Raw genomic sequence first — 144,179 nt, 5'->3', positions numbered from 1 at the left:
CTTACTGAAAGTGAAATGTTGTGTTAATGCCATCACTGAGGTTGCAACTCAAGCCCTTCAGCACTAAAAATATGAGCCCCTACTGTATAAGTGAAAACACACAGGGCAAGATCCAAAACCAGTCTTAACCTGTATTACAATGCTGAGCAATACTTAATTTTTAGGGGCCGGGCCCTTGCCTTGGAATCAGAGCCTGGAGTTAAAGAACTTTAACCACCTATATAATTTTTGGACATTTTAGGTGCTTCATAACTGGGATTCACAAAAAACAGTATGCTGAGTGGGTTGTTGCTATAGGTAAGCACACAGGGCAAGGAGCTGCCTAGTCCAGCCAGTAAGAAAACCCTGCGAACCAGGGTGTCTCTTAAGCCCTGTCTCTCCCTGGGCTTAGGTATATCTGTACTATCAAGTCTGATGCCAGGCAGCACTATACCGAGATGTGCCATGTTGCTCTTGACTTGGAACTAGGCTAGCTACAGCACTGCATGCATGAAAAAGCTTTGTTGCCTGGTGCTTCAGTTGAGTGGTATAAATAACTAATTGCCTTAGGGTGACAGGAAAGTGTCTCCATCAGTTCAGGAGTTGCAGCCTCACAATGTCTGCAGGGAGCCTGCAGGTTGGATAGTATGGCTCTGTGGGGTGGATCTGGTCCACAGGCTGAGCACCCCTGGTGTGCTTTCATGGAGATCTCCACACTTCCCTGTCTTCTGCTTTGGCTGTTGCATTGCACATCATTTAGGATTTCTTGTGCTAGAGATGGAGTGTCGTTCCAGGACTTTACCCAATGACTTCCATGTAAAATACAGAAATGGTCCTAGGAGCAAGAGAACTCAAATGGGTGCCCACATTACAGGCTAAAGTCTCATGGTCCTGTCCTCTGTTGCAATTAAACTTGAATTCTTTTTTTGCATGGCTTCAAAACGAGGCGTGGAGAGTGATCCTCTCTTCTGCTCTCTCACCGCCGCCCACTCCCTATAGCTTATGGCATTGTGGATCGGTTGCTTTCCTGAGTAGATGTGAGAATTTAATCCTGATTTCCGACAGTTTATATGGGTGCTGTAACTGCTAAATCACTGTAGAAAATTCTACCTCTTCCTCCTGTGTTTTGAAAGAAAGCAGTAGGTGTCATTGCATTTTGTGTGGAGCCTGATTCGTTACGTATTCTCAGAGCCTGCAGAACAGTTTGTGCCTCTCAAAGACGGTAGACAGTGGGAGGGTAAGTTTATGGATCCTAGTCAGGTATGGGCAGAAGCTGAGTCGTTCAGCCCTGACAAGACTGAGCCACTTCTAGGCAGGCTCTAAAGCCACGATACTTTCATATGCAAGTCGCTTTATCTGTGTGGCTACTCCCTTTAAACTGAGCTAGGCAATGCACTTGATTATGCTTTGGCAGGCTCACCCTCTAAGTCCACTAGCAGATTCATAAACCTGTGGAGTGGCTACAGCTTGGAGAGAAACAACTGCACTTGCCTAGTATTATAGATGTCTCGGCTGTCTATTAATACACCCGGCACCTCAAAGAACACATTGTCCCTGCTTAGAAGGCTCCTTACAATCTAATTTCAGACAGCACAATGGAGGGGCAAACAAAACAGCAACAGCCCTGGGGAGAGGGTCACCATGGTAAATGGATGCAGTTACTTGGTCAAAGCACGTGCACATCAAGGATACATTCTGAATCAATTTTAAAGCCAGAAGATAATGCTCTGACCATCTCATCTGACATCCTGCCATGGCATTTTACCCAGAAATTTCTGCAGTGGTTCTTCTCCATGAAGACCCGTATGGCACTTGGCAATTTTATAGCGGAACCAATACAGATCTTTCAGAAAGGCAAAAAGTTCAGGGTCAAGCTACCTAATAGTACGGAGTTAGTTACTTTTTCTAGGGAATCATCCCAGTGGTGATTTACCTGCACCATTAAAAATTGTCATATCCAGTTGGCAGTTTGCGAAAGTCAGCATCCTGCCATCAGGTCTTGTTTTGCCTTTGGCCTTTGCCTTTGGCTCAGCTTCAGACATTACCAGAATCAGATATCTTCCCTCTGGGCAGACCACAAGAATTGGCTATTTTCTCCCTCCCTCGTTACACTGTTTTGAGCTGGTTTGGGATTTTCCATCCAAATGACAATAGCAAGTATTTGACAAGATGAACATAAGGTGAAAGATCTCAATTGTTGAAATAGTGGAAGTTCTCTGTGAGATGGGTATCCTGATTTGCATTCAGCAAAACCCATACTAAAATTCCCACTCAAGCTAATGATTTGTATGGACCACCTCCAGTATGAGACCATGAATGTTTGTAATAAGAGATTTTTATAATGTGGATAAAACTGTCCCTTAGAAAACTGAAACTCCCATTCATTTCGGCAAACGGCAATAAAATATTAATGAGGTAAAATATGCATCAATGATCTAATGAAGGAGATCTGTATTTCAGAGCAATTATCAATGCCTTGGGTTACCCGGTGTAAGTATATTTCAAAGTGACTAATTTTCACTGTAGTTCTAAATATAAAGGGCCAAAGTAGTAGAATATTACAGTAGGAGGACTGGCAACCAACAAGCAGTTTGAAATAACAGCCTTAACTTTGCTTTAGCCTCATTAGTCTTTGACATTAGAAAGGAAGCCACTTCCATGCTCATCATCACCTTAACCTATCACTGGACTGATTAATTATATTTCTTCCCTGGGTTATCTTACCACCTTCATTTTTAAATAAATTAACTTTTGAATTAAATTGTATTCTCATAATTTTTTTTAAAGAATGGATCAACAGTGATTCATTTCCCCCCTTTCTATGTTTGTTCCATTTATTTAAATTTTCTTATACAATCCCACACTTCCTTTCCTGTATTCATATTCATTTTATTCTCTCTCTTTTTCAGGGAGTTGAAAAAAGTAAGTAGTTAATGGAACAGGACTGAAGGAAATGCCTTGATCTTTAAATCCAGTGCCCTGTGATTGCAATTAGCAATGCAATAGATGTTTGGATCAAAAGAGGTCAACAGGAATCACTTATGATACTTCCCATGTGCTGCAGCTACTAACCACACTCTAACATCTCATATCCAACCTAGGAGCTTTAGAGTACTAAACCTCCAAAATGGAGTCTCAAAAAACTTATATCATGTCAGAAGAAGAGAACAGTGCAAGGATGTGGCCAGTGATGCTTGCAATGACAGGGAAGTTATCAGGTAAAAGGAGGATCCTAGGAAGCAGGCTGTACTACAGAGAAAAGATAAATACCTTGAAAACTCCTTGCCAATACGACTTGAAGGGAAGTATCCCATCCTTATTCCAATCTGGTGATCAGATTATCCCTGAGCACAACACACCATCCAGGCACCTAAAAGGCTAGGGTGCACCCATGCCCCCTGCCCAGGCCCTTGTCTCTAAGTGGCCAGTATCCGTTGTGAATAACCCACCTCCTAAACCCAGTAATGCATACAAGATGGTAGTAGGGAAGATGTCTTCCTGGCTCCAATGGAAGCTCTGAAGCATGAGTTTAATGCACTCTTAAGTGAAATCAATAGGTACTTTAGATTAAAGGACAATGGGTCTGTTTTCCTAATAGCAGGATTAATATAATCTTGAAGCTTTCCTGGATACAGCATCAGCGCCATATTATTCACAATGGTTGTCCTTGGTTCTGAGCAGTCGGGATGTGTACGCATTTTTGCAGCTGATTACTTCTTCCCTTGTAAGAAATGAGCAGACACAGACTCAAAGTTTTCCATAGGAGTAGGAGTGGTTCTAGACCATGGGTGGGCAAAATGTGGCCTGTGGGCTGGATGCGGCCCACCAGGCCATTCTATCTGGCCCATGGGACCCCTAAAAAATTTAGAAAATTAATATTCATCTGCCCCTGGCTGTCTGTCATGCGGCCCTCGATGGCTTGCCAACACTCAGTAAGCGGCCCTCCACCTGAATTAATTGCCCCCCCCTTGTTCTAGAGCTACCATGAGAATCAGTGGTCACTGTAAGCTCCAGCCAGTGAGGTTTTTTTTCTCTATCTCTTGGGCAAATCCCCAAAGTCCTTTAATCCATAGTAAAGCTATGATGGGGTACATTTTAGTCAGGGTGAATCTTGGGCCTGGAGTTTATGTGGCTTTGCATCGATATAACTGAGAGCAGGTGACCAGTCTTCTATATTGCATCTGCTATGAAAAGACAGCTTTGGAAAACCAGTGCAGTTCTACTGGTGGTAGCAATGCTAGAAGCTATAGCACATAGGGGTGAAGGCACTTTTGCTATCCTATTGTCAGACCTGCTCAAATCATGTATAAATAAAAAATCTGTATTATGTCAATGTGAAAATTTAAGAATACATGTCAATTCAAAATAGAGGCAGGCTAATAGAGGAACCCCTTTCACTCCTGAATTAAACTGGAGCACTGCAGTTGCATTGAAGTGGGATACCCTCCATAAAAGTAGTTACTTGACAGTAGAGTTAAGTGTGGCATTTTCAAAAAGCTCTTGGCATTGGCCAAGCTCTGAAATTAGTAAAGTCCATGAAAGTTTGACTTCAGCGGTAGCAGAGGTAGGTTGACCTAGGAACTTGAATGGAGGATTAAGTATTAGTAATCATAACAATGTGGATTTTATCTCATTTTTTAATGTGATATTTAAAATGGTTTAAAGCAAGGATCCAGAGATTTGGATGTAATCACTGATCCTACACTTGCAAACTCTACAGCCAGAGTCTGTTCTGCCTACTAGACACTTAAACCTTGACCACTTGGCCAAAGTATGCATGCCTTGCCTTAGGAGAGCAGTTCTGTTGTGTTCAGGAAGGTGTTTCTCTCTCCCTTTCTGTCAATAGATAGCTTTATTGGCACTGAGCAGGGAATAACCTGCAGAAAATACTAGGCACAGCATGGAGGAAGAAGTCACTCTCTTTGCACAATAGTGTAGGTCTCTGTTAGGTCACTCACTGTTCTGCTAAGTGGGAAATGAGGATTCAAACCCCTTTGGCTTAGTAGAGACTTAAACCCAAATCTTCCACTTATTTGACAAATGCCTCAATCACTTGACTATTGGGCACTTCTTCTGTGACTTAGACACATAAGGCTAAGATGAAGGCCTGTTCCAGAAATATAAATGCTAATTTTTTTTAGGGATTTGAGCAGGATGGAATAGGCTTAAATGTAGAGAGTTATAGGTGGACAAGGATCTAGCCCTAGGCGTTGCCTGACATCTGTGTTCACACCAGTAGCCATCTAAATTAAGTGACTAGTTTTGCATTGTTCCAAATAAAGTATGAAGTGTGATAAAGTAAAGAAAAAATAATTAAGATAAGGAAATGAAGTACATTAAATATGACATGAGTTATCATTCACGGGTCAGTACTGCCTCATTTGTATCAGAAGAAGTTTTCCCATTATAGCCTATATGCCATTTGCCATATAGGAACAAGGATCAGGCCTTCAGAGCCTGAAAAGGAACCTGAATGGAGTGTTAAGCATCAATAACCATAACCATGTACATATTATCTCATTTTGAATGCCCTTTGCTAAAGATTTTTTTTTTTTAAAGTAGGAATCCAGAGATTTAGACATGAGTGCTGATCCAGCACTTTTTAAAGATGAGCTTGCAGATAAATTGACTTCACTGTATCCACACGTGACCTTTCAAATGCTCTAATTCTGCACTGACATTATTAATAATCCTTAAATCCATACAAATCATGGGTTTCTATGGGGCTTTAACAAAATGTGTAAAGGGTTCTTTTGGGATATATACATCCTAATGCAGAGCTGGCTGGGAAATGGAATTTCTGTTCTTTTTATAATTTTACAGTTTTGAGGACATTTTTCATTCCAAGTGGAAAATCAAAAAATTTGAAAAATTGGGGAACTGAAATCCTGCAACATTTCACCAACATCATTGTCTTTGAAAATAGGTATGCTCCCCAGAAGTCCCAGTAGGTCACTGACTGTTGTGGATGTGATATTTATCACTAACTGCTGCTCACCACTGAAAAGCACTGGGGAAACTGTGCAGAGAGTATCATGACAAAGTAGCTCCAGCAACCCAGACCCTGAAGCCCTTGGCTTCTGGCCATAGGCAGCCTTTGTCAAGAGTCAGGGCTTAGGCAGCCTGTAGCAAGAGTTCGAGCGAGACTGAAAGCTAAAGTGTCTATATTAGAGCCAAAAGTTCAAGAAAAAGAAAGACTGGAAGCTACTGATTTATGAAGGAGCTGGGGGACTAAGAGGAAGTAGGGTGATAAGGCTGGGCAAAGGGCAAAGCTGCAGCAGGAGTCTGGGCTAGGGAAAGATGTTCAAAAAGCCTGAGCCTGAATTGATTCAACCTTTGCAGGTTAATCTAACCTGGCTAGGCTGAACCAGTTTGTAACCATACAGACATTCTCTCTGGATTGAGGAAATTCAGGCATATGCCTGCAATGGATCAGGCTAGAAGCTGGGGGGCACTAGAGAGCCCTCCCTTCCCTTGCACAGTACTGAGCTAAGGGCTGGGAGGTGTGGCCAGGCCCGAGGAGGACCTCTGATTTGGGAGGTCTGTTTGCACCATCCTAGGCTTTTCCCCACTCTCTCAAGGGGCGGGAGTGTTACTAGACCCCAGCCCTGGGCTAGCAGTCTGAGGCAAGATGGGGGTGTGCAGTGCAGGCAAGTTTTGATGATATGGAGCTTTTCAATGTCCCTCCCTGCTTCTTTATACTGTCCACAGGAAACTAACAGGCAAGCAAGCCAGCAGGAGGATGATAACAGTGTTTATCACCCCATCAGCAAAACAGTAACCTCTCTGATCTTTTAATTAGCTCCAAAAAGCCCTAAGTGAACATTTTCTGTCTGCCTGCCCAGTGAAATTGGAGACACACACACACACAGACACACACACACACACAGGGACCTCTCAGCATTAACTAGCATACCACATGCCTGGGGTCCGTGCTGTGGGAGATGGGAGAGAGAAGGGGGGGGTCCCTTGCTTGAGCAGCAAGTGGGGTTGGGGTAGGGGGAAGCAAGGCAGACCCTGCCTGCAGTCTCTGCTGGACCTGTGGCCAGGGAGCAGAAGGGGAGGGCCAGCTCTGCTGTCTAAAGCAGAGAGCCGTGCCCAGCCAGAGACCATGCCGGGACGTGGGGGGAGTCTGGTTTATCTTAAACCAGGAAGGGGTCTGGGACAGACATTGCATAAATGGGTTTGACCCAAATCAGTTAAGTCTGATGCTAAATTCAACCAGGTTTATCTCAAACCTGTTTCAGGCATTTTCAAACTAGTTTATGTGCACTGAACTTATGCTCTGTTATAGGTTAAAACCAGTTTCTGGTTACTTAAACCTGTTTATATGTAATGTCTATCCCTAGCCCGGAGACAAAGCTAGCCATAATCCAGAGCAGGAACTAGAAGGGAAGCTATGACAACATGAAGCCTTTTGGTTTTGACTAATCTGTATTTTCTGATACTTGCTTCATCAAACAATTCTTTACATGGTTTTGTAACTCTGTCACCAGTGGTGGCAGATAATGGAGTGAGGAATTAATTATGTTATATGACAAGAAATAGCATGATAAATGGAGCTTAAACTACTCCAGTTTAAGTCTGTGGGTACACAACACCATTAAAAACAAGAATGTTTTGATTTAAATTCCTACATAATCACTCAGGTGCCACAGTAGACAATTTTGGCCTGTTGTTTCTAATGAGTTGCCATTTTCTCTTTGAATGGTCAATAGGAAAGTCTGAAATATTTCGAATCAGTTATTTGTGGCTGACATCCAAACCTCTCATTACTTTATTGCATGGCTTAGTTCCAGAACACCTTGGAACCATAAAACTATTCTTTCTGCACAAAGCTGCTAGATGGCTGTCTGGGGGCTTGTGATCATATTTCCTGTAAGTGGTAAAAGAGAATTTCCCTGTGTGTACCTTTTTCTCCCTCTAACCCTCTTCTGGCTTCTTTATGTCAGGTAAAAGAGCTAAAGTAGCACCAAATGGGCCTAAAGCCACCTGTCTCTAGCCATAAAAGCTTTGCCTCAAATCATATGCTCTGGAGGACAGTTGTAAGCTGGCTTCTGAGGACCTCGTGACAACCCAGGCACAAATAGGTGATGTTTATTTCTTAGTAGCACATCCAGTCCAATCTCACTGAAGACACGGTTTAAACGTGGCTTTTTAATGGTCAAAAAACCGAGGCTACATTTAACCAAGAATATAGTCAGGGCTGGGTAATGTAAAAGTTATTTTCACTATAAAAATGTTTTAATCTGTCAGAAGCTCAGTGTTAATATAGCAAATATAGTAAAAATATGTTCCCAGTGCACGTAATTAGTGCCACTCTTTCATATCACTCTTTTGCTATGAGCATAGCCTTTGCCTTTGGAATCAGTAGTTTGGTTTAGATATGTTTTGGGGGCATATTAATATTTAACTGTAGGAAGAGACTGAAGCACTGAAAATAATGGGGGTGGTAACATAACAGCACTGTAACATATTGGAAGGTACTAGTAGTTCGGGCTCCTTTGTTCTATTTCTAGCTGTGCCCTAAACAGCTGGGAACTTTGGCTCAGTTAACTAGTAGCAATTTTCAGAAGAGCAGCCTCCCTTTTGTGGGTGCTATTTGCGGGTAAATGAAGGGCAGGAGTAGGTGGGGGGCATGAAGATAAATAGCCACATTAAAGAGGAAAAAAGAAAGGGAGTTACTAGGTCCAAGCCAGAGAGATGAATCACAGAGCTAACTGTACTTGGAAGACAGGGGAATTGTATTCAGGATGAGGTGAAATTAAGGAAATGCCTAAAAATATGGCTGACCGGAGAAGAATTCCAAATTTTTGTTAAAGTATCTAAGCATTTGGAAGCCTTTCTGAACACTTTGTGGTCTACTAACAATGCTAAAGGATGCCACAATATTTATTCCTGTTGAAGGGACACCTGTCACTGCTGTGAAAGTTGCACTCAATGTTATAAACTGCTGAAATAGCAAACAGATAGTAATGATATTACATATACCTCTCTGGAAAACTATGCTGCAGTACACAAATATCTGAAAAGAGAAAAATATAAAGCTTAGAGCTATGTTCTGTAGCAGATGATGATGCATCTAAATGGCAGGTTTGAAAGGATTCAAACCCTTTTCACTGCAGACCAAATGTTGTAAGCTTTAACTGCCCCCCCTCCCGCAACATTTGCAGTTATGTCTGACTTCTTTACAGAGTCATTTTTTTCCCCTTCCAACTGCTAGGCACAGTGAGGTTTTAATGCATCTCCAAACCTAGTGTTCCTATCTGTGCTTTTGAATTTGTCACTCCTGGCAATGAGGGTGAGTTGGCACTATACCATCATCTTTGGAAGCTGGAGGATGTGTTAGAGGTAGATGTAATTTGAACTAGTTGGATGTTTTATCAGTACAGAGCCTGTGGATACCTGAGGGTAGTTGATATTTACCTAATGTATTACCATTTCATAGATTCATAGATGCTCGGGTCGGAAGAGACCTCAATAGATCATCGAGTCCGACCCCCTGCATAGGCAAGAAAGAGTGCTGGGTTTAGATGACCCCAGCTAGATGCCTATCTAACCTCTTGAAGACCCCCAGGGTAGGGGAGAGCACCACCTCCCTTGGGAGCCTGTTCCAGACTTTGGCCACTCGAACTGTGAAGAAATTCTTCCTAATGTCCAGTCTAAATCTGCTCTCTGCTAGCTTGTGGCCATTATTTCTTGTAACCCCCGGGAGTGCCTTGGTGAATAAAACCTCACCAATTCCTTCTGTGCCCCCATGATGAACTTATAGGCAGCCACAAGGTCGCCTCTCAACCTTCTCTTGCGGAGGCTGAAGAGGTCCAGGTGCTCTAGTCTCTCCTCGTAGGGCTTGGCCTGCAAGCCCTTAACCATACGAGTGGCCGTTCTCTGGACCCTCTCCAGGTTATCCACATCCCTCTTGAAGTGCGGCACCCAAAACTGCAGGCAGTGTTCCAACTGCGGTCAGACCAGCACCCGATAGAGGAGAAGTATCACCTCCTTGGTTCTGTTCGTCATGCATCTGCTGATGCACGATAGAGTGCCATTAGCTTTTCTGATGACTTTGTAACACTGCCAAATTATGTTCATCTTGGAGTCCACTAGGACTCCAAGATCCCTTTCCGCTTCCGTGCCACCAAGCAGGTCATTTCCTAGGCAGTAGGTGTGCTGGACATTTTTCCTCCCTAGGTGCAGCACTTTGCATTTCTCCTTGTTGAATTGCATCCTGTTGTTTTCTGCCCACTTGTCCAACCTGTCCAGGTCTGCTTGTAGTTGGTCCATGCCCTCCGGTGTGTCCACTTCTCCCCACAGTTTTGTGTCATTCACAAAATTGGACAGAGTACACTTCACTCCCTTGTCCAAGTTGCTGATGAAGATATTGAAGAGAATCGGTCCAAGGACCGAACCCTGCGGGACCCCACTGCCCACACCCTTCCAGGTTGATACTGACCCATCCACTACAACTCTCTGGGTGCAACCCTCTAGCCAATTCACCACCCACCGGACCGTGTAGTCATCCAAGTCACAGCCTCTTAACTTGTTCACCAGTATGGTATGGGATACTGTATCGAAGGCCTTCCTGAAGGCTAAGTAAACGACGTCAACCCCTACTCCTACGTCTAGGCGTTTTGTAACCTGGTCATAAAAACCAGTTTTTTATGTGCCCCTTTTGTCATGGAGAATGGTGAGTAGTCTTGATGTTGTAAGAACTCACCTCTACAATGCTATAAAATGCTTATATATGTCTTACAGCTTCAATTCTCCAACTGTGATAAGCCTTGATCTGGTGCTGTGTACAAGGGCAAATAGCACCCTTTATGAACAAAGGGAAGTATAAGCTATCAACAAGTTACCAGCACTGAAAAGAGCCTCATGCTGGTTATTGATGTAAAAGGATTACAAAATATTGGTTTATGGACAGTGCAATCAGTAAATTTAATAACTCTCTCCTGTAGTTAGTCAAAGTAATTAACACAAGGGCATATAGGGCAACATAAGCCAGCAGACTCTGGCACTGGGAGAGCTGACTGTAAGAGAGCCATTAGCACATGATTAAGTAGTTTATCATCAGAAGGCAATGCTTGTAGTCATAAGCATTTATTTATATCTATTTCTGACTGGTTCTAGGCACAGCCAGAGGCATCACATTCTATACATCCTTAAGGGCACAGGAGTGTGATGTATTTTATACAGGAGAGTGGCCTATTTTGGTTGTCCTATGGCTAGCATCTTAACACATCGAATGTGGATGCCTCAGGTCACCAGAAGCTAGGAAAGCTGGAAAGTGCAGTGCTACCGTTTGCTGGAAGAAGGGACTAATAGGCATGCAAAGAGTTGACTCCAAGTGGTGGAATGCCCTGAATAGAAACAGGTCTATGGTTCCTTAGCTGAGGAAAGTTATTGCACTGCATGAGTTAGGAGAAGAAATCAGATAAAGAAGATGAGGAGAATCATTCTATGAAGATGTCTGGTGAAGGGTAAACCAGACGCACATCCACATGGACATTGTCACAGGGTGGGGTTGCTAGAGACAGCCGTAATGTCTTTAGGGCCCTGTAAACCATGCCAGCTTTGCCCTGCAGGGGCCTTCTAGTCTCGCCTGCCACGTCTTGTTGGTTGAAATAATAAGATGGAAGGCTGCCCACAAGTTTGTATGGTTATGGTCCTGCTGAACCCCACTAGATCCTGCTGCCCTTGGATGCCTTGCTGGGACTTACTCAAAGTCCATGCCTCTTAAGACAACCTAAGCATTATGTGCTAGATGCGTGGCTCCAAAACCACCCCTTTACCACACCTCATGCCTCTCAGGTGCTATTCAGACATTGTCTCTAGTGATGAGGCCTCAGTTTTGTTCACCCTTTTGTTGTCTCTGTACCTTTAGCCTCAGCAACTGTGCCCTCTGGTGCTGGGGTCTCCTCACCCACTGTCGCTGCACCGTCTGGTGCTGGGGCTTTGCACAGTAGTGTGCCCCAATGAGGCCTCCTCCTCCCCAGCCTGGTCTACCTAATTAAACAACAACAAAAATATGAGCCCCTGGGCTATAACTTAACAATAATAATACCAATGACACTGAAGGCCCCACTCTGTACCTTTAAGAGGGCCAGTTTCTCCCTTAGCAATGTGTGTCTCCTATCCCCAGGCACTTTAGGAGCTGCTGGTAGGACTAACAGGCTCTAGGAGCCAGATAAGCAACCAAGCATCTCCAAGGAGCTTTTATGCATGAACTCCTTCCTCTCTGGCTGTTGTCAGAGAACTGACCACCTCCAACCCCAGCCCTGGGGCTTATATGTGCCCAGGGTCCTGCCTTCTTCTGGTCAGCTGACCAGGTGCAGGTGCAGGTGCAGGCTAATTCCCTCAGCCTGCTGCCATGGCAACCTGCATCTGTGGGGTTTCTGCCTGGCTCCTAGGGCCCTCTCTCGAAGCAGTTTTTGCCCTAAAGGAGCAGGTGACACATTAGTTGCAAAGGTATCAGGAAAACAATTAATGTCTGGGGAATGAGAAAGATTATCTTCCTTTGGATAACCGTGGTGGTAGGTCAAGCAGTTCCATGGGCAGCACTTTCCATGGGTTAGTAGTCTTGGGTTGGGTGGGGTCTGGAAATCACAAAGATAGGGAAAGAGGCTGGTTTGCTGGTGGCCATTTCCTAAAGGCATCTACCTAAAGGTGAGGCATCTACCTTTTCTAAATATAAAACATAACTCCTGGGCACTACAATTTGCTGTTATTTATAAATGTAATAATGTGTAACAGGGATATCAAGGAAATGGAGGATATCCAAACTCTTTGGGGAAAAAATGAATTAGGGAGACTTGAGTTCAGTCCCTTTGAATGTAAAGACATTGTACTGAACTTCAGGAGCTTCAGTGCACTGGTATTCAGTAAGGAAGATTGCACTGTATTTTTCCAAGTGAGTTCATGAACCAAACTTAAACCAAAGCTTCCTTTGTTCAGCTTCAGTCTCTGACCAATCATCTTTTCTGTTAACACAAAGAAATACCTACGTGATGGAAAGAATTCATAGTACCAATTCACTGGCAGCTGGAAGCTAGAAAATTTGGATGAATAATGTGAAGAATGCTTTTCATATCCTAATACTAGTGGAAAATGCCAACTGTGTAGCTGCTATAATTCTGAAGTCTGGAGTAGATTTGTAAAGGAATTGAGGAAATGTAAGGTTTTTTTTGTAATGTTCTTTATTTTAATGCTGTGTAAAGAGTTGAAATAGAAATACATTATTTCTAATACATCTTCAGATAAGATTGTTTGAAATAAATTATGGCTGGGATGTAAGAGGGTGGTATGGCTCTTTAAGGGAGAGTAGGAAGTCCTGTTGAAGAAGCCCAGCTTTGGGCATGTAAAGTGTCCCTCTAAAAAACAAACCAATAAAAAAACCCCCCAAAGGAGAGAACAAGGGGAGCAAACTGGCTGAAAGAGCAGTTGTAGGCAGCCAGCAGACTGTGACTCAAATAAGTTTGCTATGAGGAAGCGACTGTATATATATATTTATTTGGCATATAAAGACTGGGGGGGTTTGCGGTTTTGGGGTTTTTTTTGGAGGACTGACTGAGAAGCTAAGCTCTTCAGGGTGCAAAGCCAGCTTGCAGTGGCTAGTAGGCTAAGCAACCCACTTGTGTTGGGCTAGTAAATTTAAACATGTCAGCTGAAATTTTCCATGCCTTTTTTAGCACAATGGGGTGGAATTAGAGTTGTCTGTGCAACTTTAATTATGGGGTGTTTCCTAATTCTTGAGTGCCTGAATTTGCAATACTGTTGTTTTCAAGATGGCTTAATTTGTGTGCAGTACAACTTGAGAGAACGTCTGCATGCTCCATCTTGATCTGGTTTTTGAGAAGGCTTTGGGTAAAGAAGTTGCTGAATTGTTGTCAGCAAAAGATGTGGGGGGAGGGTTAAGTGAAGTCATATGGTATAGTGAGCGGGTGGGAGGGGGGTAGCTTCACATATTGATTGTGATTTGGCAGTATATTACATGAAACTTGTAGTATTTTTCAATGAACAGCTTTTTTTCTTTTTCTTCCCAAGCACAATATGCTATTGTACACTGGGGGCTTCTGTCTGCTAGAGTGTAGAACAGGTTTTGTGACATACAATATATCTGGACTTATATAAGAAGCAGTCCCTAGCCACATCCTTCTTTTATGACTCCTGGAGATGTTGTCCTATAATTCGAAGGCTATGATCCAAGGTCTGTAAATTCCAGCATGGGAGCAATCTCTGCATGGTTTGTCTTCAAGTTTCAATTAGAATTGGTAATTTTCTTACTGTCTGCTTCTAAACATTGGTCTTATAACCCTTTTATATGTTGATTCTGACAGGCAGTAGCTGAGCCATTATTACTTTGGGGATTTTCCTGAACTTAGAGGGACTACTCTTTCATTACTTCTCATATAGTAATTACAGAACAAGTTTCAAAGGAAATGTTTCTTTGAGCACAGAATTTCATCACTATACCAGAAGTGAAGGCACATCCTACTTCTAGTTTCATTTAAATATATGACCATGTGTGAATGAACATGAACTTATGAATGTCCTTTAGTTTGCTGTGACATCTGAAATGGGAAATCCTGATTCAGTTCAATATGTATTTTGCTGAACTGAAGTAATATTGAATGCTTTGAACGCAATTGCACACAACTAGTAACAAACCCATTTTTAAACAAGATTTGTTCATGTTTAATACCTACCTGACAACTACGGCATTAGGAAGGAGGCTACAATGCTATACAATGCTTATATATGGGAGCACTTGGGTGGACAAAAATGAAAAGGAAAGATGTTGAGGGAAAGACTGAATAGTGGGACTGTAAAACAAATGGATAGTGAGGACTGAGTACCTGAAAGAAGAGGGGAGAGGAAGCAGCTGACCTTTAAGAAACATTTAGAATTGGTGTGGCATTGTTGAAAGGAACAGCACTACATAAGAGACCACATGGGGGCAGGGCTTTATCAAACATCAGCAAACCATGAGCATTCTTGGTATATGTATGCATGAACCTTACTTAAGTTGGTTCTATTAACACTTTGCAAGACGCATAGTGCATGCAAATAAAGGCCCTGATGAAAAGAGGTTGAAATCTAATGTGTATTCTAAAAAAAGAGATGTCATTGCTGTGCTAGACTGAAACTATTTGCTCTCGAAGTCCAGTGTGTGCGCTTGTGTGTGAGTGTGTTTTGTTTGCCATGGCTGTGCACATTGACTTGCAGGCTCTGGTCAGTCAAAATCCTAGTCCTGTATAAGAAGCTGAAAAAATGTAATGTCTCAGCCTGGTTTTTGGTTCAGTATAAGTGTTGCTGGTGGCTAGCAATAAAAAAGTGTCTTTTTGTGTCCTAATGGGATTCCTTATGTAAAGCGGCAAAGTCCACACTCTGGTGAAAGTCAAGAGAAAATAATACACACAGGAGAATTGTGATCTTTTTGAACACGTAGCAGGTGCTCCCTCCTTTGTTCTGAACATGTACAAGGAGGTGTGCACATTAGGGAAGTTTACAGCTCTATGGATTTTGAGGAAAAGAAAACTTCATTTCTGTTTACTCTGTTATTTCAGGCACCCTCCATGACATCTACTATTTAATTATATTTTTACTATATAAGTGAAAGATAAATACATATAACCTTTCCATAATTGAGCAGAACAGACCCAGTTATCTGGGGACATTTAAACATAAGGGTTTCTTACTAGCATAGGAAGATTTAATTATTATTATTATTATTAATCAATAATAATCAATAATAAGAATAATAAGAATAATACAGTTGTAATAAAATTAATAAAGTTAAAATTGCAGTTGGTTGTGCCTGGAATTCTCTGAGGGCTCTAAAAGACAATCGGCCATTAATGATAGGGACATACATGATTGACATATGTAGCAATTTAAAAAAAGTGTTGGCTGAGAAGCGTGTACACAGTGGACTATATCGCCAATGTGAGGTAGATGGCCTAGAGTTTCATAAAAAGTGTTGCAGGTGATAGAGAACACTTGTAGATGCAATCAGTGCTCAGCTGAGGGTGCTCCTGGCTTGAGCATCTTCTGCATTAATTTAATTTCTTAATTGAAAATGCTAATCACATAACTGTTAAATTGTTAATAAGGTGGAATCAGTATGCCATTAATTTTAAATTGCTTTATTCACGGGATGGACCCATGCAGAATTCCAGTAGTTGATGAACAATAATTAATTAATTAAATTTTAAAATGACAAATGCATCCTTATTCAGGTGCATACATATGCATTTCTTTGCTTTCAGTAACAATACTTACTTGCTTTGCAAACATACAAAGCACTTTTTTCAGGAATTTTTTACTCAAATACGTGAAGGTGAAAAGGTAGACATTATTTTCTTTTCTTGGCCCATCTCATCATGAGCCTATACTAGGATTAACTGTGCGTGCACGTGTGTGTATCTTTGTTGCTACCTCAGTAAGTCCTTTCATTATTTTACTTAGGACTTGTCTATATAGAGAAGTTACTGCAAAGATGCAAAGAGGTGAATCCACAATGCATCAGCTACTCTTTACTAACTACTGACATGGACACTCTTCATGTACAGAAAGTGCAAGGTCACTTGCACCAATTTCAAAGTTGCTGTAAAAGCTTGCTATAATTACTGAAACATTGCAAACATCCACCTAACACTCAGCACTTGCAGTGTCTGCAGGGGGAATTAGTAAAGAGATACTAGTGAACTGTAAATTCACATCCTAATGTGCTTTTCAGTAACCTCCTGATGTACCAGTGGTTCTCAACCTTTTTGTACCAGGACCCATTTGTAAACATTGATGGCAAGTCCTGACCCAGTGTTCTTCACTGCAGGCCCCAACCCCCCAATGTATGGGCCAAGGGGTATGTGTGTGGGGCAGGGGTGGGGTGTGGGGCATGGCAGGCCCCAGGCAGCCCCTTGCAGGCTGGAACTCTGCCAGTCTGCCAGGGAAAAGCCATGGTTTTCCATGTTTTTCTCCTTTAAAGGAAAATCCATTTTTTTAAAGCTGGTTGATCCATTTTTTTAACTTTGTTCAGGACCCTTTCATATCCGTGTGACCCATGGGTTGAGAAACAACACTAATATAGACAACCTCTTATCACTTCCATAACCTCACCATTCATTCAAATTATCATCTTCCCATTCCATTTCCACCCCCCCCCCATTTCAAAATGATCTTGTGTTGTTCACTGTCACAAACAAGGTAAGGGGCATTATTCTAGTTGTTGTTAGAGGTCCCAGCCAAGAATGGTATCTGTGGTGTCAGGCACAATGCAGACATGGGGCAAGATACAGTTTCTGTTCAGAAGATCTTACAAGTTAAATGGATGATAGAGATGGGGAGATGTATTATGCCTATTTTATAGATTGAGAGTATGAACAAACACACATTATGGTGAGTTAAGAGAGGACTGAGACTTGTTGTAGAGCAGCTGATGTGCAGTGTATGTGCTCTTACCTTGTGTTAAGTGGTAATTTAGATAAGCAGAAATTAAATCCCATGGTAAAAGGTAATTTAGCCTTGCTAAGCTGCCTATTTTTGCTTTCACTTACTGTAGGCACATGGATGGTTGCTGCAGCTCAGCAGCCCTGTGGTTAAGTCCTCTTCTTTTTTATTTGTTGTGCCTTTGTTCATTTGTCCATATCCTGAGAACGGAGGCATGGAGAGGTTACACCAGGGATTGTCAAAGGATTCTGGAAACCAAATCCCATTGGCATTAAGCATCAGATATCTTTAGATGCCTTTAAAAATCCTCCAAAGTCTTCGGCCAGTTTGGGAATGGAACATATCTCTCTTGATTTGCTGGCCAGTGCCTTAGCCTCCTTCTTTTCTAGGCTAATGTACACCTGTAAATCAGGCTCCTGTACACTTGGAGTTTGGCTCTAGCATGCTCATCTACATTCACTTTCAGTTCCCCCTTCTCATTTAATCAGAAAACCAGAATAAAAAACATGTAAGAGTAAATTCTCTCTTGTTTGTTGTTCACTAGCTAGCTACAATGGGGTAAATTTTCTAGGCAGCAGGTGAGAAATTAGGCGTGCTGGAGGCTGAGTGTATCTAATTCCTTCTGTAACACGCTGACAATATGGTCCAAAGTAATGTTTTTCACTAATTGCATACTGTGCTGACCATGAAAGGCTTCCACTATCCCATGGCAGACTATTAGGGTTCCCACTGCTTTTTCATTTAATTGAAAGGGAGAATGAAGGACTCTTACCATTCATTGTATGGGATCCTAAAAAGCTTCTGTGGCTAGCACTGTAATTCTGGACAAGTGGCAGTGCTATATCATTTGCTTAGTTATCCTTTTCTTGATTCAGGACATTGTTTAATGAAATAAAACTATATGTTCCTCTAACCCATTAAATTCAGAAAACATGTCATGTAATCCTGTGTAAACTGGATAAATAAACAAATGCTTAGTCATTGCTACGTAATGAAGTTTGAAGCGAATTAAAAATGGAATGATTCTAATGGTGGTTTCCTTTCTTGGGATGATATATTTGGAAAGGAAAATAAGAACATCAATTTGAATTTTGGGAAGGATTTTTTGTGCTGTATTCTATGTCAGAATGATTGTGTTCCCAGCATGCAAAATTCAGCATTGTTCAGCTTCTAAAAATCTCTGGACCCTCAAATATTTAAATGTCTGATCTTGTTTTTGTTGAATTTGTCATGACCCAAAGGTCTGATTTTGTGTGTGCTTCGGCACTAGAATTATCCCCGTGGGATTACAGCTTCATTGCACAGTGGAGTTTTGCTGCACAGAGAACCCGCGTGCAAAGGAGAGAGTTCCTGCCACTTTGCAGCTGTCTTTGCAGGGTGCATTTCCCTTTGCAACACAGAAATGCACGGTGCAAAGAGTTCCCGCTCTTCGAATGCAAATTTGTTCCCCACTATTGGCTAGTTTTAAATTATTCCCACGTGGCGGCTAGCGATTGGCCTGCTAGCCGTATAAGAGGCTTGAGCGGTTTCCACCCAAGCCGAAGAGGACTCCACATCCATCTCATGGGGACTCTGGGTATGCGGCAGGGTGATAGAAACCCTGTGTGGAACTCAGAGGAGCTTGGCGGCCTGATCCACTGCCCACCTCTTCCCGTCTTCAAGCGGTAACCTTTTATAAGACGTATCGACGAGTTTTGAGGCGCACTTGTCCTGGACATCCGGAGTTCTGTTTGCGTGGAGCCTAGCAAACTCCACGTGATTGTTTGTGTTCTTTCTGTTTGTAACCGCAACTCAAGCAAGTTTTCAGCCTGCACCGCGACCATCTCGGTGTAAGTAAACAATCTTAAAATCAACCATTAAGCGTTTGTGCCTAATTCTAGCTCGGCGCCCGCCCTCTCCAACCCGGCGTGCCCGGGCTGCCGACCACAGCCCGCGTGCAGCGCGACCAGGGCCGTGGGTTCACACCCGGCCCGCACAGAATTAAAACTCCAACAAGAGTAGGATTAAATCCTAATATGTAATAAGTGCATACCTATTTGGGCTGCGACAAAGAAGAAACTAAGCCCGTTGTTAAAAATATAGCACAGACCTGTGCCTTATTTGGTTCTTGATAGTTGCATGCAGCTATCTGAACACTGCTATTTTCTTCCATTATTTCAGTTTTAAGCACAGTGCATAAACCTTGCATCTCCAAAGAGTTAAGATGAGTGAAACCTGTGGAATAACTAGAATATGAGACAGAGAAATGTGGGTGTGGCAGAGCACCATTGGGGTGCTCACCACTTAGTGTGCTGTTGCAGGCTACAGAGGAGCCTGCATGTTGAGCAGCAGGGAGGTCCCCACCACGGCAGCCATTTTAAGGGGGAAGGGGTGTGGTGGAGCACCTTTGGTGCCTGCCGCTTTAAGGGCTGAGAGCAGGCAGCCAGCAGGCGCAGGCCAGCCCTGATGAGGCGGCTATTTTAGATCCTGGCTCTCAGGGCTGAGGCAGCAGTTTGCTGCAAGCAGCCGAAGGAGCAAGAGCACCCAGCTGAGCTGCTGCTCACAGAACACCTTGGAGGTAAGGGAGGAACTATGGGGACAGCAGGAGGTTCCTATGGGCCCAGAGCCCCAGGGAGAAGGCTTCAACCTAGTGTGAACAAGGCTTAGCCTGGCAAGGGGGGCTAAGAGCTTGTGGGCCTACAAAGGAGCCAGATAAGCCTCTGAGTAGGTGTGGCAGGTGCTAGGTCTGGCAGGCAAGCCAGGGGCTCAAGTAAGCCCAGTAGGGCTAGGCCTCAGGTTGCACTGTAGGGGCGGTAGGCCAATTTGAATTAGGGTGGGGGAATCTATGGTGGGGCCCAGGAGGGACCCCTGTAGAGTATGGGGGTCAGCAGCAGCTAGGCTAACTTTCTCATCCCTTGCACTGGTCAATGCAAGAGGGCCAGGGCCAGAAGGCCAAAGAGCAGTTAAGCCTAACACAAGGGGCAGGTCAGGGCCATGATGGGCTATCTGACACCCCAACTGGCCTGGAGGTGGGGCCAGAGCCCAGAAGGGCTGAAGGTCCATTGGATGAGGGAGACATCACAGCCAAAGAGGGTAGGGCAGTTCCCAATCTGTGGTACAGGTACCACCAGTGGTATGCAGGCAACCTGGCAGTGGTATGCATTAACAGATTTATTATAGCTACCTTATATAACAAAAATTTGCGGGTGGTACTTAAGGTTGTATCATTTTAAACTGATGGTGCACAATCTGTCAGAGTTTGGGAACCCCTGGGGAAGGGGTCAGCCAGCATGCAGGCTGTTATGAAGGAGGCTACCCTACAGCCTGTGGATGCGAGGTATCTGTACGGGGTCAGAGTGAGAGTTGGGCCCAAGGAGAGAGAAAGCCCAGGAACAACACATGCCTTAATAGGGGCAAGACCAGGGCCAGTAGGTCTGCTTGGTTCTGGGTAAGACTGAAAACTGCACCCTGATGGGAAGGGGTGGTGTCGTGGGGCTGTCCGTGGTGGGACAGTGCCCCAGAAATGCCAGGCCAGTTACCTCTCCAGTGAAAGTTGGGTAGGAGCCCCTGATAATCCCAGCCCCCACCATCCAGTGGGTCATTAAGACTGGAGGGTAGTGGGACCAAGCATGCCTAAAGGGAGGCACCTGAGCCCAGTGGGGGGGGGGCAGGTTTGCTTGTCAAGAAGCACCTGAGCCCCATATGGGGGCATAAGGCCCCAGTAGTCCCAGGGAGGGGCCGTGGTTCATAGATTCATAGATGCTAGGGTCGGAAGGGACCTCAACAGATCGAGTCTGACCCCCTGAATAGGCAGGAAAGAGTGCTGGGTCCTGATGACCCCAGCTAGATGCCTATCTAACCTCCTCTTGAAGACCCCCAGGGTAGGGGAGAGCACCACCTCTCTTGGGAGCCCGTTCCAGACCCTGGCCACTCCAACTGTGAAGAAGTTCTTCCTAATGTCTAGTCTAAATGTCTTCCTGCCATGTCTTTGATGTAAATTCTTCCTAATGTAAAAGTTCTTCCTAATGTCTAGCGGTAGTGTTGCGGGTCTTAGCAAAGGAGCCAATTAAGAGTAGGGGGCTAGGCTCACCTGCGAGGAGGCACCTGAGCCCAAGGGAGTGCAAGACCCCAGTGGACCCAACAAGGGGAGCCATTGTAGAGTTATCCCCAGGAAGGGGGCATTTAGGCCCAGGTAAGTCCTCGGACATCTGAGGCTGCAAGTGGGCCCAAGGCCAAGAGGGCGAGTAATTGGCCTTAATCAGCGAATGAAATTGATGTGTTACCCAGAGAGAAGCTTCAGTCAGAACTCCATTTAGGGCAAGGCAAATTGGCTAGTCATTGTGCAGATGAGGGTCACAAGAGGTCTCGAGAGGCTGCACGCTGGCTGGCTAAGGAGTATGAGCAGGCAAGCCTGATGGCCTATGGGAGCTGCTCTAGGGAGCAGGGCAGGCTGAGTGTGGCCCAGTGTGGGGCAGAGAGTAAGAGGCCCAGTGAGAGTGGATGTAGTGTTAGAGGCCCAGTGAGAGTGGGTGGTGTGAATGAGGCCCGTTGGGGTGGAATGAAATGATGAATGTGTGAGGCCTAGGAAGGGGCTGAATTTGGCTCGGCCTTGAGCCAGAGCATAGAGCAACTCAAGGATGACAGCTGTGAGGCATGGAACACGTAACGGGAGGGTCGGAGTCATGTGTAAACCTCTTGGCATCAGGGTATCGAAATGGGCAGCCTCCAGCTTATTGTAACACCATTTTACATTACATCAAAGGCATGGCAGGAAAGACTGGGCAGACTGCCCTAGACAGGTGGGTGGGCTGGTACTGTGACTGGGCCTGGGAGTTTGCTCCCTGTTACAGTGGGGCTTAAAAATGAAGACATTTGCCTCTGTGTTATTTTCTTTATCTATAAAAAAGAGATGATAGAACTGGTACACTACTGGTCTAGTTCACTTCGACATTTCTTTGAGGAGTTACTCAGCTTGCCATAATATTGAGAGCCAGATTCAAAGGTGACCAGATATTGGATTTACAGAATACTAGGGCCAATGGAAATTACTTAGGTTATATACTTTTTGGAGTAGAAAGCAAATCTTGTTCAATGTTTGAACTGAACCTAGAATAGTGGAATCCATAGTTCAATTTTAGTTGACTTTTGTTTTTAACTTTTTTTTGCTGAAAATTAAAATTCCCCACAGACTCTTAGAGCTGTTTTGTGATTAGCTGGAATCAAATTCTTAGATATACATGCAGCTCTGAGAATTACAGAAAAAAGATTTCTACAGAAATGTGCACAAATTTTCCATGCAGACTTTTAAGCTTCTGCTTATTGTAAATTTAGCCTTAAGATCAGGGAAGCATTATAATTTTTTCTTATGACATTTGTTCTTAAACCAGGTGTCAACTGGGCACTTTGCAACAAATTCTAGCAAGCAAAACTAAAATAGCTCACCTAGTAGAGCACTTCTAGAACCTGGACAAAAGCCTAAAAAGGATGTTTAAAAAGGCAGTATTAAGATGTGTTAATTCTGACAAGAATTCTAAGGTTTTAATATGCTAGTTTATATGCTCGAGGCAGTTAGTAATCAGATACCCAAGTACTGTACGCACTGACATTTATAAATCACAAACAGATTTGTATATTATGATCCCAGAACTTTATCAGAGTAAATTTATACTCTGCTGCTTAAAATAGATGATGGAGAAAGAGAATGAAAGTCACTTTTAACAGAATGCATGCAGCTGTCTACAGCTTATTATTTAAGACAAAGAGTAAAAGAGGAATGTGAGGTTTTTAGAATAGTGTTGTGGGTAAAATCCTTTTGCAAGATAGTTAACCTTTCTGAGGTTCGAGTGTCCTTCTGTAAAATGTGGATAATAGTATCTTCTTTCCCTAGTGCTTCCTCTCTCTCAACTATTTAGATTTATGAGTTTTTCACAAAAAATCTTGGAGATTTCTGAGAAAACGTGGTTTTGGTATGGAGTGCCCATTTATTGAACTGCACATGGAAGTCTGCTTGTTTTGAATAAACTTTCAGTGGGGAAGATTCTTCTGGATGAAATCTGTGGTGTGTGTGAAAGGCCCACCCCAACGTAGCCAGTAGCTTAGGCTGCTGGCAAACATTAAGGCAGTCACATGATAGGGGGCTGTAGAATTTTGTCTCATCCCCAAAATATTGCTACCTGCCATGCCACATGTGCCAAACTCATACTAATTGCTGTTGGCTGCCAGGGTGCCCCTGCACTGATCTTGATGAGCAGCTGATTGTTGGGATTGGAGAGGGGGTAGCCCCTGGGTCTAGGACACGGCTGCCCTGTGCTTCATCCTAAGATTAGGCACGGGTTGCCCTGTGTCTCCCTGCAACCCAACATTTTAAAGAGCCTTGCCCTGTTCTCCCCACAGCAGCAAACTTTCCGTATCTAGGCCTGCCCTTTCCCCATACTGACAATAAGTTGATTGTCAGCATTCAGACAAGGCAGCCTCAAATCTGGGACATGCCACATGTCTAATTTATGGTGCTATACACATGCACCACATAAAATTGGAGCATCTTAGTGGCTGGTTTGCCATTTTATGGTGCCATAAATTGGCTTCGTGTGTGTCATGTTGCATATTTTTAGCATGCTTAATCACACTGTAAATGTAACTTCTGATGGGGCCCTTACTGCTTACAGTACTCCCTGAAGATGCAGGAGCATGGTAGAGCAGGGACTTCACACACTTACACACACTGCATGCTGCTCTTCTACATCCCCCTCTCCTGCCTCTGAACATCCTCCTTTGACTGACATAACTGTAACCCTTCACTCCCACTGTCCTGAACAGATACCACTTGCCAGTCTCTTGCACCACCATATCCACACAGTGAGGGATCCACGCTGACACCTACTCAAAAAAAAAAAAAAAAAGAAAAAAAAAAAGGAACATTTGCCAGCCCTAATGTAACTGTAGTTCCTCAAGATATTGTAATTATGGATCCCCTGCCTAGCTTTCCTCCTTTGCTCAGCTACCTTAGGCTTATGAGATTTTTCTTACAATCAGCTTGTGGGTTGGGTGAGGGGCTAGCACCCGAGGCAGTGACTGGGGGCACTCTGCATGGCAGGGTGCAGGGAGGGGAGGGGAGGAGCAGCATGGCTAGCCTGCCTGCTGTCCTGTCTGGCCTGGGGCCTTGCCAGCCTTGCCCACCCCGGATGGGCTCCTGGTGCTGGGAACTACTCGGGGGGCGGGGGGGAGGGGGGCCTGGGGGAGACTGTGTGTGTGTGTGTGTGTGTGTGTGTGTGTGTGATGGACTGGAGTTGGCAGCACGTGTGTACGAGCAAGAGAGACGGTGGGGTAGGGAGGCACTCATAGTACAAGTGGTCTGCAGAGCTGGGGAACCCCCCTGGCCTACAGTCTGTATTTTTCTAAGGGACCCCAAAAAAGAGCTTCATAAAGAACAAGTTAGTCTCTAAGGTGCTACCCTGCAAAATTTGTATTCAGTCAAAATCCCAATTTTTCTTCAAATAAGCCAATGAAAAAATGTAACGGAACATAGTGTAGAATATCATTTTGGTTCAGTGCGTGCGTGGTAGGAGTTTTAAAAGGCTTTGTGCTAATTGATAGAAATGTATGTGTTTCCATTGACTCTAACACACAATGGATATTCCAACAGATATACTGTACATGCAATGAAGTGAAAACTTGTTTGATTTTAAATGTGTTCCTGATGATAGATAGTTAAAATGTTTAAACTGAATAAGTCTTGTATGAACGTGCGATGTTTCGTGATTCAATGGAGTTAATGAACTGAACATGTTAGAACACTTATAATAAAGGGAGTTCTCCATTAACATTCAAGCTTCATATCCTAGATTGATAATACCATTCATCTAAATATATTTTCTGTTTTTGACTCTATTTGAACTCCTCCTTTTGTTAAAACATGTTTTCAACAGCTCATCACTGCTTAAGCTCAGGTTTTTGAATGAAATGAATGTTACTCTATTTATGAGCACAACTAATTATAAACTGAATGACATTTAAAGCAGTTTTTTCTAGCACAGTGAAAAACTGAGGATTTCTCTGCCAGTACGTTCTCACAGTATTTTAATTTGGTGCACAAGTTTTGGAGTTTTCCATGGAGTTGTTCATCTTTTGGAAATGTTAGAAAATGCATTTCAAGGGGAATAACACTGAATCTAACAGCAGTGCTGTCAGATTGTCCATACTACATTAGCAGGTACTGAAGCAGATCCAGCCATGGTTATTATTAAAAATAGCACTAATAATGTTAATTAAAGTAGTACCTACATGTCGCAGTCAAGATCAGGCTTTTAGTGTGCTTGGCAATGCCTGTGACAGCAGTAAGGAAGAAATCCCAACCCATAGAGCTTTTGGTAGAGAAGAGTGATTTGCCCTAGGTTACACAGCGTTACGCCTCAGCTCTGTGTTCTTGGGCAACCCTGGCACAGGATGCAGTCTGTCTGACTCACAAAGGACTCACCCCCCCCACTCCCTCCCCTCCTCTACCTAAACGAAACTGATTAAGATGCAGTGAGAGACGCACCTAAAACTCTCCAGATAAGGGTGATAAGAGTGAAACAACTGCCCTAGGTCTCATCTGCATCTGAGATGGAACCAGATGACCATTCATTTACATGAGAGATGGAAAACAGAAAGCCTGAAGCAGAGACTGCAGTGAATTCTGGGACCAGAGAAGCAGGAGAGCGCTGCATGATGGGGAATCTGTGCTTCCAATGTTAATTAACCCATGTTCACACACACCCAGCTCAGCATTTATCAGACCAGTTCTAATCTGGATTGCTAAGGACTTTTCTCCCCCCAGACACACACACACAGCTCTAAGTTTAATAGGCATCTCGGGCCGTACGTTCCCCGGTCCCACTATGGGAGGCCTATTTAAACTTGATTGACTAAAACTCGGTTGCCGGGTTAGGGAATGCTGAGGCAAGAGACCGAGTCCGAGGGGGTACGGGCAACATTTGAACAATGGTTAAGGGTTCATCACAGCATCCAGCCTGCTGGAGCCCTAATCCCAGGTGTTGTCGTATCTTTCCCGAGACGACTGGTGGGAGTCCTCTCCACAAAAGGTTATGAGCACCCCAATAATTGCTTTAAGTCTGTTAAAAGACTATAGTAAAATCTGGAAAAATCATGCTAAGCTGAGGCTTGTGCACAACAAGTAAAAATCCAAAATCCTGATACTGCAAGCTATCTATTGTTCCTGAAGAAACCATGAGATATCCCATCAGGATATCTGCCATTCATAGGAATCTCAAGCTGGCTCCCAAGTATTTGGGTTACTCCCTAATCTTAAGTGTTTCCTGATTATCAATCAGTTTCCTGAGATGGTCCAAACCAGATAACCCCTTCTCAATAGAAAAGACAATGATTTACACTACTGAGGGTGCTTCAAAGCAGCTGAACTGAGGGTATAAAAATCTGTAAGTGTGTGTGCTTAAAAAAAGGAGAAAGAGAAAGAAAAAGAAGAAGCAGGAGGAAAGAGGGAGAAAGAAAGAAGAAGAAAACTCCTGTGCTGACACCATCCCCTGTTGTTCTTGGGACGCTGGAAGAACAGATCGTCTCTCTCTTCAAGGATTGTGCTACGGACTGTGCCTGTCAGCTTTGCAGCCTGGGTACCGTGGACTCGGTGAGATTCCCAGCGTTCTCTCTTCTTTCTAGGCATAAACTTCTGAACCTGAACTGTATCAGTTAAGCTTGAGCTAAGTTTCCCCAAATACTTAGTGAAACCAGGGTAGTATTGTCATTGTTTGTGTTTGTTTTTCTTTTGCATGTCTATTACTACTAGTACTATTATACATTTCATATGCTTAGCAATAAATAACTTTTATAGGCAAACTGGAAGTAATTGGGTATATTTTTCCTTCTCTGCTTCTTTTTCTTCCTGTGCTCTGCAGCAACACTTCTTTTACCTATGCTAAAGATCCCTGTGAAGCCTAAATTATTGTGGGGTCTGCTCATCAAGAGGCCAAAGATTGGGACGTGCTGAGTTTGAAACACATAAGGGGATCAGCTTGTACAGGCTGATTGACCCAGTTTGACTCAGACGTGCCATTATGAACTGAATGCTGGCCCATGAGGGTGTCAGCTGGATGCCCAGCCGGATTCAGAGGGATTCTGTTCACCTGTGTGCTTGTGTCTGACTGCATTTTATTGTTGCTCTTATGAACTGATTCTTGGCATATGAGGGTGTCAGCCTGTCCATGCTGATCAGCCCGGCCAGATCAGGCGTGTCACGTTAATTTGTGCGTGTTTGTGTGTATGACTGATTTGGTGACTGGAGGAACCCAGTCCCATTGAGATTGAGTCCTGCAAGATAGCTCCACTGGGGGTGAGGGCTTGCAGAAGGGAGAAATACAGCTCCATATAGTAACACAAGCAGCACATTGACAGAATCACCAAGACCCTAGAAACTATCCCTAATAAATGAGCACACCCCAAAGTAATGGGCAAATTTGGTAACAACAGGGACTCAGTTAAGAGAGGCTCTTAAGTCAAGACTAGCACTGGTTTCACCCAGTCTCCTCTCCTGTTGTATTTCCAGCCAGAAAAAGAAAGCAAGGCTCGGAGAGACAAGCATAGGGGTAGCAGCTGGAAAAGCTTTTGGAAAGGAGTAACATACAGCCCCATTTAGCTGCTTCTTCACACTGTAACATGATCTAATTGGGTGCAGCTTGGTTATGCTACCTTGCTAGCAGCCCATGGGTGCTGCATAGCTAGGAAATGTCTGCTGCATTTCTTACCATCAGATAGAAATCCTGCACCTTGAATGAGTGGGAGAAAAAAGTAGAAGGGAGAATCTCAGTCTAAATTAATTTCTTATGTGGACAGGGTATGTAATGTGGTGATTTTTTAAAGAGGCCAATAAACATTCATTTCGTGTCTAATGATGCTTTCTTCACTTAAAGAATGAACAGTTTTGTTGTCATCATTTACTTTAATTTGTTGATGTGGTAAATGGTTTTACATTTTCTACCTCATCTTTTGTTTTCCTTTTAAAATAATGCTGACAATTGAACGAGGGAAGATCAAGTGCAATATCAGTTTAAAATCTGATATTTCCTCTTGGCACAACGCTGCCAGGGTTGCTGTGCTCAGATGACTTTTTCTATCACTCACTTGTCAGTTATTTTTAAACTAAAAAACACTGTAAATGTGCTTTGCTTTATATTTTTTTTTCCTAAAGCAGCTTATCTAAGACAGATAGTGATCAGTCCTGGCACTCTACAGGCCAGATCTTTAGCTGGCATAAAATGTCACCGCTCCATTGACTTCTACCGAGCTGTAGAAATTATACTCCATCATACAAATTGATCATCTGGCCCCTTATTCCTATCGCACTCAGAGCTGCTGGAGCAGGGGTTGGCAATGCTTCAGGAGGAATGGGCCAAAGTTACCCAGCTCAGTCTGAGGAGGACCAGCCTCTCCAACTTGGCTGCCTGCCCCCCTTCCTCCCCCCCCTCCGCCCGCCCTTCTCCCTGCCATCTGCACAAAGCCCCACTGCTGGTGAAATGCTACAGGAGCCCTAGGTTCATGCGCCAAACAGAATGGCTTCATGGATTAGATCTGGCCTGCAAACCATAGGTTGCTGATCTCTGTACTATGTCACCCTGACGTCTTGTAAGAAAAGCACTCAGTCTCATCTGAATGGTCACAAAGCTTCCTCATGTGTGGATGAGCTGTATGTGACTCAAGAATTCTATGAACCGACGAGAGGCAAAGCGCTGCTCGACTTGGTACTGGCAATGGGGGATGACCTAATCAGTGACCTAGTGATCGATGGGAAGCTGGGCAACAGTGACCATGAGCTGATCATCTTCACCATCTGCTGTAAAGCTGGCAAGTCAGTCAGCAACACTAAAGTCCTTGACTTCAGGAAAGCCGACTTTGACAAGCTCAGGAAGCTTGGTCTGGAACAGCCTGCCACTGGAGGTGGTTGAAACACCTACATTGAACACCTTCAAGAGTAATTGGATGCTTATCTTGCTGGGATCCTATGATCCCAGATGACTTCCTGCCTTTTGGGTGGGGGACTGGACTCAGTGATCTTCCAAGGTCCCTTCCAGCCCTAATGTCTATGAAACCTAATGATTGAAGGGAAGCTGGGAGACCGCGACTGTGAGCTGGTCACCTTCACCATCCTCTATAAAGCAGGCAAGTTAGTCAGCAAAGCAGAAGTCCTCGACTTCAGGAAAGCTGACTTTGATAGATATGTGGGGAGCCGGAGGAAAAGCAAGGGTAACAGTGGACCCCTGCTAAACCATATGGGTCAACTGGCAACTGACTCCTAGGAAAAAGCCAACCTGCTCAATGGGTATTTTGCGTCAGTTTTTCAACAGCCCCAAGGGATGGCCCTGCTCAGTATGGTATGGGACGGCCAGGGCAAGGGAGAGCTGTTATCCTTCATCAATGTTGACCATGCGAAGGAACACCTTGAGAGGCTGGACATCTTCAAGTCAGCTGGCCCAGACAGCTTACACCCTTGCGTACTTAAGTAGTTGGCAAGCATCATAGCTCTGCCACTGTCACGGATCTTTGAGAACTCATGGCCCTTAGGTGAAGTGCCTGAAGATTGGAAGAAGGCCAATGTGGTTACTACCTTCAAGAAAGGGAGGAAAGTAGATCTGGGGAACTACAGGCCCATCAGCCTCACCTCCACCCCTGGGAAGATCTTGGAGAAAATCATCAAAGAGACCATTCTTGATAAACTGGCTGAAGGCAACTTCTTGAGAAATAGCCAGCACAGGTTTGTTGCGGGTAGGTCTTGCCTGACCAATCTCATCTTCTATGCCCAGGTGACGTATCACCTGGGCAAGGGAGAAGAGATTAATATCATATATCTCAACTTTAAAAAAGCTTTTGATCTAGTATCCCATGATTGTCTTATAGAAAAACTGGCCAATTGTGGCCTCGGCTACATTGCAGTCTGCTGGCTGGGGTATTGGCTTTGAGGTCAGACCTAGAGAGTGGTAGTCAATGGAAGTCAATCATTGTGGTGCACCATGACCAGTGGGGTTCCTCAAGCTCCATCTTTGGGCCTATCCTTTTCAACATCTTCAGTAATAATCTGGACATTGGTGTGAGAAGTGTACTGGCCAAGTTCACTGATGACGCCAAACTTTGGTGTAAAGCATACACACCCAAGGACAGAATGGTGATCCAGACTGACCTTGATGGGCTCAGAAAATGGGTGGATGAAAACCTGATGGCCTTCAACTCTGAAAAATGCAAGGTACTCCACCTTGGGAAGAAAAACCCACAGCATGCTTATAGGCTCGGCAGTGCTATGCTTGCTAGCACCATGGCTGAAAGGGACTTGGAGGTCATGATTGACCACAAGATGAATATGAGCCACCAATGTGATGTTGCAGCTGGTAAAGTGAGGAAATCTCTGGTTTTCATCCATAGATACTTCTCGAGCAAATCCCAGGATGTCATCCTTCCACTGTACTCGGCCTTGGTGAGGCTTCAGCTGGAGTACTGTATCCAGTTCTGGGCTCCACAACTTAAAAAGGATGTGGAGAAGCTTGAGAGAGTCTAGAGGAGAGCCATGTGCATGATCAGAGGACAGGAAAACAGGCCTTATGATGAGAGGCTGAGAGCAATGGGACTCTTTAGCCTGGAAAAGCGCAGGCTTAGGGGGGACCTGGTGGCTGCCTATAAGTATATAAGGGGTGTGCACCTGGATCTGGGGAAATGCCTGTTCACCAGAGCACCTCACGGGATGACAAGGTCAAGCAGTCACAAATTTCTCTAAGACTGTTTCAGGCTGGACATAAAGAAAAGCTTCTTTACAGTCTGACTGCCACTAGAGGTGGTGCAAGCACCTCCTCTGGACTTCTTTAAGAGTCAATTATACATTTACCTTGTTGGGATCCTATGCCCCAGCTGACTTCCTGCCCTTGGGGCAGGGGGCTGGACTCAATGATCTTCTGAGGTCCCTTGCAGGCCTAATGGCTATGAAATATGATAACTTCAAGTCTCATTTATGCTCAAGTAAAACCATTGGCTTCATAAGGTACTTCAGAAGAAAGCAAGTCATCTGCATTCAATTTGCAGCTCTTCCACAGACTGCTTTGATGACTTGCAACAAGTCACTTAGCCAGTCTGTGACTCATTTCCCCATTGGTAATTTACTGACTGAAAACAGTAGGACAATGGAATAAGCTGCCCAGGAAAGTTGGACAATCTCTTTTAGCAGAGGTTCAAGAAGCATCCATCTAGGATTCTTTAGGAATAGTGCATCCTGCAGGGGGTTGGAGAAGATGACCTTTGAGGTGTCTCCCAACCCTGTGATTCTCTGTGGTCTCTAGAATAGGAAGACAATCACTGAACTACTTCACCAGATTGTTTTAAGGATACACTTGATAATATTTTTGTATGTTCAGATACTCCAGTCACTTATGTAAGTAGATGGATAGATAATCAGCAAATCTGGCATATTTCCTCTAAATATAATAATAAAAAAAAATCTGAATTTTTAAAGGTAGCCAGATGTTTCTGCTCACGCCCAACCCCATTGATAAATTTGAGGGACATATGTTTGTAAGCTTTTTCTGTCCTTTACCATTGCCATACCTTGAAAAAGTGATATTCTAAGGGGACAAGATAAGTAACAGGAGGCAGTCCTCCTTCACTGAGGCTAAATTACTGCAGTGTAACTTCTATTTATTGCAGTTTAAATACGTATGTGCACAGGCAATTGCTGCAGAGCAGTTGGTGTTCAGTTAATTTCCAGCTACTTTTACCTCACTGTGAATAGTCTTTTAGCTTATATCCAGAGATACAGCATACAAGGGAAGGTTGGAATTTGAGGTACAGAGGGATTAAATGATTGATAGACTATTATATCATTTTAATACTTATAAAAGTCCCTGAGAGTTATTTGATTTCTTGTTAAATAAAATTCCAGCGGTAAGTGTACCTTCTTCCAGTAGAAATGTTTTAGTAAGTTTCCAAAATAGAAGCTTGCACTGAAATGCCACATTGATTCATTTGGAGCAAAATCCTGCTCACTGATTTGTGGGCTGTTCACAGTAGTAAAGGGAACAGGATGTGGCCATAGGGTTGAGAACTGACATTTTATAACTCCAAAAGGATATTTAAGCTTTTACTGGAAATAATGTTATATTTTAAACTAATTCTTACAGTCAAAGCAGCGCTGAAACTTAGAATGAACAAAATCAATAAAAATGGATTTATTTAGGAACTGTAGGAAGAGATGGCAGAGGTGTCTGTTAACCCTGTGACATTTGTGCTGTATTGAAAGTTCATTATTTAATTTTGACATCTCTACATGAAAACAGGATGAACTTTGAGATGTTGTGCATTACCAACAGGAGCGGTGGCTGGACCACATTATTGTGAGTATAAATTACATTGGCAGAGTGTGTCAAACTTGCACATAGCTAAGTGGCGGAAGAGACTGTTCAGAACTGTATTTTCCTCAAGTGTTACAACATCATGATAGAGGCATAACGAGATGCTTGTGTGCCCTGGGCAGCAACAATGCATGGGAAGGGAAACATCACTTGCTATACTGTTGATGGCATGGTGGCAGCCAGTCTGGAAATGCGCCCCCTCATGCTCCTTGGGCTTGGTGCTCAGGGATGGTACCTCAGTTGCTGCTCCCTCCGTGAAGAAATACCCCACTGTCTACCCCTCACTTGGGCCAAACCAGGTGAGCCCTTTATCTCCTCATTTTCTTCTTGGTATAGGCTGGTCAGTCAAGTGACCTGGCTGGATAAATCCTGAGGGGAGGGGGGATTGTCCTCTTCCTCCAGCAAGCATTTTGAAACCACCAAGCAAAGACCTCAGACTGCTGCCTGAAGATTTTTTTTCTGTAAGTAAAAACCTGGAAACTAGTATGGACTTGGGAATTTATGTGTAGGCCAGTCACATCTTAAAAGGATCATTGTGTACAATTTCTGAAAAGACTTGTTTGCTCAAAGTGTATTCTGACTTCTTTGTTCTACCCTCCCATCCCTCCCAGCATGCCTTGCTGTGTTGCTGTGGAGGGAGGGAGAGGCAGGCCTTTTTACTTCCAGCCTGGCTGTTTTTTATTTATGTTCCCTCAGTCTTATCTGAGGTTATCTTGGGATGCTTTGGGCTGAAAGAAGTACTGTGGGCAAAGCGCATCCAAAGCTTGCAGGGTCTGTCTGCCCTGGGCTGCACAGAGCCCTACCAGAGACCAGTGCCTGCTCTCCCATCTGCCAGCAGAGGGTTTGGGATTGAGAGTGTGGTCGGGGGTAGAAAGGTAAGAAAGGTTTATTGACTTACCAAACACATGACTACGCGTAAATAATAAGGCTACAATGACAGACAATAACAATTCATGTTGGCAACTTATTAGCAGTCCCCTTTGATGCCTGATGTATGACAAGTTCTTTTTTTACAAAGTTTAGCGAAGCCAGGCGTCCTTGATTAGCGCTGTCTGAGGGGTACCGGGAAGGACCCTGGTGTTCAGTCCTCGGGCTCCTTGAGATCTATGGGCCCACTGAATCTAGGTTAGCAGCTAATCTTAAATCAGTAGCTTCTTTTATAGAGTTGCATTTTTCTTTTAAATGATTTCCGGATGTGCTAGCCAATTTATAACTTCTGAACTATGCTGATAATTACAGCCATCCAGATTCTCCCATTATCATTATTCTTAGGACTGACGAATAGCAGTACAAGCCTTGCATTCTTCTGATAAGGTTAATTTTTACTACGCTACAGGGTCTACTACTTTTACAAGGCTTTGCTAAATTTACTAGGCCTTATTACATACAAGGCTTTACTAATCTTTGACTTCAGTTAAGCTCTTAACAACATATAGCTTAATATCTGAACAAATGACAGAAAAACACTTGGTCTAATTTTCACAGCATTCAGCAAGCACCTGAGACACAATTTTTAGCTGTCACACCTGGGTGGTGGCAGTGTTACCCCAGGCTTTCAGGTGTTCTCCAGGAAGTGGGATGGCTGGCTGTAGGCTCCCCAGGGGAGACTTCTGAAGTGTGGTTCTGGGCCTGGCACAGTGAGGTGGGTGGCTCTGCATAGTAGCTCCCCCTACTGTGCTGCCACACCGCCCACCTGCCTTCATTACTCTACTATAACACTGCATTCACATTCCTGTGTGAAAGTTGCCAGGGGCAGATCCAGGATTTCCCAAAGGGGGTGCAGGAACAGCAACCCACACTGCAGAGGTGGCTGCACCCCATGCTTCCAGCTTCCTCCGCCCCCATCAATGTGGGTAAACCAAGGCACAGGACCCTCAGGGGACTTCTTAAATCCCTAAAGCAGATGTAAATCTCTGTTCTCTGCCCCTTCCATGCTGTTTCTTCTCCTCCCCCTCATTCTCTTGCCTGCTGCTGCTGCTTTTTCCACTGCTCAGGCTTGGGGAATCTCCAGAGCCAGGCAGGCTGAGCAGGGGATGGGCTCAGATGGGCAGGGGGCAGTGGTAACAGGGCAGCTGAAGTATAGTTCCTCCAACCCAGCTCAGTCCCTGGGTAGGAGTGCTGTTGCTGTCTCTGTCTTCAGCAGAGCCCAGCCCCTGTGCAGGGACAGCTCTGGGACAGCAGGAAAGGCAGGCAGGGGGAGAGAGGGGCAAGGGTGAGGAAAGGGGAAGTCAGGGAGAATTTTCACCTGCTTTAGCAATTTAAAAAAGTTAAAAGCTCCCACACTGTGCTCTAATCCAAAGGGGGAAGGGTGCAGCCATGTCACTGTACTCCCTTTGTATCTGCCCCTGGAAGTTGCTGAAGAGTAGGGATTTACCTCCTTGGCATGGGGAGGAGGGCTCAGGGGAAGGATGATCAACTTCTGCCTCAATTTCCTCTGGTAGGCTCCCTCTCACTAGTAGGTAGTTTAATTTAGTCCTCCAACTAAGTGAAGATACCACTCCTCCCAGGTCATCATCCATTTGGATTCACTGCAATGACATGTAATATTTACTTATTAGACTAAATATAATCCATAATTGGAATCATGGATTCAAATCCCGCTGCAGCACAGAAGTGAGGATGACTTTGATATCAGTTTCTCAGTTAAACTCAACCTTACATCTTTGATTCTTGGTCAAATATGAAACCAGTAGGGGCTTATTTTCTAATTTTAGTTTGCCTGTGCCAAGAAATACTGTAGTGAGAACTGATCTCATGACATTTGTGACATTTTGGTCCGAAATCTTACAAAAGCTGCTTGCAAAAATGTTGTACTTTCCAATGTAAACATGTATGCTTTCCCTCATTTCATCTTGATCTGAACTTGGAAGAGTCACACATCCTAAATTCAGATTCACCTCAATATCTGGTTCCATTTTACCTTTTTAATCTTTTCTAGCAATAAAATTTAGTTCAATTTCTAATGCACTCCTTATACTGAAAGATGTCTCTTTAAATAATCAATCTAATACCATATAAAGGGTTATTTAGATGGGATAGAATAATAGCATACTACCTCTACCAATATTCTGGGATGAATTAAAAGGTATATCCTGTACATTTCATGGGAAGTGAATCTTTCACTTGTGGTCTAGCTGACCTCCTGAGATACTTCCAGCCCTATTCTTTCTATGATAGTATACACACTTTCAAAACAAGATTTTAGTTCCCAGTGACCTAGGTAGATTTTTGTAGAGATGGGGGAATATCTTGGTATGACACCCTGTGGTGGTGGGGCACTGCGTGTCACAAGCAACTGCAGGAGATGCATACACTACTGTAGGAGGCATTTTCTCTGAGGGGCTCTAGTGCTGTGGGGACCTTACTTTACATATGGTGTCAAAATCCCAGGGCAGTCTCTGTGACTAATGTTATATGGAATTAAGGCTTCACTCATCTAGTGGTTCCTGAAAAAATGATAGCCTGGGACAATTGCCCTGCCTGCCTCTGGAGATATGCCCCTGCTAACTGCACAGCTCTGAATAGGAAACAGGCATCTCCCACTTATTCAGTCTATGGACTATTTTTTCATTTTCTTTTTTGTAGTGTGAATTCTGAAACTGTATCTCATGCAGACCTAGCATTTCTGCCCTTGAAGCTCAGGCAGGGGGCATAATACCCAGCTGTATTAACTCAGCTGAATAGAAAACACATGGAGGGATCCAGACTCAGATTAACTTAGATGCCCAGTCATCTCAGCTTGTCCGTTCCTAATCATGTCATTCTTTGAAATTATTAATGCTTTCAGGTGCTCTGTTTGGTTCCCTGCTGTGGTGCTTTGAGGCTCTACTGAAATGTGTTAGCTTTATTGGAGGGGTTTAAATAAAAATCAAAGAAAACCTGAAGCACCAAGCCTTGGATGGAAATTTTAAGATGCAGAGGAACAAAGTATGGCAATTAAACAATTGTGTGTGTGTGGAGGGGAGAGATATATCTGAAATACCCTATGTTTGTTTAGGTTGGGAAGGGGGATGGGATTCAGAAGCCATATTCTTTATGTTATAGAAATATCTTTTTTAGTATAGAGCCAGTACTGGGATGAACTAGGACATGCAACTATTTGAACTTGCTAATCAGATAATTTCACTGTGGAGAGAACAGATGTCTGAGTTAGATCTCTCCATTATTCTATCATATACCCCTTTAGACCCACTTTCTTTGGCTCGTCCCACTTGGACAACAGTCTCAGATTACCTTATTTAGAAGTCAAGAATCTGGGAGAGGATATTAGGTATAAGCAAGGAGGATCGGTTACATTTTATATATCTGGCTGTATTTTATGAAGGTTATATTAAGAGTGCAGGGCAAACTATCCTGATGCAATTGAAGAGTGGAAGATTCAACAGAAGTCCAGTCTGACTAAGCAGCGATCTCATCTTGAAGCTCAAAAGGAATCTTACAAAAAGGGGGAATTTGCTCATAGCACTGGGGAAGTGTATAAGAGTATCACATGGACATGCAAGGGGAGAATTAGGAAGGCCAAGACAATTTGAGATGCAGCTGGCAAGAGACACACAAGGCAATAAAAAGGGATTCTACAACCATGCCAAAAGTAAGAGGAAGACCAGAGAAACCATGGATCCCTTATACAACATGGAGGACAATCTAATTATGGATGATAGAAGGCTGAAAATAACTTAATGCATTTTTACTTAGTCTTCACAAATACCAGCAGCTACCAAATGATGATCACAGTTGGCAGCAAATATAGGAAAAAAGATTAACAGTCTGGAGTAGTAGAGAAGCTGGATGCTTTCAAGTAATCTGGGCTGGATAGGAGGCACCCCGTGGTACTGAAAGAATTGACTGAAATAATTTCAGAGCCACTGTCAAGGTTCTTTGACAACTCATGGAGGTTTGGGGAGATCCTGGATGATTGGGAAAGGGCAAAGATAAAGTCCATCTTTAAGAAAGAGAAGAAGGAAGATCCACGGAATTAAAGACCTGTCAGCCTGACCTTGGTACCTGGAAAGATCATGGAGCATGTCCCCAAGGAATGTATTGTGAAGCACCTAGAGGAGAATGATGTGATCAGGAACAGCCAGCATTGATTCATGAAGAGCAAGTCATGCCTGAATAACCCGATTTTCTTCTATGAGAAGGTGACATGCTCTTTGGGTGAGGTGAGAGTAGTGGATATGATATACTTTACTTTAGCAAGGCTTTTGACATTGTCTCTCACAGCATTCTTGTTCACAAGCTAAAAAAATGCAGACTAGATGAAAGTACTGTAAGGTGTTTAACTAGAAATCAAAGACAACCTGAATTACCAAGCCTTGGATGAAAATTTAAGATGCAGAGGAACAAAGTATGGCCATTAAACAATTTGATATGGTGGCGTGTGTGGAGGGGAGAGATATATCTGAAATGCCCTATGTTTGTTTAGGTGAAGGAGCAGGATGGGATTCAGAATCCACATTTATTTATGTTATAGAAATATCAACAATGTACAAGGTTGGATAATTTTGCTCAATGAGTAGTCATTAATGGCTCAATGTCTAGTTGGGAGGAGGTATTAAGTAGGTTCCCCAAGGGTCTGTCCTGAGTCCATTACACTTTAATATCTTCATTAATTATCTGGATGATAGAATGGAGTGTATGTTTAGCATATTTATGAATGACATCAAAGTGGATGGAGTTGCAGATACTTTGAGAGACAGAACCAGCAGAATGACCTGGTTAGTCTGGAAAAATGGTCCCCAGTCAACCAGATGAGATTCAACAAGGACAAATACAATGTTCTGCACTTAGAGTGAAATAAGTGCATGTACAAATACAGACTGAGGAATGACTAGATAGACTACAATACTGCAGAGAAGGACCTGGGGGTTACAGTGGACCATACACTGAATATGAGTCAACAGTGTGTTCTTTTTGCAAAACAAGCCAATTACACACTGGCTTGTATTAACATAAGTGTCACTTGCAAATCAAGGGAAGTGATTTTTCTGCTCTATTCATCACTGCTAAGGCCTCACCTTGAGTACTGTGTCCAGTTTTGGACACCTTGAAGAAGGATGTGGACAGCTGGAAAAGAGTCTGTCAGATTATTAGAAGCCTGGGAAACATTGAGAAAAGGTTGAGAAAGCACTAGTGAAAATACCGAGTGGGGTGTTGAATACAGTCTTCAAATACCTGAAGGGCTTGAATACAATCTTCAAATACCTAAAGAGGATGGAAATAACTTTTTATTCCTGGCTGTAGGGTAAAGGACTAGGAGCAATGGCCTCAAATTGCAACAGAGGGCATTTAGGTTGAGGATTAAGAGGCACTTTCTGACTGTGAGGATAGTCGAGCATTGGAACAAGCTACTCTAGAGAGACTGCCCAATCTCCATACCTGGAAATTTTCAAAAGCAGGTTGGACACTTAGCTGGAAGGGCTGTGGGAAGCTTCGATCACTGATTTGATTTGGTACAGATTCAGTCCGATTTGGTGGTCAAATCTCTAAATCCAAATAGAATCAGGAGACCCTTTAATCTCTCTGAATTGATTCGGAAGGATTTGATGATTCGGACATAGACACAGCTTTAAATGTTCTTTCTACATACCTCAAGGTACCAGGTGACTTGTGAATGCTGAGATGGTGGGGTGCATGGAGTGTCCCACAGGAGTGTGTGTGTGTGGGGGTCCCCAGCATGCTTGGCAGCAGACCCAGAAGTGGACCAGAAGCACTTCCAGTCCACTTCTGGGTCCCCTGGGGGGGCCCCCTGCACCCTCCCTGGCTCAACAACTGGTGCATCCTAGGTATGGGGGGGGCACCTGGGATTCCCCCATGGCTAACTGCTGAGCTGGGGGGGCATGCAGGGGCTCCCCAGCATGCACAGCAGGCACCCCCTGTGCTCCTGTGGTATGCTCCATCTGCCCCACCATCACAGTGTTCACGACCCATGCCTGGTACCTCGAGGTTCAGATTCTGAATCAGATTCAGATTCGGCCAAATCGAATTGGGACTGATCTGAATCAACTAATTGAATCACTGTCCCTGATTTGGGCCGAATCCAAATTGAATACGGCCTGTTTCACACACTCCTATTAGCTGGGATGGTTTAGTCAGGGGTGATCCTGCCCTGAGCAGGGGACTAGACTAGATGACATTGTGAGGTCCCTTCCAGTTCACTTTCCTATGATCCTATTTCATCCATAGAAGAAGAGGTAAGTTTTTATTCAAAATCTGTATGCGAGTCATATTGCATCCTGAGCTCTTTCCTGATACATTCCCAGAGCTGCCCGTCTGATTAAAAATGCTAGTGCTTTTCTGGTTATTTTAATCCCTTCCACTTAAGCAGTAGAGTGTCAACAACTGTTAAAAGAGAGAGAGTGACAAGCCTGGTTTATAGGTGTGTCAGTGAGAAAAGTTCAGTGAGGTTGGGGACTGAAAATAGCAGGGTCTAGAGCATCTGAAGCTATAAATACCTTCGTTGAAAAAGAAAGACTTTGAGTACAAGAGCAATAAGATGAGGCTAAGTAAGAGAAACTTAAGGAGGAAGAAGATGAAATATTTCCTGAGGTAGAGAGAAGTATCAGTAAGATTCTTGTACGGTGTCCCCAGGGATTTGAAGATGCAGGCAGCAACTACAAGAATCAGGCTAGTGGGTTCAGTCCCCAGCTCTGAGACTGCTTTGTTTTGTAACATTAGGCATGTTGCTTACTTTTTCTGTGCCTTAAATTCTTCATCTGTATAAAAAAAAAAAAGGAAGCATATTTTATCCATCTCCCACCTTTTCTTCTGCCTTGTCTTGAGACTGCAAAATCTCTGGGCCGTGGATTAGCCCAGCCTCTAGTGCAATGGTATTCTGAATGTGGTTGGAGCCTCTAGATGACACCCATAATGCACATCATTAAAAAAGTTGTGGAAGCTCAGTTGCTTTGTCCAGTTATAAACTGATTTCATAAAACATTTATATAAATATTGAAATGAATTGTTTTTCATTATAATTTCATTTTCCAAGCACCTCTTGCTGAGTTATTTGGATGCTGTGCAAACACCTTGGAATACAGTACAATTAAAAAGTGTAGAAGAATTATCCAAAAATGTTCAGCCTCAATTTTAATATAAAACCATTTAAATATTTAATATACTGTAGCAAATAATCTAGCATGGTAAGAAGGGTGTCTGGCTATTCTGAGAGGACTGACTTCTGTCTCTTCTGAAACTGGAGGATAGTGCACATAACTCCCAGGGAAAGAGCAGCCAAACTGAGAATTATTACTGACTCTTGAACAGTCTGCCGTGCTTTCTTTGCATTGTCATTGATGTAAATTAAACAATTGTTAGCAATGATGGCTCTAAAGGATGGTTCCCCTGATTACACAGCAGCTGTTCTAGACTATCCTAGCATTTAAACACATTTCTTGGTCTGTGCATGTGCCAATGTTCAACGTTTGCAGCTGGAAATGCGGGGAAAAGCAAACAAATTAAGATTACTTTTCTTCTGCAGTTGTGCTAGCAGCTTGAACATCTGATGGTTGAGTTGCATGTGAACCAAGATTTAATTGATTTTGTACTTTCGAAAGAAGGAAATAGTGAGGGTCACACTCAGAGGTAGCATATGAGTCTATGATGGTCTTGGAAGGAATCGAAGACAGTCTGTCAGGTAATGGCTTCATTGCAGAGCTGATATGAGTGTAGTCCAAACTCTCCTCCGCTCTCAAGTGTCTGAGACAAGTTTAGTGATCTTTTCTGCTTGGGTGAGCTGGCTCATCTTGAGCAATAGACTGAAGTCTGAAATTCTGCTTATACTTGAGGAAGCCACCCATCTGAATGGAGAGCATAGGCTAAATGACTTGCCTGCTGATCATCTTCCAGTGTAGTCCTTTGATTGTCAGCACCTATATGTGGCAGGCTCACTGCTTTTGCCCAGCAAGCCAGGCTTGGAGAAGGACACTTCAGATTGGTGGAACATTTCCTAACAGACCCTTATATGTATATTTGTATCTATTCCTGTACCTGTATCTATTTTAAAGAGTTTTATAAATGTTTATAAATGTTGGTAACTCAATTAATTATATATAGTTAAGAACTTTGGGCCTGGGCTAACTCTATAGAGGAAAGAAGGATCCACCTGAAATTCTGGCATCCCTCTCACAGCACCCCCTCCTGCCTACCCATCCCATCCAACTGAGAATAGGGCATACCCTTGTGTGTACCCAGGTTACATATATAAGACATCCAGCTTTTCCCAGTGTTTAGCTTTGATGAGATATGGTGGCACCACACATAGATGAATCAGTGTAAACCCAGTTATGAATGTAGCTTTAATTGTCTGTTTGCCTGTGTGCTAACCTAACCTTGATGCTCTAGCATGGGTGCCAGTCGCACTTTGCAGTGAAAATGTTGCACTTGTTATCTCAGATTGTGATCTTTTTGCGATTGGAATAGTCTTTTTTGCTCTGGACAGTGCCTAGTGAAATCAGGTGCCTACAGGAATTACTCCAATACACATCAATAATATATGTAAGCCGTGCTTTGTTCTTATTGTAAATGCTTTACTTTGTCTAGATTCTGGACATGCCTGAACAGACACTTCAATAGCTGGATTAGAGCAGCTGCCAGCGATGGCTAGTGTCAAGTAGGGCTTAACTGATTTTACCACATTGAATGGTAGTAAAGACATCTGAATCCTATATAGATTGGTGGCTTGGTACTGGCACTGCTGTCTGTTGTTGACAAGCCCTCAGAATCCAATTCCTACCCATGTACCAGTATTAAACTTGCAGCTTCCTTTTACTTCACTTCAAAGTGAAGTCTTCTGCATTTGAATTAATTTAGAAACTTTCCCTACCACTTTACACACCAAATGTCATGAGAACTAAATTTGGCACACCAAATGGCATGCTGGACATAAGGAAGAACTTCTTTACTATCTGAGCCCCCAAGGTTCGGAATAGCCTGCCGCTGGAGGTGGTTCAAGCACCCACTTCGAATGCCTTCAAGACATCCTTGGATGTTTATCTTGCTGGGATCCTATGTTCCCTGCTGACTTCCTGCCCCTGGGCACGGGGTGGACTCGATGATGTTCCAAGGTCCCTTCTAGCCCAAATGTCTATGAAATCTATGATCTCTGACCCCTTTGGAGTCTATGCCTTCCCTAAGAATAAGATGGGCTTCTTTATATGTTTCAATAAAGCTGCAGCATCCAAGGACAGGGCCTTTGATCCCTGCCCAGTGTGAAGTAGAGTCTCTCTTGGGAACTGTGTTCATTGCTTGATCTGTCTAATGCAGGGATGCTTTGTTTGTCAGCACTTGGTTACTCTCTAGTGATGACATAAGATAAGACAGCCTGATAGATGTAGGTCATACTCTTGCTTACTTTTATTTCCTGTAATTCTGTTGACTTCACTGGAATTCCATCAGCCATGAATTGGACCTCTGTTCTTTTGTAATTGCTAACCTTAGAGAAATTTGTGGGACTGTGAAAAATCTAAATTGGAAGGGCCCGGGAGCAGCTCAGAAAACTCTTTGTGCTATAGCAACAAACTCAAGACAGGCAAAAAAATTGCTCTTGACTGTGTCAGATGATAACACAGAATTACCACTGGCACATAAAGCTTGTCAGTGAGCAAATATGATTGGCTAGTGCCACAAAATGCTTTTATATGGGTTACAAGAAGAAAAGCATTCATATGGGGCTGCAGATGCTTATATATAGGAACCTACCGAATTCACTGCAGACATGGGATGTGAACCAGCTCCTTTAATCTCGCAGGTTTTCCCATGTGCCCCCTTCCCTTGCTGGTTGGTGGAATTGCCCCACTGCTTGCTTCTGATTGGGAGGGAGGTGAAAGCCATAGTTTTAAATATGGTGCTGTTTTTATCTCCTGGCCAGTCAGCATCAAGCAACATGGACACTGGGGCCCCTCAGCTAATCAGAAATGGGGGCTGGTGCACAAGGAAACCTGCAAGATTAAAGGAGCTGCTATGCAGCCCACTTCTGCCATTAATTCAGTAGGTCCCTACTTATCTAGATGTGTAACATAGAAGATTCAGTGCTGACACAACAAGGATCCTGGCCTGGCTTACCACTGGGCTCTAACCTCCTCACCTTTACTTCTAGGCTCTCTAGGTTATCTCACCTACCATGGTTATCTTACCTACCATGACTTGATGTTGTAGGTTCATAGGGAGGCTGCCCCAGGAGGCAGATGTGGGTTCTGGGCCTTGGATCACTTTTGATCTGTCTGGGTCCTGCAGCCCAGGGTCCACCACACCAGGACCATAGGTTTTCAGGTCCCAGCCCCAGCTCAATCCTCTATGGGCTGTGGGCTGCTTAGCCCCTATGTAGGCCCCTTTTGTTGGTATGGAGTTTACACTACCCCAGTCTTTGCTGAGGATACTCAGTTCTCTGACATGCTGCAGTTCCCCATTTTTGGAATGTGTTTGGGCTACTGCCCATGCACAACAACCCAGGGCTTCAGCCTCTAGGAGTGCTCTAAACTGGGTTCCTCTGCTGCACCTAGTGGCCTCCAGTCCACCTCTTACGCTGCCTTGGTCCTCCAGTTCAAACATGATATTGTCTGTGGTTAGAGAAAGGAACTTTGTTTTGTCCTATCCCATTATCCTTAACTTCTTTAGGTGGCACATGGTTGTTCCTCTGTCTTTTCTAGATTCTTATTAGAGGGCAAAGCAGGACATTTCATTGGCTGAGAGTTGGACTGTACCCTTAGTCATGATCATGTACCTCCCACAGGTTTCATGGAGAGTTTGTAAGGGTGCAATTAGAACCTGCAACAACAGTGAACAAGCCCTCAAAGGACTGCACTGAAATAAGTGTTTTAATGCAGACACATTTTTTTCTTTAGGTCTGACTACACAACAAATGATAATATAAAATCAAACATGACACCCTACCTGCAGGACCTGACTCTGACAGATGGAGCTGCGTTTAAATAGCTTTTTGTTGCCAGTTCCAATAAAGCAAAATACACATAAGCTAAAGTCTAATGGGAGAAATAAAAATGTTCAGTTCTTGGAAGTAGACCAGAAGAGAGTTAGGAGCAGAAGAAAACTCTGGCACTATGATGAAAGAAAAAAGCTTGTAACCAAGTAAATAACAATGAAGGATTTGGTAAGATGTTCCTGATGTATGCGAACTTGATATTATCAAAGTGAGCAAGAATATTTCAATTTGGGCTGGGTAAAAGGTCTGGCTTTTACTCCTATCAAGTTTTAGGAAGCAGAAGAATGAGGGAAAGGGATATATCCAAGATGTTGGTTAGTACTTCACAGCAGTGACTTTCATGTTTAGAACACAACTACTGCTCTCGAAACTGGTGTGTTCTGGCCAGCTGTTCAGCTGCCATAACTTAATGTAGCACCATTGAAGCCAATATGGTGAAACTACATGGGAGCTGAAGCTTAAAATCTAAGGCCAAAGTTTTAAACAATGATGTATAATTCAGGTGGTCTCTATCTGAACACCTAACTTAAGACGGTGCATGGAATAACAGGAAACTATCAGCTAAGGTGAAGAAACAAATCTACAAGACTTGTGTGCTGTCATCCCTGCTTTATGGTTCAGAATCATGGACTACATGTGCTAGGCATATCAAAAGACTGAACAGCTTCTACATGAGATCTTTGTGTAAAAGTCTGAAAATAAAGTGGAAGGACAGAATACCAAAGACAGAGATATCTGAGCATGCAGGACTGACATACTTATAAACCACTATAAAGAAGAGGAGGTTGCAATGGATTGGCCATGTCAGGAGAACAGGAGACCATATCTGCAAGAATATTTTGTATAGTGAGATTTGAGATGGCTCTAGAAAGCAGGATTACCCTCTATGGCAGTAACGTGTGTGCAAAAAAAGAAATGAAGTCCTTCAACATCAATGTAGAAAGCTGGGAAGAGTGCATTCAATCCTGTCCAATCAGGAGGGAACACCTGGCACTGGCACACTTCAACATGAAATGGTTTTGATTTAGAGGATGGAAGCAAAGCTAGACAGAAGAAAGTAGCATGCTGTAAATTTGGACTCCAAATTAGGAAACATATGGACCAGGGAAACTTGTAACAAGCTGTGTCGCTCTCAAATTGGGTTTGTCAGCCACAAATCATAGAATCATAGAAAGTGAGGGCTGGAAGGGACCTCAGGACATCATATCTAGTCCAACCTCCTGCTCAAAGCAGGACCATCCCCAGCTAGATCATCCCAGCCAAGGCTATGTTGAGCCCGATCTTAAAAACCTCTAAGGATGCAGCTTCCACCACCTCTCTGGGTAACCTGTTCCAGTGTTTTACTACTCTCCTAATGAGAAACTTCTTCCTAATATCTAATCTAAACTTCACTTGCTCCAACTTGAGCACAACACATTGCTCCTTGTTCTGTCATCTGCCACCACTGAGAATTGCCTAGCTCCGTCCTCTTTCAAACCCCCCTTCAGGTAGTTGAAGGCTGCTATTAAGTCTTGTCTCCTCTTCTCTAGAGTAAATAAGCCCAGTTCCCTCAGTCTCTCTCCCATTTTTCTCACCCTCTCTTCAATTAGTCCATATCTTTTCTGTAGTGGGGGGCCCAAAACTGAACATAGTACTCCAGATGTGGCCTCATCAGTGCTGAATAGAGGGAAATAATCACTTCCCTTGACCTACTTGCAACACACCTACCAATGTAGCCCAGTATTGCCATTAGCCTTCTTGGCAACAAGGACATGCTGCTGGCTCATATTCAGCTTAATGTCCACTGTAACCCCCATGTTGTTTTCTGCAGAGCTGCTGCCCAGCCAGTCAGCCCCCAGCCTGTACTGGTACATGGGATTGTTCCCTCCTAAGTGCATGACTTTGCACTTGTCTTTGTTGAACCTCATGAGATTCCTTTTGGCCTACTCTTGCAATTTGTCTAAGTCACTCTGAATCCTAGCCCTACCCTCGAGCATATCAACTCCTCCCACCAGCTTGATGTCATGTGCAAATTTACTTAGAGTGCACTGTATGCCATCTTCCAGGTCATTGATGAAAGCATTGAAGAAAACTGGCCCTGGGACTGACCCCTGGGAGACTCCAGTTGAAACCAGCTGCCAACTAGACATCAAACCATTGATTACTACTCTCTGAGCCTGATGTTCCAGCCAGTTTTCTGTCCACCTTACAGGCCGTTCATTCAGCCCACACTTCCTTCACTTGCCTGGGAGAATGTTGTGGGAGACCATATCAAAAGCCTTGTTAAAATCAAGAGTATAGGTTGTAGCTGTGTTGGTCTAAGGACATAGGCAGACAAAGAACCTTGTCTTGCTAAAATCAAGGTACACCACATCCACCAGTCTCCCTTCATCCACAGAGCCAGTCATCTCATCATAGAAGGCAACCAGGTTGGTCAGGCATGACTTGCCCCTGGTGAATCCATGCTGACTGTTCCTAATCACCTTTTTCTCCTCCAAGTGCTTAGACATAGGTTCTTTGAGGATTTGTTCCATGATTTTTCCAGGGACTGAGGTGAGGCTGACTGAGCTGTAGCTCCCTGGGTCCTCCTTTTTTCCTTTCTTAAATATGGTCACTGTGCTTGCCCTTTGCCAATCATCTGGGACCTCTCCTGATCACCAGGATTACTGATTACCTCTCCTGATTACTTGAACATGAGCAAAGTGGTAAATTTTTGTGTGGCTGTCTACTTTAAGCAGCATTCTAATTAATAGACTTGCTTGAAAAATGTGGTGGGCTCACTGGTTTTGCCCGGCAAGCTTGGCTTGGAAAAAGACACTTTGGATTGATGAAACGTTTCTATCAATCGGGTAACAGCTGGGTGGAGTTGCCATGCCCCTGCTCGTTGGGGTGGGGAGGCAGCAAGGAGCCCCTGGGCCTGATTGAAGACTGTGCTTTGCAGGTCTGGCAGACTTCAGGTCTCGGGTGTAAATATAAGCCCAGCATGCTCAGCATTCTGGGCAGTGTCGGCAAGGGATTTTGGGGAAGGAGGAGCCTCAACAGGATCCCTTCACCCCAGCGGTGCGCAGGCCAGTGCATGGGGCTCAGGCTCTGAAAGCTGTGTCGAGGCAGCTCAAGCCTGCATCCTCAGCAGAGGGCTGGATGGGGCAGTGTGCAGACCGGCACAGAGAGAGCTGGCCCTGGGAGCAGCTTGATGTTGCTCAGATTAGCCCTGGCATAAGCCGGATAACTAGAGCCCCATAACGCGGCCTGGCCAAAAGGTTAGCCCTGGTGTAATCCAGATAATTGGAGCCCAGCAGTGTGGCCCGGCCAAAGAACTGAAAGAGCCCTAGAGCAGGGCCCAGGAAAGGGGAAGCCTAGGTATAAGGCTAGGTAAACCCAGCCGGTAGTGGCTAGGTTCCCCTCCACGAGAGCTGGAAGAACCCTCGGTTCCCAAAGCGGGGCACAGGGCTAGGAGGGGAGGTCTTGGAGCAACGCAGACAATGCTGGTGGGGCCTCTGATTAAGCAAAGGCCTCTGAGGCCTGGTCGATGGCCTCTCAAAGAAAACTGTAAGTTGCTGGTGGAGTCGGGTCCCACACGGGAGGCATTCCTGAAATAAGGCGACCCCCTGCCCCCCCCCCGAGGAAAACCCTAGGTGAAAGTTTCCCTCCCAGCTAGACCCATAGAAAGGAAAGCACCCCTTACTAGCTGGGATCTAGGGGTAAACACACCTTATATCATGTAAAACTGTGCCTCATATTTTGTATAATTGTTACCATAATTATGAATATGTACAAAATATTATGGAATTGGGTTAGTTTGATATAATGAGTTTCTGGCTCATCATATTGTAAATATTCATCTGTATACCTTTGGAGTTGTTAAAAGATATTGCTAAAAATATTTTTGGAAATTTTCCTTTGTTTCCTATTAGAATATTTACCTATATATATATTAAATATGTAATAGTATGTATATTATAATTCAATAAACTGTAAATAGTTAAGAGCATTGGCTTGGAGTTGACTCTATAGAGGAAAGAGGGACCCGCGCTCAAATCACCAGTGCCCCTTTCACAGCACTGTCGCCTGCCTAATCTATCCCTTCCAATTGAGGATGGGCACACCCTTGGGCGTTCCCAGGTTACAAAAACAAACACTGTGAAAACTGCTTGAAAGGTCTTGATGCAAAAATCTCACCGTGAAAATTATTCTCAGTTAAAAACAAAAACAAACAAACAAAAACTCCAAAAAACAAAAATAATGTCAATATTTTTGTAATATCTAATACTTTTCTCAAAACCCCCAATACCAGATATTTACAATTATGTGAGAAGCTCAGCTGTAATTAAAAAACAAACAAACCATCTAACCCCCTCCAGTTGTGGAAAAAAAGAACCCCAAAGTCTCATAGGAGGTAAATACAAATCATCTACCATTTTGATTTAAAATATTATGATTTTTGAGAGACATGACTGCATGATCTTTGAACTCTTGGGGGTGGCCAGGAGTTGGGGAGATCACACTGAGCAGCAGGATGGACTCCACTTGTTCAACAGGGGTTATCCTGTACAGCTGTGTCAGGACAGCCTGGGACAGTCACCCCATGACCAACCGTGCAATCAACAGAGTGGCTTTGAGGATGGCTAGTTGAACTAGCGACTTCTCTATTTTTTCCTTAGTCTTTGAAATCAAATTATAGCTATTCCCAGCACACACAGGCTGCATCTGTATTGCAGCCATTTCATTTCAAGCACACACTGTAAGTCCTTCAATCTTGATGGATAGTAGGTGTGGTAATGCACATTATTATGCGACAGTATATCCCTGGAGGCAGAGCCAATAAACAGCAAAGGAATAAGAATGGTGAGTAGCTCAACCACCATGATGCAGAAGGATCAGTGCTATTTGAGTGTTCCTGTTCAGATCGCATAGTTTGAAGGGCAAACCTACTGACTTGCCACATCCAGTAAGTTGCACATATAGTGCTACATTCTGCTTTCAGTTACAGGAAGAAGATATTTACTTTCTTTTGCTCCTTTTTATGCCGTATTCCATCATGACTCTGTAAAAGGACCAAGCCAGGGGCTTTAATATTGCTTGGAAAACTCTGGATCTGTCAACATTATTTTATCCAATAGTGTTCATTCTTGTCTCTCCTTGTCATATGCCAGATGCAATGAAAATTCAGTATTTACATCCTGTCATAGCCTGTTGGCCCTGTTTTAGCTGACAAGTGGGTACAAGCTCGCCCATATAACACATTATCCAACTTGCCTTTAAATGACTCTGTACTTATCTGTCATTTTACTACCCATTGTTGTTCTTGTGTTCTTTTGCTTACATCTGCTAATTTCTCCCTTTTTATTGCTCTTTTTTGATGCAATAGGTTTTCTTTGGTGACACTTCTAGCCAACTCAGCAGCTAGTATTCTTATCGCTGAAGTCTTCACAAGTGAATTATTTGTTCTGTAGTGTTTAACTGCAATCTCCTAAAATCACAGAAATGGATACGGTTTAATCGAAACTGTTAAGTGACACCTAATATTTCATTCATTTGAAAAAAAAATATTGGATAATGGCTTGGAAGAAACATAAAAGGAAAGATTGTGGGGTGGATGATACAGTGAAGAACTCATAGGTATATCTAAGAATATTCAAAGCCTGCTAGGTACAGCTCTTTCTACCTATAAAATATCTATTTCTTGCCCCTTATTTATATTTGCACACACTAAAAAGGGATTAAAGTAGGTTTTACATTTGCTAGTGATTTAATTGTAAAAGCACAGAAAATCTATCTGAAGAGAGCCAAAAGCTCTCATGCAGGAACAAATGAGATACAAAACTAGCTTACTGGAACTAAGTGCTTTATCAGGAATGCCAGAAAAGGCCACCACTAGATAATAAACAATGAACAAGTGAAAAAAAATCATTATGCAGAAAAAGAGAATATTTCAGGAGGAGTGGAACTTTTCATCTATAGGCCAAGTTCATTTGGGATAACAGGGACAGGAACTTGATACTCTCTTGAGGCTTAGTCCAAAGCCCAGTACTCCTACTGACTTTCCATTGATCTCAGATGACTGACATCTTAGGCCAAACATTAGACTCCTTTGTATTTCATCTTCTACCCTTGATCTACTTACTAGGGTTGTGTGAGACGGGCCCTATTTTATTCAGATTTGGATTTGGCTTGAATCGGGGGCAGTGATTCGATTCGTTGATTTGGATCACTGTCCCTGGTTTGATTCAGCCGAATCTAAATCTGAAGAATCAATGCTGATTTGAAGAGTCAGCGATTTGGACACAGACACAGCTTTAAAAGTTTTTTCTACATACCTTGAGGTAGCAGGTATGGCTTGTGAATGCTGTGATGCTGGGGTGGATGGAGCATCCCACAGGAGCATCGGGGGGGGGGGGGTCCTCCATGTACTTGGTGGCAAAAGTGGAAGTGGGTCCGCTGGGGAGTGTGCTGGTGGTTTGGCAATCGGCTTGTGCTCCCCCGGACCCAGGAGGCACCAGTCACCGAGCTGGAGGGGTGCAGGGGGGCCCCCTTGTGTGCTCTCCGGTAGACCCAGAAGTGGACCAGAAGTGCTTCCAGGTCTGCTACCCATTGCACTGGGGACCACCCTATCCCACACTCCTGTGGGACACTCCATGCACTCCAGCAACGCAGCACTCATGAGCTGCCTGCTACCTAGAGGTATGTAGAAAAAACATTTAAAGCTGTCTCTATGTCTGAATTGCCAAATCTTTCTGAATTGATTCAGAGGGTTCTGATTCAATTCAGAAATGGGCTCCTGATTTGATTTGGATTTGGAGCTGAATCAAACCAGGGACCAAGGCTTCGCACAGCCCTACTACTTACCATGCACCATAAAGGATTCAAAGTTGTTGCAATTTAAAAATCCAGGGGCCAGAAGATTTGGGGAACATAGGAGAACAGGGTTGGAAGGCACCTAATGAGGTCATCTAGTTTAAGTCCTTCTAAGTGCATGCTCACTCCTGACAAAACCACCCACCCAAACTTCTGTCTAACCCACTCTTGAAAATTTCCAAGGATGGAAATTCCACAACTTCTCTAGGTAGCCTGTTCCAATGCTTGACCACCTTCACACTCAGAAAGTTCCTCCTAATATTCACGGTGATTTTTTGAGGCTATTTTGCCTAGTCCTCTCCTTCATAGACACAATCCCCCCCCCCCCCCCCCCCCAATTTCCACCCTCTCTGTAATTGCCCATCAGGTATTTGAAAACTGTTATCAAATCCCCTTTCAATTTTATCTTTTTCAGACTAAACAACCCCAGTTCTTTCAGCCTTTTCCATACCCTTACCTTCTAGGCCCCTTATCACTTTTGTCATACTGTGCTGGACTCTTTCCAGTATGTCCACATCCTTCTTGAATGCTGGGGCCCAAAACTAGACATAGTACTCCAGGTGAGGCCTCACCAGTGTTTAATAGAGCAAATAGTTTCATAATTTCTAGAGTTGGAAGGGACCTAAACAGATCATCAGGTCTGACCCCCTGCCCTGGGCAGGAACGAGTACTGGGATCATAATACCCCAGCCAGATATCTATCCAACCGCCTCTGGAAGACCCCCAAGGTAGGGGAGAGCACCACCTCCCTTGGGAGCCCATTCCAGAGCCTGGCGGCCCTAACCATAAAGTAATGCCTCCTGATATCAAGCCTGAACCTGTTCTCAATCAATTTTTGGCCTTGTTATCCCAGGTGATGCCTGGGGGAACAGAGCCTCATCTATTTTCTGCTTGTCCCCCATGGTGAGTTTATAGATGGCCACCAGATCCCTTGATTTACAAGTGACACTACTATTGTGATGTGTGCAAGAGCAGGAGGAACCACAGAGCTGTACTGGCTGCTAACTTGACTACAACTTCCAGAAACTCCCAGGGGCTGGGGGGCAAGGGAAAAAGGAAGAGGAAGCTTGAGGCTGGAGTAAGGGGAAGAGAGCACAGCGTGCACATGCAATCTAGTAGCACAGTGGAGCTGGAGATCTCACTGGCTCCATCAGCCAGGACTGTGGCCTGAAGGAGCTGGACTCAGACTTGGGGGCAGCTGCACGCTGTTGTTTGAGTGCTCTAGGGACTAAAAGCTTGGTTGGAGACACCTCCAGATGTGTGGGGGGAAATTAAGGTGCTGACTGAGTTACTATAGCACTGATGTTTCTTTACCTTTTACCTGTTCCCTCCCTTTGGCCCATTGGCTTGTGACCTTAACTCCTATGGTTTTCTATATAAAAGTGGGAACTCCCCCTTGGTTCTTGTGCCAGCTTCTGGGGGCTGCAGGGTTTACACACTATTAATACAGCTGTAACAGGGAGCCAGAAGCTCCTGTTACTTTAAGGGAAGAGTGTGGCTGGCCAGGTCTTCTGTGTGGGGCAGGCAGCTGAGCAAAGAGAGACATTAACAAAGCCTTGCTAAAGTCAAAGTATTTTGCATCCACCGTTCTTCCCGCCCCCCCAAATAGCCGCAGAGCCTATCACTGTATCATAGAAGGAAATCAGGTTGGTCAGGCATGACTTGCTTTTGGCGAATCCATGCTGACTGTCCCTGATCACCTTGTTCCCCTCTAGGTACTTCACAATAGATTCCTTAAGTACTTTCTCCATGATCTTTCCAGGTACTGAGGTCAGTCTGAGTGGTTTATAATTTGTTAGATATTTCTTCTCCCCTTTCTTAAAGATGAGCACCAAATTTGCCCTTTTTCAATCATCTGGGACCTCAGTTGACTTTCATGATTTCTCAAAGAGCCCTGCCAATTCCTCAACCAATCCCTTAAGTATCCTACATTGCATCCCTTCCACCATGCTGACTTGAAAGCATCTAGCTTCTCTAAGTAATCACTAACCTGTTGTTCTGCTACTTCAGACTGGTGGTGCTCAATCAATTTGGGCTCACTGGGCCTGGTTGAGGTGACACAGAGCCTGATCTGGGTGCATGGGGCCCAATCCTGTGTAGGATCTGTCCTGTGGACCAGCTCCATGCCACTCCTCTAGCCCACAGGGCCAAAAGGTTGAGCACCATGGCTTTGGGCTGTTTGTCTAGTTCCCTATCTTTGCTACTAGCTGCATGCATCATCTGGTAGCTGCTCTTATTTGTGAAGACTGAAATAACAATGCATGAAATACTCCAGTCTTCTCTGTATCATCCATAACCAGATTGCCTTCAGCATTCCATAAGGGACCTGTGGGTTTTCTAGTCTTTCTCTTACTTTTGACATACTTGTAGAATCCCTTCTTACTGCCTTTTGTTTCCCTTGCCAGCTGCATTTCAAATTGTGTATTGGCCTTCCTAATTTTCCCCCCACAAACCCATGTGAAACTGTTATTCTTCCCTAGTACTATGATCAAGTTCTCATTTTTTTATATGATTCCTTTTTCAGTTTTTACTCCTTGAAGAAATTTCTGTCTAGCCAGGCTGGATTCCTTTTGCCCTTCCCATTCTTCCATCATATTGGGGTAGCTTACCTCATATCATTATATCACTGTTAGCTTACCCCGTATCCTTATATCATTGTTGTAGGGCTTGGGTCCCTTCTTGGGACCAGTGTTGTGGAGCTTGGGTCCCTTCTTGACTGGCATCCTACTCCCTGGTGACATCAGGGTGGGAGTTAACAACACCTGCATGTTTTGGTCATTGTTCCTGCTTGCCCACCGCGACTTGATGTTCTGTTCTTAGGAGACAGTTCCCAGCAGGTGGCTTGTTGGATCCCACACCCTCGTTTCTTCATGGGGCTTCAACCTCTCCTTTAGCCCACCCTTACCACATCCAAGACTGGAACGGATGTCAGTGTCCTGAGGTCTCATTTACAGATGATCACTTTTCATCTGAAAGTCCTGCAGCTGTGGGTATGAGACCTCCCAACAGCCAACTCGTCGTGGGCTGTCCCTTGGCTATGAATTGAGGTCACTACAACTGAACTTGCCTCAATCTTGAGGTACTAGTGTTTTCATAAAGGAAACCCAGAAGTAAAACATCAATCAGCGTCCGCTGTTGTGGGTCACCAGGTCATCTGCCCCAGGATCACAGGCCCCTGGCTGGGTGCCCCTGGTCCTTCCCCTTTAATGAGCTGTGCTCTGTGGGCTCAGCAGCTTTCCTCTGTGCCCCCTTATTGTGCCTTATTGTGGACCCTCCAGTGGGTTGCGACCCCTTCCCACCTTGGCCTCATCTGACCTGAGGCTGGGTCTGGCCTGGTCGCTCTTCTGCCCCCCTTTTATTGGGCCCACTCTTGTCCTGGGTACTGCCCCTTCTCCCCACTGATTTGCAGGCTCATGCTGCTCCAAAACTGGCATGCCTGAACCTACTGTCCCAGCATTGGCCCGCAGCTGTCCTCCTACGGTGAGTGATGGGAAAAATTGGGATGGGCTCTCTTCCTCCTTCCAACCTTAAGAGAGTCTCCTCAAAGTACAGCCAGATGCCTTGGACTCCTTGGAATGCCTAAATGGACTAATTAAATACCAAATGAGGATATTTGTTTTTCAGTGTATATGTCTACACGAGATGCTGACTGTGCAGTCATTTAGTACTTGTAGAAACACGTACTAAATGACTGTGTAAACCTGTGTTACTTCACAGTAGTGCCGATGAATGGCTTTTTTGTGGTGCTGACTGTGCAGTAGCCCAAGACTATTGTGCAGTATCATCATATCACAGTTTCTGCCACACAACACTACTGCACAGTAGTCTTGGGCTACTTTGCAGTCAGCGTCTTATGTGGAAGCAGCCAGTCAGTTACTAAAAAGTGACTTTCAAAGGTACCATTTAAAGGCTTCTGAGCTTTCTGGAGCAGTTCACAGTTTACTGACTTCAATGTAATGTACTATATATGAAAAGTAAAACATAACTACTTAACTAGCTACGCATTTTTTATTTTCCCTACTCTACATTTCTCTTTGTATCTTTTATAAGTAACAACAGCAGAAGGGCTCAGGTTCTCCTGTGACAATGTTACCTGTTAGTACAATCAGATAAGTAAAAATAGGCACTTTCTTTCAACGGTGACATGCTGAAGAGTCGAGGGGGGACAACACAATTTCACAGTAACGAGTTAACAGGAAGCAAATGCAAAATGTAATATATAATCTTTCTACCACATCTTCATCTTGTCAGAAACTGACACAAAACTCTCATCTTGAAGGCTTTCCTTGTATCTGCTCGTACGTTTCATCTGCTCGTTATTAAACAAGACTTTTCTTTCGGAAATATTACATTGATTCATTTCTGTTCCATTCCTTTCACCTCTAAAAATGGTTCAATAGCAGAACTAATAAAAAGCTTTTCTTGGACAAAATAAGAGACATTACACCTTTTAAATCGCCTAGTGCTTTCTGTCCTCCCACAGGATTTCTTGCTTCTATTGATACAAACTATAGAATAATTGAGGCCAAACTTTTCACTTTTTTCCCCACAGTTATTTCATTTCTGCTTTAACTTTGGTAATATGGAACAGGAAGCTTTACTTGCTATTACAATATTGTTATACAATAGAAACTACTAATAATGAAATCATTATTTTCTAAATGACAGCTCCACTAGAAGAGGTGGCTCATTATAACCAAAATGTACTTTCCACATTACAATGGATTAAAAACAATCCATGGCTTTCCTTTACTTCATTACTGGAGTTTCATTGTATGTGAGTTCACTTTAAGGTATTTCATTGTATTGTTATCTAAGCTTGAGCATATCAGACAGAGATGACACTTGGCACGTAAGATTTAACACCTTGAGAGTCGCATATAAAAAGCACCCGTCGCTGAAGCTGGCTCTATTGCATGTTAGCTATTTGAATGGTGTGCAAGGACATTTTCATAGTGGCTGCTGAATGTGTACTTTTAGGTCTCTGAGGATCTAAAATCTACACGATGCTGAGTATATGCTATAAATGGCTTCCATGAGGTACTCATCATTTGGCTAAAATTAAAATACAATAGGTGGCAGACTTGCAAAGTGATCTCATTAAAATCAGTGGCTATTGAGAGCTCTTGCAGAACTGGGTCCTTGCCACTTTATGGATAAGTTTGGGTGGGGGCAAAATCTCATGGTCCTGTTCTATGTTACACTTGCATCGTAATACATCTCTGAAATATTAAGTGATGTTAAAGTTAGAATATGGTAGGAGCAGTCTCGTATTAAGGGTTGATACTGTTTCTTGCCTGCACAGCTCTGACTTACCACTAGAGGGCTGGCAAGCAGGGACATGGCTAGGAGCCAGGGCACCTGAGTGCCATCCCTGCTCTGAGGTCGGGGAGCCTGGGAGCAATGCATCCTGGAATGCCAGAGGACAGCACTTGGAGGACTGCAATTTGCTCATATTTTTTCCCCATGGAGTAGACTGAAGTTACACTAAAACAAGTTGGGTAGCACAGTCCAGAATTAACCCTTGCCTGAATTGGCAAACTTGGAGATGTTCAGAGGACATTTAGCATGAGTTAACACACTTTAACTTGTGGACACTCGTGTTTTAAGTTCCCGGAGTATGATCTAAGTGTAATGGATTACTTCATCCTCAAATAGCCAGTGAGCAAAGTCTATTTATCTAGATAGGGTTGTTTTTTTCTCCCAATGCACATTTTATTTGCACATGCAAACTGGAGTTATTTGAATAATATTACCAAATCTGAATAATTATAGGGAATCTTTTGTGCTGAAAATTTAGTGCCTGGAACATATTTATGCAAACTCAAAAACTAGTTTGGATCCTCTTTGACAATTTGGCCTGTGCCATACCGCTGTGCATATGCGTGATACAGGAGTGCCAGTTTGTTGAATCCTCAGTATTTTTGTAGCCTTCCTCCCCACTCAAATAATTCAGCTTAAAGCAACGTTTACTTTTTCATTAAAAAAGATGAGGGGGCCCTGGAGACAGTTGTCCAAAAAACCATTTTTTAAAGGTATTCTGTGGCCTTTGGATTTGAGAGTCTACAGTCAGTGGCAAGTGTAAAAGTCCAAACAATGAAGACAACAGGACTCCAGTCATTAGGCAAAAGCATTACAGGCCACTTATCCAAGTGATTTTCAGTATTCAACTGACAGGTTTCTCTGGATCCCAGAAATCTTAGAGAATCAACAGATATAAAGTTATACCCAAAGTGTATTGGGAACAAGAACAAAAAGATATATCCCATACCTTCAGACTTTCCTTGTTAGATTTTTGTTGTAAATCATAAATTGATTAGATTATTAAGGTGACATAAGAGCTGATCCTATGAGACGGGGGTACCTGTGGCTTCCTTTCTTTTTGAGTTGCGCACATTGGCAGATTTGAGTCCCAGAAAAATAACGTGTTTTGGCATACAGGCAGGATGCAAAAAGCAGCATGTTTTTTATCAACTTGGCTGGAAACATCACCATGATACATTCCTGAGGAGACTTTGAGAAGCCAGATAATTTGGATCAGCTCAAACATAAATCACTCTGAAGCCTTGGGGTAAATTATGGTCTGATTGTTTGCATTTCTTCCTAATATTTCAGCCTAGAGATGTGGGCACTGTACTTTGATGAGTGCCTGCTTCCTTCAAACAGATTTTTTTCCCCACTTAGCTCCCTCACAAACAGCTCTTCCTCTCAAGCAGTCAATTTGATTAAAAGGCCATGTAACTTAGCATACGCTGTGAAATATTCAGAAGACTGAAGGAATCTATAAGTGAATATAAAGGCACAATTAGATGAGGATTAGCTCCTTGCTCTACATTATATCAACTCTTACAAGTGTTGTTATATTTAAGGGTCTGTCAACATTTCCGTTATGCACTCAGTCCTAAGGGTATAACTGAGCTGTTTTAATTTATATCGAACTGTAACTTGGCATACATTTTAAGTTCAATGCAATGTTCCCGCCTCTCCTCAAAATCTGATTTAAATGGATTTTCTGTTGTAGATCTGTAGAGTCATTTTAGACCTAAATATCCAAGATAGTCCCTTCAATCCATGTTTAGGCACTTAAGTAGAAATAGCGTGACTCTTCAAGATATGGAAGGCTTATAAGCTTCACTAAAGCCAGTGGAGGCTGAAGGCACTTAGCACCTTTGAAACATCCACCTGAATATACTAAGGTGATTCAATATGGATTTAGGGATCTTATTTTACATAAACAAACAAGGAAAAAAATTTGCTTTCAGATTTCAGATTTTTTTTTTGTGCAGCTCCAACCTTGTTTAAAATTTTGCAAGAAGCTGGAACAAAACCTGTAGATACTTGGTAGCTACGTTTGGATTTATTCATGGGAGCCATGTGCTTCTAAGCTCCCTTCTGCAGGTTCCAGCCATAGTCATGGGCTTTCCTTCTTGGACATGCTTTCCAGCTACAGACTCGTGCTCTCCCACCACCCCTGCCCCGCACCTCTCTCTTTCTTTTTCTAACTCCCATCTCTCAGGTACATCCACCTGGGAATTCTGCTCTTGTGGATACTCCAGCTCATTAGTTTGTCCTCGAAGATTTAGATGACAGTTGAAGCCACAAATATATAACTTTAACAGAGGATTTTCCCAACCTGTCTTTATTCACAGCTGATTCACAGAAAATACATAGATATGGCAAAGTAACAAATGCTTGTCCATAATTCCTGCCCTCAAAGTCCTTATCACATGTGAGCATTGGTTCGGTTTTGGTCGGTGTTCTCCAAAACTCCAGGTCCCTATTTTGCATGGCCGTTCCTTTCTCATCCTGTTCCAAGTCTCCTTAACTCATTCAGAGCTAGCAGTCCCCTTTCTCAGGGGGCATATGTCTTTGTGCTCCCTCTGAGCCTCTATATTTTAAGAAGCCAGTCCTTGCATCCTGTTTCTTGGCTTCTTCATTTCTTTTATGGATTTTTACTCACCTCTTGATGGAAAACTGGATAGAAGGATAGAAGTGGGGGGGGGGGGTCCCCCAGGCTGCAGCTGCCTCTGCATGTGTGTGAGCATCCGCATGTTAAATCTCATTAACTCATGCTAAGTGCCCTCTGAGCATCTCAAAGTTATGACTATGCCACTTCAGGCAAGGGTTAACTCTGGGCCATACTACCTAGTTCATTTTAAGCTAATGGCAATCTGCTCTATGGAGATAACATTAGAAATCTGCAGTCCCCCAGCATCCCAGGATGCACTGTTCCCAGCCTCCTTCTTCCCCAGAGCAGGGATGGAGCCCAGGTGTCCTGGCTCCTAGCTATGCTCCTGCTCGCCAGCTGTTTAGTTAGAGCTATGCAGGCAAGAAACAGTATTAACCCTAAATGTGTGACTGCTCCTACCGTGTTTTAACTTTAATGCTGCTGAATATTACACAGATTTCGTATGGTCAAGTATAACGTGCAACTTTGCCTTAAGATGCTTTCATTTGAAAGCAAGCCCAATCAGGCTAATGACCCTCAGTTGTTCCTAATCTGGGTGTCAGAGGACACTAACCCATAGTGTTGATTCACTATACACAGAGACATTCAGTGATATAGCAGTTTCAGAAAATGAACCAGAATTCATAGATAGATAAACTCCCCAAACCTTTGTAATGTTTACACTCATAAACAGTAGCTAGGTATGATTTGAAAATTGCTTTATATGCGTAATGTGAGTAGACCAGAAACTTATATCAAAGTGTGGTTTTCTTCCAAATGTAGACATAATAGGAAAGGAAATGGCCTGTATAATGTATTTTTACACTCACACTATGGTTTACTTTTATTTTTTAATGTGTAATACTCATATATAATAAAAATGATCTGGTGGTTCATTTCAAGACATGTTCATTTCCATATGATGACTATGTCCCTAATCCTACAAGCTGTTCTATACAGGAAGATCTGTGTGCCTTTGTGCACTCCATAGATTTCAGTGTAATCACACAAAATAGCTTGCAAGAGTGGAGCAACACCAAGTCTATTTTAGGTACTTTTATATTCAGTCTTACTTAATGTGTTAAAATGCGGGCTCCATGTTAATAAACAAAGCATGAAGATATTTGTGAATTTTTTGAGCTTTCTCCATTAATATATGTAATGCGCTTAACTTTTTCCATGTCCTTATTCATTTCTGTGTGCAGTCAAGGAAAATCTTAATGAATTGTGTGGGTTACTGTACCAAATGCATTTATTCAGCTCTAGTAAATATTCATGTGGGTCTGAACCAAGGAGTCCAGCTATCCTCAGAGCTATCTTGTGACAAGCTATTTTTGAATGGAAGATGTGATGCAGGTTGGTTGGAAGGACTGCAAAATACAAGGGTTGGTGTAAGGAGCAGTTGCTTCATACTACCTTCTACAGGCCATCTGGTGTAGTACCATCTTTTGACAAACCTAACCAGTGGGCTCAGCATTTCTCTGACTGTAACCAACCAGAAGTCAGTGATCCAGGCCACAGAATAAGTGTTTCGGGAACAACATAGCCAGCACTGGCAAAGGAAATCTCTTTGGCCTCCTCGAAACATTGCTCTGGAACCAGAGAGTTCAGTCTAGACCCATTTAAACCAATAATATCATGAAAATTCAGAGAGAGAAACAATTCCATTCTTTATGCAGTTGGAGGCAATTCATATCAACCAAGCTATCCAGCACCCAGAAGTATTTGGCCTCACAGGCTTTCATGGCTAATCTACTTATGTTACATGGTGTATCTGGGTAGTCTGGCCCTTTAAGTTGGGCAGACAGTCCTGGGGTAGGGGCCCAGATGTGCACAATTATCTAGTTGTTAAAAGCCCATGAAGAGAAAGAGCAAGTACCTTGAGCTGGGGAAGGAATGTGTGGTCAGGATGTAGCCTGACTCCCAAAAGTGCTTGCTTCTAGAAAGAGCCAGAGCTAAAGGACCCGTCCCCGCTGCCTGGAGAAAGTGAAAGGTTTTGCTCTGCTCATTGTTTTGGTCAAGGGTTGTTGCTTGTATTATGGACCATTGTTTGGACTGTCACGGGGAGTCCCAGGGGACAAGGGCTGCCTGTATGTGAGCAGGCACATCAACCTGCTTACACCTGGTTCTGCAGTAAGTGTGTTACGTCTCCTAAAGCTTCCTTGCATCCACTCACTCTGTTAAATGAATATATATGTAAAGGGATGGATGGGCTTGGTTCTGCTAACCTCACTCACCTTCTCAAACAAGTACTCTCACTGACTTCAGTAGGGCTGTTCATGGAGAAAGCTCATATTCTATCTCTGGCCCCAAACAAATATTACAAATTCTAACTTGTGCATCCTTATGATTAGCCTTTGTTCTCCACTATTTACTCCTCATCCTGTAGTTCTTTTAGTCAGCCACCTTTGCACAAAGATTTCATATTTTTTTTCAAAGCTGAATATAACTGACTGTCTCTCATCTCCTTTGCAATGTTTCAATTTGCGTAATATGTAGAAACCATCTCTTGCCTGGATTTGGAACAGGAATTTTGCATACCTCAAAAGCAGGCGGTGTTAGAAGCTTGTGCATCAAACAAGCATTTTGGAGACTTTATGACTTAGAGCAGACATATAATATCATGTTTCTTTGATGGACACTTTGCTTTTTCTTCTTTCTAAGGTATTCTGGAAGTCTGTAAAGCTGTGCCTAAGACGAGGGTTCTGCCTGCTGTGCACATATACTGATTATATAGTGTGCCAATAAAAAAAATTGACCAATTTCACAAAATGCCTTTACTCTATCTACAATATCCAGTATCAAGAAACATGCAGTATCTCTTGCAGAAAAATTATGAATCCAATTTGAAAGCAGTCAGAAGGCATAATTCTTATGTTGCCCAGAGGCTGCAGAATAAGTGAAATGTTTGGCACTGAAGAATACGTGTTTATGTATTTAGTGAGCTGACTACATTTTTCTGTCACATCAGCAAGGGAAGATTAAAACCCAATTTCCTGGGGTGGAGCTGGTGGGTGAAAGGATATTGTCTTTGTGACAGAGGTTGATCCAGCTTGCACTGTGACAATAGGAGCCCTTCCACCGATTCTTCTGGAAGCTGGATCAGGCCCTCAATTACTTGCATCAATAGCAAGCATATGATATTCAAGAATGGGAATCTCTCCAATAAATCAATGTATTAATTTTAGTGAAAGTCTGTTAAAAGAACACCTGATAAGGGAAAACAATGATTTATATATAGTGTGCACAATTCCTACCAGCTGTGTGTGATAACATTGATATACACAGTCATACATACTATCACTGATGAATAACGACTGATGTTGTGACTTTACCAGTCTTTCGCAATTTGGAATTTGTGATTTAATTACCATTTAATGATAAAATACTTTTTTGCCACTTACTGAAAACATTAGATAAAAACAACTGCTAATCGCTTTTAGGCATTATCTTCTGTCATTATACAAAAACAGCATCCAGCATCCAATGGTTTCATAGTTGTTAGGGGCTGGAAGGGACCTTACAGATCATTGGGTCCAGCCCCCCTGCACTTGGGCAGGAAAGACTGCTGGGGTCAGATAACCCCATCAAGATGGGCGTCAAGCTGCCTCTTACAGATCGCCAGGGTGGGTGACTGTACCACCCCTGGGGGGAGCCTGTTCTAAACCCTTGGCACAAGACTTGTAAACAAGTTTTTCCTTATGTCTAGCCTGAAGTGATCTTCATTCAGTTTTTGCCCATTATTTCTTGTCCTCCCCTGGGGGGCCTTGGTGAATAGTTGCTCCCCAGGGCCTGATGCACACCCCTGCTATACTTGTAGGCTCTCACCAAGTCCCCTCTGAGTCTTTTCTTCTCCAGGCTGAACAGTCCCATGTCTTTCAGCCTATCCTCCTATGACCTGGTCTCTACACCTCTAATCATGCACGTGGCCCTCCTTTGGACTCTCTCAATCATCTCCACATCCTTCTTGAAGTGCAGCACCCAGAACTGGACACCGTACTCAAGTTGAGGTCTCACCAAGGATGAGTAGAGAGGGAGTATGACATCTGTTGCCCTGCTTGAGATGCCTCAGTGGATGCATGCCAGTGTTTGATTAGCTCTGCCCCAGCTATGGCATTACACTGGTGGCTCATGTTCATTTTGTTGTCAGTTTTGACACCCAGGTCTTGTTCAGTTGTGGTGCTGGCAAGTGTAGCACTGCCGAGCCTGCAAGTGTGTTGTGGATTAGTTCTCCCCAGATGGAGCACTTTACATTTCTCTGTGTTAAATGACATTTGGTTGAGGTTCACCCACCTCATGAACCCATCCAGGCTGGCCTGTATTGCCAGCCTGTCTTTGAGTGTGACTGTCCTCCCCTATAGTTTGGTGTCATCAGAGAACTTTGCCAGTTTTCTTATAATACCCAAATCCAAATAATTAATGAACATGCTGAAGAGCACCGGTCCAAGTACTGAGTCCTGTGGGACACCACTGATCACCTTCCACCATGATGACTCAATTGCATCAATCAATACCCTTTGGGTCCTACCACAGAGCCAGTTGCCTAGCCACCGTACCGTAAAGTAGTCGAGGCCTCATTCTCCCAATTTGACCATGAGGACATCATGGGAGACTAGGTCAAGGGCCTTTTTGAAGTCCAAGTATATGACATCAACCTTTAATCATGTTGCTTGTGAGACCAACTTTTTCTACATTTGTAAAAAAACCCAATTTGTTTACCAATCTATATTTAAAATATTAGGATGAATGACTATTCGCTTCTTTAGGTTATTCCCCATGAAAAAATTTGGCTCCTTATTACACTATGGAAACCAACTGGGGTAATTTTGCTTGCACCAGTAAAATGGGGTAGAGGAATTTTGAGCAAAAAGAATCCCTGACACAAATGTAAGTAGACTGCAAGTGTGGAGACTGCAAGTAGGAGCAACAGGTAGAAGCAACAACTCTTACTCCAACTCCTTCTCCTACAGTAGGAGCAACAACTTTATTTTTCAATTAAGAAAATGAAAAGTTAGTCTGTAGAATATGTGTATGTTGGGTCCAAAGTGCTTGAGAGAGATCTTACTTGGTTATGTAGTTATTACTACCCCATATTAAAAATACCTGTTTTTTTTGTGTGTCTCCTCCATAACAATATACACATTATTGCTTCCATTTCAGACAATGCCTAACAAGCAACATTCTTATAACACAACTCCAAAAACTTATAGACCACCTATAAATTAAACTTACTAGTAATGTTGAATTAATGTCTGAGGCGCCTGCATGTTCTTCCTTGAAAATATCTAATATATCAATATGTTGGGAGGCGGCAAGCCCATTTTTTTGGCAAGCCCCATTTATTATGGGGCATGGCTTCTTTAACTTGTTAAGGAAGTTGTCCGACAGATTTGGACAGGCAAAATGACAGATCACACCCCCCAATCACCCCCCTTTTTGGAAGCTGGAGAATGTGCTATTTATTCCTCATTGTGTCCATCTGAGGTGACAACTTCAGAAGACCATGAAGTAATGCTGTGTGACACCCCTGCTGTTTATGACCAGTGAGTTCAGTCCTAGATTGCAGACTGTGACATTTCACAAGTGGTGACAGTCCCTGGGATCCTGCATCATCTTTCTGTTTTTGGTTTCTCAACTTCTGCAAATCTCTAGCTCCTTTCACCTCTGCTTTTATCATTACAGGTATTTTAGTTTTCAGTTCTCTGTTAAACAAAATGTCTGCAGGTGACAAAGCATGGTTCGCTCATGCCCTCCTGTAATTTAACTGTGCTAAGTATGGCTCACAGTCTGATTGTACAGTCCTTTTCTGTTGCTGCTTTATAATTTCAACATGATTTTCCACCAATGCATTGAAGTGGCAATAATGGGGATTAGTGGTTAAATGTCTAAACTTAAACTTCATTGCAAACTGCTTAGCCTCATGCTCACTAAACTGAAGTCCATTATCAGACATTATGTTATCAGGTATACCATTGTCTAGCAAAAAAAATAAATAAAAGATTTGATATGCAAAATTCACCTATTCAGCTCTCATAGCTTTAGTAAAACTATAACAAGGGAGAATAATTTTCTGGAATAAGAACACAATACAGGTTTCCCTTGCTTTATGCTATACATGCATTGCTGGAAAATGGTGCATAACTCAGATTTGCATAAAGGGAACCCACTTATAATGTAACAAATAGGGATACGTTTCAAAACCTCGACAGCAAGCAAGGAGCACAGATCCATCAGGAGACTATATTTTGGTGCCTGTCACTCCCATAATGCACTGCACAAAGCAGCTGAGTGTGGGCTTCCACCACACCAATTGCATAAGAGTGAATTTACCTCGCAGATAATGAATGTTTGGTATAAAAAGGGTCATTGCATAAGAGCGAATTCATACATACAGAACCCGCATCAAGCGAGGGAAACCTGTACAGGTTCCCCCAATGCCCCGCCAGTAAGGATGGGTGTCAGCTTTCAGGTTCCAGGTGATGAATTTAGCTTCCTCTTTGTAAAATTACAAAGTTTTCATTCAAAAACAGCTAAATTTGATATCTTCCGTATTTCAGGGATACAGGTTGTAGCTATATTGGCCTACAGGCAAAAGAAATCAGAATATCTCTGCCACAAGTTCTGATTCATCTCATTCAGATTCATAAAATAAAAACTAGCCTTGAGCATCTTGTTACTGCCTCCAATATTTTACTGTCAATCATTTCTGCACCTGAATTGATATTACTACACCTGAGAGATTAATATTACAAGCCCTGCTAGAGTTAAAAACAGTCTGCAGGGTTGTGAAATTGCCATTCCTTGTAATATCTCTTCCAAGAGATAGCAAAATTGCAGAAGAAAGGCTAGTTTGAAGAGCGGAACATTTAAAACCATTAAAAACAATCGAGTGTTGTTAACACCTGCGGAGTGGAGAAAGATTAGCAGGAATTAGGGAGATGGTAATCAGTCATTAAGTCAATAGACACTCTCTTGATACTACTTGAATAGAAATGCCATTGCCACTCCCAGGCAGCATGTTTTAAAATTTGGGTGGAGCAGGAATTTAAAACTGCACTTACACCCTTGCACCCTCCCTGAATCCACCTCTGCAGCTCACCTGCTTGAGGAGAAGCAATAAGTGAACATATTGACTGGCTGATCCTTCACAGGGTCCAGATAGTATGTCAGTTTGGAATAACGTAGGGTTTTTTTTTACATTTACCTCTAATTTTTCCAATTATGTATATGCATTACACTGTAGTATATTCACTACAGTTGATTAAAGCACCAGTTTTATTCTAGCTTTCTAGACAGGGCTGCATTTGCATATCAATATTTAAAGTTAAATTTGCATACAATCTGTTAGAAGATCTCCTGCTTATTATTTCTCTCAGAATGTTACGTTTCCCAGGACTCCCGCAAAGGTTTTGTTGCTCTGACCCTAATTATTCATTCCCTCTTTCCCCATCTCTCATTGGCCTCATTAGGAGTGCAGTTTATTATTTTTTTTGTTGCCGTTACAAAAATACATAGTACAATATTGGTTAAGCTGTGTTTTTCATTTTATCTAGATTGCCTCTGCAGAGCTAGACTTATCCTCAGTTGCTCTATAATAAGCTGAAGCAAATCTGCTGTTTCATGGATTATCATGAAGAATATTTTATAAGTCTCCCCACAAGCTTTATAAATGTAAGTTATAAAAACAAATCTTTGAATAAAGCTGAGGTTTTCCCACGGGCCATTCAAATCAGTACCTATGTAGATGTTCATCTTGTATTTTTTCCCTTTTATTGGTGCAATTCTCATTTTCATGCCATATGTGAAACATCTAGGGTGTGTCTACATGTTCATTAATGAGCTTTAGATACGGTGCTTTTGGTTCAGTACTTCCTTAATAAAACACCATCTAAATGCGCAGTACCTAAAGATACTGGACAGCAGTGCCAGCACATGGTTATTTAGTGACACTGACTGCATGTTAGCCTAATAACACTGCGCAGTAGGCTATTAGCACAGTTTTTTGCTGTGACATGCTACTGCACAATGTTATTAGGCTAATGAGCAGTAAGTGTTTCATGTAGATATGCCCCTATTGAACTTTCTCAGTATAATCGTGTAAAAATGGTTTATTTGAATAATGCTGGTTATTTGCTATTAGCTTCAACTAACCAAACGGTTTCAGGTTTCTGGGTGTATCAGCATTTCAACAACAGCTCCCACGTTTAGTCCCTTCTAGTTGTGGGTGCCATTGCTTGACCACCATTATTCACAGTTCTGTTTAGGTTACAAGGATGACCTATTTTGCCAACATTACCATTTAGGTATCTTAGCTACCCGAACTGCAAATACAATACCTGTCTGTGCAAAACTGAATGCGCTATTTGAGGTGTAAAAAGGGATGCTAGATTATGATGATCAAAACCACAACGGTCTGTAAAAGAAGACATTTTGAAAATGAATTTTGGCACTGATAGGATACTGATTTGATGCAACCTAGTCAAACCTATTTTGCTATGGTCCTACAGTCTGGTCCAAAATCCACTGACAGCAAACCTGAGTCTTTCCAGTGACTTGGGTCTTCAAGCGGACCCCTTAGTAGATTATAAAGTTTGGCATTGTCCAGGACTCTGATCAGGTAGGCTAGACTGTGCCAAATACCTCGGCAGTCATACCTGCAGGAAGCCTCAGCTAATGATTGCTGCCCCTGTTAAGAAACATTGAGCATCCTTTTTGGCTGCTGGGAGTACGACCTATCCATTTAGCACCAGCTGGAGTCCTGTTTTATGGGCCAGTTACTGCACCTCTGACCCAATTCTGTTGCGGCAAGCCTCTTGGTTCCTGCTTTCTCATTTTCTTGGCTCCTAACCCTGATTTTGGTTTATTTCCAGACTTTGGCTTTGGATTTCCCTGTGGATCTGTTTTCTGGCTCTTGACCCTGGTTTGACTCTGCTGTGGATTATTCCTCAGATTGATACTTGGATCTGATTTCCAATTCTTGACCCTAGACTGTGCTGCGGACTCTGTTCCTCGCTTTTCCTTTGAATTTGGTAATACAGGTCCCATCCTCTGACCGAGCCCTGGGCTCTTGCTTTCCATCAGTGATTTAACCATTAGGCAAGACTGCCTATACCCTCATCCTTTACAGGCATAGACTGTAGAATCTATTTAACAGTTTTTTCAATAACTACCTCCTTTATTTCATGCTTTATTTGTGAATAAAAAGGCAGCGTCTGAGGTCTAAATCAATCTAAGTTGTTTTCAAACCCCACTGACCGATTGCATATGCTTATCCATTTTTATGTTGCTTTTGGCGGACAGCTGTATTTACAACACAGCAGCAGCATGGAGGCTGCCATTGGCCTATGGCATTTTCTACTGATATGAAGTCAGACTCCAGTGCACAAGGAAGGAGCGTCCTGATGAAGAATGCCTTGCATTTGCAAACTTGTCTAACTCTATCCCAACTATGCACTTGGTCCAAAAAGATATTACGCTAAGCAATCCTTGCCTTTTAAAGAACTAGTGACAGTCAGTTATTACTCATACTTAATTTACGATGATCTGATGAATATTTGGCACTTTGACACTTATCTCAAAGTCAATCTCTAGGGATGCTTGGTGCATCTCTAAGCATACTATTCCCCTATTTTGGGTCAAATTTTGAACATTGTTTTTTGACCAGAGCAAATGTTTTTCACAGAAAAAAAGCTGAAAAAGAAGTAGGAAAATAGTTTGCTTTTTAGTTTTTTCTAACTAATACAAAACTTTCACTGGAAAACTTGGGAGATTTTCTTTCTTGCAAAAATTACCTGGCTGGGTTTTTTTGTTTTTTTGAACAGCACTAATGACACAGCCTGGTTAAGGTAATTAAAGGCCAACACAATCATGTTGCTTTGCACTCTGGCTTGCTAATTATTTGTTGTTATCTTCTTCTTTTCTCTTTAGTAATTCTGAATAATAAACACAGCTGTTTTTAAGTGTAAGATAGCACATTATTTTAAGTATCATGAGATGTGCTCATCAGAATAACACTCTCTAAAATACATACAGACAATTATTACCTTTTTATTTGATAATGAATCAAGGGCCTGACACAAAACTTATCAAAATCAGGGGAAAGGTTACTCTGACTTTGAACCTGGACCACACACATCTTTCATGGATGGCTGTTTCAATTTGGTTTTTTTCTGTTTTAAGCTGGATGCACATATTTTTGTATGTCAGTATTCTCACTAACTCTTTTGACATAAGTGGCGAGCCAATATTTGGTGTCTTGGGTGTTTTTTGTTTTTCCTTCTTTTTGTCCCCTCTTTTCCCCACCCTGATTAGGAGGGGAAATTGATAATGAAGTCAGATATTTTTATTTCTGTGCTTTTAGAAAGACAGCGCACACAGTCCTGTTTCCTGAGCCCTCCAGCAATTGAGCAACAGGAGAGACTTTCTTTGCTTGCACTTCCAAGGACAAAGTACTTCCAAGTACTTAGTCCAAAAAGTGTCTGTTAGTTTTTCCTTAGGGTTATTATATAGCCAGTGCCTCTGTAGACTTGTCTGGTGCTTCCCAGAAGTCTTTTCTATTTCTGTGACACTTTTGCCTGCATCTTCACACACTCCAAGCTCCAATAAACATCACTCCCTGAAACCTCTCTGCTCACATAGCTTAGATTTCCCTGATTGGCTTGTGTTTTGGGTATTGGCATCTATTGTTTGAGCTATTTCTGCCATAAAGAAGTTTGACAGTTTCTCACATTTATCCTGAAAGCAGGATGGGACTTTGTAGAATTAGTTCAATCCCAAGCATAACATATATTAATGGACTGATACCAACTGGTGACCTGGCTTATGAAATTGCATCTATTGCTGCATAAAATATTTTATTTTTAGAATCCATGGGCATCTTTACATGTGTTCTGGGCGTGGGGAGTAGGGTGTTTTAATTAGAGCAGGTCTATAGGCTGCTCTAATTAAAGCACCCACAGGATCTCATGTATTCGGCATCCACACTTGAAAATAGCAGCCGGGGCACTTTAACTAAAGCTTGTTCAACGAGCTTTAGTTATAGTACTCCCGCCAACATTTTGAAGCATGGGAATGCTGAATATGCAAGACATGGAGGCTGCTGGAGTATGCTACTTAGCATGGTCCAGCAGACCCAGTTAATTGAGTCTGCTTCAACACGCTATAATTATGGCAAATTGGAGCAGCATCCCTGCACGTCTACAGGCACCCCGTATTTATCAGTTTTTACAATACTAAACAAAGAGCCTGTTCCCCTAAATGTTGAAAGGGCACAAAACAATATGTACAGCTTAGCTTTTGGTTGTGACTGATCCTTTAAATGAACAATGAGACATAGCAGTGATTAGTGATGATACAGTAGCACGTTCAGAAAATAATGAGCTGTCTAAATGGTCAGGAGGAAGTTTTACCTTCTTTCTGTCTCCTATACTGTATGATAGAGAAAAGAGAAATAATTTACAACAAAACCGTGTACTTCTCAATGCTGTAATTTATTAGGCTGTTGATATTATGACACTAATAGCAAAGAATTCTAGGGTTCCTCCATAAATTAGAAGACTTTGCTGCATCTGATTGGTCTTTTTGTACTTTATTCACATCAAAAGGCAATTACATTTTGTGCAAACTTAATCCTGCCGGTTTAATGGGGCATGTAAAATATGCCTTACGATTTGTCCTCTATTAGTACTGTATATAAGAGGCTGCTTGAAATGGGAGGCAGCTAATTATTTTGGTTTTTAAGTATTAGGGTGTCCTTCATAATATAACCTTTGTTTTAACTTATTTAAACTTAAGGAGCAAGAGATGCTTGTTCCGTTCTTTAAGAATATCTCATCGCACCAAGTCCTGTTTGTATGAATCAGGTGATTTATCTCAGAGTCAACTCCCCATCACTACGTCAAGCAAGAGGTTTACAAAGACACTTCATGGAAAAAATGGATAAACACCGACTTAATATTGCTTTCCATAATATGTCTTTTTTTCTCTTCCCTCATTTTGCTATTGACCTGGACACGAAATATGCTACTGTGCTGATGAAACTTGATAATGATACAAAGTTAGGAGGCACTGTCAGTGTAAAGGAGGGTCAGGATATCACTGAATGTGGTTAAACACTAGAGTAATAGAATTGGGACAAAATTAAACAGCACTAAATGCAAGACCTTACAATTATGGAATAATAACAACAACAACAAAATTATAGATTCATAGATTCATAGATGCTAGGGCTGGAAGGGACCTCGGAGGATCATCAAGTCCAGCCCCCTGCCCCAGGGACAGGAAGTCAGCAGGGGTCATAGTATCCCAGCAAGATAAATATCCAAATGTCTATTGAAGGTGTTCAAGGTAGGCATTTGAACCACCTCTGGCAGCAGTCTACTCCAGATCTTGGGGGCTCGGACAGTAGAAAAGTTCTTCCTTATGTCCAGCCTGAAATGGTCATGGAGAAGTTTGTGACTGTTCGACCTTGTCATCCTTTGGGGTGCTCTGGTGAACAGACGTTCCCCCAGGTCCTGGTGAGCACCCCTGATAAACTTATAGGTGGCCACCAGATCACCCCTGAGCCTACACTTGTCCAGGTTGAAGTCCCATAGCTGTCAGCCTCTCATCATAAGGTCTGTTTTCCTGACCTTTGATCATGCGCGTGGCTCTCTTCTGGACTCTCTCAAGCTTCTCCACATCCTTTTTGAATTGTGGAGCCCAAAACTGGATGCAGTACTCCAGCTGTGGCCTCACTAAGGCCGAGTACAAGGGGAGAATGACATCCTGGGATTTGCTTGAGAAGCATCTATGGATGCAGGCCAGCATTTTTCTTGCTTTACTAACTGCAGCATCACATTGAAGGCTCATGTTCATCTTGTGGTTAATTATGACCCCCAAGTCCCTTTCATCCATAGTGCTAACCAGCGTAGCACTGCCAAGCCTGTAAGGATACTGCAGGTTTTTCCTCCCAAGGTGGAGAACCTTACATTTTTCAGTGTTAAACACCATCAGGTTTTCATCCGCCCAATTTCTGAGCCTGTCAAGGTCTGCCTGGATCACCCTTCTGTCCACAGGTGTGGATGCTTTACCCCAGAGTTTGGTGTCATCAGCGAACTTGACCAGTCCACTTCTGACACCAATGTCTACATCATTAATGAAGATATTAAATAGTATAGGCCCTAGGACAGAGCCTTGAGGGACCCCACTGGTTACAGGGAACCACAACAATTGACTTCCATTAACCACCACCCTCTGGGTCCTATCATGGTGCCAATTCCCCAGCCAGTGGATTGTGGTGAGGCCGAGGCCACAGTTAGCCAGTTTTGCGAAGAGGTGATTATGGGATACCAGATCGAAGGCTTTTTTGAAGTCAAGATATATGACATCAATCTCTTCTCCCTTGTCCAAGTGATAGGTCACCTGGTCATAAAAGGAAATGAGATTGGTCAAGCAAGACCTACCCGCAACAAACCCGTGCTGGCTATCCTTCAGGATGTTGCCATCAGCCAGTCTGTTAAGGATGGCCGCTTTGATAATTTTTTCCAAACCTTCCCTGGGATAGAAGTCAGACTGATGGGCCTGTAGTTTGCTGGATCCACCTTCCTCCTTTTCTTGAAGATAGGCACCACATTGGCCTTCTTCCAATCTTCGGGCACTTCACCAGAGCACCAGGAGTTCTTGAAGATCCATGCCAGGGGCTGGGCTATAATGCTTGTTAGTTCCTTGAGTACCCTGGGGTGTAAACTGTCATGGCTGGCTGACTTGTAGGTATCCAGCCTCTCAAGATGTTGCTTCACAAGGTCAGCATTGATGGAGGGCAAGGGATCTCCCTCACCCGGGCCTCCCTGTCCCATAGTGGGCAGGGGGGGGTCCCATGGGACTGGTGAAAAACTGATGCAAAGTACCCATTTAGCAAGTTTGCTTTTTCCTGGGCGTCAGTTGTCAGTTGTCCCATCTGGTATTATAGTAGAACATGGGAGCTCATCTGTTGAAAAGGAGAAAGATGGAAATGACCTTAGGTAAGCAAGTCTATTGTAGGATGAACATGGATTTCTAATATGAAGTAGCCATGAAAAAGGCAAAATGAACCCTAGGATGTATCAGTTTAGGTATTTTCAGGTCTGAAGGCTGTCTTGTATCTGGGTGGAGACAGGGGTGCAATTTGGCAGCTCCTATCATGACTTAGCAGTCCTATTCAGTGCTCACCCCACATGGTGCCTTTTTGGCTCCTGGTGCCTTATTGGCTCCTGGCTGAATGCACTGGGATCACTCGGTTTGTGGTCACAAGCATCATAAGAAAACAATAATTTGTGCAACATGGAACAATCACACCTTCATGAATAACCAAGATAATGAATGACCAGAAAGAGGAACTGACATAATCTCCAGGATGCTAGTGAGATACAACATTGACATTGCAGCTCTGAGACATGATGACTGGTTAAGGATCAGCTGAGGGAAGAGAGTGGAGGCAACATCTTTGTCAGTCCTGGGCTGGCTTCCCCTTACAGAAGTGTTCAGTGTCAGCTTTGCCATCAAGAACCAGCTTGTCAGTCAACTTATGGGTCTTATGACCCTCCATCTCAAGCTCAGCAACAACCAATATGCCATTGTCATCAGTGCATATGCTGATGTCATATGCCGATGATGTCAATGAACAACTCTACTCCAACTTTGATCCTGTACTGACTAATACTCACAAAGAGGAAAAGATCGTTCTCTTCAGTGCCTTCAACAACAGTCAGATGCAACTTGGAACTCTGGATTGACACCATTGGGAAGGAAGGAGTAGGGAAAGCCAACTCCACTGAACTCCTTCTACAAAATGCACAGAGTATGGTCTTGTCATCATGAACACTGTCTTCAGACAGAGTGACAAATACAAGACCACCTAGAGGCACCCATGCTCTAAGAACTGGCAACTTCTCAACTACGTTATTGTTAGAGCCCATGATCAAATGAACATCCTTATTATGCAAACCATGAGAGGATCTGATGACTGATGGATAGATCACCATCTTATCAGATCCCTTATGAACATTGAACTTGCTCCAAAACACCAAAAGCAATGTGAAGGACTCTCATCATCAAATCTCTTCAAGCTGCAAAGGTCTTTATGGATGTCCAATCGTGCCTCCTTGAAAAACTCTTTGGTCTGTCCACAATGAAGTTAACACTGAGGAGATCTTGAAAGGGTTTAAAACTCCTGTCCAAATGGCATGTGCTACATCCATTACATATACCAACCAAGGACACCAAGACCAGTTTGATAAAAATGATGCCAAGATCCAAGCCCTTCTTGTCCAGAAGAGAAGGGCTTATTTTTCTTGGCAAGATGTCAGCTCATCTCAGCAGAAGGAGACATATCAGCTTCTTAAAGCTCAAAGAAGGATCTGGGAATCAAAAATCAGTGGTAGCAGGATAAAGCCAAGGAGATTCATCTATGCTGACAAACATGACATACATATTTTTTTTTCAGGCAATGAAAGCCATCTTGCAGCCCAACTTCCTATGGTCCTACTTTCCTGCAATTGCAGGATGGCTTGATGCTCCTCAAAGACAATGAATCTATTCAAGCTAGGTGGAAAGAGCTCTTTGAACCGTGCACTCATGAACTGTGAGTTGACTGTGATAAATACTGCTATAGATTCAATCCCCACAAACCCCAAAAGCAGATCCCTCACCAACCCTCCTATCCTAGAAGAAGTCTAGCATGCCATCAAGGAAACCAAGAACAACAAGGCTTCCAGACCAAATGCATACCTGCTGAAATCTACAAGGCTGGTGGCAAGGAACAGGTACTGAGACTCCATGAACTTATTCTTTGAATTTGGAACAAAAAGGAGATCCCTGTGGAGCCTAGGAATGCCAATATCATGACTATCTTCAAGAAAGGAGATAAGTCTGTGTGTGGGAACTATTGAGGTATTGCCCTCCTTTCCACAGCAGGGAAAAGCCTCACCTGCATCCTCCTGAACTGTCTTGTACCTCTTGCTGAGGAAGTCCTGCTGGAATATCAGTGTAGTTTTAAGCCATCCTATGGGGCAATTGACATGATCTTTGTTGCTTGCAAGGTTCAAGCAAAGTGTCAGAAATGACATTAGGACCTGCGTATGGCCTTTATTGACCTTATTTAGGCCTTGGATTCCATCAGTCTTGAAGTCGTCTACTCCCAGCTTAGTAATAGCTTGAGATCTAGTGGTGGGCAGAGGAAATTCTACAAGGACACATTGAAGACATACTTAAAGAAAATAGATGATGACATCGAGCTGGGAGGATCTGGCTGCCAATTGACTCCATTGGTACCATGACCTCAACCAAGCAGCAGCCCATTTTAAGGTAAAGTATCTTGCCCTCAGAACAGAGGAGAGAAAGCAGAGGAAGGAAAAGGAGAGAAATCCCAGCCTACAGCCTTCTCTCCACTGCAAAGATGGAGCTTTGCAGGCTCCACCAGGTTCCTGCAGACAGGTCTGTGGCTCAAATACTGGATGGTTAAGTCACCTTAAGACCCAGATATGAGCCATACTAGATATAATCCTTGCTGCCACAGCAATCCTTGCTTTGAATTGCTGCTGCCACTGCTGCTGACATAAGGTAATTTGCAATGTTATTGTATGAAGAAATGGGTATAAACTGCTGTGGATATATTTAGGCTGAAATATTTATATTTCAAGTTTATAAGATGAGTTCTGAGTATCAATGCAGTGAAGTCCTGGAATAGAATCATATAAAGTTAGGGTGTGATGGGTCCTTAGGAAGTTATGCAGTCTAACCCCATGCTCAAAGCAGGACCATCCCTAACTAGATCATCCCAGCCATGATTCTGTCTAGCCCAGTCTTACAAACCTCCAAGGATGGAGAGTCAACAACCTCTCTGGGTAACCTGTTCCAGTGTTTTACTACCCTCCTAGTGAGAGAATTTTTCCTTATATTGAACCTAAACTTCCCTTGCTGCAACTTGAGAGAATTGCTCCTTGTTCTGTCATCTTCCACTACTGAGACCAATCCAGCCTCCTCTTTGGAGCCCCCCCTTCAGGTAGTTGAATGCAGCTATTAAATCCCCTCTGTCTTCTCTTTTCTACACTAAATAAGCCCAGTTCCCTAAGCCAGTCCTTAGAATTCATGTTCCACAGCCCCCTAACTATCTTTGTTGCCTTCTACCAGACTCTCTCCAATTTATCCACATCTTTTCTGTATTGGAAGGCCCAAAACTGGACACAGTACTCCAGCTGTGGCCTCACCAGTGCTGAATAGAGGGGAATAATCACTTCCCTTAATCTGCTGCAGTGCTCCTACTGATGCAACCCAGTATGCCATTAGCCTTCTTGGCAACAAGGGCACACTGTTGGCTCATATTCAGCTTATTCTCCATTCTTCCATGTGCCAGAGCACGTGGCATAGGTGTTCCCCAGGGACTAGTAGTGGTATCACAAGGTGCACCTCTGGTAGTTGTCCCTAGGGAACTAAACAGCCATGCGTGTCTGGACACGACCCTTGGATGCATCCCATCTGACCTCATGGACTTGTACACATTTAACTTTTCTAAATAGTCCCTATCTTGTTCTTTTGCCACTGTTGGCTGCTCATCTCCTCCTCAAACTGTGCTGCCTGGTACAGTAGTCTGGGAGCTGACCTTGTCTGTGAAGACTGAGGTGAAAAGGCATTGTGTACTTCAGCCTTTTTTATATCCTCTGTTACTAGGTCACCGCCCCCATTTAGTAAAGGACCCACACTTCCCCTGATCCTCCTCTTGTTGTTGACATACTTGTAGAAACCCTTCTTGTTACCCTTCACATCCCTTGCTAGGTGCAACTCCAGTTGCACTTTGGCCTTTTTGAATTCAGCCTTGCATGCCAAGGCAATACTCTTATAGTCCTCCGTACTTGTTTGCGCAATTTTGCACTTCTTATAAGTTACCTTTTTGTATTTTAGCTTACTGAAGAGTTCCCTGCTAAGCCAAGCTGGTCTTCTGCCATACTTGCTAGTCTTCTAGCACATCAGGATGGTTTATTCCTGTGTCCTCAATAAGGTTTCTTTAAAGTACAGCCAACTCTTCTGGACTCCTCCCACTCGGACTGGCCTCCCAAGGGATCCTGTCCATGAGTTCTCTGAGTGAGCTGAAGTCTGCTTTTCTGAACTCCAGGGTCCTTACTCTGCTTTCCTCCTTCCTTCCTTTCCTCAGGATCCTGAACTCAATCATCTCATGGTTGCTGCTGCCCAAGTGGCCATCTACTCCTACATCCCCCACCAATTCGTCCCTTCTTGTGAATGTCAGGTCAAGAAGAGCATGGCCCTTAGTTGGCCTCTCCAGCACTTTCACCAAGAAGTTGTCCCCGGCACTCTCCAAAAATACCCTGGATTGCCTGTGCACTGCTGTATTGCCCTCCCAGCAGGTATGAGGGTGGTTGAAATCTCCCATGAGAACCAGGGCCTGTGATCAGAAAACTTTTCCTAGTAGTTTGAAGAAAGTCTCATCCTAGTCTAGTGGTCTATAGCAGACCCTCACCACAACATCATCCTTGTTGCTCTCCCCTCTGATCCTAACCCAGAGACTTTAAAGAGACGTATCTCCAATTTTATACTGGAGCCCTGAGCAGTCGTATGGCTCTTTTACATAAAGCACAACTCCACCTCCTCTTCTCTTCTGCTTGTCCTTCCTGAACAATTTATACGCCTCCATGATAGTCATTTAATCAAAGTAGTAGGGGTGGGGCAACATTTAAGTAGCCTGATCCATATTCTGGCTTTATATCTTTACCTTTTAAGCGGTAGGTATGGTCGCAGGAGAACTGAGGTGGGGGTCGATGAAAATACTTCTTTTATTCTGTAGGAGTTGGGGTTGACTGGGAACTTGGGAATGTTCTGAACCTAAACTACACAAGCAGAGATGTAGGGTAAGTTTAGAGACAATAATGTTTTCAGTGACAGAACAGGATATTAATCCCAAATTTCTTGAATCCTATTTTTATAAGAGCAGGTAGAAAATAGGGAATACTTTAAATTAAAATCTTCAAAAGAAATGACAGTTCTGTCTCCCAAATAATTTGTGAAGTTTCTGGTTTTCCAATGAAAAGCAATAACTTTTTTTCCCCCTCAGATATTGTAAACAATTCAGTTTTCAACTCTTTGTTTATGTTGTATTGAATAACTGGTAAATTTTGAAAGACATAAAAGCTTTTAAAGAAGTATTTTCTTTTTAGATAAAGGAAAAAGGAGAAAAAAAGAAAAAGAAAGTGCGACCAAAATGTATGACTGGCTTTACAATAAACTGTTATTACCCTTTTTGATTTACTGCACTACTGATGACAGCATAATTCAAATACTTATCTCAGCTCACCAATATTACACATTAGACCTAAATGAATGTGTAAACCTATTTTAGATAATGCATCTTTAGAATCCTCTACCTAACCTGAGCTAGATATTAATTAATATGTCATTCAAGATGGCTATACTTGTCTAGTCAGAAGTCACACACAGAACCTTATTCATTGCCCACTATGAAAGTAGTAGTGATTAGTCATTTTATATGTCATATTTAACTCTAATTGCTGAATGGAAGGAAGAGTTATTTGATTTCAGGCTCAAAGTAAAGTTAGCAGCAATGTTTCATCCATTAGGTCTTATTGAGGAGTGATTCATGAAACCAGTTATCTTTTCTTCAAAGCCTTCAAAAAGAGAAGGCATCATGGTGCAGACCTCCTTGCCAAACTAACCTTAAAAAAACCCCCAAAACCTTCATTTTTTATCTCTCTGCTATCCACATATCAGAGCATCATCTATTTTCTTTGGTCCCTTTGATCTAACATTATTGTAACTGTAACATGTAGAATAAGTGACATGACATTGTGTAATAAGGCAAAATTAGTGACAAAAGGTCATTTGAATTTTTTTTCCAGTTAAAGAAGGATCCAAGTTGCAATGTTTAGATCTGCCATTTGGAGGTATTCAAACCTTTATTATTATTATTTTTAAGCAGCCTGTAACAGAGTGGTCTAGCCTTTTAAGTGGGGCAAACAGCCCTGGTGTAGGAGCCCAGTTGTGTGTGATTAGCTGGTAGTTAAGCACCAAAGGGGAAGACAGCTAGCAGCCTGAGTTGGTAAAGAAGCAGTTTGTGGCCAGGCGGCAAACTGAAATCTAGAGGAGCTCACTTCTAGGACGGACCAGAGCTAAAGTGCTGTCTCCTACTGCCTGGAGAAATGCAAAAGGTTTTTCTTTCCTCATTTATTTGGGTAAAGGGTTATTGTCTGTGTTGTGGACTCTTATTGGGACTGGTTGGGAGATTCCTAAGGGGACAAAGCCTGCCTGTTTGGGAGCAGGCACATCAACCCATTTACTGGTGGTGGGGAATATAGGCAGCCATCAACTGTGAGCGTACATTGAAGGCTGAGGCTGTGTTGAAATGGATGGTGGGGGCTGCATCAGCCACAGCAACAAGGATTTTGGCAACAACAAGAGGTGATACAGCAGCAGCAGTTTCAACAAAAGTGGCAAGGGGAGCAGCAATACTCTATGTTTATATTACTGGAGTATGAGGCCCATTGTCTAGGTGGGTCATCACCATCATCAGCAATCTCTCACAGTTGAGGGCGATTGTCTTCAATGATTGTCATATCTGTGGGTCTAGAGATCTCCATCTCCATCTCTGCAGGTGGGTGCAGCGTCTCTAGCCTAGGCAGAAGTGGGTGGAATGATTATCAAAATGGGGCCAGGTGAAGATCCTGAAGCATTTTTAGAAACTTTAAGTGGGTGCCTAGGATATCCAGGACCCCAGGAGCAGTGGGCTATGAACCTGGTATCCTACTGACCAGGGAAGCTCAAACAGCCTACTGGGCCTTGAGGTCTGAGGCCTCATTTAGTTATGATATGCTCAAGTTCACCATTTTAGGTCAAGTGGAGTTCACTAAGGAGGCGTATACATGCTAGTTCTAGGTGAGGCCCTTTCACCTAGGGTCTCGTTCTGAAGCAGTGGGGCAGTGCCTTAAAGACCTATGCATCTGGTGGCTGAAGCTGGAATTCAACTCATCCATGAAAATTGTGGAACTGGTGGCAGTCACAGTTCAGACTGATATTGCTGGTAGAGGCTGGGGACTGGGGCTGTAGATGCTGTGCTATGGACCTTAAGGAGGCAGTCTGCCAACTTGATGACTTTTTGCAGGCAGAATTAATGTGAGGACATACAACGGGACAGACCCACCAAAGTCTGCACATGAAGTGAGGAAAGGCAGATGTAGCTCATGAGTTGCTGGATGGAGATCATACACTTGGCTTGGCAGTCCTGCCTTGTTCCCACTGGAGGAAGACTTAACAATTTCAGGTTGTAGAGCTGGGTATGGAAGAGGATCAAAGTTGAGAACTAGCACCAGACCCAAGGTAAAAGGGAGACTTCAAATTTTTTTCTCATGTGGCCAGCCCAGGCACTGGTGCTGGGATTGTCCACTCTTGGACTGTAGTTATGTCCAGTCTGGGGTCTCTGAGGTTTCCATAGAAAATCTGAACAGAGATCCACTGTACTTTCTATGATAGATGGAGATGTCCTGGTCCTGAGTCTCATGGATTCTGGCTGAGGCCAGACTTTTATGCCAATAAGTCTCATGGGCCTTGCCCAGCTATCAGTTATGTATATAACTTGTATACATGGGAGTATGTGGCCCTATGCCACTATGAAAGTATGGGTCTCAATTGCAGGCTCAGCAGCCAAACTGGTTGCAGCAGTGACCAGCCATCTTTCCTCACCTGGTGGTAGTGGGTTGGGATTGGGGTCCATAGAACAACTTGGTATACTTGGGCTTTTGACAGCAGGGGAACCGGAAGCTGTTTTAGCACCATAGAGATCAACTTGGGGAGATATTCCCTTTTGAACATGAGGTCTTTGGATCCTGATCTATCCTGTGCTGGGAGCACAATGGATTCATAGATTCATAGATGTTAGGGTTGGAAGGGACCTCAATAAATCATTGAGTCCGACCCCCTGCATAGGCAGAAAAGAGTGCTGGGTTTAGATGACCCCAACTAGATGCCTACCTAACCTCCTCTTGAAGACCCCCAGGGTAGGGGAGAGCACCACCTCCCTTGGGAGCCCGTTCCAGACTTTGGCCACTCTAACTGTGAAGAAATTCTTCTTAATGTCCAATCTAAATCTGCTCTCTGCTAGCTTGTGGCCATTATTTCTTGTAACCCCCAGGGGCGCCTTGGTGAGTAGAGCCTCACCAATTCCCTTCTGTGCCCCCGTGATGAACCTATAGGCAGCCACAAGGTCGCCTCTCAACCTTGTCTTGCAGAGGCTGAAGAGGTCCAGGTGCCCTAGTCTCTCCTCGTAGGGCTTGGCCTGCAAGCCCTTAACCATACGAGTGGCCCTTTTCTGGACCCTCTCCAGGTTATCCACATGCCTCTTGAAGTGCGGCACCCAAAATTGCACGCAGTACTCCAACTGCGGTCTGACCAGTGCCCGATAGAGGGAAAGTATCACCTCCTTGGATCTGTTTGTCATACATCTGCTGATGCACGATAAAGGGCCATTAGCTTTTCTGATGGCTTCGTTACACTGCCGACTCTTGTTCATCTTGGAGTCCACTAGGACTCCAAGATCCCTTTCCACTTCCGTGCCACCCAGCAGGTCATTCCCTAGGCTGTAGGTGTGCTGGACATTTTTCCTCCCTAGGTGCAGCACTTTGCATTTCTCCTTGTTGAACTGCATTCTGTTGTTTTCTGCTCATATGTCCAACCTGTCCAGGTCTGCTTGCACCTGTTCCCTGCCCTCCGGTGTGTCCACTTCTCCCCACAGTTTTGTGTCATCTGCAAACTTGGACAGAGTACACTTCACTCCCTCATCCAAGTCGCTGATGAAGACATTAAAGAGTATTGGTCCAAGGACTGAGCCCTGCGGGACCCCACTGCCCACACCCTTCCAGGTCGATACTGACCCATCCACTACAACTCTCTGGGTATGACCCTCTAGCCAATTTGCCACCCACCGGGCCGTGTAGTCATCCAAGTCACAGCCTCTTAACTTGTTCACCAGTATGGTATGGGATACTGTATCGAAGGCCTTCCTGAAGGCTAAGTAAACGACGTCATCTCCTACTCCTGCTTCCAGGTGTTTTGTAACCTGGTCATAAAAAGAGACTAGATTGGTCAGGCATGATCTACCTGCTATGAACCTGTGCTGGTTTCCCCTCAGCATAATTTTTCTTGCCGGGCTCTCTCAAATGTGAGCCTTGATAATTTTTTCAAAGACTTTGCCAAGGATGGAGGTGAGACTGACTGGTGTATAGTTGCCTGGGTCCTTGTTCCTCCCCTTCTTGAAAATGGGGACCACACTGGCCCTTTTCCAGTCCTCCGGGACCTGGTGCATGCTCCATGAATGTTCAAATATTGCCACCAGTGGGTGTGCAATGACGTTAGCCAGTGCCTTCATTATCCTCGGATGGAGCTCATCCGGGCCTGCCGACTTAAACGCATCCAGTTCCTCCAAGTGACTCTGCACCATCTCACGGTCCACGCTTGGTAGTCTGGCGCCTTGCTGCTGCGTCTCTGCAATCCCAGTGAGAGACTTGTCTTGCCCCTCGCTTAGGAATACTGAGGCAAAGAACTTATTGAGGAGTTCAGCCTTGTCCCCCCTGTCCATCACCAATTGGTTATGCCCATTTAATAGGGGCCCTATTCCACCCTGGGCCTTACTTTTACTTCCAATATACCTAAAAAACAATGTTTTGTTATCCTTAACTTGGGATGCCATCCTCAGCTCCATGGTAGCTTTGGCCTGTCTAACTGCCTCCCTACAAGCGCGGGCAGAGGAGGTATACTCCTCTTTAGTAATTTCTCCCCGTTTCCACTTTTTATATGCTCCTCTTTTAGCCAGTAGGCTGCTCTGGATTTCTCTGGTCAGCCAAGGAAGCCTCTTAGCCCCTTTCCCCCTTTTTCCCTGCATCGGGATCGTCTTCCCGAAGGATCATTTCCTTAAGGCACAGCCACCCCTCCTGGGCTCCCATCTCTTCAAAACTCTTACTCTGCAGTGCGTCCTTGACTGAACGCCTGAGTTCATTGAAATCAGCTTTCCTAAAGTCTAGCACTTTCACCCTACTAGTTACCTTACCCATTCGACGTCTGATGGTGAATTCTATTATTTGGTGATCACTGTCCCCCAGATGGCTACCGATCTGTAGGTCTCCTACCATGTCATCCCCCATTGCCAATACCAGGTCCAGTAAGGCATCCCCCCTAGTGGGACCGTGTACCTCCTGTGTCAGGTGGAGGTCCTGTATGCAGAATAGGAATGTGCGTGAACGATGGGACTTCACTGTCTGCGTCTCCCAGCAGATGTCTGGGTAGTTTAGGTCCCCCATGACTACCGCCTCCTTAGGTTTTGTGGTCTTCGAGAGCTGCCTCAGGAGCCCCGAATCTAGTTCTTTCCCTTGGTGTGGGGGTCTGTAGCAGACACCTACCACCAAATCCCTTTCTCCTTGACCTCCATGTAACCTAACCCACAATCCTTCTACCTTCTCCTCCTCCGATTCTGTTTTAATAAGGGTCGATGTATATCGCTCATTGACATAGAGTGCAACCCCTCCCCCTCTCTTCCCCACTGTATCCTTTCTGTACAGCTTATAGCCCTCAGTGTGTACTGCCCAGTCATGGGAAGAATCCCACCAGGTTTATGTTAGCCCTACTAAGTCATAGGTGTTTTCTGCAAGCAGGAGCGCTAGTTCATCCCGCTTGCTCCCCACGCTCCTAGTATTAGTGTATAGACACTTGAGCCCTGTAACTGGTGCCTTTGTTGCCCCCCGGCTCTGATGCCCAAAGGGCCCCTTATTACTTACCTGCTTATTGCTTACCTGTGCTGTACTGCTGGCCGCCCCATGGCTTGCAGGTTCCCGATGTTCTCCTTCTTCAGGCTGGGCTGTCCTTGTGGGTGCCACATGGTTTGGTGGTCCACGGCTTCCCCCCCCTCATCTTCCCCTCCCCCCAACGAGCCTAGCTTAAAGCCTGCCGGAAGAGATCCGCCAACCTAGAAGAGAACACACGCTTACCTTTGGGGGACAGGTGAAGCCCATCCCAACTGGGCTGGGATTGGGAAGGCAGTCCTGGTAACAGAGAACTGATTGCTTAAGAGGCAAAAGAATCATAGAGAAGTAGATCCAGAAGGGACCCCCCCAGAGGTTACATCTAGTCCAACGCCCTGCCTGAGGCACATTCATCCCTATCCAAGCCATCCCATACAAACCATAATCTAAACTCTACATATGACTACCCTCCACCCTGACACAGACCTAACACCCTAACCTGCCATAGGTGAAGCAGGGAAACGATGGCAGCCAATGTCCTGATTCTATAAAATGTTGTCAATATATACTCAACAGATCCTGGGTAGAGGGCTATGCCCCCTGATATAGAGGAAGACAAAAACCCCCACAGTCCATACCAATCTGACCATAAGGTAAAATTCTTTCCTGACCCCAAATAGGGCAATTAGTCTGACCATGAGCAGGGGGGCAAGATCCTCTAGCCAGGAACTCTGGCTTTTCTCCTAGCAGGAGCATCGGCAAACCCAGTCAAAGACCTCAGCTTTGGCTGTAGGGTTGGTGTCGACTGTGAGATGGGTCGGCCCAGAAAAGATTCCCCAGAACCCAACTGCATGAGGAGTTCATCCTGGAGGTGAGATGAGGCACATAGAAGAGGGGCCTGACTTTATACAAAGGCAAAGAGAGGACCCAGTCTTTGCCCTGCTTTATGGCTGATTGGCTCAGGTGAATGATAAAACACTAAACCTTCACCTGACCACCAAAGTGGGATAGCCACTTTGAGCCACAAGGGAATGGCCTCATACACATCTCATGGGACATGGAGAACTCAGCTGCTGGTGCTGGTGGCTGACCTGCGGGGAGGGAGAACTCCAAAGTCTCTCCAGCCTGGGGAGCTGGGTTCAGGTGGGAACAGTGGCAAGCCGACCCTTTCTCCCTGCCTGGTCCCTCCTGGAATAGGGGGAGGTTCAGGGAGAGGGAACCTGCCCAACACCACCGCTGCCACTGTCCCTGGCCAAGATTAGTGCCGTATGTAGCTGGGAAGGACTAGACCTGGGGCTCCCCCCCAGGTCAGCTGAGGACAAAGGCAGTGGGGGTAGGGGGAGGATGGGAGGAGAGGGGATGTGTTGTTGAGCATGGAGAGGGTGAGAGGATGTGCTGAAAACAGAGAGGGATGTACCTGATAGTTACCTAACTGTAGGGGCTTGGGGGAGTCTGAACAGCCCCACACCCGAGAAGCACCTCTGCACAACCACCCCAGACCTGGGAGAACTCACCGGAGGTTGGGGAACCAGGTCCTGGGAAGTAGTGAGCCCCTCACAAGGGAGCTGACACAGGTGTGGAGAGTGAAAGTGGGTAAGCCACGTGAGCCCAGAATGGGAAGCATAAAAGACACTGAAAGTAGCCTCAAGGAGCTGCACCTGGCCTGGGGAGCAGGCTGCCTGGAGCTACCAGGGGTTAAGCAGCCCCTGCAGGGCTTTTTCTCTGTTTGTTTATTTGCTTGATCATTTGCTTTGTTGCACAAGCCTGCAGGCTCTTCAAAGCCTCTGCAAGATAAGAAGCGCCCAGGAGGTGAAGCCTGGAAGAACCACTGGAAGATAGCTAAGTGCTAAGTTATTTGTTTAACTTCTTTTGTGTGTTTTGCATGGCTACCAAGCCTGGGTGGTCTCCGAGTATTATCTACTAGCCTGGCTGCAGCAGAGGCAAGGGTCCTGAACAGTGGGTCCTTGGCCAAAGCTAGCAGCAAAAGTAAAACTGGTCAGCCCAACTAGCGTGACCAAACATACCCTGCTGTGATCTGCCCAGGCTCTGCCCATAGCAGCCTACACTGACTTGGGGACTTAGAGTTCCTTGCTGTTCCTTCAGCATGGTCTGCCTTTTCCAGGCATGTCTGGTAGGAGGGAAGCTGGGAATAGGAGTGCAGTCACCCCTGCAGTGCTGGTTGCTGTTCTCACACCTCCTCATTTACAAAATCCTGGATCTGCCCAAGCGAGCTGAGCACCCAACAGTGGAGGCAGCCAAAAGTTATTAGATGTTTTTAGGTATCTTGGTTTAAATTCTCAGTCAATGTGAATTAACATACTTCCACTGCAGTCAAAGCAGCTTAATTGTCTATTGTGAAATAGGGCCGGATCGTATTTGGATGAAATCAATGGTACAAGTCATTGGACTTGATTCTGATTTATACTGAGGTCACTTCTCATCCCTGTGACTGGGCACAGAACAAGGGGGATACATTAAATGTAATGTAACTTTAAAGTCTCTTTGCCCTTCCCCAGTGGTATATTTTGGATTAAATGCAAATAAGAATTCAAATCAACGAACCCTAATGTACATGGGAATCGGGCTCATCCAGTGACTGGGGAGCTGGACCAAAGGAATAACGAGAGATGTATTTTGGATGACTCAACCCAAGCAGCTCAGTTACCTGTGACTAAAGTGGGATTCTTCAGAAAGACATAAAAATAACAGCTATTAATTTATAGAGCATTGCACAGGAGGGAGAAAATAGAGAGGAAAAAATGTTCTAAAGAGTGAAAATCAGCAGGAGGGAGGTTGAATGATCATCTGAAAATATCCCTTTTCTTTCTGACTGAACTTTGTTCCATTGCCTGATGTGAAGGGGAAGGAAAAATTCCATTCAATGCAAAAATGAATACACATTCATCTGCATTTCACAATTTTTTCCAATTGCCACTTTAGAGCCATGCCAAAGTGGCATTGGACATCCATTAGGCTAATGGGAAATTAAATTCTTGACAGGCTTGCAAAATTATTTAAAAAGTGACAGAACAACAAAAAAGCTCTGTAAACCCACCGAAACATACTCACTAGGGGCATTTTTTTCCCTAGCTCCTATAGCTTTTAATCTGTCATATGAGCCTCTGTGTTCATTGCTTCTTGGTGCAGCCTGTACCGTACCACAGCTGCACACAGAGGGTAGCCACCTGACAGAAATACCCAATTGCAGATTTAAATTGGATTGAATTGTGGAGACATATTTTGTAATAGCAACCAGAAATAAATTTCCTTCCAAGGGTAACAATGGAGAGGCTTGGAGAGAAAGACAGAAAAGAAGCTGTTCAATTATATAGAGGTTTGCAGAAATGCTACTGAATCAGTTAATCCCTTTAAGTACAGTCCGTTTCTATTCTACTTTCTGTGGCCACTTCCAGACCTTGAATTCCAAATCTGAGAAGGAACAAAAAAGGTTGGATCCAGCTGCTTTCATGCACTCCTGCGCTCTACTGTGACCCAGTAGCAACAGCGACCAAAAAGAGAAAGTGGTAAAATTATGTTATAATTTGTTGTTAGTTTTGCTGGTCTCCCTTAATTTCATTAGTGATACTTGTTTATGTCACATGGCTATAGCTCTTTCCATCATACTGCATGTGGTTTCTGCACTGTTTCATCCTTTTCACAATTGGGGGTTGACAGGACACTGGTTATTTTATATGTATGCTATTAATATGTTCCAAAGAAGGTAGAAGGCCAGATTGTAGGGATGCTTGCAGAGGGAATATTGTATGTGTAGGAAAAGGCTGCAGCTTCCCTCACAGTATCCTCCCCAACAATGCTGTGCAGAGCTGGCTAGGGGTTTGGGGTAAAGTACATAAGAAGATGATGGCTGGGCTAGAGGCAGGACTGACGTTATTGGGTGCATGTCTTAAATGGGGAAGCCGATTTTAAGGCAGTAGCTATGAGAGATTTAGCTCTAGCTTTTGCCTGAAGTAACCAATGAGCTGGCTGAGGGAGAATAGGCTGTTCCATGTGGTCAGCTTTCAGTCTTTACACTGGAAAAAACGTTATGCTTCATTCTGTTTTCCCAAAAAAGGGATAGGTGTTAAATGGCATGTGAAAAAAAGGTAAATTTAACGAGTTCCACAGTTTCCTGTAATAGCTTTATCCCTAATGATACTGTATTCTGTGAAGAACCTGAATATGGGATGAATCGCAATGTTCATAGGATAGTCAGAGTAGTACATCACTTGTAACAGGAAATTATGCCACTTTTTTTTTTTTTTGTTACAAAATACCCAGTCAATTGTTGTGTTCACCATTCCTGTCACTGTCTAGTACCAATAACTATAAAGCACTGTTTCACAGATATCTCCGAAGTAACGTAATAGAGGAAACAAGATTTTTTTTTCTCAACCACTCTTCTAGGCAGAAAATGTGATTACTTGTCCAGCCACACTGAATAGTCGCCTTCTACCTGATTTTCATATAGATTCATAAGAAAATGGGATCTGTTCAGCAAATGGTTCTTTTTAGCAGATGTGATGGAAACTGTCTTTTGTCTCACCCCATGCTTAAGTCTCAAAACATCCCATTTAAAATGGACAAAAGTACCAAGAAAGTAATGCCCTGTTTTTCACCTGTCTTGGGCAATAACTGTGCTCCAACAAAGTCAGAAAGCTGAACTTTAACCGTGTGAGTAGCCTGTTCACTTCAGTGGCAATACTTACATACTTAAAGAAAAACATGTGTTTACGTATCTTCCTAAATCAAGACCTAATCTCAGTTAAGATGGGAATTATTATTATTTTTTTTTTTTATGAAAGCACCATGTAGCAAAGCTACTCATAGTAAAGGGAAACATATTTGTTGTATTTTTAGGCACTTTTAGCTTCCAGAGAAGAAAAGGTATTTCAGTAGATACATTTTGTACTTTTTAATTCTTTTTCTTAGCTTAAAGGTTAATGCTTTGGCAGGGCCTCTGCTTGTCTGTTTTTCTGTTTACTAGGACACGAATAAGGAAAGTCTTTCATGTTTCAGTAATGCTGAAGGTCTTTTGTGATCAGATAAAAGAGTGGCTTTGTTTTAAATACTCCAGACTTGTCATGTATAGGTCTTAGCAAGGTATTTGTGTCTTGTGTATGAAAATAATTGGCTGGGGTAGTGAAAGAACAGAACATGCCGTCTGTGTTTAGTAAGTGCTTTCCTTGTCATTTTGCTTGTATCTGCATAGCCTTTGGCAAAATGAGTGAGTTCAATCCAGTTTCTTGTTCGTAGGGATCTGTAATGAATACAGCCTCCCATTAGAACTATCGCCATACAGAAATCAGGTGGAGAGAGGTCGAAGTCTGACCTACGGTGGAAATATGGACTCTGACCTATGGTGGAAATATGGACTCTATCCACAACCTCTGTCTGGTTTGTATTCCACTGACTGCTCAAGATTTCACATAGGTTTTCATCTGCTCAAAGGTGCTATTTCAACTGAATTGAAAAAACTCTTCATATTTTTCCAGAGACACTGTAGTAGCTTGCAGGCTCATGTTGCATATTGGATTTCTTCCCCCCTGTGCTTCCTGTGGTCCCAGGGAATAAATTGGTTTTAAAAGGCAATATTAAATAATACATTTCAGAAATCAAAGCAAATCGGTACTAAACAATTTTATTAAAAGAAACACACAATGCATAATTGTTAACAACTTCATTATTGGGCCAAAATAAAAAATAGATTTTCTTTTTGGAGCTAGGAATAGAATGGATTGTTTTCCCCCCCTTTTGATCAGTTTAAAAAAATTCAAGTCAGTTAACACTAAAAAAGAACTTTCTTGGGGGGAAAAGTGTGTGGATTAACATGAAACACTTTGTTTTCATTTTTGAGTTATCTAATCCTCTTCATTAAAAAAATAGATTTTTTTTTTGTGTGTGTTACTTTTTAACTTATTTGAAATGAAAACTCAATTTCTTTAAAAAAAAGTTTGTGTTGCCAACACAGAATATATTATTTGAAGGCATTGAAATAAAATATTTCAACATTTTCAAAAGTTTTATCATTTTTTTTTTCACCAATACTACTCATCAAAATTGCCACAAATTTGCTAATAATTTGGGTCCCTCTGAAATTCCTTTTTCCAAAGAAAAAGAAAAAAAAAGTACTATTCTTCATAAAATTTCACTCATCTGTACTGATCTTTTAAAGTTGGGGGGACATCATTAATTCCTGTTAATTATGCTTGTTCATGAATCATGATCACATGGCCCTACCTCACTTCTTTATACTTCATGTCTTTCTGCATCATTTCAAGCTCCTCACAGTCAGGGTTTGACCAGGCATCATTTATTTAATACATGGTTTTCCTTCCTTGCAAGAAAGAAATGATTGACTAGATCGTAGTCTGGAGATCCTTAGAGAGGGGATGCTTTGTGCATAGGACAGTGTTGCAGAAGGCTCCATGGATACTTCAGTGTTCCACAGGGAGAGAAGGAATAGGAAGACACTGAAGGAGCAAGGATGTGGCATTGGAAAGCTGGGCTAGAGCTAACCGGATGAAGTTCAATGTAGACAAATGTAAGGTGCTACACCGTCAGAGGAATAATCAAAAATACAAATATAAAATGGGGGACACCTGGTTGGATGGCAGCTCTGTGGGAAAGGACGTGGGACTCTTGGTAAAGTCTGCAGTATGATGCAGCTGTACAAAAAGTGAACGTGCTTTTGAGCTGCATCAATAGAAGCATTAGGAGCAAGACATGGGCTTTGCTGGTTGCTTCTTCCCTCCCTCCAACCCCCCTTATTTTTTCTGCTATACATGTCAGAGTGTTTTTCACTCTCCTTAGAGGTACTGGGTGTTGGCTATAGCTAAGGTTGGGGACTTCGACTGGGGTGTGCCTATTCTCCTGCTAGGAGCAAAACCTGATGTTAGGAGCAAAACCAGAGTTTCCTGGCTTGAGGGGCTTTGTCTTCCATTCAGGGGCAGACCAATCATCATATTCAGGGTCAGGAAGGAATTTTATCCCATGGTCAGACTGGTATGGTCTGTGAGAGGCTTTATGTTATTCTGTAGCAGTGGGCATGGCCTTCTACCGAGGACCTCTTGACTGTATATTGACATCATTTTGTAGAGGCAGGACATGGGCTGCCATGGTTCCCATGCTTTACCTGTGGCAGGTTCAGATGTTAGGTCTGTGTTGTGTCAGGGTTGAGGGTAGTCTTATGTAGGGTTTATATTACAGTTGCATGTGATGATTTGGATAGGTATGATCCTATCTCGGTCATGGGGTTGGACTAGATGGTTTATTTCTGTATGATTCTGTGACTCCATGTGCATGTGGTATTTATTGGTTCGACCAATTCCAAAATGTTTTCCATGGAAAAATAAATTGGACCCAAAAGAGAATCTTTCTGCTTCTCCCCTACACTCTTGGTTGGGAGCTGTATTCCAGGGGAATGGGAAGTAGGAGTAGGAAGTAAGTGCAGTGAATCGGCATGAATACGGCTTTTAGATGTTCCTGTAAAACAATTAATGAATAGAGCTGTTGAAAAATGAGCTACATTTTTTGTGAGAATTTTCTTGAAAAATATATCCTTTTAATTTTTTTAACGTTTTATTAATCATATTATATATATAATTTAACTGTACTGTTCGTCCAAATTAGTTTTTACCAGTAATTAATCTCTCAGTAATGTGGTTCTATGGAGGCAATTTCTTGAAGAAATTCTATTTCAGAAGGAGTTTTTTATGATTAAGAGCTACAGAATTTAGCATTAAATAAATTGCCAAAAATAGAGTTGGTTAAAAAGATTTATTCCACAGATCTATTCTGACCACCCTCCACCCTTGCCTGTCTTTGAAAATGGTACAAGTGGTCAGGAGCCAAAGGGCACGGTAATGTCCCTATTTTTTCTGATGGGAATTTCAAAGGTTTTATGTCTGTATGGTGTGTCAAGTGACTTCAAGAAAAGAGCTCTGTGCAAGTTCTATATCCTCACTTTCCTCACTTTATCAACTATGCTACTACAAACAGGAACAGAAAAGGATTTAGACTGAGACTTAAAAAGCTCTTTATAGGATTTGGACATCCAATTGCATTAAAGTTAATGCTGATTCAGTATCCAAAACATTTGAGTGGCTTTGGCAATCCCCTTTAAAAAGATTATATCTATATATAACATATAATGTATTTTCACACATTCCATGTGCCCCCAAATAAGACATGTATCTTGTTTCTGGATGGCAGAACAAGAAAAAATATTTTTCCAAGGTTATGGCTGCATAGAGCAGGGACAGAACCTAATTTTCAGCTGATTCACCCTCCCTCTCCTGCTTAACAAAAGGCTAAAACTCTAGCTGCTACTCGGGATTAATCCCTATGGGTGGATCTATCACTTCTGAAAAGCAAAAAGAATGAAATAGAAGAGAGACTGGGAACAGATGGCAGACAGCAAAATTACTTTAAGAAAGGTTAGCTTGATTAGTGGAACATCAAGACAATTGGAAAGGGAGACACAATCATTAATATCTGTAAATACTGTATATAAAATGTAAGGATGAGATCAGGGCATTTGCCTAGTAGCACCCTGTAAGAACTAAACCTATACCAGATTTCAAATTTTCATTTTCATTTTGTATGATGAAGTATTTTTTTTTAAATGTTCTTCAAGCTCAAATGTCACTAAAGTAACATTGTTGAACTTCTGGGAAAAAAAATACCTTTGAACATGGTCCAGTAATGGAAAATGAATCCTATCAGAACATTTTTGCCCCAGTTTACTTACTGAATTTGCCTCAAATAGTTCTGATCTTCTGAAATTCTGTTTCTCAGCAAATCTATCATTTATCATAAAAATTTCATGCACCTGGACCCATTACAAAACTGGAGAGACCACCTTCAGGATAGGGTTAAAGTTTAGTTTATACTTCGACCATTCTATTAAGGATACCAGTCTATAATGTTGGTGGCTGTGGTATAGAAAAACCTAGTAAACTATCAGAAGTAATGTAATCTGGAGGAATTAGCATGGTGTTATGAATCACAAAGTCCTGAAACCTTTGGTCCTAATCCAGATTCTATCATATCTTGGGGAAATCACTTCTCTATATGTAGGATGCAAACAATACTCTTACTTAAATAAATTTACTTTTGTAGAGTATTTGTAGTGCATTGAACACACATGATCCTGTTTAAGTACTAGAAGTTTTCTCTAGCCTCTGATCTTAGACTATCAATTAATTTCTCATAGATCAATCAGTGTTGCTGTCACTGCCAAGTCTCATTCACTATGGCATGGCAATAAAAGGCCATATTCTCAACAGCCATTATAGAATTCCTAGTCTTTTCCTGTTCACCAGATTTTGCAGTTATGATGTGAGGTGACACAGGCTCAACCATATCTCTGGATTCCCCACCTAAAAACCATTACTGACACCACCACCAAGTCTTTTTTTTCCCACATGGTATTGTGAATAAGTCTTCCATAATAAATGATAAAGAATAGAAATCCAGGACACACACATGCACATGACACTTATCAGAATACAAATGATTTGGGGTTTTTTGGTTTGACTTGTGTTATTCCATCCTGATAGTTACTGTTTTCTTTCTAGTTGGAAATGGATCAATAGCCCTGTTGCTGGGTTGGGACAAATAACTTGATTGCTTGGAAAGCAAATTAAGTTTTCAAGTTGCTTTCTCCCTGTTTAACCCTGTATTGTCAAGTCTGTTGCTGCTCACAGAAGTAGCTGCTCTTTTCCTTCTCTGTTGGTACATCTACATGTGTGCTTCTGCTGTGGAGTTGACTAATTAGCTCCGCAGTAAAGCATCACCATCTACATGTGTGGTGCTATTAGGCAACAGTAAACTAATGAACTCTGCTGTAGGATAGTACTTCCCGACGCAAGTACTATCCTATGGTGGAATTATTTAGTGTACTGCAACAGGTGTAGATGGTGATCGGGGCTGGCTGGGGCATGAGGGTGCTACGTGCAGAGGCTGCTTGCTAGCACTGTAGTGCCCTCATGCCCCAGCCAGCCCCGCTGCAGCATGTTGAGCCAGGGCTGAGCACCTCCAGGCTGGCAGGTTGACCCACCTGGGCCACCTGGCAACTGGGGCTGCACTGCCCCAGCTCAACATGCTGCGGCCCTGGGTGCACATGTAAACGCTGCCCCCAGGAGTAATAAACTCAAGCACAGTTTATTCAGGCACATGAATAGCATGTGTAGATGTGCCCTGTGTCATCAAACTATGCTGATGTCAGCATCTTTAGAATAAATAAAATACCCATTTTCTTTATTTCCACATGGTTTAATAGAAATACATCTGCTGCATCCATTTTGTCTTTGCAGTTATCTTCACGCTGACGATAGAACTGATTCTACCTCCCTCCCTCCCTCCCCGCTGCCCCACACAGACAGACTACTGTCCCCACTTTGGCTGTTCGATATTCAGCACGAAAGTACTACATATACCATCTCCAGAATAAAACAGGTAGGTGAATAGAATATACCTAGACTGATTCTTCAGCAAAACACTGAGCTAGAATACATCATAATACTGATGATGATACCAGCCTCATCTTAATATCATGGCAACAAGATGTATTTTTATTGCACCTGGATCCTTAACTTTTATTGTGGGAAACATAAGTTCTTATAGGACTTTTACATGGAAAGCAAGGATAGAAAAGATATTACATCAGAAATCATCTATTCTGTCATGATACTGACTTTTATTTTCTATTGGGTCCTTTAAAGATTGCATTTTACAACCTGTGTCAAAGACCAATACTGGTCAAGACTTATTGCACACAAATGAACTATAAACAGAGTGCTGAAAAAGGGCATTTGAGGCTACTGTAAATATATATCACACTATGTGATACTAAAATACCCTAGCCTATGAGTTTATTGGTCTACTGTTTCATTACTGTACCTTCTGTTCTGCTTTCAGGCAACTGTTTCAAATTATGCTTTGGAGCTCTGAGGTCTGCCAAAGTGTGCAAGCTTCATTAACACACCTGGACTCATTCTCAAAGTACTACAGCATGCATTGAGCAGGAATTTCTTGAAAGTTTGAACTCTTATTTTTTAATAAGCATTGTAAATCTGATTTTACTCTCTCTTGTGTGCCGGTCTTACACTGGTGAAAATATAATAACTTCACCTGAATGACTCCTGGTTTATTCTGGTGCATGGAAAAAGAAAATGAATATGAAAAATATCATGAACTTTCTCCTAAGAGTCATTTCATTTTATTACAGAATGACCTTTGCAGTCAGGATTCGCCATTTTCCGTCATGGCAATTTAGCAAGGCATACATTTTGGTGATTTTTAAAGGGCATCTTTCTTATGGGATACCATAGTAGATGTCAGCCATCTTGGTAGAGAGCTTTTACTTGAGGAATTTTCTGTTGTAGAATATTACTTTCTAGCTTCTGCTGCAGGAGAAACCTTCACTGATGAGAGAGAATAGTAAAGGTGGCCATTAATCTTATGAACGTATCTTCAAATGTAGCCAGTTCACAGGATTTTAGAGAGAAACATGGGAAGTATAAAAGAATCTGTTATCCCAGTGTTAAAAATGCTAGTTTAAAAGTTTGACACAAGGCACTATTTTTGAAGGACCTATAACATTAATTTTATCTGCAGTGGTAGTAGCTGATTTATTTGTAAAAGGAGTAAATCCTGTAATTTGAAGGGGAAATGCCACAGGTGGTCAAAATATGGCCTGTGGGCCGTATCTGGCCCACCAAGAGATTCTGTCTGGTCTGCAGTGGGTCCCTCAGCCCTACTGACACAGGTGTGAGGGTCAGCATGGACTATGGCATACGTCCTACCACCCCCAGGTGAACTCTGTTTACCTGATCTCAATGTATCTTCCTTGTCTCACCTTCCAAGACTTGCTGTTTCTAGAAGATGAGTGTTTAATTTTGGGGAGGTGGTACCTGTGGTCACTTGGTGGGCCTAGTGTGATTGAGTCAGCATTGGGCTTTTGTAGGGCTCCTCCTCTCCTATACCCCACCCCTTTCCAATGGGGTGTTGCTAACAGACCTAGATGGTGAGTCTGGTTTCCATTTGGTTCTTTTCCTTCTAGGTGTTCCGTGAGTTATACAGTAAAACAGGTAACTTAAATTTCTCAGGCAAGCTGACCGGGCAGGGTATTCATGCCTCGGTAGGGGAGCTCATACTGAGGTAGTAAACTTAGTCCAAGGTGCCTTTGGGGCACTACTTCTGACTGCCCTTGTCTCAGCTCCCTGCACCTGCTCACAGGATGCTTCTGGTTTGCATGCTTCCCTTGCTTGTGTCCCTTACAGGATGTGGTGCTGCCTGGGCTAGTCTGAGATGGCTCTATCCGGGTCCTATACTCCAGCTCGCTGCTTTTTTGGGTCAGTCCTGGTCAGTGGCCTTCTCCACTGGTCACACAGCACTGGCCAGCTGTCTCTGCACAGCTTCTCTGTTCATTCTTAGGCCCAGCTTCTCCATGCTGCCCATTCCCTTCCCTGACTGACCTGGACTGTTCCACAAGAGGACCCTGGCATGGGCTGTGGCCTGATGGCATCTCCTGTGGTAAGACCCTCTTCTCCAACAGCAGGGGGAATGCACAGGTGCCCTCCTTGCATTCCCCATCCTCTTTCTTTAGCTTGTCTTTTAGTCCTCTTCTTCCAGACTCTGGTCCAATTAGCATGTCTCTTCTGGCCAGCATGATGCCAGCTGGTTGGATTACAGCCTGGCCACCTGGACCCAGACTAATCTAGAGCAACTAGGTATGTGTCCCCTCAAGTGGGCCTGTGTGTTTTCCATCTTCCCCAGGCTTGTGCCAACCATTTGCTGTCCAGTGAGTTGGTGGCTCAGGTTGGGCCCTGTCACAGCCCTCCAGCCCAAATAGTTGCTCACGCCTGGGATATGCTGTATTGTTGAGTGGGAGAATATCTGATGTATATGCAAAACTGACCTCCATCTTAACTATGAAACCATGATGAGCACTTTTATAATCACTGGAACAGGCCAAAACTGGGATTTTCTGTACAGCAGGACATTTTGATATTTCAACATTTGTCTCCATCCTCTATTTGACACAAAATCATATATCGGAATTATTTCTGAAACAATTGTAACAATATGTATGAAGATTCTCCAATGGAAATGTTTTGTTTTGGCTAAGTACATCAGTAAATCTAATATGTCTGGGAACTATGAGCACTGATGGCTTGTAAACATTAAAATCCAATGAGCTACTGTAGTGGATTAGCAGAGACCATGATTTGTTTTGGGTGATGTACCTGTGGACATAGGGAGGAGGGGGGTAGGTTGCATCTACATGGTCTAAAATTCCCATGAGGAGCTATAGTAGTTTAGGTGGATATAGATTAACATTGAACTGGTCCTGTGCCCATTTGACTAGACTAGTGAAGATATCCCAGTTTCAGTAGGTAACAATACACAAGGGGCTGATGTGCCAACTACAGAACAGCCACTTTGGACCCTCTAGCTCAGTTGAAGAGGTAACCTCCACCTGGCTTGACTGGCAGTAACAAGACTTGAAGTCACAACCTTGTATCCATACTCTGATATCTTTAATTGCTCTGTTATTACAGTTAAACAAAACATTTTGATTAATTTTAATAAACAGAAATATTTAGATTAAGGAGATTTAATATTTTCTGAAGGAAAAATAGCATTTTAAGGGAGACTGCTTTTTTCCATTACAAAAAAATGTCCTAGAAAATAGTTGACTAGTTCTATTGATATGTTTTAATAAGCCCAATGGGCATATGGAGCATCTGCAAGAAACACACTATTATTCTTATAAATTAGTTATTTTTATTGCTTTAACATCTAGGCACCCTAATTCTGGATAAGGGTCCTGCTGTGCTAGGTACTGTACAAACACAGGACACAAAGGTCAAAGAACTGTAGAAAATTAGGGCTGAAAGGGACCTCCAGAGGTCATTTAGTTCAGAGGTGGGCAATTATTTGGGCCCATTAGTCACATAAGGAGTTTTGTTGTTGCATGTTGGGTCAGCATCTAACCCCCACCTGCCCCAACAACTTACCAAAACTCCTTATATGGGATGAGGCCACAGGCAGGCTGAGAGAGGTATTCAGGAGTGGGAGGGGTGGGCGAGCCTGGGATCACAGGTCAGGGTAATGGGCAGTCACAGTAGGCCAGGGCTGAGGGCTAGAGAAAGCCACAATCTGCTGCCCTCACACCCCTGTGATACATGTGGGTTCCACAGACAGGAGCATATAGGGAATAGATCATGGTTCTGCCCCAGTCCACTGCTGTCACCATCCCAAGATCCTGAGGTCTCCATGGAGATTGGCCAGGAGCCACGTGGGCAGGGTGCTCTAATTGTATCCTTCTGGGAGAGTGCCCTGCCCATGCAGCTCCTGGCCAGTCTCCATGGAGACCTCAGGATCTTAGGGCAGTGACCATGGGGCTGGGCCATAGCCCTAATTCGGTGAGCAGGGATATGTTCTGAACACATGATGACTTTGGCCTGGCCACAGCCCTACACTGTCACTGCCTTAAGATCCTAGGGTCTCCCCAGCCCTGCCCATCCATCCCACTCTTGAACACTGCCCCATGCTGGCCTGCAGCTCCATACCCACATGGGTCCCACCCCTAGCAGTGGGTGCAGAGTAGACGGGACAGGTCTGGCAGCAGTGGCAGTCAGAGGTAGCCTAGCCACCACTGCCAGGGCTGCTGGGAAATGGAGTCCAGCAGCTGTGTCACTCAGCCCTGCTGCACACCCAGGCACACTGCCCGTGTGCCTGGACCAGGCAGGGCCAAGGGAGCTGCCATGGGCTGCGCAAAATTGCTCTATGGGCCGGTTCTGGCCCACGGGCCGTATTTTGCCCACCCCTGATTCTTGCAAGTGGCAGGATGAGTCCTATCCAAACCATCCTACACAAATCCATTGTCTAACCTATTAACAAAACTACACAGTCAACCTTGACACAATCATAAGTCATAAATCTTAAGATTTATGTCTTATGATTGTGTCAGGGTTGATTGTGTACTTTTGTCCCGGTCCTTGGCATAGGCAAACCAGGGGGACTATGGCAGCCAATATCCTGCTGCTGCAAAGGTTGTTGAAATACACTTGAAAGATACAAGGAAGGGGGCCATATCCCCTGCTATAGCGGTAGGGAAGGTAAATTCCACCCTCCCACACACACACACACAGTCCTTATCAATCTGACCATGGGGTAAAATTCCTTCCTGACCCAAAATATGGCAATCAATCTGAACCTTATCGGGGAAGCAAGACTCTAGCCAGGAACCGCTTGGGGTTTAAATCCCAGGAGGAACATTGGCCCACCCCAGTCAAAATGCCCAGCCTTGACAGCAGCCAACACCCAATGCTTCTGAGAAAGGTGAAACCCTTCCCTCCCCAACTCAAGTAGCAGCAGGAAGGTTAAAAAATTCCTTCCTGGCCCTGTATAGCAACTAGCAAAGCCCAGAAGCATAGGAAATACTCAGAGTAGAACATAGGCATAGCTACTTCTAGATTATTCCTGAATGATGCTTACCAACTTCTTCTTGAGGAAGTTGACTTGTCCCAAGTTAAAGTTTTCCATCTGTCATAACTGAGAACTGTTTTCATTTATATAACACTCATACATGTAATATAATTTTTTTTCATATAGTGTAGAAATAGGTTATTTAGAACCATGAAAACATTAAATAGGAATCTAAAGAATGAGAGAAAAATACAAGTAGATTGTTTTCAAAGCTTTATTTTGTTTTGTTGGGGGCCTAATCCAGCCAGACAATATTTTCTTTTAGTAATCCTTCTTGTTTTATGGACCCCTGGAGCTTTAGAGACTACCACATTTGTCACAGAGTCCTCCATGATGGTTTATATGTGGTTAAGGGGTATAAGACTCATGCTTAGAAGATCACCTTCTTCAAAGAGGACACTAAGTGTAAAGGGTGCACAGATGTTCTGGGACCTCAACTCTTGAATTCTGTAGATCAGAAATGTGATTATTTTCCATAGCTGCTGAAGCAAGAAGCAAATACCAGGCATTGTGACCAGTAATTCCTGCAGCTGATATAGATGGTGTTAAGTCCTAACTTGACAACTGCGCTAAGAACCCATGAAGTGATCCACAGAAGTTATTACCCTACTGCAACCAATCTTCATATCTGGGTCAGGAGAAACAGAAAGAGGAGGAAAGATTGCTGTTTGGTCTCTGTCATTTCTATGGCAGCACATCCTTCCTTCCTTCCTTCCTTCCACAGCTTTAGGAGAGCCCTATTGCCTCTTGTCAGTTTTAGTTATTGATTTTTTTCTTTTTTTTTTGTAGTCACATAGAGAACTTTCACTGCTTCAGTGTATCTGCTTTCCATAGATTTCAAACTGTTGCTCATTTGGCCATGACTAATAGATAGCCTGAACAGTGATCTCTGAAGAGAGACTATTAAAGTTCAAAGAAAAAAGATAATTTAATCAAGCTACAAGTGCAGACATATATTCAATACATGCAATGGCATTTTTTCCACACAGAACCATTGCATGCCTCAAAAAGATGAATTTTGGTTTGATCTTTGATTACACACACTGTAGAAGAGAAGGTTGCTCAACCTGATTGAATCCCATAGTGCCATAACAGCTGATCAAGGGCTTGATATTAAATATATACTTTATCACAGAAGGACAGAAATGAATTTTCCTGTTGTCTCTTATACAAGAGCTTTATCAGGAGAGGCACTGGAGTACTTGAAAAAACAGTGCCCCATGAAAAATCAAGTAGAAAAAATTATGTCCCATTCAGAATATTATGTGGAGTTTGCCACCTGAGGTAAGGCAACATTCAGATCACATATCATATTTTCTCTCATACAATACACACCTTTCTCTAAAAAGCAGATGCTGGAAACTGGACTGTGCATTATATGAGAAGAATATAGTAAGAACAGTTTCTGCCCCTTGCAGGTAAAACTGAAAATAAAATCTGTGTGTAACTCCCAGGGACCAGAACAGTGAACAGGCTATGCTCCCTAGGTGCTGCTACTCAGTTACTTACTAGTAGGAAAAAAAAAAAAACTTTTAAAATGCCTTCTCTTTCAAAATCCAGATATATATTATATGCCCAAATACCCTTTTTTTGGTGAGAAAATATAGAGCTGCTTACAGTATCCATTGTAGGATGTTCAATTTGAACATGTGGTTGCCCTACATTCCCATTTGTGTGCTGAATGAAATTGAGGCGAACCTCACAAGGACGTTAAAATACGCCAACAGTTAAAAAAAAAACAAATCAAATCAATTCCTACAGCTGAGTTAATAGCTTTTCACCCTCGAGCGTTATCAACATTGTGTATTTAGGTATTGAGAACTTCTGTCCATACCTTAATTTTGTTAATTGCATGAACTGTGTTAACACACGTGGGAGGCAGGTTGAGAGCTCAAGACCATGTGAAATGACTGGGCCACCCAACTCTTGTGCCCTTGGACAACACTACAGTTGGGTGGCAGCACCGGCAGCTATTTTAGTCCATTCTAATTTGTGTGGTGGGGCAGATAGGCTGCTTAAAATGCTAAGCTAATAGACCTGAGGTGCTTCTATGTCATCCCGAGTGCCTGGGGAATCCAGATGCTCAACAGGACTTTCAATAACAAGCTGGCCCTCGTGAAGGAAATTTCAGTCACGTCAAAAGCAGAGCAGTCTCTGACATCTACGGGGCAGGCAGCTCGTCTCATGAGCCTCTCGCATGCCTGTGTGCTTGCCAGTTACTCTTTCTGTTTAAGCGTGCTGTCTGAAAGCCATCGGGAGCAATATGATCCAGGCTTCTCAACAGTTCTGTATAACTGGTGAAGTCACTCCATTGATGCCACAGGTGCTGGCAGCTGCAGAAATGGAAATCTCCCAAATGCCAGGAGTGATGATTTGTTCCATAGATCCTTTATCTCCTAAAAAAGGAACATCTGTGCTTTATCTCAGATCCACAGCAAGTCTATTTAAGTACTTTAGAAAGACCTCTGTTATTTGAAGTCCAGGTTAAGTGTGAATTTATGTGAAAATTTGATCTGACTGGAAAACATAAAGCAATTTTGGTGCTGCTATTTCACCTGTTGCATAGATTTTATGCTGTGGACCTGCCCTTTACTGCAATCACAAGCATGAAGAACGCTGGTTAGATTTATCATAGTATACATTTTTCATGTTAACTGGGAAGGTTATTTATTCTAGAATTGGTTTGAAGCTTACATCAAGAATACATTGGTGGAAATCTGTGTGGCATCAGCTGCATTCAGCTCATCTTCTTTGTCAATGCAGAGGTTCTGTCTAGAGTCTTCACACCTGGCTTCTTGCTGTGCATTTAAAGAAACATATATTCATTCACCTCACCAACACTTTTCTTGTGTACCACATTTGTTTTCCCCCCCGACAATTTATGGTTTTCTATGCTTCAGCTATTGGCTTTTATATCTTAATGGCACATTTCATAATGCACCTTTTAAATGTGTTGGTCATTAAAATAATGATTTATTCTGAGTTGGTTACCCTTGTCCTGATTGACCATGAATGACTCTCCCCACCATGGAGATGCTCTTACCACTGCAGATTACATGAATGATTAGCTGTTTCATACCATACTGATTACAGTCACAATGATGTGATTACAAGAACTGTTTCAGCATTTTTTTGACTTGCAGTAACATTGAGTCCACTTGTGGTATTTATCTCTTCTGTCCTAGAGATTTACCATGCATCATATCTACAGACTGATGGAAATACGTTTTTACCTCCTTTCATGAAGTTTCTAGCAATAAATGCCAAGGTTGCATCATCTGGAGGCACACAGAAGATTGTGTCACTTTGGCCTCTGAAATATAAAAGCCCCGTAAGGTTCATCTTGCATTGTGACTACTCTAAACATATTCATGGACAAGCTGCCCTTCCTCTTTATATAGCATTTCATATTGCTCCCAGCAGACAGTAGAGGAAACAGCATTTTATATTTTTATTTCCTCCAGCATCATAAATATTTACACCCTCCTTATATCTATCTCCCACATTAGCATTCATGGTAGCATAATGTTAACATAGAACAACAAGCGCTACAAATTAAGTACCCATTGCAATCACATTCACAATTCAAAATTACTAGAAAGGGAAACAAACTCCCATGCAATTGCACTTTATTCTACTTTTCCTTGTTTTCCTTTGTCATTGTTGATGATCTGTAGGACTAGGATCTGTGATTATCTGATTCTATTTGAAGTTTCTTTGTGAAGAAGAGTCTTAAATATTTAGTGACAGGCACATAAAAATAACAAAATATATTGGCTTCATGGAAGAGCGGCTATACAAGAATTCCCCAGATTTCATGCTGATATGGAAGACATATACACTCAGCATGTTCTTTCCCGTTTTCTTCCTACCATTCTGGGCAGCGTTGTATCCTAAAACATTGCTTTGTAATTCTAGATGCTAGAATTGCCTGGCGTCTGGAAGAGAACGTGATGTTTACATTTTGTTGTTGGCAATATCAATGAATGATGGCCCGAGTCATTTAAAAAAATGAGAAGCCCTTGGAAAAGAGCACATTGGTGCTCAGTATTTAGACCATTGGTTTTGAATACCTGCCCTACATGAAGAAGGATATCTGTTGCCTGAAATTTGTCATGCCTGGCCATTCAATGTAAATGTGATTGGGCTGACGTTATGATGGCTATTCTACAGATTTGAGGGGCGTTCCAAAAGTGAGCTTTATATATGGAAAGACCTTAAGGAAATTGAATGATTATTTTATTATTATTGATTTTGACTCTTTCTCTCCCTCATACACATCCCCCACACGTTAAGAGAGTTTCAAGGGTGTTAATATCCTTAAACTAATGGACTTGTTCTTTTAGCTTTAGTGACTTGTACATTTAGATCTAGAAGGTGTAGGTTCAGTTCCTATACATGATATCATCTCTAATGTGTAGCCTCTCACCAGGGTTACATGGCATTGCTTCTTAACTCTGCATAATTTCAGTGGTAAGAGCAAGTGCTACTTGGGTAAATAGTGATTATCCAGAGGTATGACTATACTCTTTGCACATAAAGATAGATATTTGAGAGAAGACCAGCTACTCCCTAACACGTGCACCATGTTCATGAAAACAGCTCTTGTAAGAATGATTAATTTATATAAGCTATTTAGAAGTTTTGAAAATATTCTTGAGTAAATCCCATACTATTCCTCTATGTGAGTTCCCAGGACATATCTTTAACGTTTCAGAGAAGAAAAATAAGTGAATCCCTTTTAAAGGGTAGAAATGTGAGCTGATTATTTTTAATACTGTGTTATATTCTTTTGCAAACTCAGCCCTAGCATGATTAACAGGGCGACATGCAACAGGGTAAGAATAACTGATATAAAATTAACAGAGAACATTACTGTTTCTTTCCTCATTGAATCCTGGTCTGAGCATCCTTCATAGATGGAAATTTAATTGGAGTTAATGGAAGGATAAAGGCTGGTTGCATAAGACAATTGCTGTTAGGATCCTCTGTATAGGGTCACACCTGAAATACAGGGAGGCTACACTTTTTGCATGCATGCAGGGAATGAGATCGATATTGTGCGGGCTGGGAGCGATCTGGGCCCTTTTTCACGCCGCGCGGGCTGTGGCCAGAAGCCCAGGCACGCTGGGTCGGAGAAAACAGGCGACACACTAGAATTAGGCATGGATGCTTAGTGGTTAATTCAAGATTGTTTACTTACACTGATTATGGTCGCGGTGTAGGCTGGACAGTTTCCCAGGCACAGCTCCGCTTAAATCCTCGTTTGAGGACTCAGACAATATTCGGATCTCTCCCACGGAGTTGTCGAGGCTCCGTGGATCCTTTTGCGCGCAGGGAAGAGGGATACGTCGAGGATTGCGCTCGGTGATGGGGAGAGGCTAGAGGCTGATCAGACCCCTGTTGCCTGCTTGAAATGCGCTGGGTCCGATAGGCTCCGCAGCGCTTAGAGATCTTCACACAGTGTGAAGTCTCCTCCTCCTGGTGTTCGTGGAGTCCTCCAACTTCGGCGGAAACCACACAAGCTTTTTATACGGCTAGCAAGCCAATCACTAGCCGCCACGTGTGAATAATTTAATGCAAGCCAATAATGGGGCTCGAATTATAATACAAATGGCGGGAACTCTTTGCAAAGTGCATTTCTGTGCTGCAAAGAAGAAATGCACGCTGCAAAGAAAGCTACAAATTGGCGGGAAAATAATTCAGTGGTTCCAAAGCACACACAAAACAAAAATCACACCCTTGGGTTGTGACATCCCCCCTTGCTGAAGGCACAACTGAATTATGCTGCACGCTTGTCATTCGAGTGATCCAGAGCTTTATCATGAGTCATCAAATGAACAAACAAACAAACAAACAAACAAACAAACAAACATAAAATTCCCCAACATAAAATTCGCTGTCCTGGAATTGAGTTGAACAATAACCAACACAAATACACATAATCAGATTCATAACAAAAACTGCACGATCAGGGCTTCAGTGGGCGTCATGGTGAAGTCGTACGTCAGGCCCTCACGTTTTCTGATGATGTTATCCTTCTCAGGGCCTCTCTTCACCACGCATCCTGAATTCCGGATCTGTAAACAAAAAACTCTCAAAAAAAATAGGTTAACACATCTCAACTTATTTACAAAGTTTCCATGGAACTTTACTATAATACAAGTGTTCACCACCCTAAACTACCCTCTCTTGTACACTCAGCTAGATGAAATTGTTGAGGAGCCGTTGTCTAGCTCTTCTAGATAACGGAAACCTAACTCATAGGCCAGTTGCCATTGACCTGCATCCCCTAAAATCCGAAGCTGCTGCTTATTGAATCCAGAATGCTGTAGGAGAAATCCAAGCATGTATCGCTCTTCTGGTGTTCTCTGTGGCAATGATGGAAGATCGGATTCATGATGTCTTGTGCCTTGAATCTCGGTCCGGTGTTGACAGTCCCAATCAATAGATAATCTTGGCTCCATCAGGATATGCAGTCGTGACAAGTGACGAAGGAGAGGCCAATTAGTCATGCTTAAACTCCATGGACATGAGTTCCAGCCATGAGACTATAGCCTCGTCAGACTCCATTTCAGATTCTTTGTACAGCTGTTGTAATTCCGTCCAAGCACGAATGCGACTGGTGACGACATCTCGCTCATCAGTTACTTGGTTGATTGTGGCTGTAGGGCAAGCTGCTCTTTCAGGAGTTGATGTTGTTATAGGCTGAACTGCCACTGCGGGAGTCACTGTTGCTGTTACTACTTCAGGCAGGAGGGGCGGATGCACTCCTCCGCTTGACTCTCTCTTTCGTCGGCAGGAAGGCGTGGTCGGCAGAGGTGTCGCAGCATTGCTAGGCGGGGTTGCCGGGGACGACGCTGCGTCGATGGGCGGAGTCGCTGACCGAACTCTCGCGCATTCCTCTGAAGCTCCACCCTTCTTTTCCGGTTCTTCCACGCGGTCTCCCTCTTGCTCGGCGTCATCTTGGGCTGGCGTTTCAGGATCCCTTCTCTCAGCCGCTTCTTTGACTGCCTGAACAGCCATACGCAGCTGGGCCTTTAAACTTAAATTCTTGTTAATTAAATCAGCAATTGTACGGAATGTTGCACTTAATTCTCCCCCCTTGTCGTACTGCGGGGCCACCCTCTCATCTGCGGCGCGTTCCTCCGTCTCCAGATAATATTTAGATCTCTCCTACGGAGTTGTCGAGGCTCCATGGATCCTTTTGCGCGCAGGGAAAGGGATACGTCGAGGATTGCGCTTGGTGATGGGGAGAGGCTAGAGGCTGATCAGACCCCTGTTGCCTGCTTGAAATGCGCTGGGTCCGATAGGCTCCGCAGCACTTAGAGATCTTCACACAGCATGAAGTCTCCTCCTCCTGGTGTTCATGGAGTCCTCCAACTTGGGCGGAAACCACTCAAGCTTCTTATACGGCTAGCAAGCCAATCACTATCCGCCACGTGTGAATAATTTAATGCAAGCCAATAATGGGGCTCGAATTATAATACAAATGGCGGGAACTCTTTGCAAAGTGCATTTCTGTGCTGCAAAGAAGAAATGCACGCTGCAAAGAAAGCTACAAATTGGCGGGAAAATAATTCAGTGGTGCCAAAGCGCACACAAAACAAAAATCACACCCTTGGGTTGTGACAGATATAACTGTATATGTGGGTTTCAGTGACAAGAAGAGAGGAGATCAGACGTTTTGATGATAACATTTTGACAGCTCTGATGGAGAATAAAAAGAATGAAATTGGTGTTTCTGGTGATATTACCAGCTGGAGATGGCTGAGAGTCACTGCACAGAATTACGCCAGCAAATGATTGGTTTATCTAGGTGATGTAACAAAGGATGGAGAATTTGTGGATAATTAGGACTCCTTTGACTGTGAGGCTGACAGATTGAAATAGGAGACAGAGCCTGCTTTTCAGGAGGGAAAGACCAAACAGCCTGGCATCTCTTACTGTATGTTATGTGATTTATTTATTTATTTATTTTTTTAACAAACTCAACTCCAATGTGGAAGATTTGAAAAAAATGACATACGATCTGATTCCTGGCAGCTACATGCTATTTTTAAACTAGAACAGTGTCACAACCAAATTAAGTAGTGCCCATGTCACAAACAAGTAATAACCATTTAAAACAGTTTTTTTCTGCACTAGGTTAACTAAGGGTTAACAATAATGATAGTAACCGCCTTTTCTGCGCATGTCAAAAAGAAATTTATTGCTGCGCCACTAACAGAGATAAAAACTTTTGCCGCCTTTGCTTTATATAAATCATTATAATTGGTCAAAGAAAACAAGGAGTAACCCTGTAAAAATAACACCCTAGCAAAGACCGCTAGATAATTGGCGATTCTAATTAGATTTATGATGTGGCGAAAAACAATTGGCTATCATACAAACAAAACCCGCTTACATTTTTCGCAAAGTCGAAGACAACTCTGCCCACACCTTGGAGTAAATCTGACAATTTGATCAGTTGTCAGCGTCTTCCCGCCGCAACCTCCCTGGCGTACCCTTGCCCCGCATGCCCGATAAGCCGACTGCCAGCCCGTATATATATATCTGCAGAACGACGATCTCTAAGCTGTAACTAACTATCTCTGACCTCCGTCTTACACCACCTTGACGTGAGTAAACAATCTTGCTTTGCAACCGATAAGCGTCCACCTAATTAATTCCACTCCATGCTTCACAAGTACCTGCCTGACGAACGCTTAACTGCCTGGGTGGGAGTCAGGGAGAGCTGCTGGCCGGCTGCCCTGGGTCCCGACAAACAGAAATCTGATGATATATTTGGCAGCTGTTAAAAAAAAATGCATGTGGCAATATCCTCTATTGATTCCCCATCAGTAGCACCCCCAGAGTAACCCTACAGGTCTTACTCAAGCTAAACTCCCATTAGAATCTTAATGGGAGATTTCCCTGAGCATGGACCATAGGATTTTAATGATGGAAATGGGCATTATTTATTTCCTTAAAAATAAAAGAATGCAAATATCACGCGTTGAGATAAATTGCTTTGGTTTTGCACAGCTATTCAGACATCCTTTATGTGCGAGCATAAGTTTTCCTCTACTCTTGACAGATTGGCACCTTGTTAATGTCTTTAACAACTACGTTCAGAGAAAAAAAAATTTTTCCTGATGCTTACCACAGGCTTGGTGTCAAATTTGTGATGGGTCTTTAATCTGCTGTCAATTAGTCAAGTTGATACAAAACCAAGAAGAGCCCTTGGTATACTGGACTAAGAAGGCTAAGAAAATTCAACTACACTTTGAAGAGCCCTTGATGCTACTTCATGGGTTAAAGTAACAACACAAGACAGCAAGCTGGCTGTGAGAAATAAAATGGTCCAAAAACGATACTTTTTTTAGAACATGAAGCCTTAAACAAAAGGCTTGCAAGAAATTATTCATAATGAGCACAGCTGATTTAGCAGCTGTGAGGTGTTTAATAAACCCTTAAGTTTGGAACAGATTAGCTGTGGCAAGGAGGGTTTGCAGTTTGTGAACTGTGATTAAAAGTGGTATTCTTCACCATGGAGAGAAAAACAGGCTGACATATCTGCATCTGGAAATGCTGTTTGGCGATTTCTGAGAAGTGAAGATTATTTTAAGGTAGAAAAATTGAAGTCAATCCCTGAGCTCAGACCCTGTTGGACGGTGTAGTGGGGCTCAGGAAGAGATCTGCTGTTGTGAACGTAAGAGCAGAATGAAGAAAGGAGAGCTTGCCTTCATGAAAGATGCTATCATAGAAAGGACAAAATGAAAGGTCTCAGTGAGTTACCAAACAAACTAACGTAAGAGCTTGCCTGCCACTGCAAGGACTGTAGAGATACTCCGGAAAAAGTTCAAGTGTCAATCTACAACATTTAGGTAAGGGTAGCATGAATAGCAGGCACCCACAGTAATAATCAACATAATTACTAGTAGGCAACTATGTATACAGCAATTTCATTAATGCTGTGATGAGTTTTCATTCTCCCCATGCCAATTGTAAAGCAGTTTTCTTTTCCCTGAGATATGTAAGGTGCTTTGGGACATATTCCTTGATCCTCGCAAATGATTTTGGGGTAAAGGAACAAATGTGTTGACCTGTTTCATCCTCATATCATGTTTCATCTTAGAGCATTCCATCTTAAGGGCTTGCTTGTGTGTGCAGAAATTACTTATGCTTCAAATGCACAGAAGGAAGAAAACTTGCATCTTTGGAGCGTTTGCTAAGATTTAGCAGTAGAGGAACAATCTCAGACAAGAGAGACATTTACTGGCAAAGGTATATGGATGCTATGGCTTTGTTTGTAGTGAATTAGGCAAGCCCTTTGACATTTTTTTGCAGTAGCAGGGAGATCATAAGAGTAGTTGTAAGTCTACTGGCGTCCAATTTAACCGCCTCCCCCTGCATTTAGTCCTGCCTCTCCCAAGTCTCACTTCTTATTGATTGCATTTCCAAAGATCAAGATTCTTCTGGCTGTGGTGGAAACTGATACGCTGCCCTTGCCATGACCTCCCTTTGCTTGTCACACATAGAGAAGGCTCAGGTGAGACAGAAAGTCAGGCAAGAAGTATAATTATGAGCATTTCAAGAAACAGAGAGTTGCTTTTATTGTGAAAAGAGCATATTGAATGCAGGACGGCCATGTTCTTTCTGATTCAACCCGAAATCTGCCAGGTTTATGGAGGGTAAAATTCACCTCTGCAAACGAGCCTATGAAATATTTAAGTCCCACTGCCTGTGTCTGCACAGTAAACTTAATGGGCCTGCCAATGTCATCCACAGGTGCATGTCACTGCTCTTCAGATCAGGCCTCAGCTTCAAGCAGTGGATTCCCATCTGTACAGGGCTTCAAGTGGACTGATTAGCTTTCCTGATTGACAAGGGCCGTTAGCCCATCACATGTTAATTAACCCACCTGAGGCATGTCATGGACATGGCTACACCACTTTCAGTTTAGTGTGTACACTGCCCCGAGCAATGAAGAGTGCTGGAGGGCACTGTAAACTTACTGTGTAGACATACCCCCTTATATTCTCAATACAGAGCTTAAGTGAGATCTTAGTGTTGCCGAGATGTTGAGCTGGCTCCCTTGCACAGGGATGAATTTCACCTTGAAAGCAGGCAGGGAAGAATGAGAGAGAATAGGAGAATGAGGGAGAAAATAAAGAGGAGATGAAATACATCTGAGCTATCAGAGAAGGCATAGGGATCCTGTTTTGGACAATGTGTGGATACGTATTATTTTCTAGTACATGCTGTTTCACATAAAGTACAGGTACAACAGGAAATCAATGGAAAATGACAATAACAAATAGGGTAAATTGCAGAAAAATACTGGAATGTACTACCCAGCTCAAACTGAAAGACAAATGCAATTGGTGAGCACTACACGGCTTTCTTACCTGTAGATACATGCTGGTTTCATTTCTTCTGTTATTCATATACTGCTTTTTGCTGTTGCTCATTGTTGGGAGCTTGCTCTTGTCCTGATTATACAACGAGTACAGTCAAACATTTTGCCTGGATGGGTTTTGGTACTAGGTCTCTCCTTAACTACTTGTATTCAAATGTGATATTCTCTAAAAAGGTTTATTTTTCATGGTATCAGTCACTACTTTTCTAGACAGGATTTTAATGTATTGCTAGATACCGCTTCTTAATTTTGCTCCATCATGATACTTTCTCTTTGTTAAACTGGATCAAGAGTTCAGACACAGTTATTAAATAATCCATTAATTTCTATTACGCTGCAAACTGTTCTCTCTTTCTGATAGCCTTTGAGCCACTGTCAGGGATCTGCCAGTTGTTTCAGGACTATTAAGGGTGACCCACAAAGGAATGAAATAATTTGTGTTCTTTTCCTTGCAATCCAAAATGCCTGAGATTTTTTTCCCCCCAAATAAAAGCAACTTGTTCTTTTTGTTTTCCACATTATAAATTCAAGTTTTATCTATGCTTTTGTTCTAGGAAGATATTATGGATGACTGGATAACTGGCAGGATTAAAATATCATAGAAATTATACAACTAAATTGACTTACTGACAGGAAAAGTGATTTTTGACTTAGATTTGTATTTTATTTACATTTGTTGTTCTTACCAATGTATTCATGTACCTGAGAATCATTTGGGATTAAGTGCCTTTGCTAAAATTAATGTTAAAAAAAAAATTGTATTTATCAAGGTAGTGCCTAGAGGCAGCAATTAAGATTGCTAGTATCTAAGCAGAGGAGTTTATCATTTAAATAGAAATGACAGACAAAGGAAGTCTTCTTAAGATAATATCATAGTCTGATAGACAAAGAAACAGAAAAGTAAAGCAATTTACCATAGGGCAAAGGTCTCAAACCTGAGTCATTCAAATAACAGGTTTTTCCTTACTCACATGGCATGCTCTTTCTATGCAGTAAGAAAGCTCATAGTATTTGAAACCTCAGGCAAATGCATCCTAAAGGATGGAGATTCAGGATTAGCACATTTTTAGAGGTGGTATGTGGTATAAAGAAGGATACTGTAGCAACCTGCTTGAAACTTGGAGACTGAGGCACAGGTTACACCAGAAGGGACACCAGAAAGCTAGTCTGCCTGTACTTGTGGCTTGATTGCCAGTTGTAGATGCAAGACTTCCATAAATAGTTCCATCAATGAAGAGCCAGCTTAGTTTAGGAAACATGGAGCTCTCCCATCATACCCAGTCATTAGATTGGCCACTACCACTATGTTTCATGAAATGCATTTTTCATGCGTGTTCCATACCATCTAGTGGGAGTGGCCTTAGTGAGACCCACAGGAAGTGAAAAGGTGTTATTGTATGTGAAAACAGAGATAAAGAAGTGCCTATTACTAGTACAAGGAGCATGTAGGGATTCAGATCCCTGGGAATGCTGTAGTCCTAGAAAAAATGCACAAATAAAAAAATAGTGTAAGCAAGAACTGAGTGTGGATACAGAGCTGAACATTGGAGGTTGAAATGAGAAGACAGAAGTTAGACTTTACTATTTCTTATGCTTTGTAAAAGTATTTGATGAACATTGTCACCTACAGTTGACTGAAACTGTGGGAAGACAGTTAAAAAAAGAAAAAGAAAAGAGCACCTACGTGTAATTTCAGAATCACAAAAGATTCCCTAATTAGGGACAGGATTATTTTTTTGGAATATGTGATTCCATCTTACAGGAGGGATGATAAGAGAAAAAATTCTGGTCCTACAGAAATGCATCTGAATAGCAAGGGTTTTTGGTTGGTCTCAGGACATAGGCAGGCAAGATTCTTTGAGTAGAGGTGAGATTTTTTATTAGGCCAACTGAGTAGTTGGAAAAAAAGTTCTTAGCAAGCTTCCTAAGCCTGAAGAAGGGTGATTGCACCCAAAAGCTTGCTGAGAACTTTTTTTCCAGCTATTCAGTTGGTTGAATAAAAGATACTGCATCTACTCAAAGAACCTTGCCTACCTCTGAATAGCAAGGGCAGCTGACCTGTTTGGGGAAAGAATCAATATAATGCCTGCCACTAGTACAAACCAAGTACACAAATTCAAGTTAAAGGACTCAGGAAGAAAGACAGAGTAAGTCCAATGACAAATGCAGACATTATGGAAACTACTTGTACTATGGAAAGCCATTGGGAAGGAGGTAAAATGCATAGCCTATAGAAAATTATCTGAAGGATGTGGGAAACATGTACATTATCATTCAATGCAGTAGTAACTTTAGGAAGGATATGGCAGCAATAATTAAGGATGTAGGAGCTTTCAATGAAGAGGAGGATCTCTACAGTCTATTAGGGATGTGCAAAGCTTTGGATCATGATTTGGATTTGGGGATGATTCGGAGGCTGATTCTACAAATCCAAATTGAATCGCTGGAAGCTTTAGGCTTTCCGAATTGATTCGGAGCTTAGCAAGGATAACGAGTTAAGGAGCAAGGATTAACACCTACAAAACCACAGACTAAGGAGAGGAAAGAATCAATACAGAGCCAAGAAGTTCTTCTGCCCCAAGACAGAGACAGTCAGTTGCACAAGCACCCATGTCACAAGGTTTGTCTGTCAGCAGCTAGGGGTGCAGGGCCCAGAACCCCCCTGCACCGATCTCCTTAACAGCTGGTAGGCTTTGTGGCCGCAGCAGGACCTAGCAGCCAGGCCTGCAGTAGTTCCCCCCCGTACCCCAAGACAGACAGTTGCACAAGCACCCATGTTATGAGTTTTGCCTGTCCACAGCTAGAGGTGCAGGGCCCCAGAAGCCCTGCACCGATCTCCTCAACAGCTGGCAGGCTCTGTGGCCTCAGAAGGGGTTAGCAGGCCTGCAGTTTTCACCCTGTTGCACCTTAACACGCACAGTGTCACCCATGTCATGAGTTTTGCTTGTCCACAGCTTGAGGTATAGTTTCCCCCAAACCCCCTGCACCTATCTCCTTGAACTTTGGCAGGCTTTGAGGCCTCCACAGGGGCTAGCATGCCTGCAGTTTTAACCCTGCTGTGGCTTAATGCATATACTTGACATAAGTTTTGCTTTCAAAACCTTGGGGTGCAGTTTCTCCGAACCCCCTTCAACTCTCTTCTTGAAAGCTTGCAGGCTTCATGGCCTCAGCAGGGGCTACTATTCCAGCAGTTTTTACCCTGCTGCACTTTAACACACACACACAGTGTCACCTATGTCATGAGTTTTGCTTGGCAGCAGCTTGAGGTACAGTTTCCCAGAATCCCCTGCACCTATCTTCTTGAAACCTGGCATGCTTTGTGGCCTCAGTAAGGGCTACCCTCCCTGCAGTTTTCACCTCACTGTGATGCAACACACACACGTGACATGAGTTTTGCTTTCAGAAGTTTGAGGTGCATTTTCCCAGAAACCCCTGCACCTATCACCTTGAAAATTGGCACGTGTCATGCTCTCAGAAAAGGCTACCATCTGAATCAGCCAAAAGACAACAAAGTTATAAATATTTCATTGATTTCATTGATTCCCCATTATGCTCTATGGCTGAATCTCCGAATCAGCTCTGAATCGGTTCTGAATCTTCTGAAGCAATTCGGGCGAATTGAATTAGAACAATGATTTGGATCTCTGAATCGAATCTCTGGCATCCAAATCAGCTGAATCCGAATCGAATACTTCCCTATTTGCACAGGCCTACAGCCTATATAGCAGAATCAAAGACTCTAAATGTAAAATGCTGTAGAAGAAGACTGTCGAGAGTTCTGCTGCTATATATGTGACTATGCTATTAGATCAGTGGCTCTCAACCTTTTGAAACTTTCTGATTCAGAATCACCATATTAGATTCATGATTGGTTGATTTCAGATAAGTTATGGAGCCAGTTGCTGTGCAATCCCAGAATCACTGACAAGCATACTAGACTAGAGCAGTTGTTCTCAACCTTTTTAGACTCAAGGCACCCCTTGGAAAATGCTAGCACTTACCTTTCACTTGTTTTGGGTTTTTTTTTTACTACAGAAAAATAATTGAGCAACTCTTCTGTTGAGAAGAACTCAGAAAGACCACAATAGGGCTGAATGATTTCTTTTAATACTATATTCCAATATGGAATCCCTGGGTTTATCGTGTGAATCATGATTGCATATCCAGTAGTGGAAATATTGTGTGCCAGTCTGCACCACCCTTGAAAGGATCTTGTGGCACACTGATTGAGAACCACTAGACTAGAGAAATGTGACACAGTGCTGGGGAAGAACAGGAAAACTATTCTTAGGTCAATAAACAGATGCAGGCTGTTGATAAGAAATCCATAGAGCACTAGATGTTATCACTTGCAATTTACAGTAGTTGACACAGAAATATGCATTGCTAGGTCAGCAGGAAATTACAAACCATGAAATTGATCACAGAATATGTTCAATGTGAGAAAGGAAGGACAACAGTCACCATGGACACAACCTCTGTCTAATGAATGGACAACCAGGGCAAGCTAAGGTAAAAATAGAGGCTGTCAGACTGCCAAAATAGCTTCCCTGGTGGAACCACTGAAGAATGAACTGGCAAATCTGCAAAGAATAAGCTACATTACACCCAGTGAAACTAGCATGAAGTGGATTAGCATCCTATCAAAGGTGAGAAACCCTTCCGGTAAATGAGACTCTGCATTGACCTAAAACTGCTCAACATAGGGACAAAAGGAAGTTGCTATCTATTACCAGCAATTATCTATTGCTATCCAGGAATGTTCATTGCTTGGGATATCAGGGATAGGTTTTGGCATGCTGAGCTAGATGTGGTGTCTGTACTGAGCTGGATTTCATAGAATTATAGAAAGTTATGGTTGGAAGGGACCTCAGGAGGTCATCTAGTCCAACCCCATGCTCCAAGCAGGACGATCCCCAAATAGATCATCCCAGCCCAAGCTTTGTCTATCCAGGTTTTGAAAACCTCCAAGGAAGGAGCTTCCACCATCTCTCTGAGTAACCTGTTTCAATGTATTACTACCCTCCTAGTGATAAAATAACTGGAGTACAGAGCAGTCCAGGGTCCTTACTCTGCTGCTTTCCATCCTTCCTTTCCTCGGATTCCTGAACTCAACCATCTCATGGTCAATGCTGCTCAAGTTGCCATTCACTACTACATTCCCCACCAATTCTTCCCTGTTTGTGAGCACTAGGTCAAGAAGAGCATGGCTCCTAGTTGGCTGCTCCAGCTCTTGCACCAGGAAGTTGTCCCCAGTACTTTCTGAAAACTTCCTGGATTGCCTGTGCATTGCTGTATTGACCTCCCTGCAGAAGTCAAGGTGATGACGTCTCCCAACTATACTTTTGATTTAATAAAAGATATCACCAAAATACCCTGCATCCTTTAAAATAACAGCTGTTTAGTTTTATTATCCAGCAATTAGTACATGGTACTTGTTTGGCAAATATACAAATTTGGTCATGTCTGAATTGGTCATGTATACAGATCATTTCGACCTACCAAACTGTTTGTTAAGGAGAATTCAGTCTATTGTCTGAGTATTTCAGTTACAGATATTTGGCCAGATTCTTGACCTCACCAGAGCTTTGTTGAGCATAAGAGAGGGGTAGAGAGGCATAGGAACTGGTTACAGTTTCATAGATCTGAAAGCTGGTTCTCCTGGTTGATGCTGCTAAAAGGTGTTGCTGGGTCACTTTATATTGTATCACTAGAGTAGAGTCCTTTAATTGAACAGGCATGTTGCAGTGGAAACATAATGCAGCAGGCATAGAAATGTGAAGAAGAGTAGCATTCAAAACCTGCAATCTTCTTTTTGCAGCACAAGACTTTTAAGACTCTGCTCAGCAATAAGGCTGCTAGGTCAGGGGAACTTAGCCAACTTCCTTTTATCTCTAGGAATCTTATTTAATCTCATACTAACCTATCCCCAGTATAAATTTAGAAGTCACATGGAAAATAACAATCCTCTTTAAGCCATTATGGTTGTTCAAGTCAAGTGGCTTATTTATTTGCTTTCCTGCTATCACTTTTCATATTTCGTTTTCCAGATGGTCTTTTTTTTTTTCTTTGCTCCAATGTGAAATTCTCAGAAAAATGAACTTTGAGAAGGAAGAATAAAGATCACTGTTTGCTTTGACTAGTGCTGGACAGTAACTATTAGGGAATCTTTTATTATACCAGTCGTTTCATAGTTTCATAGCTGGTAGGGTTGGAAGGGACCTGAGCAGATTATCAAGTCCAACCCCCTGCCATGGCAGGAAAGAGTACTGGGGTCAAACGACCCCAGCAAAGTGCTCATCTAACCTCCTCTTAAAGACCCTCAGGGTAGGAGCCAGCACCACTTCTCTTAGAAGTTGGTTCCAGATCCTAGCCACCCTGACAGTGAAGTAATGCCTCCTGATATCCAGCCTGAATCTATCCTGTGCCAGCTTGTAACTGTTATTTCTTGTTACTCCTGGTAGTGCTCAGGGGAACAGGGACTCCCCCAATGCCTGCTGGTTCCCCCTGACTAGTCTGTAAATGGGCACTAGATCCCCCCTCAGCCTTCTCTTGTGGAGGCTGAACAGGTTCAGGTCCCTTAACCTCTCTTCGTAGGGCCTGCCCTGCTGACTCATGATCATGCGAGTGGCCCTCCTCTGGACCCGCTTCATGTTGTCCACATCCCTCCTGAAGTGCAGTGCCCAGAACTGGACACAGTACTCCAACTGCAGCCTGACCAGTGTCACATAGAGGGGGAGGATCACCTCCTTGGACGTGCTTGAGATGCATCCGTGGATGCATGACAAGGTACGGTTGGCCTTCCTGACCGCGTCCCCACACTGTCGGCCCATGTTCATTTTGCCATCAATAATGACTCCAAATCCTTTTCTGCCTCTGCACTGACGAGAAGGGAGTTGCCCAGCCTGTAGGTGTGCTGCTGGTTCTTCTTCCCCAGGTGCAGTACTTTGCACTTGTCAGTTTTGAAACCCATCCTGTTCTTATTCGCCCACCCCTGTAACCTGTCTAGGTCTGATTGCAGCCTATTCCTCCCTTCTAGCATGTCCACATCCCCCCACATCTTAGTGTTATCTGCGAATTTGAACAGGGTGCTTTTTACACCCCTGTCCAAGTCGCTGATGAAGATGTTGAACAGTGCGGGCCCAAGGACCGAGCCCTGTGGAAACCCACTGCCAACATCCTTCCAGGTCAAATAAGACCCATCCACCATCACTCTCTGGGTGTGGCCGTCCAGCCAACTATTGACCCATTTGACTGCGTAGGTGTCAACGCCACAGTCTTCTAGTTTTTTAATGAGAATGGGGTGAGAGAAAGTGTCAAAGGCCTTCCTAAAGTCCAGAAAGACTATGTCCACCACAACAACTGCATCGGAAGATTTTGTGACCTGGTCATAGAAGGCCACGTGGTTGGTCTGACAGGACCTGCCTCTAATGAACCCATGATGGTTGCCCCTAAGCATAATTTCCCTTGCTGATCCCTTGCAGACATGTGCCAGGATAATTCTCTCAAAAAGCTTACCCAGGATCGAGGTAAGACTAATTGGTCTATAGTTTCCTGGGTCCTCCTTCCTCCCTTTTTTGAAAATGGGAACCACATTGGCCCTTTTCCAGTTCCCTGGCACCATGCCAGAGCACCATGAATGCTTGCAAAGCAGTGCTGGGGTCCTGCAATGATCTCTGCTAATTCCCTCAGCACTCTGGGGTGGAGATCATCAGGACCTGCTGATTTAAATATGTCCAGTCCCTCCAGAAGTTCCCTGACTAGATCCTCACTGACCCTAGGCCTGGGTGTGCCTCCCCTGCATCCTACAGGAGTCCCAGTGGTGGGGGGGAGGGTGACCCGGTACCTGCTCAGAAAAATGGAGGCAAAGAAATTGTTAAATAGGTTAGCTTTGCTATCTGGTACAATGACCAGATTTTCTAGCGTGTCCTGCAGAGGCCCCACATTACCTTCTTTTTACCCCCTATGTATTTAAAAAAAGGACTTCTTGTTGTCCTTGATCTGGGTAGCTAGTCCCAGTTCCGTCTCCACCTTGGCTTTCCTGACTGCCCCCCCTACAGCTCCGAGCAACAGAGGTATAGTCCTCCCTGGTGATGGCCCCTCTCTTCCATTGGGTGTACACCTCCTTTTTAGCTAGGAGACATTCCTGGATGCTTTTGGTGAGCCACAGGGGCTTTTGTGCCTTCTTGCCCCCTTTGATCCATGTTGGGATTCCTTCCCTTTGGGCTTGGAGGATCGTCTTAAGGAATGACCACTCTTCTTGGACATCCAACTCCCCTCCCCTCCGGGACCTCAGTGCCTCCCTGACTATTCTCCTTACCTCATTGAACTCCACCCTTCTGAACTCCAGGGCTGCTGCCTTGCTGCTGGCCTTTGCCACCTTGTGCTGGATGGTGAATTCCAGCAGGTGATGATCACAGTCGCCCAGGTGGTCGTGCACCTACAGACCCCTCACCAGGTTGTCGCCCATGGCCAGGACCAGATCCAACAAGGCATCTCCCCTGCTGGGGCTGTGCATCTCCTGGGTTAGATGGAGGTCCTGTATCTCGGCTAGGAACCTACGTGAGCAGTCAGACCTGGCTGACTGCTCTTCCCAGCAGATGTCTGGAAAGTTCAGGTCACCCATAATGACCACGTCCTTTGACCTAACTACCTCTGTGAGCCGACTTAAGAATTCCAGGTCTAGCTCTTCCCCTTGGTTGGGTGGTCTCTAGTAGACCCCCATTGTTAAGTCCCTTTCCCCTCGACTTCCTTGTATTCTAACTCTGAATGGTCACCAGTTGCCTACAATCAACTTATGGATCTTTTAAATGCATTCACTAAATATTTTCTACAGATAATACAAGATCCAGAGACTGTTTGTGAGCAAGTTCATCGAGAGCTTATAATATTCCAAATGTGACATTTATTTTTGTTAGATAGATAGGTCATGTGGTAAAATTTCTGTGTTATAATTGCCTAATTCTTTGAATTAGATTATTGATTTTTTTCTCTTTAAATGTATTTTATTTCAATGGACTGAAACACTTTTTTTGTCAATGGATTAAGTTAACTCCCCCCCCCCAATGAACCTATTGAAGTACATCTAAATGGACTAACATAATCAGTATGAAGGTATAATAGATTTTCTACATGAGGAACTATAGTAGAATAACTGTTCTGCAGTATCTACTGTATACTTGCTATTCTGGGCTTTTGCCTCCTCACCCCTTTATTTTGATGTAGACAAGCCCGCAGGGACACCTGCCCAATGTCACACAGGCTGTCTGTGAGATAACATCAATGAGTTTTCCATGGTCCAGGCTAGTGTTTTAATGATGGGACCGTTCCTCTTCTGCCTGAGCTCAGGATTTCACCATTAATGCTGCTGAAGGGTTTCCTCTCATCTCCAGGGTATGGAAGATGTGAAAATAAGGACTATACAAACTATCAGCTGATCATTTCTCTTCCAGTATCTGTAAGTGAATGTGGCAGCATAGTGTTGCATTGTGATCAAATCTGTATTTGAAACGGATGTGCCATGTAGTTGTTAGGCTTAAAGCTGAAAAGCCTGGGGAGGGGGCACCATGTTGTCACTTGATGTTATAACATCACGGATAAACTTCAGCTGCCAGAGATATTTCTTTCCCTTAATGTCTTTCCTGTTTGTTAGCCACTTTCATTAGAAAGGAAGGCAATATCAGCTCAGTGCTGTCCTGCTTCATATACTCTTTCCAAGAATCCTCTCAGGTTTTGTTTTCCATGCTCTTTCTTTTCTCATTTCTTTATATTTCTTTTCTCCTTAGAGTTAAAAGAAAAATAAACTAGGTTTTCTTCTCTTTTTGGCTCCTTCTTGCTTTGCCGTTTCAATCCCCAATGGCCCATTATCTTCACTGCACCAGCCCCTACTTTTGAGTTGCCAGCTCCTTAAGAATAACTCCTTATGTTATCTTTAAGGCACAGAAAAAAGTAGCTGAAAGCATCAGCAAAAAGTGGCCCATTCTGAATTTTTAGGTTGCTAGAGCTGATCGTTCAACTTCTGGTGATGCAGATCAGTTGGATTTTGAGTCAGTTCCTAACTTCGTCCCTTGTTTCTACTTTTTAAAAACCATATTATTTGACAGACATTATTTCATGGGTAGAGTGAAAAAGCCATTCTGGGCTGCTGTTTTCATTCAGTAAAACTAACCTATTCTGTGTAACTCTGGGACAAAAATGTCACAGTTACATATATTAAGTTATATACCATACTATCAGTTTTTAAGAAGAAATTCTCTCAGAAATTAATAAATGGCTTCTTCAAATCAGTGGCATATTCTGGGACACTGTTGTCACTGAGTCTAATTTGAATGAGTCTAATTTAACTTGTTGTGATCCTATTGAAAAGAAATGCCACCAAGTATGATACAACACATTTTCTTAGGATTTGTTGCCTTATTGACTGTATTTTTTTCTGAGGACTGCGTAACACCAGAAACTGCACACACACATTTCATGCTGAGATTTAATTGTCCAGCATCACTGCCACAAGAATACAAAAGTAAGTAATAGATGACTCTCACTCTTAGCTATTAGTGGATAATGCAATCCTTGACATGTCAAAGTGTAACAGATTATATAAAACAACACATTCATAGTGTTCTTACAGATTGACCCATTCTGATTTCACAGTTCAAATGTTCCTGGACTTGGCTTTGTTGAAGAATAATTAAATTTTGACATTCTTGCTCCATTCATGGTTCAAGGTTGCTGTGTACTTTCACAAAATGAAATTTACTCAATACAAACATTTCCAACTTTCCAGATATATGAAACTCACAGACCTATTTATACATGATGTGGATTAGAGGCTGTTCACACAAAGTAACTTTTATGCTTCTTTTGCTGGCTAATTCAGCTCATCACAAGAACATCCTCAATTTCATGAAAATGTTGCAGGTCAAGCTATTGACTGAACATTCAGTCAGTAAACTACTGAGCATTCAACGGGCTACAATCTGCCTGGGAAAAGAAATGTCATTCTGAACATGGAGAAGCTTCGTAAATCATAATTTGTGAATTCACAACATTTTTGTATATCCTGCCCATTCTTATCCAGTGGCATTTCTTTCATTCTTCATACTGGGCATGTCTGTGCGTGCATTTACGCCACCTTAAATTTACTGCTTAGTACGTTACTGCACAGTAAGCAGGAATAGGCCAGTATCTACACGTGCAGGCGTTAAATCTCATTAATGCTGTGTGTAGACTGACTTGGGACTAACTAAAGTCCCAAGTCACTCCACACACACAGTTTTACTGTGCAGTAAGGCGTCTACATGTGCATTACTGCTTAGTAACTAAATGGGTGTAAATTTGATACCTGCATCATGCTGGTATCACAGAATCTCCTCTGGGGCTATAGGGGACTGAAATTACTGCGCAGTACAGGCACACGTCTACACATGCACGCCCATACTGCACAGTAAATATGGTGACTTATGCCAGCTTGAGTGTAAATCTGATACCTGCATCATGCAGGTATCAAATTTATGCTCAAGTTGGCATAAGTCGCCATATTTACTGTGCAGTACAGGTGCGCATGTGTAGATGCATGCCCGTACAGTGCAGTAATTTCAGTTACTATGCAGTAAATGCACATGCCTAGATGTGCCCACTGAGTTGCTATATTTACAGCTGCAGGATTAGCTGTACCTTATGCCTTCTCTTGTATTTCTAAGTGAATCTCTTCAGGGATCCGGCCTTGCGGTTTTCTCTCTCATGAGATGCAATTCCACAACTCCTCAACCTGTGCTTGATGCTGTCATGTCGGCTACAGTACCTGTTTATCAGCAGGTCTGACTGAGTTTGGACAATGAATGTTTCTTTCTTTTGGAAGTCTGTGTTCAGTGGTAAGTATAGTGATTGATTGCTACCTTAAAATCAGTATTGTTTATTTTAACAGTAGAAAAAAAGCTTTTGGAAAGAAAGTGTTTTAAAACAATCTACACACACTCCTTACCCATAAACTCAACACCCTCGGATATATTAGTCCAGGCAGTTATTTACATCTGTTTTAGTATAGGGAGAATTTTCTTCCCTTGTTCAGTTATGTACTGCCCCTCAGCCTACTTTCCAGAAAGCCATTGGCAGTGTTATATGCACGTGTTAAGTGTGGCAATCAATGTGGCCCTAGTTCTCTTTCTGAAATGATTTCTCAATCCTACCTGACCAAAGAACTTAATTTCAGATTGCTTTGTCTGACTTGCATTAGCTTTCATTTTCTACATGCTGAATCTCATTTTGCTTCTTACGCAGTTTTGCAATCCTAGTCTCTGCCGCTCAGGGACATAAGTGGGTTTCTCTGCCAGCTTTGTCAAGTTCTGGACTTTAAACACCAGAAACCTAGAACTACAATTATTACCACAAATTACACTTCTCTTTAGGTTAGACCTCATTGCACATTCTGATACTTTTCCTATAGTTTCCTTACTTACAAGGTTCACTTTCCATAGATATCCCACTCCAAATGTATATTCTGAGAAATAAATAACATGCACTACAAAAATAGTGCAGTACATACCCACATTTTTATTGCCAAAAATGAGAATTTGGTTTAAACTTTGCTTCTGTTTTCATACTCTCCACATAGGCTGATATTTATTAACCATGATTTACAGAACCAGGCTGCAGCCTCTTAAAAACAACTTCCACTGCCCCCTATCATAACAGTAGAGGTTCTGGTGGGCAATGACATATTACAGTAGTGGTACGTTGATTTGTTTAATGGTTGCTGCAATGTGGAAAACCTAATAATGAATCAGTTCTTTGGGGCTTGCAACTGTGGAGATCACACATCATTGTTAAGTGGTGCATCCTGCTTAACTCTTTTATTTCCTGGCTGTGGTAAGTATAATCATAGTGAAGATCTCCTTTGTAGCTACACGACCCCCCGGCAAATAAAACAAAAACAAAAACTAAGCATCTTGCTCTACTCCCATGCCTAGCCTCAAATCTTGCTTCCTTGAATGGAAGATGTGAATCAAATTTATTTCTACCCTTTATTCATAGATACATAGGGTGTCAGATCATTGGGTCCAGCCTCCTCGCTCTAGGCAGGAAGACAACTGGGGTTAGGTGACCCCAGAGAGGTGACTTTCCTAGATCAGTTTCAGCTTTGGAGGGATTCTTGCTTCCATGTTTTTCAGCTCTTCTAAGGGATAGCTAGACTGTGATGAGGTTACAGTGGACCACATGTTCGATATAAGCCAACAGCATTGCAACACCATGGGTTGTGTTAACAGGAGTGTCTCTTAAAAATCAAGGGAAGCTATTTTGTTATTTTTTTTTGGCACTGATGAAGTCTCACCTGGAGTACTGTGTCCAGATTTGGGCCCCACACTTCAAGAAGGATGTGGACAGACTGGAAAGTGTCCAGCAGAGAGCAATGAAAATAATTAGAGGTATAGGATGCATGAATTATGAGGACAGACTAAAAGAACTAGAGTTATTTAGTCTGGAGAAGAGAAGACTGAAGGGGGTAGGGGGATTTGATAACAGTTTTAAAATACCTGAAGGGCAATTATAAAGATAATGGAGATGGCTTTTTCTCTGTGGCTATAGGGGACAGAATTAGGAACAAATTGAAGCAGAGGAAATTTAGGTTAAGATTAGGATGAAGTTTTCAACTATGAGGGTGTCAAGCACTGTCACAGACTAATTAGTTGTGGAATCTCCGCCCCTGGAAATTTTCAGGAACAGGTTGGAAAGACACTTGGCCAGGATGGCTTACTTAGGACTGATCCTGTCTTGACCATGGGGATGGACTACACAACCTCATGAAGTCCCTTCTGTAGTGACAGAAGTTATAGTTTAGAGATGCTCCACACTAGGATACTGAAGGAATGAAGAACTGGGGAGCTGCTTATTTCTCTGCAATTACAGTTTACTGGTTTATTTTTTCTAATTCATTGTATACCTGCCGTTACCGAACCCAGTGATCATTATACCTTCCAGCCCTACTTCCCTAAGGTTCTATGATCCAAAGTCAATCAGAGTCCTCTCACTGACTTCCATGGACCAAACTCCCTCCCTATTACAAGGCCTTGTTGAGAGGTTGTGAGCCAGATCTCAAATGGTGGTAATGCTACCTAACAGATCCTCACTATAACATGTTCTCATGAGTCCACAGTGGCACCAAATGCTCTTTTTATATGCACAGTTGTATAGACATCTCCCTTACTTTTCTTTAAATGGACTTTCAATAGTAAATGAGTCCTTGTGAATGTATTCCTTCCTATGTTGGGTTTCTAGGAGTGACTGGAAAGCGTACAGCTTTTGGTCACCCACGATAATAAAAGCTGCAGACCGGTAAAGAGGAAGGTTGACTTGAAATTGACCCCTTTGGTCTCTAAAGAATGTAATAATATCAGTTTTTACAATACAGAAGTGTCTCCCTGACAGGTTGTTTGGATACAACTCACTTGTTAGAGGCTTTCCCAAAGCCCTTAAGCCAATGCCCTTCCTCTGGTGAGACTTGTGACAGGACAGCTCTTCCTCCATATTTTAAAGTTTCATTTCCATTGTTTTTCTCTGTTAACAGCCTCTATCTTCTCTTTCCAGACACTGTATGAGTTCTCCTTTTTCACAAAATGGATTTTCAGTGTGTCATGGATTGGATTAGTGGTGGACCAAATTAAAACCAAAGAGAGGAGCATCTGTACAAAATCCATCTGCTTGATCCTGCTTCTAGCTCTCACTGTATTCTATTAATATATTTATTACAAAGCTGTCTGCAAGACATGATTTGCCAGTGTATGCTCTCTGTAAGTGACAATATTATTATTTTTCATTGATTATTATCATTAATCTGTAAAACATCCTATGGCTGTTAGCACTTCCATTTTTCTTTTATATTCCACTAAACCTCTGGGAGCTTGGATCAGCTAAAACTGCTGTGGATCATAGCAAATTGCATCTCTTTTCTCTCTAAATTTGAGATTGTGTCTTTTCAAGTGTCACATTCATCAGATTGTTTCAAGCCTTAGTCCTTTCATAAATCAGAAGGGAACTAACATTGCTGAGTTTGATGCATTGCTGTGGGCAAATCAGGGTATTTTCTTCGTCCTCATATTTGATGTCTACACAAGCCATGACAGGTTAGCCTAGAAAGTGGGGGGAAAGCACCCACAGTTATTTATGAATAAAACTTCTGTGCTTGGAAGCAACGTTCCTTACCATTTTTTAATATACTATATTAACTGGATGCACCTAAAAATTCTTATCTCCAGTATTCTGCCAGTGGCTAGTCTATATATATAATAAACAAATAAATTATATATATATATATATAGAGAGAGAGAGAGAGAGAGATAGACATAGATAGATCTATCTGAGGGTAGATAGATAGATAGATATAGTTCTTTATTTATTTTCCTGTGCCTCTAAAAGCAAACTGCCCAGCACATGCCAACAGCAAGATCACCCTCCCTTACTAGGTTTAGAAGCAGTAACTTCTGTAGCATCAGAGTGGGTCACTTTGCCCTCTAGCGCATCAGCGGGTAGTTCATGACCTTTTCCTCGCTTCTATTTTATCCTCTTTGGCCTGAATTTAAGGGCTATTTTTCCAACATAGATCATAAGGCAGATGATTATTTACTCAGAGCTAAAATGCAGCAGTTGGCTAGCCAGTAGCTTAGTATCAGTGCTTTAAAAATGACTTTTTTGTAGAAGTGTTACATATATAATATTGCCTGTAATTTTCTGACTGATTATATTTTTCCTGTTAGATCTTTAGCTATAAAGCCATAGGCTATTTTGATCATTTTCTGTATCTGTGATAATAGTACCCCAAGGAGCATCCTTGAATCATTAGAGAGACATACATTTTATCAACAAAGGACAAATATATGATGGCATATGCAGAAACCATAGGGTCTTTGAGAGCATAGATAGCACTGTGCAAATGCAGGACCCATTCCATGAGTGCACAGTATTCATTTTATTTTGCTTCTGTAGGGCAGTGATAACTTTTGCAGAATGCAAGATGAAACATAAATAACCTTTGTCATCTTTAGAAAAGGTACTTGCTGAGAAGTATTGTGTTCAGAATCTTCCTGGGCAAATTGTGAATAATTTAGTTGTTAGACCCCAGGGTTCTGACTCGTTGGATTCAGCATTCTGCCAAGACGTGTGCTGAGCTACTCAAACATAATTGAGGTGCTTGGAGAATGTAGATGGCTGCTGGTTAATAGCAGTGGGCTTCAATCTGTTTCTGTTTTGTTTCTAATAAACTTAAATGAAATACTCAGTACCCATCCATAATACCTATTGTGTTTCTCATTAGAACAGCTTGTTGGGCATAGTAATGGAAGGGAGAGTTCAGGATAATGTAGTATGGCTACTTTTAATAGAGAAACCAAAACTTTAAAATGTATATATGTAGATTTCTGGTTACTTTTACTTTGTCCAGCTGCTAACAGCTCATTTTTCAATTAGCAGCAGTAATTCCCATTCTTTCATTGAATGATCTAGTTCAGATTCCCTCTCTTAAGTCTGATTATTTAATTATGTGCACTAGTATAAGGAGGAGTAAATTCACTTCATTCAGCGCTGTGAGGCACCTGGATTCAAATGGCAATCGGGATAGGTTTCAGCCTGTGCTTCAGTCTTCCTTTGGGACTCAGATGCTGATTGTGCGCATCATGTCTTGTCTGGTATACTTGACATTTTGATTTTTTTTACAGAGGAACATAAAAAGTGCCATACTGGGTCAGACCAATAGTCCATCTAGTGTAGTATCCTGTCCCTGACAGTGGCAGAAGTGGATTGTATAGAGAAAGAGCATTGAACCAGAGATATCTAGTGATCTATCCTGTATTCATTACCCTTCCTGTTATTCACCATTATTGGTTTAGAGATGTTAGAGGAAATATCTGCAATCATTCTGTGTAATAGCCATTAACAGATTATGAATAAATCATTAATAGATCCATGAATTTATCTAGTTTTTTTTTTAACCTGGCTATACTATCTGCCTCCTGGGGCAATGAATTTCACATATTAATTACATGCTGCATTTAAAAAAAAAAAGTATTTTCTCATGTTAGTTTTAAAACTGGCACTTACTAATTTCTGTAGATGCCCCCTAGTTCCAGTATTCTGGAAACTTTTGGGAGCTTGGATCAGCTAAAACTGCTGTGGATCATAGAAAATTGCACCTCTTTTCTCTCTGTTTTTCTTTTTGGGATCTGGTGAATAACAGTTCCCTGTTCACTTGGTCTACATCCTTTATCACTTTATAGACCTCTATCATATTCCCACCTGAGTCTTCTCCTTCCCAAACTGAAGAGTCCCAGTCTTTTTAAAAGTCTCTCCTGGTGTTAGCCTCTCCTGTGCCACAGATCATTTTGTTTTGTAAATTCCCTTTGAGGATCAGGCCTGAGAGACTAGAGGCAGAGTGTTTTTTTTGTGAGAAATGTGCCCCCATAGTTAGTTGGGTTTTGTTGTCTTTGATAGATTCTGGTCTGCAGTTTGTTGGGGTGCTGGAGATAGGTTGGCAGGTTGTGTATTTTGAGCTGTGGGAAGTTGGCTTCAATTCTGGTGATGAGGTTAAGTTAGCAAGGTTTGGTGCTTATTTGAATTTACAAATCCTTTTTCACAGCCGGGCCTATGAACTTCATCAGCCTCCTAGGCACAGAAACTCATGGACTCAATATAGACATTGGATTTATGATGCACTGCAACCTGCTGGACATCTGACTCCCCAGGTACCTCTCCACTTTTACCTGCTACTTCCCCCTTCCCCCTAGCCTAGCCTGTCTCTCTTACCCCGTGACGTCTCCATTTCCATTTGCATTGACTGGCTTTCTTGCCTGCATTGCATGCCAACCTCTGGCTTCTTTACTATTCCTTCCATGCAGGAACAGCACACACACCAACTGCAGATGCTTCCTCAGGCTGACAAAGGGTTTTTTTGTCACAAAAGCTGGCATTCCAGGCAGATAAGGGTCGAGGCTTTCCCCAGCCAGGATGTGTGCGTGTTTTTGGTAGCTGGAGGTTATGGTGCCTCCTACCTGCTTTTCATCAGGGGATTCTTCGTCCTGGCATTTCCTGGGGCTGCCGCACTGCCAGCAGTCCCACCAGTCCTCCCAACCCTGGCATAGTGTAGTTTTAGTGGTTATATCAAGGACCTGGGGCCTCCTCCTTCCCCATAGGCCCAGTCCATACCTCCAAGTTCATCCTGGCATGGAAGTTCATCACGGACATGTTCTTCCCCTGCTGGCTGGTGATGCAGTGAGTGCCCCCTCTAGCTCAGAGAGCCGGGCATTAAATGGTTTAAAAAAATTAAATGGAAATATGTGTGGATGGAGTGAGGAAGGTAGCACTCAGTCCATCTGCAGGTGGAGCTTGGGGAACCCCAGCAGCAGGAGGTTCGCCGTAAGGAACACTAGCTGCTCCACCAAACCAGGATCCAAGCAGGTATGGTGGCATGTCACCACATCACAAGCAATGCTGAGCACCCTCTCACTCAGAACACTGGGTGGTGGATAGGGCAGGTGTTGCCAGACAAGCGTGGCCAGATCCTGCCACATCTGGCTGCAGGTTGCCCAATAGGCCAAAGGGTCTCAGTCCAGCATCTCCATGTCCTCAGTGAGATAAGTTACCACTGAAGCCTCAGCGCTACCTGCCCGAGGCTGGGGTCTGCTGTGTCTGTACCACAGCACTGAAGCCATGCCCTTGGCCCACATTGGCAGTGGCTGGTGTGGAAGAGATTGGCTGGTGCTGGGAGTACTAAGATGGGAAAGTGGATTCCCCACTTCCACATCCCCTCACCTCTGGCCTTCTGCCTCCCTGACTTTGTTGACTAGCACCTCTGTCCAGTGATTGAGGGTTTTGGTACTGGTATTGTACATGCTTCCCTTCATCCTTGGGTCGCATATGCCCTCTAGCATGCAGACTGTACTGGACCGCAATGAATCCCACCATTTCCTGATGCCTTCTTTCAGCTGCCTCACCAGTGCCTGCAGGTTTGGTGACAGTGGCTTGCCCCAGCCAGGAACATTGATCCCCTGGAACTTCTCCATTTGGCTCTGAAGTTCCTTCACTATGGGGATCACCTGGCTAAGGAGGGCATCGCCAGCACTGAGGGTCTCGGTGGCCTCAAGGAAGGGCTTGAGAACCACCAAGATCTGGGAGATGGTATTCCACTTAGCTCTGTTGAGGGGGCCACTGATCCCAGTCTCCCTGAGCAAGGCCATCTCATGGGTGGCCTTGTGTTGCTCCACCAGCCTTTCCATCATGGTGTTGGAGTTCCATTGAGTCTCCACATCCTGCACGATTTTGTGCTGCAGGATGCTCAGCTCTGCCTGTTTCTCCCACAGCATCTTGCCCACTTGATGTTGCAGTGGAAGTAGACCACCACCTTCTTGCATTTTGAAATCAGGTGGGTGGTAGTGATGGTGCCATCAGTGGCAGCCCTGTCCCCCTCCAAGGTGTCCCTGATTATGAGGTGCAGCTTGTGTGCCACACAGCATATGGCAACAAATCTGGCATCACAGGTGGCCTTGAACATATTGGCCCCACTGTTGATGACCATGAACCCACAGGTGAGCTTGCCATAACCAACCAGCCACCCCTGCACCATGCAGTTCATCCATCACCTGGGCTTGAAGGAGAGCCCACCAAGGGCCTGACTGATTGCACCAGTGCCCTTGGAGGGAGAGGTAGGTGTGATCACCATCCTGGCTCCTCCAGATGATGGAGGTGAAGTGCAAGGCCACCTGCAGCCCTGCTTTGCACAGCTCCTTCCTCAAGTACTCCTGTTGCCCTGAGGGGTTGGGCCAATGCTCAGGATCTCAATATTGTGCTGTTAGACAGGAGGGCGTGGTGTAAAATTGTGTGGAGTGAAAGTTACCAGGACTGGGATTAGAACTGGTAGATTAGAGGGGCCTGGGCTGAAGAACTGAGGCTCAAGGGTAACTTTAGGTTAATTGATCTTAATTGATTAAAAGAAAATGCCCAAAGTCTGCAGAACAGGGGAGCGATGCTGGCACAGAGGCTGAGACCAGAGCCAGAGCAACGGGGGAGCTGAAAAGGTATGTGGGGAGAGGGAAAATGGGACTATGGGAAAGTGTGGGTGTTAAAGAGGGTCTTTGGGTGTGGGAAGCCAGGGGATGGCTCTGGGGCAGCTAGAGAAGCTGCAGGGAGTGGCAGTATGTGCTGGGATCTTGAGAAAGGCTCCAGCTGCTGGAGAAAACTGCAGGACAACCACAAAGAGCTGGGAAGCTGTGCGGGAGCACTACAGAAGGTGCAGGGGAAGCCTGAAAACAGAGAGACGGACAGCAGAAAATCACAGGAAAAGTGGCAGGAGAGACTGAAAGGCAGCAGGGCAGCGAGAAACACAGAAAGGCAGCAGAAAGTCACAGGGAAAAGGCAGTAGAAGCAGGGGGACAGCAGAAAATCACATGAAAAGTGACAGGAGAGACTGAAGAGTGGCAGGGGCAGTGGAAAAGCAGGGAGAGGCAGCAGAAAGTCACAGGGAAAAGGCAGTAGATGGCATGGGAGGCTGAAAGGCAGCAGGGACAGCAGGAAAGCAAGGAGAGGCTGAGAGGTGGCTGAAAAGGAGAGATGGAATTGGGAGGAGATTGGGAAAGTAGCAGAGAGGAGGGGCTGGAGCTGAGAGAGAGAGAGAGAACAAGGTTGGAATTTAAGATGGGGAAGGGACTGAGATTCAATTAAACATGACCCAACTTGGGGTTGCAAATGACAGTGGTTTTATTGAACAGGGGAGATGGTGACACAATGTCTTATTGGTTCCCTTGCACACGTGCGCACACACACTCGCACACACACACACACACACACACAATGGCAGCAGGGGTTAGAGAGGCTTGGTGCAGAGGCTGAAGTCCACTGAAATCCAGGAGGAGAGAGCGAGAGTCCAAATTGTAGGAGGAGGTGTGCAGGTAATAGCTACCTATCCCAGGCTGGAAGTTGATCCTCAATGGCCAGTCGGGGTCTCCTTCAGCTCGGTGTTGTCCGGCAGGGCCTCTGGGGTGAATAGGTGGCATGAAGCTGGTCTGGTCCGGATGGAAATGGCGTTCCCACTGGGACTGTCTTCACTGCCCCTTTTTATAGGGGCAGACTTTGAGTGAACCTAGTGTCAGGAGGCATGCCCAGGCAAGGGTCAGCCCCTGGCATAATGAGCATGCGTACTCCATACAGGGATGTGCAGTTTCGGGTGTCTGTAATAGTGGGGTACAATGGTAGAATTGCTGGTTCTGCAGGGTCTTTTGTCTTTCAAATGCTGGGTTCTTGTCTCTGTTCCTTGGTGAGGTCCGTGGTTCCTGGATGAATCAATGTGAGGTGATGGCCCAGTCATTATAGGCCATTCAGTAGAGGCCTGCTACCATTGTATTTCAATTATTCCCAATCACTCTCATTCATCCGGGAACCAATTTACATGGGAGGGGTATGTGACTCATACAGTTGCAACACAGGGGATGCCTGGGCAGAGGACACAAGATGGAGGCTTGACATATAAAATGGAAACTTGACATGACTTTGGTTCACTTACAAACACAGGCCTAAACCATACAATAACCATATGAAACAATAAAAATCAATATGAAAATGATAATAATACAATATACAACAGTAAAAATCAATACAAACCTAATAATTATACAATATAAAACAGTGGATATCCAAAACCAAAAACTTGCTACCAAAATAAAAATGTTAAAGCTTATCCTAAGTCTGAGCTCACTTATACTTTTCTATAGGTGTGGCGGCGAAGTGTCCCTACAGGCTAGTGAGGGAGAGAGGGGAGGACCCACAGACCCCAGACCCCGAGAGCAAGCCCCCAGAGGGGCATACGTACCTGCTGAAGAGCAGCAGGAAGAGGAGCCGCATCCGCGGCCGCAGCTGCGTGAACCGCCATTACGCCGGTTCTGGCAACAGCTGTTCCTGGCGCGGCGAACAGCTGAGCCAATCCCGGCAGGGGAGGTTTAAAAACGCTGGCAGGACAGGGAGAGAGAGAGAGCCAGGGAGAGAGAGTACGGGCGGGCAGCCCGTGCCGCGGGCTCTAGCACAGTGTGGAGAGGACCCAGCCTGCGGGTCTCAAGCAGGCTGTTTACCTAAGAGCTGGACGCCTATCGCGAACAGCAGAGTGAAAGGCGGTCAGAGAGTGCAAGCCGAGGCACTCTCTCAGTATACTGAAGCGGCTGACGCTCAGGAGGCAGGGGAGTGCTCTGCTGCCGGTAGGAGAGGGGAGACAGCGGAGGCTCCAGGAGGGATCTGGAGTCAGGGGGAGCACACACCAGCTCCTCCTGATTTGGAGGAGTATTTTCTGTAAGAAGGGAGGAAGGAGGAATTACTCCCAGCAGGAGGGAGAACGAACGGGAACCGGGGATCCGGTCAGAGGCCGTCATACAGGGCCTGGAAACATCTGGAATGCATCACCCAGCGGTTGGTGTGTGGACGGGGTGTAGGGGAGGTGGAGCCCCGTGGACCACCGCGTCACTCAACCGTGAGTAACACCGTCTATCGGGAGGCCCCACCCAGGATAAAGATCTCCACTGTAGACCCCTCTAAAGGTAATTGATTACATCCAAGTCATGGCAGGCGAGTTGAGGGGAGGGGCAACACCCGATAGTCCAGGCGGAGCTAGACGCAGGCTCCACAATAGGGAATAGAGAGGGAGAGGAAAAGTCAGAAATGGTTGGGGAAGGGGAGGGAATGTATTTTAAAATGAATTAAAAAAGAAAAACTGGGGGTTTTGCTACACTCCCTGCATGCCTCATACAGGGAGGGCATCACCAGCCTGCTAAAGATGGTGACTGCGGGCACTTGGTAAGATGGGGCCATGAGCACCACGAGCCACCTGAACCCTGGCTGCTCAACTAAGGAGAAGGGCTGGCCATCCAGAGCAAGCATCCCCCCAATGCTTTGGGTGACCTTGCTTGTCCTTGCAATGTGCCCCGCTTTGTATGTGGCTTTCCCCCATCGCTCCAGGGTGGCCTGCCTCAGCTTTGGGGAGACCAGGGATTTGGAATGAGTGGGGGACTCCCTTTGGGCATACTTCCACTGGTGCCAGACTGAGGAGGAACAAGGGCAAGGAGGTGCTGCTTCCTGAGGTCCAGCAGCATCACCGTAGTGGTGAAGTGTTTCACCTCCTTGCCCCAGCTGATCTGCCTTCGACAGTGCTGGCAGACAGCATACTTGGGATCATCTGCTACCTCAAAATGATCCCATGCTACATTACTCCCCCGTTTCTGGGTTGAGGGTGGGGATCTTGCTTTATCCCCCTCCTCAGCAGTCAGAGGCACAACAACAGGAGTAGCTGATTCAGCTGATCCACTTGCCTCCACAGCCTCCTCTGAGGTCCCTTCCTGAGAAGGAGACCTGGGTCTAGGGGAACTTTGAGGGGTGTGAAGCACAAACTCAGATTCCCCCTCAGTCCCCAGAATTTCCTTAGCTAGGGCGCTCAGATCCTCTGGTTCCAGATCCAGGTCCTCCTCTGGCAGTGGGAGGCTTACACTGGGAAATGAAGTTGGGGTGGAGGAGACTGTCATTCTGCTGCTGGTGCCTATTTCTGGTGTTAGGGGAGGTGGTGCAGGTACAGGGACAGGTACTGCTCCCACCTCCTTGCTTCCAATGGCAGCAGAAGACTCATGGTTGCCAGGAAAGAGGATGCATCTATGTTTCGGGGGCGCAGGGCTTGCAGTTCTAGCTCTTCCCCTACCCCCTCTAGCCCCTCTCCCTCCCCTGCCAGACCTGGCATCTGCCTTTCCAGCATGCTTCATATTAAAAGGAGCACTGGCCTTTGAACAGCAATGCACAGCAGAAGCAATGAAGAAACGTGTGGCCAGGAAAATGAAAACCTCCCGTATCCAGTTTTCATCACTCTTCTGCCCCTGCTGCAACAGATTGTTCAAAGCAAAGATCAGACTTATAAGTCATGTATGAACTCACGTGACCTAGCGTCCACCCCCCTTCGTTCTCTTTCCTTCTTTCTCCTTCCCTTTTTCTTTTCCACTTCTTTTCTCTCTTCTTCCCTCCCCTTCCCCTGCTGGATGCGGTTGTCTTCATCTGCAAAGGACGAAAGTATGTATAGCTATTGACCACATAGTTTGTGAGACTGAAGGGAACAATCAGAAAATAAAATGACAGATACATAGTGGAGTATATATTTGCAATTAGAATGTGCTGGTCAAGATTAGGAATCCTGTATCAGCACTGAAGAACCATTTGGACAAATGAAGGAGGGCTTCACTTGAAATGAGCTGGCTGAAGCGGCAGAGGTTGTCATGTTAGATTGCTTAGAAGATTCCGATGGACTATAACTGTTTGCTATTTTCCCCAACAGAGTATTTCAAAACTGCTGACTTGACATAGTACCTATTTTTGACGTAACTTTTCAGTTACTCTATTGCTTCTGAAACTGCTTAAAATCCCTGTAAAGTTTATACTCTGTTGACTGCACCAATGAGTATTTTGTAAGGATGTTAAAGGTAGATTTATTGCACATACGGTTTTGCTTCTCACCTACTTATGTCGTTGTACTAAATTTAGTTAAAGGGTGGAGTGAATGGAAATGAAATGATCGGTAAGACTATTCCAGTTTGAAATGATAATTTATTGAACACATACGCAATACTAATATTTAAGCAAAGCTTTAAATGCAACACTTAACTTCTAAGCAAGCCCTAGCAGTTAACCAAGATATTTTTACATGAGAAAGGATACAGTGATTTCAGCTGGCCAGGTGTCTGTCACTGCTCCGGGGTTTGAGTAGGTGTTGATTCTTCTTCTCCTGTGTGTCGCAAGCCCTTAAATCTTTTTTTCTTAGGTTTTTATATATTTTTTGTAGTTCTTTTATGTATGTTTCATATCTCATAAATATCCACCATTCATTTTTCACAGTGGTTATTTTTGTTAGACTTAGACTGCCATTTGTATCCTGCTGATTTGGGCTGTTACCACATCCTTTTTTGACTTTTTCGTTGACATAGGTTAGACAGAGGTCACTCTAAACTGTGACCCACTTGTGCTGCTTTTAGTTAGTTATGTTAAGGCACAAAAACGGTGTTACTTATGCTAAGCATTTGGCTAAGGGGCTTTCAGGCCTACAGTGATTTCTGACAACAAGGAGCCCACTATTTCCTCCCAAATGAATGGTTTTGCTTTTGGAATGAAGCTTCTTAAGCATGTGACATGATTAGGTTTTGATGTAGGTATATTTCCTGTGCTATCGTCGAGAACCGGTATGTGGTTGACTATTTGCATGTGGAAGGTAGAACACGTTGTTTGTTTGTTCCCCCTGGGCTTGGAACAGAATTGATGTTCCCTAAGGGATATGACCTTTCAGGAACCTTGGGCTGAGGTCCTTGACTCTCTAGGACACGCCAAGCCATTTTTTTCTGGTCAGAAACAAACTATACTCTTTTTCCCATGCCTCTGCAATCATTCTATTGACCCCATTCATTTTCTATAACATTTTTAGACATTAAAGTTTTGATTAAGCAATACCAAAATAGCTCTTTCCCTGTTGTAATCTTGCTTTCATTCCCTGCATCTTCTCCACTTCATTTCTCTCTCTTTTTTTTTTTTAACAGAATAATTTGGGGACTCTCCCTTGTTTTCCCTTTGTGCGTTGTTCTATGTGGTGTAACAGTGAGCTAGCTTCACGCTTTTCGTCCCTATTTTCTATCTCATTTTTTCCATTTCCCTCTTTAATCTAGTCCTTTGGCTTTTTCTCCTCTCATTCTTCCATCTCTGCCAAACTTGCACCCTTCTAAAATAAACCATATTCATTCTTTCTTGTTCCTTTCCCCATTTATGTTTTATCCTGGATACTACTACCAACAGTTTCTTGCCTCATAGAAGCGGAGGGGGAATGTGTCTTCTGGATGCTGTGTGGGAGTGCAAGTAAGAGACTTTCATAGGGGATTTTCATAATCTGGACCAACACATTTTTCTTCCCCTATTCCTGCCCATGGAACAGCTGCAGTTAGTGTTCTACAAGTACGCTTGGGTGAACGTGCCCGGTGCAAAATTAATATATTTAGAGCTCACTACCTAGGTTTCAATGCCACAGTAGTGCCAGGTGGATAAGACCCAGCTGGGGAATAAAAGCAGAGGAATTAAGTACAAAAATTGATTGATCTTTGATGGGGTCAGATAGCAGGGCCTGTAGGAATGACTATGGGATGATATAGATCCCAAAGCAGAGGTCGAACAAGGCCTGGGTAGTATCCATTTGACCAAAGTAACTGTTTTCATGAGGTGCACAGATTGCCCTTAGGAAGCTGCCCTTATTTTGAAGGCCAATAGTTCATGCCCAAGGCTTCAGATTCAGTCCCATCCAAAATTCAAAGCACTTGGGTTTAATGTTCCAGTTTTTCCCATTCTAATAATTTTACACTAGAAAGGTTGCAGTATCTTAAAATGAGAAAGAAACATCTTTCTGAGAAGTTCTGTGCTCTTCTTAGCTGCACCATAGGAAAACCAATGATCTAATACTGGAGTTTTGAAAGACAAGTTTATAGGGAACCAAAAGTACCATTTTATATATTTTTAATTCATTTTACTTTTGCAGCAAACCAAACCTATTCTATGTTGACAATTAAAGTAGACACATTTTCCACAGCAAAGAAAAATCTTTTATTTGCCTCCAGCCTTTTCCATTTTTCATTACAATCACTGCATTTTCTTCTTAAATCGCAAACAAGTCAATGTAAGCATGGCTGGCAGGCTAAAATGATTATGGGATAATTTGTGTTTGCCAGACCAAACAAAATCAATCACTATTGTTTAGGGACCAACAGCATTAAATAGCTGTGAGATATTTCTGGACTTTTACAAAATAGGTTTTTCAGGACAGATAAGAGAGTACACTGTTTAACACCCTAAGGTGTAGTTTGTAATTTTCAAATTTACACAACACAATGAACAATACTTATGGAAGGACCCATTTAGGTTGGGTTTGTATAAAATAAAATAAAAAACCTTGACATTGCTGAATTTATCACTTTAGTTATAGCATATTTCTGCTGGGCAAGAGTCTACGACAAATCCATCTATAAAACTGAAATAATATTTTATGGAATTTTATTCATTGGGGGGAAAAATGCTATTTCTGAACAATTGAAAAGTGAGTCCGAGTGGAGTTGACAGAAATGACTCTATCTTCCTAAATTCATATTTGCTTCATTAAAATAACATACACCACTCAAATGCTTCAGAGATTTTGGTCATGTCTCTGTATCCTTCCTCATCCTAAGGGCTAGTTACTCAGAAAATAATGGTATCAGCTATTGGACAGGTCTTCCTTCTCTTGAAGATGCAATAGTGTGTGTCAGGGAACTTGGTTATGGAAGGAAAATTTGGAACCAAATTTGACTTCTGTTCTTCTGTTTGTGTCACAGTGGGCACATTTACATGAGACGCTAACTGCAGTAGCCTAATACTACTGCACAGTTGAGTGTTACGGCAAATACCACGTTAATATGCAACTGTGCAGTAGTATTAGGCTACTACACAGTTAATGTCACTAACAAGCCATGTGTTGGTGCTACTGTGCAGTAGCACTAGTTACTGCACATTGATTTAGTACTTGGTTATACAAGTACTAAACTTAATGCACAGTAACTATGGTGCATTCATAAAATGTAGATGTGCCCAGTGTACAAGTCTACAAGTGTTTGCTGAGATCTGTCTTTCCTGTTAACGTGTGATCTCTTTTGAGCAAGGGCAGCCTTTTTGTTATATGTTGATATAACACCTAACAAAGTGGGACATTAACCTATCAATACTACCACCATACAAATAAAAATACAAATTTTCCTAGACACCACACACACACACAAACAAGATAAGTGAGATTCAGGCAGAGGTTTTCTAAACTGATGAGAGAAGTTAATCAACAAATACCTGAAATTAAAGAAACTTGCTGAAATAATGTTAGGTTCAACAAACTCAATCTGTGCGGTTTGCAAAAGATTATATGAGAATTCAATAGCTGATCTACGAATCAAAATCTCTTGTGCCCAGTTGCTCCGAGTTCCAGTCCCAATACCTTATCTATAAAATTACTACTGCTAATTTTGTAGATTAAAATTAATTTAAAGAGGTACAAATGACCTAATTAAATTTAACAGGGCATTTTCCTGTCCCCAAAAGTAAATTTGTTCCTTCTCTGCTCTTGGATTTATTTTCCCTAAATAAAAGGTATATTAGAAATGCACCAATATTAATCAGATACATAATTTATAGCTGTTTTTAATTATATGTACTGACATTTTATTCACAGGCAAGCCTACTCGCTTCTACCAGGTTTGGGTTTGCCACAGCAGCAGTACATTAAAAACAGAAAGACACATTAATTTAGGGCTTGTTCATAAAGGAAAGCGTTGTCTATAAAAGGAGTGTAAAGCTGGGCATATATATTTGTAGCAGAATCCAGCAACAGGGCTCTTAACATCTTCTGCTGGTAAAGAAGGAATTATTGCCTTTTGCACTCTTTCTACTGGATTCAGCACAGGCTTGGAAGTCAGACACCCATTTTGAAATCCTTGGCTGTGGAACGTTTTTTGACCTCAGTTTTAATTTGCTTGTTTGTATAGATTAAAGATTCAGTAAGAGTGAAGCAATGACTTCTGTGGAGGTACTCATGGAATTAAGTATTGTTCATTTGCTTCTTGCCACTCAGTCTTCCTGGTGCTGTGAATCCAGGAAGGTTCATGATTTCCATACCAATGTCCATCCCTGCCCCACTTCACTCTTCCCACAACTCTTGCTCTGTCCTTCCATTTCACTTGCCATTTTATTATCCCCTTCCTCAGACCCCTTCTACTGACAGTTCTCTTACCCCGTTGGTTGAGGTGATACAGAGGTCAGTAAGACTAAAGGTAATATGTAACTACGGGGGTACTCTAATGACACAGACATTATGTGTGAATGATGAAGAAACTTTCAAACTGTAGAACATCTATCTACTGGCCTGCCCACATATTAGGGAATCATGGACCAATGAGTACCTTGCTAAGACTACAGAATTGAGCAATCGTATGTGCCCATCTTTGGACTCAAGTTTGAACATGGTGACAGGACACGCATAGAAGCTGTGACCTCATTGATGGTTGTATACCCATCATCTGTTTCTTCTAGTTCCTGTACCATGTTACAAACCATCTCTGCTACAGATTTATTTTCTGCTCTTTTGTTTCTACCGTATTACTTGCTACCTAGCACTGTTTTCTCATCTTCATGAAATCTCATCTTCATGACTTACATAAACCCTCAACTCTTCCCTTTTTCATTTCTTCCTCCACACAAGACCTTGCCACCCTATCAAATCCCCCAAGTTCACAGTTTGCCATGTGAATAACATAAGATCAAACACATATGCATGTGATTTCAGACTGCATTCAGATCAGTGAAGAGTGAGATGACACAAGGCCTTCCACTGATGGCTTGGATCTGAACATAGTTGGACTACACTATACAACTCTGAGCATGACAATAACAAACGAAATGCGCAATGTGAGGTAATTGGGGGAAGAGCAACTAAAAAGATTAAGGGATCAGAAGGGCTGATTTATGAGGCAATATAAGCAGCTAAGTATATTTAGATTGGATAAACAATGACAGAGTGCAGGGGATGAGATAACTGTCTCAAAATGTATGCACAGCGTAAAGACCAATGGCAGAGAAGAATGATTGTTCCACGGACCAAGGGGATAAGCCGAGGATAATGGCATGAAATTAAGAAAAGGAAAATGTAGGCTGAATGTTAGAAGAAAGATTCCAGAAACTAAATTAAGAATAAGGCATAGAAAAGGAACTGGAAAGTGGTGAAAAACCTATCACTTAGGACATTTTAAAATTAGATGGAAAAAGGCAGAAAGTATACTCTAGAGGGTCATCTTTCATTGGCATGGGGATAAAGTAGATGGTCCACCCTATCTGTAATTTCTGTGATTCAGTGACTCTGTGATTAGGTTATAATTTTCCCTAGTATGGCACCCCAGACACAACTTCATATTTTAAAGCATCTTTTAAATTAACCCTGGTAGGACTGAGACTTAGCCTCTATCAAATTAATTGAAATCTAGCATTATGAACTCTAAGTCTCCTAGGGACCATTGAATTCCCCCCCCCCCCCCCAAAATCACACAACAAAAAGGTTATTGAAGTGTGGATTCCTCACAGTTCTTCTAATAACTAATGTTAGCTATAAAGGAATGGACTATGTTGCATCTCTTTATTTGTGCGTGTGCCAGTAAAGACTAACTGGTCTTCTATTCTTCCCCTTGCATTGTCAAAATATGTTAAAAGGAAGCATTAGCCCATTCAGTTGCTGTCTCCTGTGCCCTCTTCAAAAGAACCAAAGGAGAAAACTGAAGAACAGAATTTTGATACGGTCCTTTACAAAACGACCGGATATAATCCTTCCTTTTAGCTCTGAAAATCCTGCTGGTGAAAAGGATTAGGCCCAGAGAAGATTTACTTTGTCTTTCACTCAGAACTGTGCAAATGTTATGTCCTAGGAACTGAACACATATTTGTGCTGTATTCTTTCTTCAGCAAGTTTAGCTCTTGTGATATGTAATACATATCACATCCTGACATCTCTGAAGTTTAAAGGCCACTATTTATGTAAAGAGCAGATTCAGAAAGACCCATGCCAATGTAATCTTCCCCTTACTAGTTATTTCCACACTGATTTGCCTCAATTCTGATCTACAAGGACTTTGCTGGCATGAGATAGCTACTTATTTTCCCACCAATTCAAATTTTGGCATTTCTTCCGGGCCTTGAAATAATAAAATCATTTAGCATTAGTCTCAATGGTGGTTTTGGTAATGGGGATACTTGTCCACTAGGAACTGAACTGAGGCTACTGAATCACTTCCCAATGGAATGGCCATCAGATAAAACTAAATTGTGTTATCTACTCCATGGATTACTAACCGGGACCTTCCTGCCTTTACTTAATGGAAAGTTACTTAAGCTGTGCTGCACTGAACAGATCTAATTATTCCCTAGAGTAATGCTGCTCAAGTTAACGAAGTTTTGCCAGGGATGAATCTGGACCATGGCATACATATACTACAGTAGTTTATTGTCAGCTCATAGGAATCACTCTAACACCTTCTCTGCAGGGAAGAAGCGTGTATCTACATTTATTTGAACTCTTTCACAGGGAAATTTTTAGGTGACATTACTTGGACCTTATGGGCAGAAATTCTATTTGAATTAGTGGACCACCAAAAGCAGCTTGCAACCAACTCTGAGTTACGTGACTAAGGCATTTGAGTGATTCAACAACCCCCTGAGTGTATAAAAGATGGCTTGGTTGTCCACTAGGTGAAATACAGTTCTGCCCTATCTTTCCACCATTCATTTAGTATCTATCTGTGTAATTGAGTGGATGCCCAGGAGAGATGATTTCCATTTTATCTTGATTGTGTTATCTTATAGGACCCTCAGAATACAGGAATAATTATGCCAGCTATCTCATCTCTCTACCATTTATCTCTCTTGCCTGTCACTAACCGGTATTAGCACAGTGCTTCAGAGGCTTTTGAACAGTATCTACATAAACATCCTGATTAAAAATTGGGCCAACACAGAGTAGATTGTAATGAACTCAGAATTATTTCAGATTTAAATCCATATAACTTAGGCAAGGCTCTAATTATAACATATCACACTTCAACAGTGTTATGGGAACTAAATATTGAGAGACATTACTGGAAAGCCTTTTGATACGTCTTTCCCATGAGTGCATCTTTTGGCCAGTAAATGGAGTGGAATCCTGGCCTAATGAAGATAACAGAAGTTATGTCATTGACTTCAATAGAATGAGGTTTTAATTTAAGGCTGGAAACATAAGTTGCCTTTGTGCTCCCAAACAGACATCCATGTCTGTTGTTGCATCAAAAATGCCAGAAATTGTGGCTGAGACAACATGTAGTATAACTTTGTGCTATTTTTTGCAACGGATGCCCACACCCATATTCTCCAGCTGTCCCTGGGGCTTGTGAGACTCAAACCTACATGTCCCAGGATTTCCCATTGCTGGGGCACCCAGGCCTGGGCCTCTGAAGCCCTGGGAACACCTGCCTGGGTTCAGAGGCATGTCCCAGGAAACCTCTGGCAAAGGATTCTTTGGGCATACGTATCATATTGTTGTGCCCTGACTTGGGATGCACCTCTGCAAATAGGGGAACCTTGGTCTCCCCACTCGTAGAGCCACACAGAGGGAATCTTATATTGGACACTAAGGTAATAATGCAACAGGAAGTGGGATTATGTGCAATGTCACATATTCTTAGAATGAGCTGTTCATAATCAAACAGCCAAAAAAGCTCCTTGATAACAAAATATGATGCTAGCAAATGGGGGGGGGGGGGGGAGGGAACACAACAGCAAAAGGAAATTGCTACTGTCCTTGTGTCTTTTGCGTATTGAAACACATTCCTCTGAGCAACTCCCCTGCAAAATGTATTGTCTTTACTAATGCTAATAAGCAGTACATTTGTGTCCTGTTACCCATATTACTATGATATAAACCACAAAAATATACAACTCTATCTGAAAATGAACCAAAGGAATAATGCAGAATTTTAGTTTACTTTAGAAAGGTTTGCAATCTCTCTATTTAAGACCTGCAAATTGGCCTACATTTACATAGAGATTTTTCCTGTTTTGAATAGAATTTACGTTATAGAACATACCCACATTCACCTTTATCATCTTTTATTCATTTCCTACTGGGTCATCACTAAAGCTAGCCTGATAATATCTATTTCATAGTGACATCTGCAGCTGCAGAGCCACCTGCCCCTCAGCATGTTTTGTTTTATTCATTCAAGGAGATTACTTGAAATAAAAGAATTAGCAGCTCAAGCATACATATCTTATGCAGTGATTTATGCAATGAACGATAACCTTCTGCAATCAAAATCTTTCAGGTTTCAGTCCATTCTTTTGGCTTGGATGAGATACTGTTCGGTTTCTCATTTATTCT

Source organism: Alligator mississippiensis, chromosome 4, assembly GCF_030867095.1.
Source record: "Alligator mississippiensis isolate rAllMis1 chromosome 4, rAllMis1, whole genome shotgun sequence".
Classification (NCBI taxonomy): Eukaryota; Metazoa; Chordata; order Crocodylia; family Alligatoridae; genus Alligator; species Alligator mississippiensis.
This window is presented reverse-complemented; position numbering follows the sequence as displayed.